Raw genomic sequence first — 144179 nt, 5'->3', positions numbered from 1 at the left:
TGACATCAGCGGCAAACTACATCACATGCTTACCCTGTTAACACAAGGCTTTTTGAATTCTTCATCTTCAAAGACAAGAGTGTGTGACAAGCCAGGTTTTTTTAAACATTGACCTTAGAAAACCAACTTGACTCTCAAACACTACTGTAAACCAGAGGGAAAACAAACCTGTCCATCATCGGAATGACTTTATTTGCAATATTTGTCATACAATTTAGTCAAAAATGTAAATGTTCTGAGATTTAGGGTGTTTTGAAAACGTTACATATAAGTATTATCTTAGACACACACTTTGGCCAAGATGTCAATTTTTATCAATTCAATCTTCAATTTGTGTCAGGAGGAGATATATTCTTGGTTCTGTCAACAGAACAATTATAGCTGTCCAAACAAAACATTAGATGAAATAGCTTTATTATATCAGATTGTCACAGGAAAAGCCAAACAAATCTATTAGAACTGCAAAATAAACACAGGATGTGGTCAAATGTTTATGGAAAAAATACATTTTAAAAAAGGGAACACAAAATGTCAAAATGTTTTTTTAGACTATAATTCCCGCAGAATTCCTCGTATCGCCCTAAAACTTTCCGTGCGAGCCAAGATCAACAAAGTGCACTCAAAAAAAAAAAAGTGCGAGAAAAAGATGATGAAAAAGAATAATTAGAGTGGACACAACAGTTGGTGCCCAGAGGCCCTAATAAAAGTAATCAAAACAATCTGGACATTTAAACTCAGGGGAAAACAACACTGGATATTAACTTTTCAGAGCAACAAACACAGAGTGTTTAAAGTAATGCAAATCAGCTGTTTTACACCAGAAAAAAATGAAAGCCCTCTGTTTTTGCAGCACACAAAATGAGTTATCCTGTTCAGTCTTGTCTGTTCAAGCACTGACATTAATAATATTATTATTATTCATCTCCTCTCCCGGACTTTCTCTCTCTCTCTCTCTCTCTCCTGCAGCTCTTACCTCTGTCAGTACGTTTGTCTGAGGCCCTGGGGTCAACAGTCCTCGGCTCATTCCCTGGTGCAGCAGATGATGCACGTGGTGGTGGTGGTGGCTTGAGCTGCATCCTGAAGGTTGACACAAAGCGCTGTTTGCTGCCATCACCGCTCATATCTCTGGTCTCCAAACACGCAGCAAATAAAAAGAAAACAACAACAAAAAAAAAAACAATTTACAAAGTCATTTCCCAGGCTGATAATCACACTTCCTCTCTCTGTGAGTGCCACTGCTGTCTGTGTGTGTGTGTGGGCCTTTGCACGCTCACTCTGCTGCGCAGCCTCTGTCTATCTGTCAGTCTGTCTGTCTGTGTGTGTGTCTGTCTCTTTGCCATAGCCTGCACTGCTCTGCCCTCTCTCCTCACACCTCTCTGCACATGTCTTGTTTTCTCACCCTACCCTCACCCACACTAACCCCACCTCCAGCAGAAATCATGTGGCGTTCATACTTAAAAAGTGAGAATCTGAGTGTCTGCCAAGTTACTTCTAAACTTGGAACCTAAAATAAATGATTATTTGGACATAAAAAAATCTAATTTAATCAACATGAAACCATATGGGGTGAACTATTACAAGCTTTGACTGCATAAAAATGACTTTTAAACCTGGTTACGCACCTTTTTCCTTTCTTTCATTTCATTTGTTTGTCTATGTTTGTGGTTGACTCATTTCATTTACGTATGACTTATGTTTATTTAGCTTTTTAACCCTTCATTTTGAAGGGGCAGAGCTTGTTTGTCTCTCTGTTTTGGTTTTGGTTGGTAGTCTCAATTGTGGGTTAGTATTTTATATATAGATTTAGAAAAATATCTTGTTTTAAAAAAGGAAATCTTACTGTTTGGCTTTGGCAACAACAGTGTGGGCAGGTCCTTCCTTATCTGTCACCTCAAAGCTACAGATGACCCACCCACGACTCAAACCCTTCTCTTTATTGCCACAGCAATAGACACACAGGAGGAGACATAGAATGCAGGAGTGTGTGAGGAATGGGAGGAGGACTGTGGGGGGGGGACTTATCTATCCACACAGCCAAAGGTCGTATTGTGCGCTGTGTGTTGAATGTGCTGCCGCTTATCGATATGCCTGTTTGCTCTCCCACTTATCAATGTTGCAACTGAACTTTGTGATGCACAGGGACAGTGGCGACGCAAAGGTTTCTTTCCTGTTTTCACGCCTACGGGCGTCTAAGCTGTGATTGATTGGGAAGAACAGCCTCGTAAAGAAAGTCTGTCACCCCTTTTCCGAGTGAACGCCTCCCCAGGTGCAGTATGTCCCAGCACACACACACACACACACTTCAGAGGACATTGCATTGACTTACATTCATTTCCTGTTGACTTAACCTTAACCATAATTAACCCTAACGCTGACCTGAGCCTAACTTTAAAACATGTCTGCACCTTAAAATGTAGTCATTTACATTGACTTTTGTCCCCATGAAGAAGACAAGTCCTCATAATGTGAGCGTGTGAACAGATTGAGGTCCCACTAACATAAGGAAAACCAGCTATACACACACACACACACACATTTGTTTTTATATCTTACTGAGGACACCTCATTGACATAATGCATTCCCTAGCCCCTTACCCTAACCTTAACCCTCACAACTAAGTGGCTAACCTTAACCCCGGTCTTAACCTTGAAAAAGCCCTTTAAAATAGTATATCACAAAGATATAAATACAAGTAGACATACATACATTTGTGCAGCTACAATTCTCAGGACACTGCTTTGGCTTAGTTTTCCTTAATCTTATCCACAACCAGTTCATGCCTAAGCCTAATCTTACTACTAAACTGAAACCAGTTCCTTTAGAAATTCAAATATTTTCAAATTCATATGGCATTCTTAGTGAAAACACTCATAGACATAATGCATTTCCTATAGTCCCTACCCTAACCATTCCAAATAAATGCCAAACCTTATCCCTTAACTTAAACCAATTTCTAACTCTCACTGTAAAACCAAGTTTTAACAATGTAAATTTCCCCACTGTGGGACAAATAAAGGACTATCTTATCTTATCTTAACTCTGAAAAAGCCCTTTAAAGTTATGAGGATGAGTCAAAAATGTCCACACAAAGATAGGTTTGAATCAAAAGCCCACTTCAGACACACACACACGCACAGGGAGCCTTTTTCTGCGGGTACCAGCAGTGTCACTTATACCAGACCCACCTGCTGCTATGGCAACATGAAGGGGCCCACACTTGTTTTCGAGGTGAACATATGTTGTTGATACGATCAGCACAACACAGCAGGACCGTGAACAGTATCACACGATCTGCATCTGTTATTATGGTATGCACTGTACTCACCATGGCAACGAGTCTTTGTGGACAGACACTACCATCATAAATGATCATTTTTACTTTGACTTTATTTTATCATCATTTACCTCTTTGACACGCGTATATGTAAAGTGATATACATTTATTTGGTTGTTAACACTTGATTATTATTATTATTATGAACTAATAAATAGAAATGTATGCTATTTGAAGTGATATACATTTATTTGGTTGTTAACACTTGATTATTATTATTATTATGAACTAATAAATAGAAATGTATGCTATTTGTACACAAACGGGAGAGTCATGATAAAATGTAAAACAGATGTGGCGAGTGCTTGACAAGGGAGGTGGAAATTTAAATGCATTTCCTCCTTCAGTGTGAAAAATCACCCTCAGTAAAAGAGTCACTGTGTGAAGAATTTGCAAGGTAAATATCAAATCTAATTAAAAATAAAAATAGACTGTGCTGATGAATACTGTATCTGTCTCAAAGTCATTTTTAGAAGATTGCACATACATGAATATATGTGACACAAGTGAAAAAAAAATACAATATTTAAGTGGTGATATGTACATTTAAACATAAAATGCTTTGGCAACAGCATATTTTTTTGCAAATGTCAATAAATTCATCATAAATTTAGGATTTATACATTGATGCTTCACAGTCCATGTGGGCTTACTACACTATATCCCGTTGTTCTAATGTGTTATAAAGTGACAACAATGTAACTATGAACCCAGCCATAAACCCTACGAATACCAATACTTTTATAACTACAATTATTAAGTCAAGAGCTGAATGTCATTTGCAAGGTAAATATCAAACCCAAATTTTAAAAAAAGACTACTGATGAATACTGTCTATGTATGTCATTTTTAGAAGATTGCACATACCCAAAGAAGGATAATATGTAAGTGATGATATGTAAATTTAACCATTTAACCATTTTCAAATGTGCCGTCGCTTTGGCAACGGCAAACCATTGCTAATGTCAATAAAGTGAACTGATGCTTCACAGTCAATGTGGGCTCACTATTTGGCAAGCAACAAATCACTATTGCCCATTGTTCTAATGTGTTATAAAGTGACAATAATCTAATTTTGAATACCAGTACCTTTATAACCATAATTGGTAGTGGAACACAGTAGATTAAAGTGCATTAAAAGTTCTGAACCCAACAGAAACACACTATGGTGAATGATATAACTTCACTTTTGTGTGCTGCTTGTGTAAACTTTTCAACTCAACTTGAACATTACATTACAGAGGAGTTTCGACTTTAAGCGCTTTTTTTTCATATTCTAAATATTTCAGTTGTTTTACTTGGCCCAAATTTGAGAAATGCATCACAGACACACTTTAATGTGCCAAATTGTGAAAGTCCAGTCCCGTCTCTGCTAACAAATTCATTCTGTACTAACGTGGGGGGGGGGGGGGGGAATATAAAGCCAGGCTTCAGATTAAATAATTAATCACACAGATAGCACATCCTGTATACCTTTTTTTGCATTTGACGGACATGAACACCCACCATGTGCCGTGTTCGGAGCTTTGACTGCAGCCACGGGCTCAAACATGCACGGGCAGGATCTGACTGATGAATTTACAAGATAATCCTTTCGAGGGAAACTTGAAACTTTACACTGCATCTGCTCAGGAAACTGCGACAGAACATATTGGATCACACTGATACCTTTAAAGTCTCCACTTGAATTTTGCCAGTGTTAATGGGCCCCTCAGGCGCACTTGAGTTGTGATGGACAGTGTGTGATAAGGTATGACTTTAAATAACACGTTGCAAATAAAACTCACAAAGAGAGGAAGTTAACTGGAACCCTGACGCTGCAGAACAACGCTGTTTTTCTCTCTCATAGCCTTGGTGTGTAGAAGCATAATTAATGTAATTGCAGCACGGGCCCACTTACTGCACACAATAGAGTGGAGAGCAGGAGGGAGACATGCTGACTGGCCCATTATTATACCTCTCCTCTCTTTACATGCTACAGATTGTACCATCTGATTGTGCAGTTAGTTTGGTTTTGCCGTCTGTCCTTGAATGTCTGAAGTGAAAAACTGTGACTCCTGAATCTGAGCTGGAGGGAAATGATGCAGACTGAAGATAGTCACAGCAGATTTAAAACATATCGCTGCTTGAATATTAATCTCTGTGGAACTGTTGCATGACATGCGGACATAAAGTCAATAATGATTTGTTTTCCTGACAATGACAGTACTAACAGGAAACTGTCTAAAAACTGATGGGGGGGGGGGGTTAAGTCGTCACCACATGAGGAAGTTGTTGCTTAAAACAAAACTAAAACATTCTAAACTAAAAAAATAATATTTTTTTGTGCATGAGGATGTCTCTTTCTTGTCATATGTGAAGCTATTTTTACAATTTAATTTTTTCTAGTGCAGTGGTGAAGGCGCACAGTAAAATAATAGCATATTAATGTATAAACAACAAGGACTGAAAATGTTTTCCCTTTGTTTTTACAAAACATATTATGAACAACCTAGACTTTCTTGAGAAAAACGAGTGCCAGATCAACAATATTATGCCTAAATAAATGTCAAAATTTTGACTTTTTATCTCATAATTATGACTTTTTATCTCATAATTATGACTTTTTATCTCATAATTTTGACTTTTATCTCATAATTTCGACTTTGTATCTCATAATTTTGACTTAGTATCTCATAATTATGACTTTTTATCTAATAATTTTGACTTTTTATCTCATAATTTCGACTTTGTATCTCATAATTTTGACTTAGTATCTCATAATTATGATTTAGCTATCTCATAATTATGACTTAGTATCTCATAATTGAGTTAGTATCTCATAATTTTGACTTAGTATCTCATAATTATGACTTTTGATCTCATAATTTTGACTTTTTATCTGCTAATTTTGACTTAGTATCTCATAATTTTGACTTAGCTATCATATTTTTGACTTAGTATCTCATAATTCTTTTTCATCAAGTGGCGGAAATGGGCATAATTTACAGATCACAGTGGATCCACTGAAAAATGTGGTTATAAGGCCCAGTGGTGATATGTAGTTACTGCATATCACCACTGGGCCTTAGGACACGCCAAAGCACCATTCTCATGCCTGATACCATTATTTTTAAAAGATTAACTTAAATGAAAATAAAAATACACAACGCACACAAGTCTGTTCGTGTTTTTTTGCTCTTTCAGAGAAATGTTTTAAGTCTGTAATACCTGTCTGAATCCAGGCTTGTGTCCGGCATCTGAAAGAGGAGGCAGGGAAAACAAAACCTGGCACTGGTCTGAGGGCAACCAGTTAGCCAGTCCTTCTCATACCAGCTCCTGGAGAAAGAACGAGTGTAATTCCTCCCTCCCTCAGTCTTTCGTTTGCTGCTTTATGGCGAAGTTCGGCTGGTCGGGTCCGGGTTCTAAAAGCCGAAGCTTTTCTTATTTTGCAGCGAGAGAAAGTGTTTAGTGATTATTTTTTCATGATGTCAATTACGCGCTGGTAAAGTTAGCACAACTTACATAGAAGCGAGCGCAGGCATTTCCGTTTCCGCCAGCATCAGGCCATTTCCGCTCGGCCGTGCGTATGACGAAATCATGTTGGGGCGAGCCCTCCCGGATAGGGTCCAAAATTCGAACAGCATTTTTAATCTTCTTTTAATGTTGTGTCTTGTGTGCTTACACCAGAGGTGTTAAACTAGCAGCCCGTGGGCCACATGTGGCCCTCTAGTCGGTTTAATGTGGCCCAACACTTAATAACAAGTTTTTAGATTCATTTTGCATCTCAAATATTTGTTTTTATTTTGACCAATATATCACACCAACAAAAAATCTCTAAAATATTATTACAAATGTTCTTATTGCAATAAATACCCATATTTTTGGTCACTTGACTGGCCCCCTACTGACTACATGAGATACTCAGTCATTAGAGTTTGACCCATGGCTTACACTATACAAGTATTCTTATAGTGTGCATAAAGGCATACAGACCTGTAGACACACAGAAAACAGACAATGAACAACCAATGTTTGTATCATATTATATTGTATCATACAACATTTACAAATGAAGAACTGTGTCAGAGACATTACCGTATGACATTATTTGAAATTAAATTAAACAGTAGTGCCCTCTAGTGTTGTCTCTTGTTTTACTACAGGACACCAGTGGCAGTAAAGTACTGTACATGCTGGATGAGTCACACAGAGACTGAGAATGAAGTCAGACGTTAACTTGGAAAAGCAGTTAAAGAGTTAAACTATAGGAACTCTGGGGTCCACTTGAAAATAATAACCCAAAACTGCATGTTTGACTAATTGCACCTCTTCAGTGTAGCCATGGGCTGTTTTTAATAATATACCGGCTCCATCTAGAGGCCAAATATGAACATGCTGCAAGATAAAATCTCCCCAATGTACTACATATATACTGTACTGTTTGGTGTAAATATTACAAAACATTATATTCCCCTTACCTGCATTAATAAATGTATAGTTACAAACAACGCCCTGCCTCAAACCAGGTTTCCAGGGATGATAATCCATGAGTTTTGGGTCCATTAATCTAAAGATTTAGATGGGCTGTAATTTTGTTTTATTCTCAGGCATAAACAAGAAACGCTTATTATTAGTATTAAGGTTCATTGATTGTGGGCTCATCATTGCAATCACAATGAAGGGGAACCTAAAATGTCTCTATGTCCTCCTCTGTGGCTAAATGTTCTTATTTGCCATTAGAATTCATGATTCATGATTCATACATTGAAAATGAAGTGTTGTAAAATGTTTCTCATAGATTTACTGACTGAGATCCAGGTCACTGAGTGAACACGAGATCAATGATAGCTGTTGGACTATAGAGCTATTTAACACATATTTTGACCAAAAGTATGTTTTAAGCTGTTTTCATACATCTATAATTCAGTATTTTATGATTCAAGTCTTTTCCATTTTCTGTGCATTCACTCTTCTATCTCGGCTCCTCATGGGCTGATAACTTCTCTTCCCCTGCGGCTGTGTAAATAGATGAGCTCAGTTAAAGGTGACATTGACCCTGTCGTGCCAAAGGTCCTGTTGTTTTTCGCTCAGCTGGTTTCACACATTGGCCGTGACTGTCTGGTCCAGTGGTCCTCGGGGCATTGTGAGAGACACCCAAAAAAAAATGGATGAATGCAAAGGAAAACCACAACAATTTGGACTGTTGAGAGCTCGTATTAGCGTTATTTTCTGCTTTTCTGCGTTTCAAATGTTCAAAAAAAGGTGCTTTTGAAACTTTGACGCTCACTCTCAAAGTCAGATGATTCACTTTGAATTTCAGTGCTTGAAAAAACTGTGCAATGAAGTAGTCGGTTGTGAAAAAGCTTAGCAGACCCTTTTTTCCATGAAAGAGAGAGCGAGAGAGCAAGCATTTCTGTGTGCGTTTAACTTCCACCTTTGCAATGAGGCCCCTCCACCACTCTGTTGTCGGTGAGGGCCCACATGGAAGTGATTATGCTGTGCAGAGAGTGAAATTACAGAGAGAACGTACGGAACTGGAGCCCTCCTATTTCCACTCACTCATTCACTGAGATTTACACACATAAAAAAAAAAAAAAAAACACAAGCTCAGAGCCACATACAGCCGTGTGACTACGTACATACACAGATACAGAGAGAGAGGGAGAGAGAGCGAGAGAGACAGATGGGCAGACACACACTCAAGCTTCACTGCCACCTTGCCTGAAGCTGTACATTTCCACTGCTGGCTCTGTTGGGACAAGGCTGCAGTGTGTGCTTCACTCCACGCCCTCCCTCCCTCTCTTGGACTGAAAGGGGGGGACGAAAGCGAGGCTGTAAATTCCTCAAAAAAGAGCTGTTAAAAGGGACTCCGTTTAAAGAGGGGGAGCGGGCTCGTCTCCTCGCCAGAGAGGAGCCCGCTCAATAAGTCATCATCAAAGCCTGAGGCTATACTGGGGCCCACAGGAGAATAACATACTAGATTACATACCGGAGCAGCACAAGCTCATTCTGTTTAATACACCTGGTTTATGTGGAAGATCCAGGTGCTACAATAACTGTAATGTCACATCATTTAAAAACTCAGTGATTCCCGGTGAGTTGTGTGACCTACTGTTGCATGGAAACAAATCTTTGGGTCCACTGTCATGTGAAGATGTTATTATCTTTGGCTTCAATCTACTGCCCGTGCACTGCAGACTGGAAATGATTTCACACAACACAGTGCAACTTTTGTTTAAAGATGCACTGTGTATTATTTAGTAAGGGTCATTGACAGAAAGCTATACCTATCTAAGTATCAGTGCACAATCACTTTAATCACTTTAAAATAAGCCTTTTATATGTACTTCAGGTCAAGGGCCTCACTTTACGGATGGCCAAATGGACAAACCAGCCTGAGCCTGAGTACCATTTGCATTTTAAAGCAGAAGATTTCTACACAAACGTAAAAGACTAACATCCTTTCTGGTATGCAAAGGCCACTACAGGCTCTCTGTGAGCTTCTAGGAAAGCGGGAGGTTGTTAGCGTTGTCCTTTTCGTTTGTTACAGTCTGCAGTCTCGCCAGTAGACCTCACCATGTCTTACACACTTGACCTTTAACCTTAAAATAACAGCTGTCTTGTCATGGAGAGAATAGTGCCTCTTTAAGTACCACTCTACACCTGAGCCTCTGTCTTGACATCCAGTGCGTTTACGTGCACGTTAAAAGTCCGATTATAGTCGAAAATCAAGCTCGTCTTAGTCGGACTAACATACCTGGATAATGCAATTTATAGTCTGATTACTCCTGCACGTATATACTTATAGTCGGACTGGAGTTGAACCACAAGGGTAACGCAGAAGTGAGATCAGTTAAGATGTCTTAGACGTTGTCAAAAACCTCCTTTCATAGTCGAGTGTTTGCTCCAGCGCCAGCGCATGCAGCAAAAACGTTATAATGTGGCTTTAAAGTTTTGCGAGTTGACATATTTTTGTTGTTGGACCAATAATTCTATGATTTCCTTGCAGTGTAATGAGGTCCATATGCTTCCACCTCTCCTAAGCTCTGTTTCCAGCTATGGAAAAAAAAAATTCTGGATTTGACCAATCACAGGGGGAAGCACTGATGGGGCTGTTTTTACTGAGCGGCTACATGTACGGATCCCTTCAGTTGAAAGGTCACTAGTTCCTGCCGATGCTGGAAAGGAAACTAGTAAAGGAACCAGGAGTCTAAAAAGAAAGCCTGTGTCGATGTGGGTGGAGCATTGCACAGATGGAGAGATCACCTCGGGTCATCAAAGTGTGTGGCGACCTGATGGAAGCAGCTCAGAATCCATCCCAAAACAATAATATTTAACACCAGCGTCAAACTAGCATTTAACATCTTATTTACAGCATTGTTTAGGAAGGAAGATTGAGAGAATTTACACACACACACACATAGAGTGGAGAGAAATGTGTCATATTTTGCTACTTGCACCATCAACCAGAAAGTTTATGAGAGTGGCATGGTTGTTTATACACTGTGGTGTCTGGATGCACATTAACTATTCCCTCCCATTCACACACACTCCTCCCAGTCAAGCCCATTATTATCCCAGGCGTTCTGCACACTCCCAAAATATCTGTCACGCAGCTGCTGCTGCCGGCACCTCTCTGCTCAGCTGGAGAGACTCGGAGCGACTCCTTCAACTTTCTGCCCCGATAACGCACACAGTACATCCTCACTCGGAAGAACACGAGGGGGGGCAAAAACAACAAAAACCCTCCCCGTAACATCCCTGGGTTAGTAGATTCCAGTGTGTTGTGTGTGTGTGTGTGTGCCCTTGTCATCAGAGCTGCCCTGCAGTAGTCTGAGGCACTCATGAGCAATAAAAGCCCAGACAAATGGTGTGCATGAGGCATGAAAATGAGCCACCAGGAATTTTATGTCAGGATGCTTGGTGGGCTAAAACCCACTCGCCACAATTTGTGCAATGATTCATGGTTTAGTCGGTCTTTTTTTGTCTTTTTTGTTTAAAACAGACCACGAGGACAAATAATCGCACTAATATTAAAGCGAGTGAAATCCCTGCCATCATCTTTTTCACTTTTTATGTCAGTAACTCTGCTTTTGCCTTGCAATATAAGCAAAAATAAAGTTCCTTTTTGGGCTAGGACTTGGATATATCATAGTTTCGGGAAACAATATGACAAGCGTGGAGTCTCTCACAAGATAGATGTGTAACAACAGAACACTGTCAGGCCCAGTATTTATGGCTGGAGGCCCCCGAGTCAGAAAGTAAAACATGAACATTTAGATTTTCAGTCTCCTGCTAACTTGATACGCTCCATCCCCTTCACAGCAGCCGCTGCTGAAAGCTATGACGGAGGGAGGGAGGACATATTGCACTTCCTGCAGCGTTTTCAAGTGAGAGCAAGACAGATATGTACAGTGTGTGTGTGTGTGTGTGCGCTCTGGAAAATCTCATCTGCTCTCCTATGGTTAGGATAATGTATGACTGCAGCTAATCCAGTGTTAGCCCTCAGAGCATGAGCTCTTCCTGAGTCTGTGCCAAGATTTGATTAGAAACAGACTTACTACATGTCTGGGTAGGTTTTTTTTTTTTTTCCCCACTCCCGTTTCTTTTCCTCGAGTGTTTGTCCATTTAAAGCCGTTTCATATAGGCCTGATACTAAAAAAAAAAAGTTTATGGTACATTTGAGCAAATGTAGAGTTAGATACAAACGATGAGAACACTTCTCCGACGCACCAAACCCCTTCTTCCAATAAGACCGACACCATAATATCAACTCAAAGAGCATTCTTGCAGTCTTACCCCCAATCCCTGGCTTGTCCCTTCTTGCCCTCGAGCAAGCAGGAAAAGGCTGCATGCTAGATTTAAGATCTGAGATCAACAACACGGGAGACGTTCTACCCCCGGGAAAAGACTGGGCACTGACAAAGAGAAAAGTAATCCATACCAGAGAGCCACCAGCTCTGGTTTGGTTAATATAAGCAAAATCATTTAATTATCGTACACGTCTAAAAAGTTTCCTGCCTGGCAGGTATAATATCGTGTAAAGCACATATCAAGATTTACTCAGAGAAAATTACTTCGTGAAAAGCCTCTTGTTTTTTTGTTTTTTTTCCTGGCGCAACTTAAATGCACAGCATCTGACTCTCATTTAATTCTGATGGTTTGAGAGCCAACGTTTTTGTTGAAATATTCACAAAATCACAGCCATGTCTCTCCTCATTTGCGTTCTCCCTTTTCTCTCCATTCTTTGTTGTTATCCCCCGGAGAAAGGCGAAACCGACCCAATAATGCAGAATTTTTCCATCGCGCTCTCCAAAAAAACCCCTCCACCCTAAAACAAATCTCACTCGGCACCACCAGCACCCCACCCACATGCCGCTTCTCCTCATTCTCTCACTCGTCATTCGCCTCTCTGCTTCAGTGCAAAGCCAAACAAGCCGGCTATTAAGTTGAGTTAAGCGCAGGAAGTGGGCCTTCGGGCCAGACGGCACTGTTTACAAGGAGCTAGTCAGGTTTCAGCAGCGCTTTGAAGTGAGCAGCACACAGGAGACTGTCTGTCACTAAGCAAAGGCCCAGCACCACTCCACTGACTCACTCGCATTCCCCCCATTCATCTGAGCGCAGAGAGGGAGGGATGATGACGGCCGAGGGGGTATAAGATGGCAAAATGAAAAGACACACAGGTAGATTTATGGTTTGGTTTTTTTTTTCCCCCTCCTCACACTCTCTGCTCCCACCTTTAATCAGTCTCACTTGTCTGTTATTACAACCCAACTTTATATAACCCTAGATAAGGAAACGAGAAAGACAAATATCAACTTGTTCAGTGGGTCACAACATTGCTGTGATATTCGCACACATCACTAAATTCAACCGCAACCCTGTGTTTCCCAAACACTTTTAAGACGGCAGACCAATCATCACCTATAACAAATAGTGTCGCTTTTAAAAAAATATAAATGCAATTGTCTTATCAGCAATCACATGGTAGCAACTCAGTGTTTTAAGGCGTGCAGACATGGTCAAGACGACGTGCTGAAGTGAAATCAGTGCGTCGGAGAAAATGTGACTGAAGTGACTTTGACTGGTGCCAGACTGGTCAGGTCAGAGTATTTCATGCATAGCCCAATCTACAGATTACAAAGAATGGTCCCAGAAAAGGGGTAAAAAAAATACCCAGTGACCAGAAGTTAGAACCTATTGTAACAATCAAAGTATCCAGACGTCCCTATCACGAGTCAAAACTTAAAGCGAATGGGCTATAACAGCAGAAGACCACACTAAGGGCCACTCTCAGTGTCCTGTGTACCTAATAAAGTGGCTGTTGAGCGTATGTTTGACAGAACATGTTTTATTTAAACTAAATGCACATAAATCTCCTCCTTGGTGAACCCCCTTACGAGTCCTGGCCTCAGTCTCTGGGTTTGGAATGACTCGCAAAACCTGTAGAAACACAATTTAACACAGGAATAATGTGTGGCATCATGTTCCCTCTAAGCCTTAACAATAACAACATGAATACACACAGTACAATACAGTACAGTACAGTACAGTGCTGTGTGTGTACGTGTAACACACAAAATGCCCAGAGTCTCTGTTCTAAGGCAGGAGGATCAACTTTCTCCAACACACCCATGCACTTCATGACATCACCATGGACCAGGTTCAGTTTCAGTCGTGCATGGCTTGGGGGATTCCAACTTGGCACAGAGTACAGTGACTCCAGAGGAACAACACTGCAGCATAGCCGAACACCTCCCCTCACCAAACAGACACCGTCACACCTGTGCAACAACACAGATCCCCTTCTCACTTCTTGTGTACGTGTGAGGAAGTCTGGCACCTGTGCCTTTAGACACAAAACACGTACATGTGAAATATCTGAGAACACACACACACACCAGGAGAGTGAGCGGAGGTGATACGTTATTAACAGTATTCAGCTGATAGTGAGGTACTCAGCTCAATGTTTTCCCAGAATTAAAGTCATCTCCTTTTACTGTAGCTTTCTAGTGTGAGGCAACAGATGTTCAGGTGTGACTCAACACTCCGACTCCCTCCCCTCTTCTGAAAAACAACATACAGCCCCTTAACCAGAGAAATCATCACATTATCAAGAGGGAGTTTGAACATTATGGAGCACTGAAAATATGCGAAAAACAATTGAGAAAAATCCGTTTTTGCCCCGTTTACCTTGGAATTCAGAGTCAGGCCTTTGATACTTGCTGATATTTGAGACTCTGCGCACATGTTTTTGGTTAAAGGAGTGAAAATGCAGTGGGCCGGACCCACAGAGTTTCTTGGACATCATCCAACAGACTGAAATGTAGACATTCTTTTAATCCGTACAAAAAAGAAGATGATTTATGACCAGTGATTATAATAACAACATTAAAAAAACAACAAGGTCTTTGGTATGTGGCATTTTTACAGTGCAAACGTAAAGCAGGTACACTGGCAGATAAGGAAAAAGTATTTACTTTCTTTAAATACAAATATATAACTTTTTTTTAGTTTTTACAAATACTATTTACAGTTATGGTTTTAATTACACGTGAAAATGTTTGAGGGAAAGGGTCATTCCTCCACAGCTCATTTCCCTTCTTTGTGTGTTTTCGGCTGGTGGATCATAACTCCCCTTTTGACTTTATAGAGGCTTTAAGAAAAGAGCCAAGGGAGGGGGAGGTGAGCATTTCAGCACATGGCATCCTTGGCCATGCTTGTTATTTGTTCAGACAGTTAGGTTCAGTACTTGTTTATCCAGCTTGTCCTTTTGTCAAACCCCCCCTAATCCTTGGTTTGACATGAATGAGTGGCTAATAAGCTTGAGGAAAATTCAAATGCTGTAAGAAACATAGGCTACCGTGTGTGCTACTTACCATCACACACGAGAAACAGGTAATAATACACATATTAGTCCCAGTTTTTGATTTTGTCTACACAGTGGTCTCTCCCTGTTTGCCGTTTGTCAGCCTCGTGTAGAACTTATGCCAGGAATGCAGCGTCTTTCCAGACCAAATCCAGAAACCAGACGTGATGCCCACAATGAGTGTCATCAGGTACTTGATCATGTAGACGGTGAAGTCCGGGGTCATGCGGGGCCCGCTCTGCGAGGGGCACGTGATGGCGAGGCCCCTGCAGTTCTGGCTGACCCAACTGCGTTCCCAGTGAGCGCGGAAGGCCTGCTCATAGAAGAAGCAGGCGATGACAATGGTGGCAGGGACCGTGTAGAGCACGCTGAAGACCCCAATCCGCACCATCAGCCTCTCCAGCTTCTCCGTCTTGGTGCCGTCATGTTTCATGATGGTGCGGATTCTGAACAGCGACACAAAGCCGGCCAGCAAGAAGGAGGTCCCGATGAAGAGGTAAATGAAGAGAGGGGCCAGAACGAAGCCCCGCATAGGGTCCAGGTTGCTGAGGCTGACAAAGCAGACGCCACTGAGCATGTCACCTTCGATCTGCCCGATGGCCAGGATGCTGATGGTTTTGATGGCGGGCACTGCCCAGGCTGCGAGGTGGAAGTACTGAGAGTGGGCCTCGATGGCCTCGTGGCCCCACTTCATACCTGCGGCCAGGAACCAGGTGAGGGACAGGATCACCCACCAGATGGAGCTGGCCATGCTGAAGAAGTAGAGCATCATGAAGAGGATGGTGCACCCTTCCTTTTTGGTGCCCTGGACCACTGTTTTAAAGCTATCAGGGAAAAAGCTCTCATTGCACACCACCTTGTCCCCAAGGAAGTAGCCAGCGATGTAGGCTATGGAAACCATGGTGTAGCAGCCTGACAGAAAGATGATAGGACGCTCAGGGTATCTGAAGCGTTGCATGTCGACCAAATAGGTGGTTACTGTGAATAAGGTGGATGCACAACAAAGAACAGACCAAATCAAAATCCATATGCGAGAGAACTGAATCTCTTTGTCAGTGAAAAACATGTGCCCACTGTTCCTGGATGGCTCACATGGAGCTCCACAGTCCTTCACATCTAGAAACTTATAATTCAAATATGGTGGCACCCTCAGAACGTTGGGGCACCGGGATGGCCTGTCATGTGTGGAAACCTCTGAGTTGTCGTGCGAGTTCGGCACGGACAACACGGGTGGGACAGTGGGAGCAGCGGAGGAGTCGTTCTGACCCACGCAGATCTGCCCGTCTCCCAGCACGGGGAAGTTCTCACAGCGCAGCCGGTCCGGCCACTGGAAGCCGAACTTGTTCATGAGAGCCTCGCAGCCCTGTTTGGCTCTCTCGCAGATCGACCTGCACGGAGGAATGGCTTTCTCCAAAACGGTGCACACAGGCGCGTACATGGAGCACAGGAAGAACTTCAGCTCCGGGGAGCACTGTACCTTCACCAGCGGGTAAAACTGGTGCACCTCCAGTCCCGCATCCTCCTGGTTGTAGTGGCCCACTAGATTTGGCATGATGGTTTGGTTGTAGGCGATGTCCGTGCACAGAGGGATTGTAATCTGTTGACAGAATCCATGCTCCGGCACGACTATTCCGCTGTCCCCGTGATACTGCGCTGAGATCAGCAGGGGCAGCAGGAGCGCACCGAACCAGGTCTTGCAAAAAGTCATCTTTCCAAGTTTAAGACACGAACTTTATCCTGGTTGACTCACTGTAAATCAGTTTGTTGTTTATCATCAGTTCTGTAAATGGTCGATCAGCGACAGTAAGTTTCCGAAGAGAAAAGTCTCAGATTAAGTCCCGAGCGCGGCTGTCTTTGTGCCGAGTCTCTGCTTTGAACTCTGCTGCTTCACTCACTGACTTTTCCCCCCCTGGTTCCACCACCATGGTCAAGGCAGCCACAGTAATAAATACAACTTCCGGTCATGACCTTCAAAATAAAACAAAAACCGCTAGAGTTTGGGGTACTTTGCCAGGAGACCAGTGAGCAGCCACTGGGCTGAGGTCAGGAGGGCCAAATTAATAAAGTGTATGCTTTTATTTTGAAGGTTATGTAGCTTGTGTACTAGTGGTAGTTTTGCAATATTTTTTATTGTGTGGACCAGATTTTCAAGTTCTCTGTAACTCTCTGTAAATATATGCAGTTAATTCCAAAGTGGGGAAAGAATAATACATAATTTATAAACAGCAGATATATCATTTATTTTATGTGATTTTCCTTTGTGTGTGTATATAAACACACAAACACTTTTACTACTACACACAATAATTACAGTAATAACTGCTAACTAATAATAATAATACTAAAAACATCTTAATAACAATATGTATGTATATATAATTAGATTATTATGACACAGATTTATACAAAACCTTCTGGGGATATGAAAAGTAGCATTTTCCCCACCAAAAAACGTGACACATTTTACATATACTATATTGACAGTTATATTTCATTTTATTAGTCCTTACGTTAGTTAATTAGTTAGCCAAAGTCGTATTTTATGTATACATATATACAGTATGTGTAATTGTGTATGGCTTCTTTCTACATTGGCCAAGTCTCTCTGACTTTGTGACTTTCAGGTAAAATAATGGTAAACGAATTCTAATAAAAAATAGCACAGTAAAGTGAATAATTAATTTATTAACTAAAATAATCACCAAACCAGTTATTGCTCCAAATATGAAGGGGTTGGGGACACTTTACGTTGCTATGCATTCTGATCTTCTGCTTGATTTTGATTGGACGCAAAATCCGTAACTCAGCCAATGAGAGTGCAGGAGGTCGCGAGGCATTTATTCAGGGAGTTCACGAGAACACCTGGCCTGAGGACGCGATGCAAAGACCCAACAGTAATCTTTCCAACCCGTTAACGCCCCGTAACTTCATATGACTTTGGTAAGTTACTCATGTATTTAATGTGTAAATATCAACCTACAAATATTAACATAATCTGTTTTTTTCGGTGAAATTTCGGTGAGTTTTAACGCGAGTCAAAAAAGTTAATAAACTAGCTTAACCCATCAACGGCTAAAATGGCTTCTCCATTTACTTTCTCTGAAGAAAAAACAGTGTTCACTTATTGCGTCACATTTACCACAACATTTACCACACGACGGTTATTACAAACTTTTAACCCCGAGTGTCTTGTCACAGTTTTGCCAGGTCAGGAATGAAGTAAAGGATCAGTTCAGGTTCAAGGGAGACTGAGATTCATGATGGCATTCGACGGACTTCAGACAAGGAAATTTGCAAACTCACTCATCCCCTCATACCAGCACCAGGTAAGACAAAATCTCTGCCCTCTTATATTTTTACATGACATACCATATTTGCAGTGTTAAGGGTTGATGGCCGAGGAATTTCAGGATATTTTCATGTCCTGAAAACTCAGAAATGGTGTTGTTGATTTCTCCAAAAGGTATTTAGAAGTGCTGAATTTTATTCACAAAGTTCTAGAGTCATAACACTATCATTACAGCTTAGGTACAGTCGATTATTAGACCACCACCCAGTGTAAGGTGTATGCCACAGCTGCCCTAAATGAACAGTTATGGTTATTATCAAATGTATATTTAGAAGCTCTTTAACTTAAATGATATGTTTAATGCTAACATATAATTATTATTGTTATCCATGACTTTTCAAGTTTACTTGTTTACTAAAACCTCCAGAAAAAATAGTAAAGCGCATTATTATTAATTGATTAAGATGTCAAATTATCACTTTTTGCAATTTACATTATTCACTGTACTATAACTATGTGTTATTTTAGTTTTTTTTCCATTATTTTACCTGAAAGTCACACAGATAAAAAAAAATCACAAGGGAGACTTCACATATATATTTCACACAGTATCACTTGGTTCTCACTCTGTTTCAGGCTGGTGCAGATGTTGGTGGAGGGAACAATGGAAACAAGACATGGTCCTTCCTCTCCATCCCTGGTGTCTCACTGCAGAACCAAGAGACAGCATCTTATGTGCCCTGGTCTCACAATGCTCATGAGGATCCATATGACATTATCAACTGTCTCCAGAACAGCAGTATGAACAGGTATTTTTAAGTTTAATGTTCAGAATTAGTGTGTGATTTTTCAGCGCTGCACAATTCTAAATCACACTATTGTTTCATCCAGTCAAAGTGGGTTTGGGATTTAAGTCTATTAATCAGAGGCAGTTGAATACAGTATATTGAGTGAAAGTTTAATTGCAGTGCAATTCTGATGATGTGATGTCTCCTTGAAGGAAACCTACTGATAATTCTGATTATGATGGGGAGAACGAGGGTCGGATATCAAACATTTTGAATGGAGCCCATTCACAGGACAACAACACTGATAGGTATGTCAAGTTTAACATTAATAGGATTGTGTATATAATTTACAGTATGTGTTTAATTATTTGTGACTAAAAAGTGTGGTTTTAAATGTATCTCATGTATAGTCTTTAGTTTTTAATTGAAGTAAATCCTCATTTTTCTTTAAGGAGCCCTCCTACATTTAATCCATTCTGGTCTTCAAAGAAATCGAGCGAAGAATTGATGGAATATTCTCAATCAGAGGCGAAAATGCAACATAACCCAAACTTTTCCTCAAACTATGTGTCCCGTGAGGCATTCAGCAAAGCACATGGACAGTCAATGGACAAAGATGTTGGAGAGTTTTGTCCACAGTCCAATGGCCTTGCTATCAATCACCAACTGCTTTTTAATTGGGCTAATGTAGACAGGGACAACCATGTCCAGCGTGTTCAGAAGGTGCCCCCAGGTTTACCAGCGCCTAAAGTAGGAAACAATTATATGTCACTTATACAGCAAAGCAAATGTGACACATCACCAGCTGACAGAGAGAGAAGGAAGAGTCACCCTGTGAATAATTTCCCTGACTTCAGTGATGTCTTAAGATATCAGAGCCCCTGCTTTGACCCTTCCTATGAAGACAGCTACATTCAGAGCAGTACTAAGTCCAGTAGTAATGATCAGTATGTGCCACAGGTCAGTAGTTTTGAATCCTTCACAGCTGGCAAACATGGTAGCTTTCCAAACATACACAAGCAGATGTTTGGCATGTCTAATGATGACGGCTTGGTTGAACAATGTAAATTCAATGGGCCTTCAGTGTCAACAAAAAGTTCTCCAACAATGCAGAGCCAGAAACTGTTGATGGCAGATGTTGGGGTGATGCAGAGGGAGAGAAATGGAGTGAGGAAACAAATATTAAAATGTGAGGCCTTTCAAGATCATCTGCTGGAGGACCGTCAGCAGCCACAGCCATTTTCTCCATCTGTAAACCTCCCAAACCAATACCAAAGCAAGATGAGCATTCCCAGAGAGAGCATTACCCTGAACATGAACCAGGATATAAGGCACCACATCCTGCAGGGCCAGATACAGAACAAAGTCAACCCACAGATGAAGAAAGAAAATGCAATGGTCCACATGCCTGCATTTTTGGGAGAAAACCTCTTGACACGGTCACTCAACAACAGTCACATGAAAGGTGGAGCTAAGAAACAGGTTTTCACTCGCAGCCCACCCTTTGACCTTCAGGGAGGGTCACAGTCTCTGACATTCAATGGAGAAAATGGCATGGTCAGCACAGGGACTACGCAGCAGTGCGTGCCTCCCATATATCCTCGACGCTCCAGCCTTCCTCACAACTTCAGCTCCAGATCCCCACTGCTCTATGGAGATCTGCGTGACAGGTCAACAATGGATGAGTCTGCAGTTTTCAACTCCTGTGTTAGCGAAATGGTGACTGACAGAGTGGAGAACACTAATCATGGGAGAGCCTCAGTGGTGATGAATAAAGGAGGACCTGTGGTGCACCTGTACTTCCGCGTGGACGAGTGTTTCGAGCAGTGGAGGTGTTTGGAGAGGGAGAGGAAGAGGGTATGTTCTGTTTTGATTCATTTTATGTCCAGTTAGAAAATGTATAGTGATACGATTACTTGATTGTTGATCTATAAAATGTCAAGTTGTGTTTCCAAAAATGATGATCCTCTTAAATGTCTTGTTTTGTATGCCAAAACATATTATTATTAATAAACTAAATTATTCAGTTTTAATGATTTATTTGTCATGTAGAGCAACACAAACAGAAAAGATTAATATATATTTAAGAAATACTTAAGAAAACTTGTTTTAATTATTTAAAAAATACTCAAACTTGCTAAAATTAATTTAGTAATCAATACTAGATCAATCGTTGCAGTTGTTTTGTTAATATGAAGCAGATAAGCCATACATTAATATGAATATCAGGACGATAACTTGACAAAATACAGATAATTGTATCCATAGATATATATATCTATAGATAATATAATATGTTCATATCATATTCAAGAGGCTGAAACCACATAATAGATAAATCTATATAAAAGAGGACAAGAGATAGAACCGTACATATATTTTAATTTACTGCATATTTGTATTACAGCCTGAATTTAAGTACTGTCTTTTTCTTGTCAAAGTGTAAGTTTGTCATTGTGTCCTCACTTGTTTTCTGTTGTAGGCAGAGGTTGTCCTCGTCAGGACATTCGCTGGGAAACGGATTGCAGCAGTGACCAACACCTCCCTGCTAAAGAGTCCACCAAATCCCACGAGAGTAGACCACCTCCTTGTGAAACAGATAAGGGAGCAATCAAAGGTGAGAGCCCTGAATAAACTGCAACCACACTGACATCTACAGGGCAAGTGCTGGCACAGCAGCCTTGGTATGCGACTGTATTTTGCACATATGATTTCTCACTAACTCACCTTGTATTGCTTAGACCTTATTTTCCCTGCATTATTTTAACCATGATTATAGACTTCCATTTCTAAAAAAGACTGAGATGTACATGTAATGGTTAAATGTGCTGATGTGCTGCAGGTGGCAAGTCTCATGAATTGGATGGAATGCCTGCACGACAGTCCCCTCCCCAACGTCGGCACCGTGCTGAACCAGCACCACATGGTTATTTGCTTCACCCAGGCAAGACGCGAGGAGGAGTTGTCCAGCATGTCCAGACACCAGCAGCAGCAGAGAGCTTATATCACAGAAAGCAGAGGTAGCTTAGCTGCATTGGTAGGGCATGTTGCATTTTCTTCTCTCTAATAAGCCACCACTCCAATTTGCTTGTTTCATAGAGAACCTGATGATCATTGCCCTCAAGGAACTAGCCGCTACCACAAGGATGCTCCGCAAAGCCGTGTGGTGCGCTCTCCAGGTGACACTGCCCAAATCTGACAAAAGGCAGGAAAACCATGGTAACAAGGAGGCAACTTGCAGAGAGGGCCTCACCTCTTCATTCTCACAATACTCTTTTAAGTGATTCTTTAGAAGCAGACAAGCATGAGTTCAAAGTTTTGAATAAATTATTATATCCACAGTTGTAAAATTCCCCATAGGTAACAGGGTTCAACAAATGTTTTTATGGTCTTATTTACCCAGTCAATGATATTTTAGCTGCAACAAGGAGATCGTTGCGAAATAAGGAATGAATGAATGAGATTTGAAGTTTGATGATGGCTGTCGTGAACCTTCAGGTGGTTGTTTAGGATTCCCAATGAAATGTAGCTCGTCCTGCTGCATCACAACTTCATTTGTCATTGAATTAGTGTCTAATTAACGTGAATCTTGAGCAAACACCTTGTATTTTAAGGCCCTATTTATGTGGAAGATTTCAGTGAGTTCTTCCTTGTTTTACTATTTATTGGAATATTGGTTCCTGGTATTCGGAAACAATAATTGAATCATAAAGCAAAAACACGCAAAATTATTAAAATGGTCTGAATTTCTGCAGCTCTGTTTTTTCTCATGTAACATTAATGTGTTGTAAATAACCAAAAAGAAGAGAAAAAAGGCAAAGAGCAGCAATGTTCTATTTATCTGCTCTTTGGTGACAGTACTATAAATTCTTAAGTTAAGTGCTTGAATGTAAACATCACAATTTAAAAAATACACATTAGGTATAACACACATTCCTACTATTGCTGTGCAGCAAGTAAAAAAGTTCTGTGTACAGTAAAGTCTCTGAAGACACGAGTTTTACAAGCTAAATTATTCACTACAGTTTGAATTGTTCTATTAATTAAGCGTTTTGGGAAAAGTGTTTATTTCTCTTCTATTGAGTCAATTGTTTGAAAAGGAACAAACGTGTTTTAAGTTAAATGTGTTAATCCCTTTTCCATCTAGATTATTCTTCAGTGGTATCAAATATTCTTCTGTCTATTACAAAGTCATTTGTCGATACACATATACTGTTCATGTTAGGGTTTGTCAACTGCTTGTTGTTCTGTAGCTTTAAACATTTAGAAATAAAAGGAAGTTGGAAAATGTTTTTTATTGTTTTTTATTACTTGAAAAATCTTGAACCTCATTATAAACATTCAGATTATGGAACATGAAGTACGTGAAGCATAATTTAGTAACTGGTCTTGTTGTTTTTCACAGGAAACAAACAAAGGTTAGCTCTTGGATCATTTCAGGGGTAACTGTTCAAATATTTGACCCGACATGTTTTACACTTCCCCTCAGCTACATAAGAATGATTACCACATCCTTCTGCATGTGCATCCAGGAAAGAAAAGGATTAAGGACATGCACAACATCCTGAACATTGTTCTTCACACAGTAAGAAAGTATTTAACGGTCTCATGACGTCATGTTCATATTCTGAAGGTGCCAGTGAGGTCGAGCGTAAATGAGGCAAATAACATGCTTTTTTTCCACCTCATTATCTTTTGCGTTCTCCTTTCTGTGTGCGCTTCTTCTCCTTCTCCTTTCTATCTTGTTTGGCCAGTTTGTCCTTCTCCCGCTGCATCTTGTCCGTTTCCTTTTTCTTCTGAGAGTCCTCACGAGCCTGGTCCCGCTTTTGCTTTTGTCTGTGCAGCACCTCCTCCACGTTGGTGTTCTTAAACAGGGCTGATGCTTACAGTAAAGGACGGATGGATGGAAGCAAAAGTGCTATGCTAATGTATTTTTTTTTTTTTTTTAACCACCTATTGAGGTGAAACTGATTTGTATAGTCAGTGTTGTACACAAGTACAAAACAAGAGAGCCATGATTTTTACACAGCCCCTGAATATGAACAGTTTTGGAAAGGATACATTTTTCGTTTGATGGAGGGTTATATCCACTTGCTGGCTCCTCTTCTTCAGCTTCAGTGCTTTTGTCAAGGAAACAGCTCGGTGTTTATGAACCAAATCAAATGAAATCATTCAATCCTTCCCCTTATTATTCCCTGAAATGTTATGGCTACACAGTAACATCAATACTTTAAATGCACAATTCTATTCTACTACTTACTTAGGTACATATTATGGCAATGTATTCCTGTGTGCATAGGGCTGTATATACTATATAGATACTATATTCATATTATGACATAGATATATCAAGGCAAGATATTGTGTTAGATTTTGTCATATCATGATAAGGAATCTTTGTTTTGCTTCTTTAATTGTTTTGCTTAATTATCTGTGTTATAGCAATTTCATTGTTTCTAACACTTACTTTACTTTCTATTAAAAACCAAATAAATAAACCAGGTATTATCTAAAATGAAAGGTAACAACTGTATTTTAAGCATGTAACACAGATCATAAACCGTAGATATTTTATTTTAGTGTATTGTCACTCTCTATTGGCACCTAAACACCTGAAAAGAAAACTTTTCACGACCCCAGAGTGTGCAGATATATCTTGTATATCGTGATATAACCTAAAAATATTGAAATATTATGTATAAGCCATATCACACAGCCTCACCTTTTAACTCGACAGAAATATTGATTTGATTTATATCGTGATATATATATATCGATATCGAATGATATAAAAAAGTATATTGTGATTTTTTTTTCGCATAGGCACAAACAGAACCTATAGCATGTTCAGTGTCTAGTTATCTCTCAGATCACCTGGTTGACATCATGCTAAAAAGGTTATTTTGGAGTTTTGAACAATAACTATTAAAATGCCCTCCTCACGCCACCTGTAAGTGAAAACTCTAAGTGAACAATTCTAGCAACTGTCCTTTCTGTCATTTCAATATTTGCAATTCAAGGATATTCCTCGTCATCAGTGACGTTAGCGTATTGAGCAAGGAGGGCTTCTTTCCTTTTCAGAGAATCCTCAGACACATCCTTCTGTTTCACCACGATCTGTGCCTGTTTTTCGATCAGGCTGGCGATGGCCTGGACATCCGCTATGGAAGAAAAGGCAAGTTCCAATTAGTACCAACTTTTGCCTGAACAAACAGCTGCTTTTAGCAGTCAGTATGAACCTGACCTTTCAGCACTCTCAGTATTTAAAATCCATCTCTTGTAGTGTTATTGCACACTCTTACAGACTCAAAGCAAATAACTTATTATTCATGTTAGACTGGCACTTAAGACAGAATCAGTAGCAAACTGTCTTTGCTCTGTTTGGTAAAGATTTAAATGAGCTGAAGCGCCTGCTGGTATCATTTTGGACTTCTTCCTTATTCACATAATTGATTTGGTTGCGTTATGATTTTTAGCTGGACATTTATTTTCACCCACGATGCCGACAACCATGACAACTTTTTCTTCAATAGAAGCTACACTTTTATCCTTCGAGACAAGGTCTTTTGAAGATAAAACACCTTACAGTGCAATTCAGTGAGTTAGTGAATGTGGATGAATCAAAGCTACGGGACATACCATCATCTCCTCTGGCTGCCACTCCAGAGCAACACTCCGTCCACTGCTGGATGATCTGTTTGCAGACATCTATCACCGTGTCCTCATCCTGCACACAAATAGTTAACGCAAAAATTATACAAATAGTCAAGATCCATTTTAAACTGACCTCAGTTCAGCATCACACTTGATGTCACGTGTCTCTACCTGTTCTCCAAACTGACATTAGTGTGACAGTGGTTCACGTGCAGAGTGGGAATCAATGTGGTTAAATTTTTTATTTTTCGGATATTTTACAACAAAGCAGTAGTATGGTGTTTCCTTATATAAAAGCAATACCACATGCCTGGTTTACAGAGGCAACTTGAACAGTAAATTATATACAAACATGTCTCGACACCACCGGCTGTGGATTTTAAAAAGCAGGATTAGTGGACTACTACTTGAAAGTGGCGTTGTACATTCCTAAGTGTGTACCAATGCAAGGCAAGACCACAATTAGTTTAAAAAAGAAGCAAAATATCTAAATGGGGTTTGGTGTTGACAACACATGGAAGCTCTTTAGAGATATTGTGGCTCTAAAAATCACTCTCCCCTGTCTCATGCAGTCTCCCCTCAAGAATACATTTCTCAGGAATTAGCAGCCCAAAGGAGGACTTTATGTCCTTAACATGGGTCACTGCAGATCATGTATTACCATGTATGTGGGTCAAACTGACACGAAGATCAAATGAAGGACAGATATATACACATATATCTATATATAGCTTGTAAATAAGCTAAGGATATTGAGTTTCAGGGGGAAAAAAACATACTTGTACCATGTTTTCCCCTAGTAACAGTTTTAAACCCGCGAACACCATACAAGGGTTAACAATACTCCTTAAGTGTGTCTTAATTTGGACATTGTGGTCCCTACAGGACAGACGACACCGGCGCTGTCACGAGACGGACAGCAACAAACGAGTCCACAGTGACACACGCCGCTTTTGGATATTCACCAGAAATGCGGATAAAATCCCTTGAAGCGCGTCCTCTATCTCTTCGACACTGTCCTCTTCTTGTAGGACGCCTAGAATGTAGGCGCCGTACACCTCCCGGTCCACGTCTAACGAGTCCAGACGGTCATTTAACCAGCTTTCAAACTCCCCGGCGTCTCGCCCGGGCGCAGCCATCTTGGCCCTTTGGGGTCCTTCGGTGACGCACGCATTGTCCTTTGCCACTGCCTGATTCAAAAAGGCACGTTTATTTATGTATTTGTTTATTTTATTTTTTTAATATGACATATACAAGAATGTTATAGGCATACATAAAGATCGGACAAGTTCTTAGACCGAACATTTTCGGGAATTAATTTCCTGATGAGATTTAAAAGTACTTTTTGAGTTCCCTAGCTCTGCGACATTGATGGCAAACGCAGTGTTGCCAGATTGGACAGTTGGGCTTCGTTTGAACACGTTGTGCTGGAAAAAGAACATTTGTTCAGGTTTCACTACATTTTGCTTTTTTTTTTTAGAAAATATTCCACAGAAACTAAACAAAAAAGTTGCCATTATGTGACCAACACGTAAAAACCTACACATTTCGATAAACTGCTGTGTCCTCTCTAGTTAATGGAGTTTCACCATGAAATCACTGTCATATTTTTGTAACAATAATAGTGCGTTAAAGGCCTTTTCCTCTCAATCCTGGTAAATACAAACAACTAATTGCAGTTAACCACTCTTAACCATACCCCAACGTTATATAAACCCAACCCTAAAGAACTTTGACCTCCGTTTCTCCCGCCAAACAATCAGATCAGCACAGACATTCCGCACCTGTGAGTTAAATTGCTTTTTCATGTTTATATTTATTCATTTGTTTGATTTACAGTTCTTTATCCTTGATAGATTCCTGTGTTTAAAGACTGGAGCAAGGCCATAGAGATCGCATGGATTTGGAACGCGTCACAGATGTAAGTTGAAACCTTTTGATTTAATGTGACTACTTTGCTTAATTAGTCAAATGATTGAACCATGATTAGGAAGGCAATCTGTCTTGGCAATTTGGTTGTCTGATTGCACTCGTCTGTTTGTGTTATCCTTTTTGTCTTTGGTTATTTAGTGGCGTTTTTGTGTGCTTATGACGTGTTTCTCGAGAGGTTGTGATTTGGGCTGGTTTTTTATCGAGGTGGGTTTTTTTCGCTGTGTTTGGGCTGGAAACTGTCAGTCAGATCTGGCAACCCTGGGCAAAAGCCATGATCACCACTTTTTGCAATTGTTGGTTTAAGGGTTATGCTTTGAGCCGTGAGGAATAAGCAGCTCTGTAAGAACACAGGTGGCCAGATCACACCGAGAATCTTAAAATCAAGTGATGATGTCTATTCCATTTCATCAAATCACCACACAAATGCTATTATAATTGCTCCTCCCTGATGTCCACCTGTTTTACTTGAAGGAAACTATTTTGCCACCTACTGACTAAATCTGAGAAGCTGATGATTATCACCTATAAGCTAAATTACAGCTTGTAGTCTATGAGCCTGTCAGAAGTCTGGCTGAATGAGCATGTCTTTGTCCTACTGCCAGCCTGATTTGTTAAATTAATTTCAACAGCCAGATTTTTAATCAGTGTTAAATGCCAAGTGTTGGCAGGCATGTAAGTGCCCTGGGATACTGCCATGAATCCACCAAATTCTTGATTGAAAATTAATGTTCGACTGTCCCACAGTTTACAAAAGTACTTGCAGTCACACGGAGGCTCAGGGCACGAGGCATGCCAGTACTAGATTAATTGAAATGCTGATTCCAAAAATAATCAGCTATTCTTCTGTAATTTATTGGGCTGCTGGCAAACATATAGCAATTGGCAGAATATAGTCGTCATCACCACATACCGATAAACTGAGAAACTGTGTTTCCACTAAGTGGGAGACTTTGATAAAGTTTGATTGTAAACCTTTGAGCAGGTGGATTCAGTGTCTCTAAAGGTTGAGAATCACTGCGTCATAAGTTCAGGTTGTATAAGGTCACATTTATTTTTAGCATGTTCCAATAACTTTTTCATTACCCGAGTCTTCGCTTGAGCAATGATATATCCCGTATATGTAAAGAATAGAACAAACAAGTGTGATGTTCTACTTTTGCCCACTAGGTGGAACTAGAGGATGGAAATTTGTTCGGTCCCCCTTTAAACAGCTGAGTCTTGGATTTAGTTGCATGAGTGGCACTGATTTGGAGATGACTTACAAATTGCTACCACACTTTGTTAAAGCACAGTTGTAAGCAGAGCCATGGAGTAGGAACGTGTCCTGCCAGCTGTTTGTTTGTCCTCTTTCATTTGACACTGGGACAAGACAACACCTTGCAGCTGTTTGAATACATGAAATAATGTCTGGAATGACTTGATGCTGCTTACAGAATGCGGTGTGTGTGTGCAAAAAGGCGGGGTTATTAGTTACTACACACACACTCACCTTCCAACTGCTCCTACAAAATGGCTTCACACATCACTGGCCTTGCAGTAATGAAGTGTGAAGCCTGTGACGCCACAGGGAGCCTACCGTGTGGAACTGTACTTTCAATGTTAGTGCACCAACCTGAAAATAAACCCCACCTACAGCTCAGATATATTTGTTCACGCTCACTTTTAACTTTGTGAAGGCACAGCTCGCCCTCAAACTCTCAAAAATGTAATTCAAAACAGAGAGTACATACAGTATATATACACATGTGTGTGTATATATATATATATATGTATGGAATGGTGCTCCCATGTTTGCAGCCTAATTTGTCTGTTTGTGCTCAGTGTTATTCTAGATTCTAATTAGTGCACTCTTAAGAGAGTGTGTAAGTGAAAAGGAAGCTGTCAGTACAATTGGCTGGCTTAGTCATAACTTCGGCTCAGGGGCCCAGGGTCGATGCATAATGATGTTGCTTCTCTTAATATTGTGTAGCTTTAGGACGCCTGTCCTATTTATATTGAGGGACTGTGGATTGATGCGAAATGACGAGGGCCGCGAGGTGCATGAGTGGGTGGGCATCCACATGGTCTGCTCCACAGGCAACCCTCTTACTTCTGTACACACACACACACACACACACACGCATGCACACACAGATACACACTTGTCTTCATGTCCCAGTGCCACCAGCCTTAGAAAAGCCCTACAGTCTCACTGTGCAATGTCCTCTCTCTGTCAACATATCCTCCATCGCAGCATTAATGTGACAGAATATAACCAGAGCCCAGAACAACCAGGCAGTGCAGAGCCATGAAAAAAGCAGCATGTGTAACAGCGGTGTTTCCACATCTTCTCCAGCTGTTTGCTTCCTCATCACACAGTAGCTCGACTTACAGCAACGCTGGAAATTTAAACTGCCTCTAATTCTGTTGAATAAACTTGTCAGAGCAGCCTCTCAGTTAATTTGCGTCCAAGATTATTGTAAAACACATGGAATTAGCCACAGTTTCAGCAATGTACTAATTAAATTAATAGAATTAATGGTACGTTTAAAGTACAGACTAATTTCCATTATTGTAAAGTGTACAGTGGTTGACTGCAGTGAGAAATGATGAGTGAGCAGATATCAACAGCTACAAATCACTTACATTGCAATAATAATAACTTAAATGATTTAGTTACATTTGTTGTTGCTAGGCATAAATAATAATAATCATACATTTTATTTATGAATTGCTTTGAAAAATTCTCTCTGACACATAACATGATTTATACATCAAAGGCAGTTTGACAAAGACAAAGATTTTTATTAGCAGGATGATTTCATTTCCGCCCCTACAACACACAAATGCTGGTTTTGGATTCTTTGTGTGGACACTCGTAGACATACTGCATTACCCTAACCTTAACTAATCACTCCAATCCAACTTTATTTATAAAGCACATTTAAACCAACAGAGTATGCATACAATAGACATAAAAACATACTATAAAACAAACATGAGAGCACCATCAAAATTAGTAAAACAACATGAATACAAGTTCAACTCACATTGTGGGAAAAGCTAATGAGAACAAATTCTAACCCTAACCCTAGTGTTTTAGTCAAGACCACCTACACCGAGACCAAGTCGAGACCAAGACCACAGTGTATCGAGACCAAGACAAGACCAAGACTTTGAGGGGTCGAGACCGAGACAAGACCAAGACTTTGAGGGTTCAAAACCGAGACAAGACCAAGACCGAGGCAGTAAAAGTTGGACGTGGTCCCAGCCGTCTCCGTTAGCGTCGCTTTGCAGAATTTACACGTTGCGCTGTGTTTTCTTTTGGAGGTATTTATGCACAAAAAGTCTTTGTGGTTCAGGTAACCACATTTTATTATAGATGAGTTGGCTGACATCTTCTCACGGCCTCTTCTCCTGTCACTCACATGCACTTTTGTGGGGGGGCGTGTGAAAGGGGGCGGGGGGGTGACAGCCATTAACAGTGACAAAAATTTCAAATGATAAATGAGTCAAGTTAAGGGTTGTACCCGAAGCAATACGATTTATGCAAAATCACAGTAACGATATTAACAAGTTCATCCAAAAATGTCTTGAGATAAAATCCAGAGTCTGCTTTGTCCGAGACCGCGACAAGACCGAGTAAAAATGCAGTCGATTCCGAGACGAGACCGAGACCTTCAAAAAGTGGACCGATCTCGAGTACTACAACACTAGCTAACCCTAAAACCAGGTCTTAAGCTCAAAAGCCCAATTAAAGTTGTGTGGACAAGCCAAAATGTCTTCACAAACATAGATTTGTTTGACAATTTGTCCACACAGCCTATGTAAGACATGTACACACACTTCACAAAATGTACCGCCATTTGATCCTTCTGATGCACACCCCTGTTCACACAACAACTGAAATATGTTAGACTGCATCTTGAATGTTGTGTGTCATAATAGAAATTTAAAAAAGAAGAAGTCAACATTAGCACATTAACCTTGGTGTAATGTTCTTCTTCTTAGAGCTGGAACTGACAAACTATGCAGTCAACACTAGCAGCAAAACAACAGCAAGGATTCACTACTGATCACTAATGACACATAATGCAACTTGTAAACAAAAAATAAAGTTGCAAGGACATTTGTTTTTCTTTATAAACTTGTGCACAATTAGCAAGAGCTGGAACTTAAAAGTGTGTTTTTTGACTGCCATTATTGTCTCCTTTCAAAACATTTGTTTCCTACAGTGAATCCTGTATAGGTTTGGTCAGAAAGGCACAACCTGTTAGGTCCTATGTTGGTCGGCCCCTAAATTGAGACACAACTGATAAATTACAGTTGTGTCAAAAAGTTTAAGCTCAGGTAAATAGTGTTTAAGTCAAAGTTGGATTTCGTCTGGGTCCTTGTTGAGCGCAACACCTCCAGCAGACAATGGTCAGTCATTAAATGAAAGATGTTTTGTTTGACTCGTTTAATGATCTTTATGTGGCTGCTTGGAGTTCTCCTTCAGTGGCCACACAGCAGCGGTGCACGCTGGTCCATCAGTTTGTTCAAGCCCAGAAACTGTATGTCTCTATGCAGGGGGACAAATTAGCGTGAGCTGATGGCCAAAGGGAATAATCTGGTTATGTGTAATGACGGCTGTTATTATGCGTCGATCAGGTTGAGTGTGCTGGTGGTGGACTTCCCACATCTCCCTCTCAGGAGGCACGCCGCCTTTACTCGGCTCCTCTATAGCTTTTTAGTCTGAATCGCAGGCAATTAAAACCTCTCCATGTGAGTGTGGAGAAAAGGTAATGAATATGGAACACTAACTCAGAGAAGTCCAGAGAGACCGCTTGTCGAGTTCTGAAGGTTCCATTCTGCAAATCATTGAGAAGTACAAAGACCATTTGACAGTGTTTTTTTCCTCCCTGTCCCTTGCTTGGTTTGCATATGACTCCTCAAATGGGGGCCCAGAGGTTTTAAAAATGCGACGTCCATAGTTTCCAGGTTGGTGAACCTCCGTGACCTATGACAGCGTGGAGAAACTTTTTGTCGCGGGTTTGGCGCCCTGCCTGGATGACCGTGCCAGCTCTTGCAGCTTCTGTGCGGAACAGACGAGTGATGAGACGGGGACGGGGGGGGTGGCTGAGTGGATGCGTCTAGACAGCCAAGTGGAGGAGGGCAAATATTTAGTAATGCCACTTGGGGAGGGGATTCAGGCCTCCTCTTAGCCACAGAATCAGGCCATGTCTCTATTCTGCTCCCAGAGCTGCTTCACACTCTGTATTCAGGGTCACGGATCTCATTTCTTGGATAATATTTCAAGCTGGCCACAGATGGGGAATTAAATTGAAGACCTGGCTTGGTATTGAGCATAAAGGATGGATTTCCGGGGTTTCTAAGAGAGATGGTATGAAAAAGGAAACGCATACTGTAAATGTAGCTGTACTTTTAAGGCTTTCTGAATAATTACACAGAATGCTGACTGATGTGTGTGTGTGCTCATCTAAAGTGTAACGACCCCCGCAGTCATCGCTTCTTTTCCACTCTGACACTTGATCTTAAAACAATGATTGTGTGGCTCAGTGTGGCGTTTGCCATAGATCTCGGTCCGTTCTGTGCCACACTTAGATAAATCTGCAATCAGCTGAATTGCTGTCAGGCGACTTCCTAACAAGGCGACTCAAACCAGGGTAAACATTGACTCGAGTGAGTCAGCACTGACAACAATAGGAACCCGTCTGATAGTGTTCTGGCAGCATGGCGACACTGAGGGGAGAGTAAAAAGTTGGAGGGAGAGAGACAGTGGTCCGATGAGGCTTGTGCTTAGACTCAGACTGGCGCTGGTGTCACATCTGCTGATGGGCCAAGTCAACCCTGCTCTACTGGTAGCCGTCACTCACCCACACACATCAGACAGCGCACTGCAGTCTCACACCACCTGTGTCCTCGCAAAAGTCTTCATGATGATCTGTCTCTCTGGACACTCCTCAGAGCACACACACGCACACACGCACACACACACACACACACACACACACACACACACACACACATGGAAGTAAATCTGTCAGGTGATTTCCAACCATTTGTGGCCTGTGACAGTTTAAATAATAATTTTTGTCATTTTTATCAATGTGTGTTTCTTAGATTTTAGACATGTCAATTTGCCTCAGTGAAGACATTTGTCATTACATTGGTATTTTCACTGCAGAACACAAATTCAGCTTATTGTAAATTCTACAGTGAAACTAGAACCGTGGACTGTAAATAAAAGTAGAAGTAGTAGGTCTGGAAAAATCAATGCACAATGCCTGAAACCTGCCTTTTTTTTAAATGACTACAGGGGGCAACTGATGCAAATTACCAGTGACCTCATTGGTAAGGAGGAAACAATAGAGGTGTCAAAAAAATTATAATCATGATATAGAAAGAAAGCCTCAAAATAAACATATACATTTATAGTCCATTGATGTTATGTATACATTTGTATTTGATTCAAGATTTTATTAACATGTAGCTGCATTGTCTTGCTTGTGTATCAGGACATGGACACAGGTGTAGGTGGACGTGCAGTGGACAAACTATAACTATAGTCAGACCCACTATATGCTTTTCCAAATGTGGTCATAAACCAAAATGGTGTTGGGAACAGCAGTTCATCAACCATTGGGTGACATCGCGATGCCTTAATACTCAATTTAAATAGTTTCCAAGTATTTCAACCCTTCAACCTTTGATGCACTGAAACAATTGACTTTCAAACCACAGTTACAAGCTGAGGTCACAGAAAATGAACCTGCAGCCACAGAAAAGTTGCAGTCACAGTGAAACTCCTGCATAATTTGTCTTCCTCTCTCTCCCTCGCTCTCTCTCTCCCCTTTAGAGCAGCACCGCTGCACACTTAGTGAATTTTCAGCAGGCGCACAGGCCTAATGTCATCAGCACAGGATAGGATACATATCTGTGGACCCCACCCCTCTGAGATAATGAAAGCATTTGTGTCACTTTAATGTAAAGCCTTGCAGGATGCACCCATCTGTCTACAGCTGTGCGGTTACAGCTGTGCGGTTACAGTGCGTCTCACCAGCATGTACAAGAGCAAATTACAGCTTATTAGTACTGATACCAGCAGTGACACCATTTATCAAGGAAAACATCTTACGCTCTCCCTAATTGTCCCCCTCTAGGCTCACTGTTATGTGGACCAGTATCGACGGCCAGGCAGTCATTAGGGCGTCACATTCGAGCTGATGAGCGTGGAATTCAGGGGACATGTCTGTGCTGATGTGCTTAATATGATGCGAGTAGAATGACACTTCGTCTGGAGCCGCTGAGGTGCTTATTTTTAATCTAGGTGAGGATATCCAGACAGCCGCCTTTTGCTTTTTGTGCTTCTATTTGTGAACTCCTGATAGAGCACTGCAGCTAACACAGGGCTGGAGGTGGAAGGAAGGCGCGCTGGGATATGAATAGATGGCAGGGAACAGGGCACCGGGAGGTGGAAAGGGCAGTGGATTTGAATGCGTCAAAGAACAAGAGAAAGTAGCTGATATTCAAGTATATCTGCCAGCCTTCGCTGACCTGAGAGTGAGTGACAAAGGGTGCAGGTCACCCAGTCTGTCTGAGCCTCTCTGTGTCTGCTCAACAATGGGCTCTTGTCTGATCCAGATATGCTACCTGTCTGTCACGTCTGCCGCCTGATATTTTGTCACTTTTGTCTGCGTGGTCATTTTCTGCACATGAATGTCTGTGTGCGTTTCTGTGGTTAGATTGTGATCTGCGTCGGGGTGGAATTGTCCCCGCTGCTGCCCTTTTTGTTCACAGCGATACCTCCCTCCTGCCACCTTTCACTTCACACTGCCAACATCCCCAGGGAGTGACGGATAGAAATCTCGAGCAGAAGCCAGGCTCTCAGCAGCTCAGCACCTGCTCCCAAATGCTATGATCTTTTAAAGAGGCTTTACCTGTAAAACTCTGAGACGCCTCCCAGCCCACGTCTCCTGTTGTCAGGTTTCCATTGCTATCTACTCGCACACTGAAGCAATTTTGCCTCAAGTGTCCACAGACTTGTATCTTTCACCCGTGCACTGTGAGCTTACATACAGTAGATCCCATCATGTGCATGATCCTTCTCCCCCCGCGCCCCCCCATATGTTCCAGTGATCAAGTCTAGCTTTTCTTTCATTCCAATTAAAAAGCTTTGATGTCTATCTGTGGAATGGGTGAAGCATGGGAAGCATCTCTTTTCTGCTGCCTCTTGGCTACCAGAGGCCAGACGTGTGCTGGCAGAAGATAATCTGCAGATCTCACACAAACAAGATAACACACAAAAAAAGAGGAAGTGAGAGAGAGAGAGGGGGAAAGAGAGAGACGGATTTATTCCCATCCTCTTGCCTGTCAGGCAACTCGCTGAACAGACAGGGGAATTTTTTTGGCAGCAGTACTAATGTGGTGACGGTTGTTGTTTCCTAAACTGATTTCCTTAATCCTCCGCTTGTTCCACGCTTTGTAAACACGGGGGCTTGATTTTGTAATCTGGGAGGTCCCACTGATGTACACACACACACACACACACACACAAACACACCAACAACTTATCTCTCTTACCCCGTCCTCGTCAGCCTCTGCCCTAATTAGTCAGAATTAAGACGAATGCCTAGGCCTCCGACGATCAATTGGTATTGAGCGGACCTTCGCTCGCCCCTGCCTGAAGGCCTCTCTTGGCCGGCAGATCATTTATATAAATCGCTTTGGTTTTTCTTTCCTTCCCTCCTTCTCACTCTTCTGTCCACCTCGTGCAAGGTTCGGTCTATTGTTAGCATGAGCAATAGACATCACGGCAGGCAAAATTGTAAAGCCCTGGCACGATAAGTGTTTCAGTTGTGTCATTGTCCCAGGGACGCAGACTTCAAATAGACACTTGGGGACACACGTGAATGTGTGTCTTACTAATATCTATTTGTGTCAGTTTCATGGTTGAATATTTGAGCATGTGTGCAGCTCTACTGTTGAGAAACTTAGAAGCAGCTGTCCCTCTTCTTGATCTTCGTCTCCTCTGGTTGCTCTTCTTCTCTCCCTCATGGCCTTCATTACTTGTTTTTCTGGTGAAGCTGAGGCTTAAAGCACTCCATACTTGCTTGGACTAAGTTAATAATCAATACAAAAGGATTATTTTTATGTATGTTGGTCCTTTTTTCCGACATGTGCTCATTTTCATTGTGCCATTCCTTGCATTTTCGTATGTGCTATTGATATTATCTGATTTATTACCCAGCACGGACACAAGGGACTCCAAATAAAAAAAAGACTTGAAAGCAATGCTACATGTGACACACTTAAAGCTGTATCACTCCCTTTTGTTGTGCTGTGTTGTGTTGCAGCAATGCAACTGGCCTCAGATGCTGCAGTTTTCTAAAATGCTGAAATATATATAAAAAAAAACCGATGTAAAATAAAGCTTTCATCTCCTTGGTTTTGGTCACACCTGTTGTCTTTATAGACTTTAATTTGCTGTGTTTCCAAACCATTGTTTTAGTTTCAGAGCACCCAACCCCCACCCCATTATTTCTTCTTTTTCTACTCTACTGCCTGAAATCTACTTCTGCAAATGTTACACACACACACACACATCCAACACCAGTGAAATGATTCTTAGGACGACTCCAACACAGCACCTTAGGGGAAATTCATTTATAGAACAAATTAAATAGGAACAGGAAAGGGTACCAAAGTACACTGTTATTAGTTCCTTTCTCCAAGGTTAATGGTACAGTATTTAACTGCCACTTACCACACACATGGATCCAGTTTGTCCTCTGTGCACGTCTCTATGGGTTATTCAGTTTGTTCTGTGGAGCACTGTATGCCAGTGATACATAAGAGTCTTAGCCGCTGACTGCTTTTACCCCCGAGGCGAGCTCTAACCTCTCAGTTCGACTGCCCCTTCATGTGGCATGCTTTTGTGTTCATGGCTGCTGCATTTGTGATGTTGTGGAGACCAGCGACTGGAGTCCTGTACGCATGCATTGCCAAGCTTGGATGATGCACCACACCACTTTAACCATCTACGAGCTGGCAGCCGGCTGCTTGGTTGGTTTAGAAGTCTGTACTTCACATAGCAGTGTGGAGCCTTTGGTGTGATCCACTTGGAGCTCATCAGTCCAGAGGAGTAAACCTTGGCTAACTGACGTAAGTTAGTGGCTAAGCAAAAATAACCCTCAGGCTTCACGTGTACCATTGATGAGCCCTCTGTATCTGCTCAAGTGTCCCTCTTTGTGTGTACATACATGTGGCCATTGAAATGTCTGAAGGAATATTTTCATTTGTCCGCATTTCCCCCGATTCATCCCTGAGGCCTCGGCTGTTTTGGCTCAACAACTCTTGTGTCTCTTTCCCGCATACTCTTGTTGTTCTCTCTGTTCCTTTGCCACCTGCTATTTAGAGACGAGGGCTGACAGACTTCAAGTGAGTCTTCTCATTTCCTTCAGAAACTGCTGGAGAGAGCCCTCGTCTGTACAAACACAAGCCCTGCTCTGTGTTTCTGCTTTGAACTCGAGGTCATACTGCTGGGGATATGAAACAAAGAGGGAAGAAACACAGAAAAGGGAAAGGGGGAGTTGCTCTATAGCATCTTTATGGATTAATGGGTGGAAAATTGGGACTATTAATCCTCCTCTCTCATTCTGCACTGTGGTGCATAGAATGTGATGGAGACAAAGTGCAAAGTAAATAGTAACCAGTGTATCTTTCTAGAATTTTGCCCATTCACCTACATTTTCTGCTTATTATCAGTTCTATAATGAGTCACAGAGGAGAAACACTCTCCCGTTCTCCCCATGTGTGTGTGTGTGTTTGTGTGTGTATATGTTTGATTGGGTGGAGTGTTTGGCAACCTCTTCTGTATTTCTGCCTAATTTGCCATTGTGAATACGATTGAGTTAAATGGCCTAAGTTTGTTGTGCTCCCAAGCTCCCTGCTGCGCTAGCATTACAGAAGCACTATAAGCAATCAGAGCGAGATAGAGCAGGGATTTAAAGGCAGAGGGACCGCAGTATCATGTTTTAAGTGAGGAGCATGCCGAGTGATGCTGATGAAGAAGGATGTGGTGAAGGGAGACGAATGCTCGGGCCCAGAAGTGTTGTACCGGAGTGAGAGATGATTCCCACGAGGGCCTCTGCGGTGGAGAGTCAACTGGCAAGCTTGAACTCCTGCCAGGCTCACTGGCTGTTTGAGCTGATGCAGATGGCACAAACAATAGCACTGATGTGGCTGGGTGTACACTTTAAGAGGGGAGAGAAACTGATATGCAATCATATCTATCCTTCATGTGTCCTCTAAATGTCATTTGACGAGAATGTGCTTCTGATCAGCTGACCCTTCAAGAGTTCGAGTGCCTAAATCAGGGGTGCTCAGTACGTCGATCGCGATCTACCAGTCGATCGCAAAGGTAGCGTGGGTAGATCGCATAACGTTAAAAAAAAATAGACTTCAGCCTATCATCCATCCTGTCACTTGATTGATATACAGGGCAGCCAGTCAGCTGACATCTGACTTTTTCTGACACTTAGGTCACTGCGCATGTGCAAACAACGGCGCTAAGTGCAGCAGCAAAACTAACAAGATAGCTAGCGAGTTACCTCCAATTTTTCTCTTAAACTTAAGAAAGGGTATAAAAATGAGTGGGGGAGCTGGACCAAGTTAAAAGACAAAAACGTATCACTTTCATACAGAATGGGAGGATGGCTTTTGTTCACGATGACATTTTCGAAGTGCGTTTGATGATCATTTGTTAGTGTGCTTGAGGCTGGCTGTCAGCAGCTACTGTGCTGATTCCATTCAGTGCAAGTCATCAGAGTAAAGTCAGGTAATGACAAAAAATGTACATAGTTAATTGTGTTGTGTTGTGCAATATGGGCTCATGTGGTTATGCAAGGTACATCAACATACATTGTACATATAAAGAATTCTCAATATATTTATAAATAAATATATGTTTTGCATTTTTGTAGTAGGTAGATCATTTAGACTTGGTCATTTTATAAGTAGCTCGCATGCTGAAAAAGTGTGAGCACCCCTGGCCTAAATCATCCACGTGTGCTCGATACATCATGCGAGCACTTGAGCATGCATGGTGTTATCTGATCATATGGCCACAGACATTAAAAAGAAAAGTTTCCAAACTTTTGGTTACAGCTTTGATATTCTGCTCAGTCTGGAAAGTTGTTCTATAACTTCATATTTCATAATAATCATACCACACATAAAGTAATATGATCTGCTTTCAGAGTGATTGTTATATGAGATGATTCAGATCTAAGAACAGCCAAATGAATGCTGCTGCCCACAAACACAAACTTGATTACACCCACTACTGATTTAATGATATTCTATTTCTTTTTCAACTTTGCTGACCTTTTAACAGTAACTTTATATTTTCTCAAATGTAGTGGTGTTCCTTGTTTGCATCACACAGCAGCAGTCAGTCATCTTAATCCTGTGCTGGAGCTCTAAAATGCAGAGTTGCATGGGCAGTTTTGTTTTGGGCAGTTTTGTTTTGGCCACTACATTTCAGCAATGACAGGTAACCCACACAATGTTATGTTAATGAGTAGAACAATTGTTTTTCTATGAATTTTCATGACAGTATTTTGTACATCAACGCCAACATGAATAAATGGCACAAAACTGCATATAACTCAGTTACACATTAAGTGTGTCCTCACTATTCACATTACGTGTGATGCAAGTAAGAAAATAAACTCGGCTGATGCTTCCATGTTAAACGACTTGTCGTTAGATTACTAGATAGCCATCGCTCGTAGAAAACCACAACAACCCCTTTTGTTGACGTAAATTTCATCGCTTTGCAGAGGTCATCAGGATCATTGGTCTGATTAGTTCTAGGTCTATCCAACTGCGTATGGAGTCATTTTCATCTATGTCCAGTGGTCATGCCTCTTGAAAGTGGGAGGTGACGACACCCATTCCAGACAGTCTGGCATTAGTCAGGCTAAGGTTTAATTGCTTTTTGGTTAATGTCCTGTTTTGGGTCAGCTCTGTAAGTTTGTTGTTTTTTGACCTCCATTTCTTTATTTTACTTCACTACTTTTGAAGACTTGACTTTGAAAAATCCGACCTTAGTCTGAAGCCCCAATGCTGTTTAGCAAATTTCCATTGCTGATGTGAAAGCTGCATTGACTGGATACAGGTTTGAAAAAAGAAAAAGAAAAAAGTCGCTCACGTGAGAATATGTCATGAATAAAATGCATATGGTGTGCAAAGGCCTCGAGAAAACATTAAAAGTTAATCAGCCTAGGACACCACAGGGCACAATTAAAATTAAAGCTATTAGATATGAATGTGTATGTAGCGTGTTTAATCACGGGGGTAATGGGTCGAGTCCTGTACAGAGCTTTGCGAGTGCTGGCTCATGCAAAAATGGACCCATGAAGGACTCTGGCACCGCCCATCAACTGGATATATATAGTTCCTTAATATTGTGCCATGAGATCTCTGCGTCCGTAATCTTCAGCGTATGTCTGAGGATGGCAGAGTAGCTGTGTTTCTTTACATATGCTACTTCCACACTATGTGCTTCTCTTTACAATATAAGCTCATGCTATGTGGACACAGATGCTGCGTCAAGCTTTTGGTTCCAATTCTCCTACCTGAAACTGCTCCTCATGAATCAACTTGGCGTTTGAGAGTGCAGCACATCCAGACAGAGAACGGCATGAGACAGCCTGTTCCCTTTCGCATTCATGATGTATTCACAACCAGAGCATGTTGTTTTGAGATCCACATGGCAGATCCTTGTTAGCCTAGATCCTGATCCTAATCAGTTGTTGCCGGGCCTCACAGTGGCAGCCTGTGGGGCCACAGAGACTTGCCCAGGGAACCTTGTAAGCCCTGGCTGGGGGGGATGAGGGTGCTGTTTGACTGCTGCGTCTGTCTATCAGGAGATTTGTGTGGATGCTCAGGGCACAGAGTGGAGACAGTGTCAGGGCGATACCCTTGACGGTGATGTGATTGAGTAGACAGCCGCGACCCGCTCCTTTCTTTACCCGCCACCCATCTCTTTCCTCCCACTGCTCCTTACACAACAGCTCCCCAAGAGTGAGCGATCACTTAAAACAGCACTGGTTATTATACCTAAGCACGTCCTTGTAATTTATGCATGATTGCCTGGCAATCTGAGGCAATTCATCATCCTCTTTCCTATCTTTCTTTTTTTAATCTGTTGGTGTCTTGTTCCTCTGGACTTTAATCTATAGGGCCATTAAGAATGCCTGTGTTATAATGGCTCAGCTCAGGTGACAGCATGACATTGGTGCCATCATTGCCAGGCAGGTTTGGGATCCAGAATAATTGTAGACAGTGAAAGAGGCCTCATCTGGCTCTTTTAAGAAGCTGTTAGACCATCCACTACTTTGTCAGTGCAAGACCACCATTCCCGATTGGCACATAGGAGATATTTTTGTACTACATCATGCTGTTGTTCCACTGTGTTTCTTTTTCTCATTCCTTTGAAAGGTTTGACTTCTTAAAGTAGTGAATATGGAGTGATTGTAATGTTTTGTCGACTTCACAATGCAGCTCCTTCACAGCTCTGTTGACGGGTCAGATATCGGATGTGTATTTAATAGCAATAATCAATTAAAATGACTAAAAATTAGCTATGTATCAGGATCCAGTGGTTGGATCCTTCTTCCAGGAGGCTGTCTGTCAGTTACTGTGAAAGATGAACCGTTAAAGAAACCAGTCAATTGTGATTTACCAAGTGTATAGTGTATATATACTATATGCACATTTATGGTGCTTTTCCATTCAGTTTGGGTACCAGACATGTAGTTTTCCATGTCGAGTCGTGCCATGTCATGCTAGAACTTTATAGTGGAAAAGTGCTGAATCTTATTTCACTCCTTGCCTGTATAACACTTAGCCTGAACCCTCTGTTTGTGTTCACGTGTCAAGTGAAGAGTGTCATGATTCTTGTTGAGGTAGAGTGGTAGGGTATATGGTAATTGCACAACTGGTACTTCAAACGGAGGTTTTTCAGGAGCACACTTCCCAGAACAACAAAACCGTCATAAAGCTGACATTGGTGAACAAGTTGTGTAGCTACACTGAGCAAAACAAAACATGTTTGCAGTCTCTATAAACTGGTTCAAGGTTGTATACTGATGTGTGGATAATAGTCAATGATAGCGATATAACAACAGTTGACAGTGACTATTGTTTTCTTTGAGCATGGTATGTCGAATATCCAGCAAAAACATGTCACTTCTGCTAATGTATCACATTCTTGAAGGGGTGTCCCTTTTAATAGTATTTGTATATTTGAACCAAGTACACTTGCAAGGGGTAAGGGCAAAAATGAGAAATGGGACTAGGCCATAGAGGCAGCTGTGGGTCAGTGATGGAGAGGCTCATCTTCTATATAGCCTCCATGCCGGTGTGTCCCTAGGCAAAAATTGGTCCTAGTGGCTGTGACAAGCATCCCCATGCTTGACAGTGGGGATGATGTTCCTGGGGTCATAGTCTGAATTCCTCTTCCTCCAAACACAGTGAGTCGAAGTGATTCCAAAGAGCTCGATTTTGATCTCACTTGACCACATCACCTTCTCCCAATCATTTTCTGAATCATTCAGGAGTTCATTGGCAAACTTCAGACGGTGTGTGTTACCAATGGTTTTCTTGGTGACTGGTCCCAGCTGCCTTGAGATCATTAACAAGCTCCTCCGGTGCAGTTCTGGGCTGATCCCTCACCTTTCTCATGATCATTGATGCCCCACGATGTGAAATCTTGCGTGGAGCCCCAGACCGATGGAGACCGCAGTCATTTTATGTTTCTTCCATTTTCTATCTATCGCACCAACAGTTGTCTCCTTCTCATCCAGCTTCTTGCCAATGGGGGGACAATTCATGCTGGTGTGTCGGGCTGCATCGGGTACAGGCTTAAAGACCCGCAGGCCGGGTTGGGTTGGGTTGCAATTTTCAGGCCCTTTGAGAACTCCAGTTCTGTTACACAGCTTCACAGGTATTATTTACGGTATGACAAGTCTACAGTAATGTAGGCCAGTTTACATGTTTACATTCTTTTGTGCATGTGTGCATTATGTTAGCTGTCAGGTATGGTGAAACACCCACCGTATGGCAAAGATGTTAAGAGCAGCAGCACAGACTGACCCCTCTGTTGTGGTGTTATCCATCTGTGACTTGAAGCCATGCTTAATGGATGCCGACCTTGCTCTATGTTCTCTATTGGTTCCATTCAGGATCTATCAGCCCAGTGATGTGTCTTGATTTATCCCCCTTGTCCATTTCCACTTCCTGCTTGCAGAGTCGAGCAGCAGAGTATACACAGCATCCTGTTGCAGGCCATTGTATTTTGTCTGGGCTCAGTGGGTGCTAAATTACAGACTGAACTGAACAGCAGGAACAAGAGCGAGGCAACAGAAGGCAGCAGCTTGACACACACAAACTGGAGAGGTGCCACATATTGTGACCCTGGCTTATCTTTCTTAAAATATTGACTTATCTAATTAGTCTGCTTTCTGGCCATGTCCACCAATGAGGTAATGCTTGTTTGGCCTTTTTTTTTTTTAACAACTTTCTGTCCACAGTTTTTGATGGAACAATCTGATATACATTTTCAAGAAATCACTATCTCTTAATAATGGGTCAAAAAACCCAAAACATATCTCTGTCAAAACTCATCAGATTTAAACTAAATTCGGTATGTGTATGCAGGATCACGCACTCCACCACCATCTAATCCAGATTATGGATTTAGCGGCTAGTGACATTTGACATGGTAAATCCCGTTTAAGTTAAGATTCATATATCTCTGTGATATCTTTACAGATCAGGATGAATTTAGTCATGTTTATGTAAGATGGTAATAGCTATAAGGTACCGTTCTGTACAGATCTAGAAAGTCTTCCGGATCCTGTGGACCAAAATGTACAAATCTCAGGTGCTGGTTTGTAAAAAGCAGGTGATAAAGTGTTTATGGCGAAGGCCTGTGCTGTCTTGAGTGCGTTTGTTTGCTCGCCACCATGTATTAAAGACTTTATATATGTTAGAGAAAGACTTATAATTCTGCCCTCTTTAAAGTAGCAATTTACATTCTTAAGCACAAACCTAACAACTCAGTAAAGACTGAAAACTGTCAAAATCACTAAGGCCCCTGTGTAACTCTGGCACCCATCATTTGTCTACAGAGTGTGCCTCATTATATCTTTGTTGTACATAACCCAACTGGGACAAAGGACCGATATCTCAACTACGCAGTCCTCCCCAAGGTCGACTCTAGGTATCAGCAGAGGAAGGCGCCAGACATCTTGATTTAACGTCTCTCCCTCTTTTCTCCAAATCCTTAGATATACCATAACTCTGGGATTCACAGGCAGAATGACAGAGTCATTTCCCAACTGTTAACAAACCTCTTGTTCATGTTTGGCGTTGTCTCAGTTCTCGTCAGATCTGAGCTGTCTTCATCAAAGCCTTTCAACTTAACACATCACTGACTCCAGAAACTCCATCCTTGGTCGTTTCACCTGATAATCAAATCTCCGCAACAATTTAAATAATGAATCTAGTCTCCAGGTTTGGACCTAAAACCTGTTTTCTCTTGAAAAGCCTACATCACTTGACTCCACCTTGCACAGTAGGTTCCTCCACATCCATATTATGCTTCTCATTTTTGCCAAGCTAAGACTTTTGTGTGAAGGTTATCGAGAGATTTTACATGGACATATATATTTCTTCTCATCTCATTGTCAAACCATTACTTCAGTAATAACTATCAGTGTGTTACTACCGTTCCATGTGTGTGAAATTACTCAGTGTCTTACAGTATGACACTTCCTCCTCTTCTGTTTTATTCATCCCTTGTTCTGCCGCTCACCTCGGGGTCTTTTCGTCAAGCGTAAATTTGTTTTGAAGCTAAATTTTTCCCTGTGGAATTTAGATTTCTTGTGCGCTGACACAGATGGTTGAGGTTATGTTAAAACACCCAGATGGTATTCAGACATATGAGTCACATTTCAGTTAATGTGTTACAGTGCAGAGCCGCAGCTTCCATATATGAGGGTGTGAATGTAAGGAAAGCTTGACAAAGTCGAGCAAAACTGTTTTTCCCCTAAAACTTTTCATCCCTTGACTCCTTTCAGTGTATTTTATCTTAACATGGAAACATTTAAAGAGGGTTTATCTCACGGGTTTGAGAAAAATCAGTGGCAATGGAGCAATCTACCTAAAAACACCCTGTTGATTTGCTCTGATTTAATTGTTTTCATGTGTGTTTGCGTGTGTGTGTGTGTGTGTGTGTGTGTGTGTGTGTGCACACAAGCCGGTGCGTGTCCTCATTTGCCTCTGTTTGTCTGAGCCTGAGTGTGAAGCCATGTGGGTGCATTTTTTGGATTGCACCACCAAACATTTCATTGACACTCACAGCAGCAGTCAGTGCATTGATTTCCCATTGGTCGATGCTTGTTGAGTTTACAGAAGGAGGGTGCAATGGAAAATGTCTGCTTTCCTCCTTCCCCCCCCCCAAGAAGCAAGAAAGTTACTTTGTGAATCATGACAAAGGTGACTTCTACCTATACAGTGCAAAGACATTTAGACTAAAACAATAAAATCAACAACAATAATAATCATTGCAGGATCAGAGGTCCTGATCTAAGTTTTCTTTGGTTTGCCAAGCTCAATGTTGTAGATTAGAATAGAATAGAATGATATTGTCATTGAGAAAACAGATTGGCAGCTTTGTGGTATCAGCAGCAGATAGAACACAAGCATAAAAACAAAACATAATCTGTGAAAAAAAAATAAAAAATACACAACACATCGGGGCGTCATACATAATACATAATAATAAAATAGCTTTACCTTCTCTTACCAATCCTGTTGTCACTGACAGGATTTGACATGTGTCATTATGTAACTCCTAGACCACTTGTGATATCGAGAAAATTCAAAAACTATGGACTGGCGATATGTCTAGGGCAGGGGTGTCAAACTCAAATAACCTGGGGGCCAAAGAGCATCTAGTCTGGTCAAGCGGGGGGCCGACATAGGGGTAAAAAAGTGGAAAAAATAACTATTTATAGCCAGTGGGCAATATAAGATATTCATTATGATATTAGACAGAATTGCAAAGTAAAAGGGCTTGTTTTGATATAAAATGATTCACAATAAAAACATATTTATGATGCACAAAAACGGAGAATTAAATTGAAAATTTAGCAAATAATTGTGATTAAAACAGCTTAAATATATGTAATTTCATGTTGCGTGTAATACATTTAATAAAGCAATGATTACAACCGAATGTCTTATCACTATTATAAAAAATATTGCCGGCAAATACATTTAGTCTTATATTCTGTCTCTATTCCATCACCTCACACAGTGGTGGGCGGGCCGCATGTAATCGATTGGAGGGCCACATGTGGCCCCCGGGCCACCAGTTTGACACATGTGGTCTAGGGTGTGACCCTGCCTTTCGCCCTATGTCTGCTGATGATTGGCACAGCACCCCACACAACCCTCATGTGGAGGATAAAGCGGTAGAAGACGGATAGATGGATACAGGAAAGCAGAGAAAGAGAAAGAGCTTCATCGTCATTACAGTAGCCCTCAAGACTTCACAAACCATCACAGACAAGATTCACCAGTGTGTCACACGTTTGTGATGTCAGCTTTTCAGTAGTGTAATTCCTAAACGGTTAAATAACTGCCAGATATTGAAAGTGAAAGTTATCTTTTAAAAAGGGGCAGAAGCACTCACTCATTGAACATTTTTTGACAATTCTACAGCCATGAAATCAATATAAATCCAGGCAGCCTGATTATCTTGATGGTCATAAGAGGCTTAAGCTATAGCTTACAAATGGCTTACACTGTTCAACTGTTGCGGCCCAATTTGAACCGATTTGTCACTCGTACGACTATTTTGGGATCGGGCTGACTTCACGACCAGCTCCCGATTGGCAATCGTGTGGTCCGCTTTGGTCACCCCTGGTGAGGGTATCTCATCCGAGCATCAGACCGTATAGTGTGCACACATAAATCGTGAGCTTTGGCTTTTCATTGCATTGCATTTAGCCGTACAGTTTGAGCTGGAGGTCCACAAAGAGATTGATAAAGATCGCACAGGGTGTATGCCTGTTGAATATTTATTTATAACAAAAAATGACAGACTGTGTAGGCCCAAAGGAACCGTCAAACCACAAGCTGTCAACCTCTAATCACAACCGTTTATTTGCCTTAATTTAAATCTTTTCTTATCATTTATGATACCATCATTGCAGCATGGAACTGAATAAGTGAACAACAAAACAGATTTTCTTTCTTTCCCATGACATACAAACTCTAAACTAACAGTTTGTATTAGTGTCTAATGTCCTCCTGTGAGTTGTTTGGACTGTTTGGAGAAAACTGGAAACTCAGGCCACAGTGTGAGCTACAAGCAGAGAGCAGCTGTTGCAAAAATGCATTCGCCAACCACCAAGGCTGAGAGTTGAAGTTCAGAAATGTGTCAGTCAAGGCGAATGCACCGACAAACATACCTCTGATTTATTTATGATCCCATATCATATGTCTATATTTTTTATAGAATAATAACTTACAGAAAATGCCAAAGAAAAACACCAGATGGAGTCAATAATGCAATTTCAGACTGGTCTTAGGGGTGTTCACGATGGTTTCAGTACAGTTTATTCAGGGCAAGCATGAAGCAGAATAATGCACCTCCAGGTATTGTTTTACACGTCCCCATGCGTGTATAAGAAAACTACTAGAAGACTCAGATGTAATCCAGTCAAAAGTTTTATGTGGCCAGTCATATGCCGTGAAATGCATCATATCAGAGGACAGTAGTGTTGCTCGGTCCTGTTGGGATTTGGCTCCAGTGCTGGTGCTCTTGCCCCCAGAGCCTGGCTGCTCCCCAGAGGCCGTCACTGTGGACTCCATCATCTTGAAGCTGGTGGGCATCCATGCCTGTTAGATTGTCCCATGACGATCCAGTGTGACAGTGTTTCCCTTTCATCCATGTCTCTCTGTTGTCTTCTTGTCCAGGGTCTTACATCACACCCTCTCTATCCTCCAGAGCTCTCAGTCATGACTTCAGGTTTAGAAAAAAGAGGATAATAAAGGAGGAGTTGGGTGTTGCTGAGAAATGATTAGAATTTTTTTGCATCTACTTTTTTTTTTTTTTTTATCTGTGAGGTCGCATGAGCAGTTTGAGTTGTAGGCGTGAGAGCTTGTGACAAACTGACAAATTCAGAGGATCTGTGCCACAGCTCGTCTGATCACAGATTTCCCTGTCTGTCTAACAATCTCTTGATGCCTGCTTTCCTCTGCAGACAGATTCAGCAGAGAGACAGCTGTTTTTTGTGGCTTAGATAGAAGACACATGGTACAGAGGTGGGGAAAGAGACAAGATGTAATCACAGGGATGGAAGGATGATGTCAATCATGGCGTCCAGTGGCCTGGTAGAGGTAATGCAGCCAGAATTGAAGGATCTTCTGTGTCAGAGCAGGAGCCACCCTGTTTCTCCTTAGTCCCTCAGAAGAATCAATCTTCGTGCTTTAAATGCTCTCACTCTTCTCATGTCGTTCATCATCCAACTTTATCCTCCTACCGATCCTCTCTGACCCCGTCTCATCTTAATCACTGACAGAAGTTGGACTAGAAAATGGCAGAGGGTTAAGCATGACTCAGGCGTTTGCTTCACTTTTGCAGTTTGATATTTACAACTTCTTTTGCACAGTTTAAAAGGCTTCAATAGGAGATTTACAATCCACATTTAGATGAGCCTTTCAGCTCTGTATCAGAAATACTGGGCAGTTGTTTGCTTAGTTTCAGGAAGTAATGCTTTTTTTTTTATTAGACCAACGATGAGGTCAAACTGAAACTTAAATTTAAGCCATTTTCCGACATGAACTCTAGATAATGTTCAGACAATTGGGTACCACACATTATGTATTATTATCTGGAGAATTATCTAGAGATTATATGGGTGAGATACTTTCAGACCAGGAGAAGAATCAACATATGTGCGGAGCAACGCTGTGTTTAGAGTGGCAGATGGAAATTATTGCACCTCTGGTATGGTATGTGTTCATTAACCCTGAATGATAAATAAATCAAAATGTATTTGAAACCTCAGAAGACTAGGATTAGACCCTCTGAAAATAGAGTAGTTGTGGTGAAGTGATGCATTTCACATTACCAGAAACGGTTATTGTTATTGTTTGTTTCAACTCTCACTGTCAGTGGGAGCCGGTCCAAAGAAGGCTAAATGCAATGCTGCGTTAAAATGAGAGCGATGAATCAGAGAAGTAGAAGTGTTGTTGACGTGATCTCGAGGAGAAGCTTTGTCCAAATACCTCAGCAATGATGACACACCAACAAAGATGTGACAAATTAAAAATCTGGCTGATTTTGAGACGTCAGACTTATCTAACAAAAATGTCTGCCGCATTCATCCGATGTGCAATAGTGCTGCGAGTTTGGCAGGAAAGTAGAGAGGGAATTTTCAGACAGGTTTTTACTAAACTCTGAGGAGCTTCTTCTGACAGTCCCTACTTCAGGAAAAATGAGGTAGAGATGTCATGAACATGTCTCTACTGCTTTGTCAAAGAAAGCTTCACAAGGCTGGAGCTATGCACGTCTTCATTCTTTAATTCATTCATTGTTTATGGCTTTATGCTCCACCTGAGGATAAAACCTGGATCTTTTTGCTTTCAGGTTTGCGACCTGGTCCGTCTGAGGGCCTTGTCTTGAGTGCTTGCCACTACTCCACCCCTTGAAAATTAGAAAATGGATCTTTTGTCATCAAAAAGTGTAGTGGTTCTTCTTGTGTACAGTCTTGCCCTTCATTTTTGTAAATCCCAGTAAAAACGTCCCAAGTTCGATCTCCACCATTGCTGTCAGACGTTTTTTTTTTATGATAATTTGCGCCTCTGAGAATTTATTGAAGCATAATTATTCAGCTACCGCAGCACAAATTTCCTTCCGAAAATTAAGCCTTTTTCTGGCTTTTTATGAGTACACTTTGATTTGTTGACTCGATAGATGCCTTTCACCCAATGTCAACTGGGATTGGTTCCAGCTTCCCCCGTACAGCCCTCAACGGGATCAGCGGTATAGCTTATGGATGGATGGATGACTTAATAGACGGGCCTCTTGGTGCCAGCCAGCCTTATTTTCGCTTGCTCTGACTGTGTGTTGTAATGAATCACCAACCGTGCACTTATGAGATTATTAATACCTTGATAATAGACAGTTAATTCTCATACTGGAGACAGGATATCATGATTTCCTCTGTATTTCCAGTGACTCATTTCTTTGGCTGCAAGATATTGACTGCCCTGATCGTATTTCATCAGTGTTTCAATCTGTTTTCTCCTCTCTACACCTGGGACTTTCAGTATTCCCAACACAGATTGATACTCATTATTCTAATCATATATCAGTTATTTGAAATTCTTCTAACAGCCGTACACAAATTTAACTTCAGTCAACTGATTAGTCCCCCCCCCCCCTTCTCGTTTTCCTCGCTTCACTCATCTCCCTCTCACGCTGCTGTCCTTTACGTTTTTCACACATCAATAGAACTTTATGGTTTGACAGGAGGGGCCCTAGAAAGTTGCTGCCTGCCTCCCTCCCTCCAGACCCTTAAAAGTCTCCTCTCCCTCATTGAACTGTTATCTGCCCCATTTCTGGGCTTTTCCATGGCAACTAGGAGCCAGGAAGCATGTGAGTGAAAAGAGTGAGGTCTCCAGTGGAAGCAGCATCTTGTCTCAGACAAGCTGTCTGCGAGAAAGACAAAGGGAAGAGAGAGGGGAAAAAAAACAAAGTTTTTGCGAAAGTTGGTCTTGCTCTTTAAGCATGAAGAACCTTAAATGGATGAGATTGTTTCTGTTGCAGTGATCTACGTCTCTGTTCTCTTCTCTTACTTAAAAACGTCATAGTGCTGAATTATACTTTTATTTAATGACGGCGCTCTGATGAATACGTAACAGCAGTGTCGACGGCTTCTCAATCAACCTGTTTGCTTGACTGAGTGACAGTGCTCGGTTTTATCTGCGGGCCCCCCTCAGTGGAAGTAACCCACATTTCACTTCTTTTATTTTTTTTTAAACATAATGTCAGATCTAAGGCATTTGCAGAACATATGGGTCTCTTCACTCCACGTGAACCAAATAGAACCCGTTCCCTGGAAATCTAGCAGGTTCACTCAAGTCTTTCTTAAAGAAAATCCTCTTCTCACAATTCTTAGCCTCCCACTCTTCAGGTTGCCATGTGGAGTGAGACAGCAACTTTAAATTTGGGCTGTGCCTGCATCTTGTGCAGGATTACATGAGAATCCCAGTGGTTTTAAAACAGTCACACTCTGTCACTCAAAGCCAGACATTTTTGTTTGGAGCGTTTATTAAAGGAGGTTGGGAGCCTGTGGTGACAAGCGAAGCATTTTGTCGAAACGGAATCAGGAACGGAGGAAAAGAACTCGGCAATGAGGGATCTTTTTAAAAAAAAGTTTCGGTCCTTGAGACTTTCGTAGCCCTCGTCCTTGTGTTTAGAGATACAGTCACAAACATAAGCCTGGGACACAGGGTTGGACGAGACCGGCTGTTTTTTTTTCTTTTCTTTAAGAGCAAAAAGAGGAAGCACCATTTATTGTAGTTCATAAAACAGGGTGGTTTGAGGGAAATCATTGTGTTATCAATGGAAAAGGCTGCTGTGGTGAATGTAGGACAGCTTTGACAGCTAAAGAAAGGTTTGACAGGTAGACAATAAAGGTGAGCTAATATTTATTGTGTTCCACATTCGCAGAGTGCTACTTCAATTCATGCATACTCAATCTCAAATTCCATTCCAGTCGAGGCAATTTCTGTAGTATGTTGTTGTATTCGGTGAGTGTGGCGATGTAGAGTGCATGTGTTTTAGAGTACAAGTTTACATGTCTTTTGGAAACACTGAAAAGTGGAGAATGCCCAGTTGGTGCGTATGGTCCATGTGGACCACCACAGAAATGGGCAGGTGATGACATTGTGGAAGTGAGAGGTACTATGGCATGGTTAAGTTGCGTTTCCACTAGCATAATTCCTGGTACCAAGTCATTTATTTTAGTACCTAATGTCGTATTTCCCCCAGCTCTACTCGCCTCACCACGGCACGGTTTAAGTGGCGTTTCCACTAGCATAGTACCTGGTACCAGGTACTAATTTTAGTACCTGCTCCAGCGAGGTTCCAAAAGTGCCGTCACAGGAAGAGATGTCCAACACAGAAATCAAGCCGAACAGTGCCGAACTGTGGATCAGATAAAACTACTTAACAATCCAAAAAAAATGGGGGATAATCTCCAACAATTACCAGGGAAAATGTCTAAAATCTCAATATTTAACAGAGGAGCCTGGTGTATCCAGCACATCACAAACACTGCCACTGTATTTCACTTCGCAACTCTGTTCACGCAGTCAAATTTGGGTCAGTAATTCAAAAAATTTGGGTGTTGTGTTGCACATAATAGAAATAGTGGTTCCTGTGCAGAAGTAGAAGTACACACTGGCTTGCATGGCAACTTGGATTGTACGTTTGTTTTGGAACTACCTTTGCCGGTTTTTCAGTCCACTGAGAGCAAACAATACTGATTCTTTTCTCTCTTCACTCTACTCTTTACCACTGCATCTATTCAACTTTTTAAACAACAGGCAAGAAAAGAAAGAAAAAAAAGAGTATCCTCTGTGAATGTCTGTATTTATGACCTTGCAAGATTAAGGCAACAAATCTGGAGATGAACACAGGAAGATCTTTTCCCTCTGCTCATGGTTTCCCCAGACTAACCGGTGTTGTCCGGTGAAAACAGCCGAGTGCTTGTCTGTGATCCGCCTCCTCTGTCAGCTTTACAGTTTTTATCTGTTCCCTCTGTCACTCCCAACTCATCTGCGAGATGGTTGGCGAGTGTATGGATCCGGTTCATGACAATTCATCATTTGTGACAAGAACACACAGCAAACTATTTTAGACACCACAATATGATGGTGATGATGCATGGCAGACGACAGTTCACTATGTGCCGGCGTGTGGGCGTGCATATTGATAATCAATGTTCTTCATTTTAACCACAGCAGGGGAGAAGAAAAAAAAAATCAGTTTCTGCAGAAGACACTCGCCATCATTGAGCCTCATATAATATGAGAAGTCAAGCACACGCTAAATTGAAACATGATTGCGGAGACGCTGTTAACAAAGTTCATTTAGCCAACATCCGTCTTATTAGTGGGAGCAAAAATGGACTTCACATCAAACTGAAATAAGTAATGACACAAACACGCCCAACGTCTTGCATATTGCATATTGATCCATCATAGGTGGACAAAGACAGAAAGTGCTGCTGAAGAAGCATAATTATTGTCGCTGTGTGAGTTTAAAATTCTGTGGGCAGAGCCAAACAATGACCATTTGCCGCAGCAAGAAAACACACAATGGGGGACATTTGGACCCCGTGCTACATACAGTATGTCTCGCTATGTCCTGCGTGTATGTTGAGACAGTAAATGTGAAGAAAACACGTGGTGTGATAACAGAATTTGGCACCTGTGCTGGCTGCTGCTGCTTCACTCAGGGATCTGCCATACAAGTGATAATATTTTTCCTCTGCAGCAGTCGTGGATATTGCATGATATGTAAAAAAATTCTAGGTGTGCACCCTGCAGCACTGTATTGGGTGACAATGTGTTATTTCTGTGAGGTGACAACTTAGAAAAGGAAATCTGTGTTTCTGTTTGTCCAATTAATAAAGTCGTTTCCAACAGAATGCCTAGGATTCCTCTAGTTGTTTCCTACGCATGTCATCTTTCCTCTTTTTTCCTGCCTGCCTCTCCTAGCATCCCATCATAGCCCCCCCTCTCGTCCTTGCGTTCTCAGTGGCAGTACGCCCGTGATTTCCCGACCATTCTTTTGAGATATCCTTGGACTTTCTTCTTGATCCCAGCCCCTGTGCCACAGTTTCAATCTGCCTGCTGGTTTGAAGGGGCTGCCAGGTGCTCTTGGCTCAGACACATGTCCTCTGACACTGTGTCATGGGGATGGAGGGGGAGCAGGGCTGAGGGGGGTGGGGGTGAAAGATGAGACTTTCTGGATCTACCTCTGAGAACGACTCCCCCTGAAACTTCAGTTGGCTGAGATGATACAAAAAAGCGCAACCCACCAAAAGTAGACCCCATCCCTAATTCCTCTTTGCCGTAGCCCTGAGCGAGGTTCTGACAGAGGAATGGCAGTGAGCTTTCAGCGAGTCCCTTTGGGGTTGGAAAAACAGATCCTGTTTCAGTGAGCCAATTGGCTTGGTGTGGTGCAGCGACTGCATCGCCATCTTCGGCTCAGAAACTGTCAGTCAGTCACAGTCTGCTGGACTTCAGCTCCAGCGGACATGCAGGAGTTCATTCCTCTCTGGTTGTTTCCTCTCACTGCCAGACACTTCTTTCAACTCTGAAACCTCGGCCTGAACCATTTTCTCTGTTTCCGATTCAGGGCTGTGATTCTGCGCTGAACTGGTCACGTCGCTCGTCCGGCTGCCCCTCCTGCCTCCACGGCACGGACCTGTGAGCCTGCTGATAGTTCTGCTTGCACAAAGGCACAGTCAAACACACACTCTTGTACAACCATACAACCATACGCACACACAAACGAATCAGGCTAAGAAGCCACTTGACAGAAGTGAACCTGCATAAACAACAGCTAAATGTCCCCTTTGATCTGTATCCATAGACTGTCATGATGGATGTAGTCTTCCGGTTCTGAAATAAACTCTTGTTGAGAAACTTTGAAATTTGGTTCACTTACATACAAACATTGACAAATTGACATTATGTGCAATTAAAGAAGACCTGAAACAATTAAGACCATTAAATCAAGTGACAATAGGCTCATTTTCCCATAGACCTCCATTCAAACAGTTGTTTTCCCTGGACTACATTCATTTTTATGTACAGTTTGTATCCTAAAACTCCATGGTGGATCCCAAAGGTAGTTATAAACAACAACCACAGCATTTGGTTGTTACACTGACACTGATGTGCAGAACTCAGTATGTTCTACTAAGTATCTGCTTTGCTGTGTGAATTTGCAGCAATGAATGGACATACCCCCCCCCCCCAGGTTAATGGAACCCAGTGGAGTCCTGAAGTTACCAGCAGAGGAGGATGCATTGTGACAGACTTTAAATGTGAAGGAAGAGTCGCCCTCGTCACCCATCACGTCTGAGATGAAACGCCCTGAAAGCAGCCAGTCACCCCGTTGGACACAGCTCAGCTGTTAGAAGAAGTGTTTGACAGTAGTGGCAGGTAATTGACCTTCTCTCTGGCTACCTCTCTTTTGCTCTCTCCCTTTTCCTTCCTTCTTTCTCTCACTCCCTTGCTTCGTGTCACTGCTCTTGCCACACGCTGACCTCACCCACTCGCTCGCCCCCGCCGGCCTCTTGGGTGTTGTCGAGGAGCTAAAAGTCCCACTCCAGTGGGCTTTGTCTGCTTTTGTAGCTTGTTTGTTCGCTCTGTTTTCATGAAAAAACAACTGCTGGTGTGCACTTTCGAATGCTGCGCCACATTGCTGCAAAGGTTAACATCCAAGGTCTCCGTAGAATATTTGGGTGAAGTCAAAGGTCAGGGGAGCAAGAGGGAGTGGACGGAGAAAATCGCTGCTCAGTGGATAAGTAAAAGCAGAGATGCAGGGAGGGAAAAGGGGGCCGCTGCAATTCCATACATTGGTCTTGTTTTTTTATGTACAGTCACATGAAGATTATGAAATTAGAACAGCCACTGGCCAGAGGCTCAGGGGAGACTTGCGCTAGAAGGTTTTCGACTGTATTCCGAGCCTGGATCTGCATGTCTGGGTGGGGAAGGCAGCTGAATTTTTAACAACTTTGATGCACATTTCCATTTCTTCAGCAGACAGTGTCCCATGTACTCATCTCTCCTAACAATGGCGAAATGTCAGCATACTTTCAGGCTGCCCTAAATTAAACATTCACCCTCTGAGTATACAGAGCTTTTCTTGCCATCCACTCCCACACGAGTTTTCTATTTTTCACATTGAAGGCTTTGGCCAAATGAGGAAGAAGACACTTTCTCTCACTTTGGACCAGATGGTTGCTGGTATACATATACATATATATATATATATATATATATATGTATGTATCTATATATCTTTTTTTCCCCAGTATACTAATATTCCAAATGACAGTTGTCTGGCTCACTCTTTTGATATACCCAAGTGTCCAAGCCCTTGATATGTGCAATAGCCAAGACAGTTAGAAACAAGACAGGGCGGGGGGATATTTTATTAATGGGAACTATTAATATTCCATCGCAGTGGGACAATGATGTGTTTCTTTTTGCAGAGGCATAATGAATAACTGAGCGCCTCCATGGTGCCCAATTCCTCAGCATGAATATTCAGGCACTGGTGATGTGTCATGGGAGTGCTGAGAGCCGACCTCTCTCGCCGCGTAGTGGATCACGCCCGAGCATATTGTCTCACCTCACTATCGCTCTCTCGTTCCATCGATGCATATACTCGGGGCATGTGGCTGAAGCCAGTGGCATCGGGGGAACTGAGGCTATAGATCTGATACTTGGCTCTCAATAACGGACCTCTGTAGAAGCCGGATTGATTGATTACACTACTGTGGCTTTGTGTGGGTTTTTAATTGATTGATTAATTGTGGGCTTTGGCTGAGGTGTGATTGATTATGAGTAATCAGCAGTGGGTTGGAGTTGGGCTGTCAAAGCCCACAGAGTGAGAGTTGTGGCTCCTGTACCAAAACTCATTCTTTTATCCAAGAAGTCCACTTTCTCTGATGCTTGGAGCAGCCGCACTCCGTCCTCGCCCCGGTCGCCCCTTTGCTGCCCGGTTTCTGTGCATATGTGTCCGTGTTCATATGTGGCGTTGCCTGGAGCTCCGTAATGTCCTGTTTCTTGCCAGGAAGAGTGTTCAATAACGTCAGGTCTGTTGGCATTCAGCTGATACAACAAAGAGTTTCTCCCAAACCCTCAAAGAGTTATCTCTCAAAGAGCCACGCGGGGAAATAGACACTGCTAAAACATAAAGAGAGCAGGAACAAAGACGGTGCAGAGTGAAAAAGGAAAGAGAGTGACCCTACTGCAGAAACCCTATTCAGATATGACCGAGAAAGAAAGGACAAAAAGAAAGAAAAAGGAAAGAAAGAATCTATTTGGTAACACATGAGAATGTGAAGACGGTCAAAGTCTGAGACAAACAAACATTTCAACAGTAGATGTGTCTTGCTCTACGCTGTTGCACAGAATCGATAAACAACAATAACCTGTGGTCATTTTTTAGCAATAGTTCTCGTGGGCTGAGACTGCAGCTGCTTGGTGCACGGAGGCCATAACACAACACAGTTTTATTAAAACGCGATCAGTGTTATTTCAGGACGTGGACATGCGACAGGTAAACGGATGAATGGATTAACAATCAAGCAAACAGGGAGCCAGCAAATGAACACACTAAAGTACAAATGAGCAAACGAAAACAAAGGACTGCACAAACAATGGAATGAACAAATAAGTGAATGAATCATCGGACGTGGGGAGTGGGAGTGTGTGGGAATCAGTGTGGTTGTATGCAGTTTCCTCACAACACAGTCTCCATTCAAAGTATAGAAATAAAGGCTCTCTCCTTTCATTCTGTAAAGGACAGGTTGAGCATCAGGAGTCTAATCACTCATCAAACTGGGGTAAAACAACAGCAACATATGCTTGTTGTGCTCTGTCAGCTGAACACAACTCATGAGGGAGAAGCAGTCAAGAAAGCCATGTTATGTTTTTATTTTTGACTCCAGGATTAAAGAATAAACCCACGTAAACACACTTTTTTATTTTTTTTCCACAGGATCTCCAGAATGTGAAAATCTCACTTTTATCTAAGATAATTAAAAGTGTGCTTCGTAAACCTGCTGCTGCCAATATGCCGCAGACACCTCTCAATTACAATCTAAACGAATGGGGGACTATAAGACATGCACTATCAGATATTCGTTGTCTGCAGATTGATGTGAGCCAACAAGATGTCATTCGATCCGTTTCCTCCTTCCTGAGTGCACATTTTAGTCACTGCACGGCCCCTGTATGGATTTAGCCCAGAGTAATTTCTGAATCACTTGTCATTTGTTGGGCAGTTTACAGTGGCGCCCTACAAGGCGTCTGATTAAGCACTTGAACAATCAATCTATCTGACTTTTTGATTAATAGTAGTAGCAGCAGTGATATTTTACATGTTAAAATTTAGCTGAATTGACCATGTATACATCGTGTGCATGATAGGGGTGGAAGTTTTTCTCTATCCCAGAGAAATTGATATTATTTTGTACCTAAAATCACCGTAGCAACATGCCATGGTCAGAACTGCTGATATACCTATTGCAACTTGGACGTTTAGGTCTCGCTTGATGAGTGTCTGAGCCGGACATTCATGTTCTTGCTGAGACTGTGACGGTGCAGTGATGTGAGGATGAACTGTGCACTCGCGAAATGCGATAAATGGCAACACGCACCCTTGGCAGCTGTAATCGGGTCAGAGTACAGCCCAGAAAATGTAGAGGACAATATACTGCAGTGGAACAGAATGTGAGATCAGGCACATTGGACCAACATGGACCCTCTTTTATAGAATGAATGTGCGCATGAACCATGTGAGGCTTTAATTTCAAAATGTGACATGTTTTCTTTTTTAAGTCACATCACTTTTAATTCCATCCTTTCAAAGGTCAAAAAAAGAAATTTCAAAAGTCATTAAGGAATAAAAGAGTTTAGCACCTTTTCACACTGAAGATTAAATAGTTAAAATGTGATACTGGGTTGGTCCTTTGTTGTGTTTGCAAGGCGTGTGATTGTAACCTTACTGTTAAAGTTCCACTGTATAAGAATCACTTAAAACCAAACAAATATTTATTTGAAAGCGATTGTAAAAGTTTCCAAACATTCTTAATGGTGGTATATTCAATTCTTGCCAATAAACCCTCCCAAATGTTCCGCACTGGTTCTCTTAAAGTGGTGTGAACACTCTCACAGGGAAAGTAATTGCATCAGCTGCCAGTTGCGCGTACGCTGTTAACAAGAGTGGCCTCGAGGAGAGAAGGACTGATTCATCAGGTGCTGACTGAAGTGAAGAATCACTCAGGTTGTACTTTAGAGTGGAATCTGCCAGCGACGGATCAAAAGGTTCACAGCTGCCCCTCTGCATGTCTGTTCCCCTCCTCCAGGACAGTCCAGAGAGAGATGAGCGAATGGCCCCACAAATCACGGCCATCCGTCAGCCACACATTCCCAGATGTGGTGGATGGTATTAGGAAGGTGGCACCGCAATATATCAAATTCTCGTATTCTGTAGAAGAAAGGTCACAAATCACAGATAGTCAAAGATCACGTTAGACCGAAAGCCTGTTTTTAAAACACTCTGAATCATTGCCTTTTTTTTTTTTGAATATAAAGGAAGGCACGTTCGTTTTCAACTTGTGTTTCCGAAGTATGGCTTCCTGCTGGCCAGGCAGATGTCGTGTTTTGGTGGTGGCAGAACAGCAAGGCATCATGGGACCCGAGAAGCAGAAAATGTGAAGATAGAGGTCGAATTGGTTTATTTTCCACTCACTGAATCCTGGAGCTTTATTTTTTCTAATAATATTTTAAAGGCTATAGTCAATATTTTGCTGAATTACATTTAAAAAAAAGGAGGGATTTTACCAAAATCTCCTGTAGCCCATAGCTTTACAGGTTTATAATTCATAATTTAGTCAGAAGATACTGGAAACCTTTATGTGTAGAACATATGTCGCTTTTCCACTACGTAGTACCACCTCGCCTCGGTACGGCTCGACTCTACACGGTTTGGTTGGTTTCCATGACAATAAAATAACTCCTCAACGTGGGTGGAGTCATCACTGCCGTGACTAGTGACTAGTGAAGGAATCATTAGAATCAGTTAATTAAAAAGATTTGTTCACATAATTGTTGACGTTGGCTTTCAGCAGTGCTGTTGCTAAATACACTAGAATATTGAGATTTACTGTACGTGATAAATGTTGGAGATTAGCGCATGTTTTGAGGATTTTTAAGTTGTTTTAATTGATCTACAATTAGCTATTGTTCGGTTTGACTCTTCCAGTGACGACACTCTCTGACCAATCAGTGGCCGGCAGTGTGATGACGTCACTCAGTGTCGCCTCAGCTCGCGTGGAACCTCGCCAGAGCAGGTAGAGCTGCAACTAATGACTATTTTAATTATCTATTATTTTCACGGTTAATCGAGTAATCGCTTGGTCCATAAAATGTCAGAAAACGTTGAAAAATGTTGATCAGTGTTTGTCAAACATGGAAATGAGAATGTTCTCAAATGTCTTGTTTTTGTCCACAAACCAAAATGTTTCACTTTGAATGATTTCTTTGTTACATGGAGCAATATATTCACATTTAAGAAGCGGAAACAATCAGAAATCTTGTTTTAATAATGAAAAAAGCTTCAAACCGATTAATCGATTATCAAAGTAGTTGACCATGTATTTAGTCATCGATTAATAATCGATTACTTGAGTAATTGTTTCAGCTGTAAGAGCAGGTACCAAAAAAAGTACCAGGTACTATCACTCGTGGAAAAGCAAAATAACTGTGCCATGCCGTGCCAAGGCTGTTGAGTCGCGCTGGGACCTTGTAGTGGAAAAGCAGCTATAGTGTGTTTGTACATGATTTTATTACTTACAGAACAGTAAGAGGGTGATGTGCTTATGGCCTTTAAAGTGACCAGGCTCTCACCAGCTGGCAGGTTTACATAAATCATAAGTGTTGGAAATAATGGCCCTATCATTTTGGCTGATGACGGCCCTGACCCCGTGGTGGACCCCTGTCCTGCGTGCAGTTTACACTCTTGTCACTGACAGACTGCCGTTGGACTGGCACGGACACTGCAGACAAGAGAGGTCCTGTCATGTGTTATTTAAATCAACACCATCAGTAGATAGCCTTAGGTCTGGACTCTGAAAGGATGCACCGCTTAAATTGAATCATTTCCCAAGTCTCAGTCCGTGCTCTCTCTCTCACCTCTGCGGTTAATAAACAACAAGTACAGCTTGTTTGGAATTCTCCATGTCATTAACGACATTCTGACTGGAGGTCATGTTTTTTTTTTTTTAATGTCATCAAATTTGTGCCTCTAAAGTTACAGCGCGGGCAGCGTCAGCACTTTCTTGCGTCAGTAATTTTTCTCAGTCGTTGTCATTTTTACTAACACCTAACTGCTTACTCTGTAAAAAATATATATATTTGCGTGTGGATGTCATTTGTCATCCAGTCGTGCTCTATGCTCTATTATAAGGGAAGGTCCTGCACTAAAAAAACAACAAAAAAAAGTAAATAAAGGGATAGTTCAGGGTTTTTTTGAACTGACCTATAAAAAAGGCAGCTTAAGTAAAAGTTCATTTTGTATATTATAGGGAAATGTACTATATGTACTACATTTGAGTATTGAAAGTACTTGTTCTGCAGGAAAACGACCCTGTGACTGATATGACTTTATTATATTGTTTGGTTTTTAATATTGATGCTACAGTCTTTTAACTGCGATCAAGCTATTTGACACTGAAATTTAACACCGTCATTACAAAGGTTTTACAGTAGAAAAAACACCCTGTGAACTCATGAATCAAGTGGAGTAAGGATATCGTAATCCGGTTTTCAAAATAATATGCAAAGAACGCTACATATGTCAAGAGTGCAATGTAATAAATGTTTTCCATAGGTTCTGGACAAGATAGATAGATAGATAGATAGATAGATAGATAGATAGATAGATAGATAGATAGATAGATAGATAGATAGATAGATAGATAGATAGATAGATAGCTTTATTTATCCCAGAGGGGAAATTGGGTCATCGTAGCAGCGGTACAAATAAGTCAAAAATAAGACAAAAAAGTCAAAAATACAAATAAAATACAATACAATACAAAAAGACTGATGAAGCTGTGATCAGGACATCTATGACTACTAGCATTCTGGAAATTTGACATTTTTACTGTACAGTTTTAGAGGAAATTTCAAATTCAAATCTTCTTCTTGACTGTTCTTTGCTAACAAAGATTAATGGGGTTTGTCCACTCTGGACAAACTTTGAGATTCAATAAATACTATATTTTCCATAGGTTCTGGAAAAGACTGATAATATATGTTCAGGACATCTATGACTACTAGCCCATGGGAAATTAGGCATTTGTACTTTTTTTGAGAAATTAAAAGTCTCACCTTTGCACTTTTAAATTAAAAAAAACAATCTCAACTTTGAGATTTGGGACTTTTAATTCACAATTAAAAAATCTGCTTAAATTCCTGATTACTGTCAACTGTCATACAGTAATCTAGAATTGTTTTATTGATTCATTTACCATTCAAATTACTTAGAGGTTTAGCTTGAAGGCAGGTCATGCACGGATCCTGTCGTATCAGTAACCGCAGTATTAGAATATTACTTTAACTTAAAGGTAAAACTATCGCTATCTTTCCACCGCTGTCCATCAGTGTCCTTGCTCAGAACTTGTCTCGCCAACAACTTCAGAGGAGCACGGGTGGTGTTTGTAGGTGTCGTTATTGTGGAGCAGGAGGTGCATCAGGCTTTGCCTCTGAACAGAGGCCTCTGAACTGCTGGGCCCCTCTGGGGCCCAGCAGCAGAGGCAGTAACGTAGTGAATGCTATCAACCCTTCCTGCTTCCATTAGAGACAGAAACTGGAGGATTACTGCCAGGGACAAGGCTAATGACTGTCATGGCCACAGAAAGCCGATTTACTGAAACTGTGGTAGGGAGGCGTGAAGCCAAAATCTCCTGCTAAGACTCGGCATCAGGGGGGCCTTAATAATAAAGGAGACACTTTGCTCTGTTGTCTTCTTTCGCCGGTGAAAAAAGTTCTGAAAAACACAAAGCAGAGTATGTTTATTATACATCTCTCTTTTTCTTAGAAGTATAAGGCAATCATAAAAAACATAGTCATCCACATAGAGCTTTATTTATAAGGAGAAATCCACAAGAAATGTCATTGTACTTGGCAATAAACATGATTCTGACTCAGAATGTGAGGAAATTAAATGGCTAAATTTAGGATTTAATCTTGAACCTTAGCGTTTCCTTTAATATTGAATTTGGATGTATGCTTCAACAGGTGATGGGATTTTCAACTCTTTGAAGAGAGCTGGGTGTTTTGGTTTCCTCCGGAGCCGTTCAGAAGGATGTGCCCTTCACACAAAGTCATTCCTGCAGGATTGTGCAGAGGTATGACTGTTTATTTCATGCAGCGCAACTCACATGCTCTGGAAAATAGCATTTTCTCTTTATGTTTTCTAATTTATGTTGTTCACACTAAAGCCACTAACTCCTTTAATTTACACTTGAGACACCTCTTATAAAAAGAACGACTGTTCCCAAAGTTCTGACCAATGACCAGAAGAACCACATGCTTGGCAAACATCACATCACCATACATTCACTGGCCACTTTATTAGGTACACATGACTAGTAAAGTGGCAGGAGTGGCACCCTGTTTGTAATTAATCTGCTTCAAGGTTCGACGTGTTGTGTGTGCAGAGATAGTCTTCTTCATATCTTGGCTGTAATTATTTGAGATACTGTGGCCTTTCTGTCGTTTTGAACCAGTTTGACCGTTCTCCTCTGACCTTTAGTAGCACAATTTCATACAAGGCATGTTTTCACGTAGAGAACTTATCAGATATTTTATCTTTTTTTCCGGACCATTCTCTGTAAACTTGGTACCATGTTCAAAGTCATTTAAATTCCTTTTTGGTAACACTTTACACTTGCAGTAGAATAAGGTAATATTATGGTAATACCATCTTATTTGTAATGAAATTGTGTAAGAGAAAAATCTTACTTTCAGTAATATCTACACAACAATTTGTCAATGGGAACGATTACAGGCTTCAATCAGTGCAATATCTTCAAATCATAATGTATAACTGACATATTATAAAATTGAAATTCAGCTCTCCTTATGTCTGACACACATTTTTCTTTTGTTATTACAAAGCCATCACTTAGCGATGAACATAGAAATAAGATGATTTTACTATCATATTACTTCCCTAGAAATTATTAGAATTTCTTATTCCATAATATTACCATATTGTTACTGTACTGTAAAGATTTAACTAATAATAATAACAATACAATCTTATATATTATATATAATTATATAAAGATAAATCAAGCAAAAAGGACAAATTCAACAAAGTAGATTGGGTTTCAAAAAAGAATATCAGAGTTTAAAATGCAAAATACAGAAAAAGAATGCTGTTGCTTGGTTGGAACATTAGTTAATTTTTTGAAAATGCCAAAATTCACTGAGTTGCTGCCTTATGATTGGCTGATTAGATATTTCCATGAACACACAGTTAGAGCAGGTGTGCCTGATAAAGTGGCTTGTGAATGAAGTGAAAAGACAGAGACAATGACTTCTCCTCCTCTATGCCAACACATGTGATGAATGTGTTTAAATGTTAATGCTGGGACTTTGCAGCGTCTGGAGTTGTCTTCCACGCGACGCCGTCAGGAGACACTTTAGCTCGGTGACATTTAAGAATATCTGATCTGAGGAATTTCTTATCGTTCACCGCTGCCTCTCCTATTCTCTCCATTTTCTCTCCGTCCGGCTGTCTCCTCCTCCTCCACAGTCAGAGTTGTCCTCCCCTGCTCCCTCTCCAATAACACACACACACACACACACGCCTCAGCATTGATTTCACCAGTTCAGTGTCCGGGGGCAGGGGAGAGCACTTGTGGAGAAGTTTGTACAAGTGATCCCAGGAGGGTTTGAGATGCAGGACCCACTCTCCTCTCTTTCTCAGCCTCCCGCTCTCTCTTGCGACCTTTCACACTCTTCATCATCTTTCTTCTCTCGCCCCTTTTGTTACCACTGGCTGAATATGCATTTTCTGGATAAGAGTGAAGGCAGGAAGGGGAAAAAAAAGGGAAAAAGGTGGACTTTGCTGTTCTGCTGGTCTGAAAAAAAACTCTTTTATCCCAGGAGGAAATATCTTGGTTGACTTAGCAGTAGGACGTGTGGATGGTAGACAGTGTGTGTGTCACAGATTGGTGCCATTTCCATTGTCCCCTCAATACAGATAGATGTAATTTAAGGCATGTTCAAAATAATACTTAAATAAGTAATGTCTACGTCTTTCATCAACATAAGTATTTTTCTTAAATTAATTGTTGATCATATGATTTGTACTTAAGCTTTTAACAGAGCGTATCGCCGACGACACTTTGCATTATCGTAGTTACGCGACGGTTTGTGCTACCAGAAAAAATCCAACAGTTTCTGGAAGCGGAGAAGCCAACATGTGGTTATTACGGTAATTTCACTTGCGCTGTTTCAGGAAGCCGGAGAAATAGCGTCTATGCCATAGAGGAGAAAGTGGAAAGAACACCTGTAAAAATGTCCAAAATTTACAACGACAATGTTTTTCTAAATGAACCTGCAGTAAATTGTAAATAACTGCCAGATATTGCAAGTTATTCTGGATAAATGGGCAAAGGCACAAAACATTTCGCCACAGGAAATATAATATTTCATAACGTGAAATTATCATAAATTCATCCTACGGGCCTGATTGGACACTCTGGTGGGCCAATTCTGGCCCACGGGACGTACGTTTGACACCCCTGGTGTATATTTATAGTGTTTTTATTCTCTTATTCAGCTGATTGTTTGTTTTTTTTGGTCCATAGATTTAACATTTTGCTCAGTTCTCCCAGCCCTCTTAACACTGTTCCCTTGGACTGCAGCAGGCAGCTGCTGAAGACTTAAGTGTTTCCCTCAGGAGTTGTTGGAGACCAAATAAACTCTTAACAACAAAGTGAATGTTGGAGTTTGGGTTGTCAGAAAAACATTAGACTCAATCAGTGGTAATTTGTCAGCATTTAGTTCACAACAGTCGTTTCCACTGTTTGTACATGTTTAATTCAGAACAATCACATGTACATACATCCCATCACTTTTATTCCATGCTTTCTTCTTTCTCTTCTTCTTTAAAAACAATAACTAGGCCAAGGTCATTTGAATCATTTGAATTGTATTGATTTAGGATCATAACTATTTCAAAATAATGTAGAATTAGCATTCATAATGTCAGTGACATTTACTATTTGCTGGTATTTTTCTTTAATGGATGCAACGGATAAAGTGTGATGCACACAAATGTCCACTGAAAATAACAGATAAAGATCGATTTAGAGCAGACACACAAACACAAACACACCCACACAACAGACAACACCATTTCTGTGTGAAGCAGAGAGGTAGAGAGAAAGAAAGAGAAAGAGAACGATTGCATAAAATATAGAACTGAGTGGCTTTTGGTTGAGGGGAGTATTAATTCCAGTCTGCTTGTGTGTGTGTGTGTGTGTGTGTGTGTGCTTTAGTGTAATTTGTGGTGATACCAATATTAGAGTAGAGCACTTGGACAAAGATGGAAGGGTGGACAGCTGCACAGATGGATTCATTTTCAGGAGCACGATACACTTAACTAAGATAGATGTTTCAAAAGAGTCTTCATCCTGAAGCAGAGAATAAATACAAACACAATCCCCCTGCATTTTGTCCTCCATTCTTCTTCTTCTTCCTTTGTCTCATCATCTATTCCCTTCCCCCCTTGTCTTATTTCTCACAGTGTTTCAGACTGTTAAAATAAAATATAAAAAAACTCCTGTTGAGGCACAAATAAGCAGAATAGGGGTGGTGATAATACGACCAAAAAGGTTGTCACAATAGAAATCAGTCAGTATAGACAATTGTGATAAATGTCTCCAAGACAGAGTGAAAGAAATCAGTTAATTGTTGTTGTTTTTACTTATAGCAGAAAATACCTAACTATAACAATGACTGAAAAACATTTCACAGTTTCACATGACTCATGGACATGTATTTGGATTCAAATAAAGATTTTGAACTACTTTCACTAATAATTAATAATAAAATGCTGCCCCACTGCATTTAAAATGTAAACTAAAATGTCATTGGTAGATACTGGTGGTAGAAGTTCACCAAGGGTTTTGTAAGGTACATATTGACTTTTTATTTTTACTTTATTATTATTGTTATTATTATTACTTGAATGTTATGATCTAGTGACGAGAATCACACAACCACCTGACCGGAGCTTGTGCCAAAAAGGTTTGCATTCGGCACTGTTGTTGCTAAATACACATGACTCCTCTGTTAAATGATGAGATTTTAGACATTTCCTTTGCTAAATGTTGGAGATTAACCCACGTTTTCAGGATTGCTAAAGCAGTACTTCACCAATTTGCATTTAGCTTTGTATTACTAGAAAATTGGATTCCCAACCTCAAAGAGTTGAGAAATATCTTCCTTCTTGTTAGCAAAGATGGTGGACACTGTTTACATTCTGGGAATGACGTCCCGTCCCCCTACGAGTGGGTATAAAAAGTGCGGAATTAGCGTTGGACCAAGTGTCACTGGTGGACATGTAACAAAACAAAGAATGAAGATATTTTTCAAAAATACTACCCCTATTCTAGTAATACAAAGCTAAATGCAAATCGGTGAAGTATTCCTTTAAGCATTTTTAACCGATCTACACTTCGACATTGTTCGGTTTGATACTTGTGCCTCTTCCTGTGACGACACTCAACAATAATAATAATAACAACAATAATCACAATAAGCTCATTATGCAGGGCCCTAAAGAAATCACACTGTTTGGCACTTTACTTTGATGCCTAACTGAAGGTTTCTAACCTTTTGTACATGAGCGCAATAAACATTTCAATTTATGAAAAAAGTCGTGCCAGAGAATCGTGATTTCAATTCTAAGCTGATTCACATTTTTTCCAGAACCGGCAGCCCTAATACAATTTATATACCAATATAATTTAATACTTGTAATAACTGTATTACCATATCTCCATTACTGGAACCCTGTTCAGGTTAGGGCCTATTACTACCCTTGGTAGTAGTCGTAGTAAAATCTACAATGATTTACATTTATTACTTTATATATTATTAATTAATAAATAAAGGAATATTTTAAGACTAAATTCATAATTCATTCAGGAACACCACAGATTTTAAATATTACAGTAGAGTGGCCAAAATTATAATAATCCACTAGTTCCACTAGCATTTTCCGTAAACCCATGAGGAAATCTCTTTGTATTTTTGTTTACATGTCAACATAGCAACTGTAAATGATGTCGATATTTCTGTTTGTAATTTAAAAAAAACAAAAAACTGTACTTCACAAGCTGTAATGTCTTCATGGCCATCTGATGCATTTTTTCTTTCTGAAATCCTTGTATATTTGTGAAGGAGGGAAAGTCTGGCGGAGGATTAGGGGAGAACAGCAAACTGCCAAAATCTGCACAGCCTGTCAGAGTTTGGAAAAGAAAGAGACAGGAGAGGGAAAAAATGTCAAGAAGGAGACTGCAAATGAGGCTTGTTTAAGTAGGGGGATCGATAGGGATGCAGGAAAAGATGTTGTGTGCATCGATGATAAGTGTCCCTGGACAAACACGGGAGGATAGGTTATGGAGGAGGTGTGTGTGTGTGTGTGTGCGTGTGTGCGTTGGATGGATGTTAAGCGGTGAAGATAGTGTGGGAGAAATGAAGATAGAGAGTGTGGCCCACAGGAAGCTGCAGGGACACAATACATTTTTTTTTCCTCGGGCAGTTTTTCAAAAGCAGTTGTTGCTTTGTTGTTACTCGAAAGCAGGGGCTTCAAATTAAGATGAAGCCGCTCTGTGACTGAGGGGGGAGAAAGAATCTTGGAAGATGTAGACCTAAAGATATGGGTCTAAAGGACATTAAAAACAAATCCATATGCTTTATTTCGACAACATCCCTTTCACATCATGTTTTATGTGAAATGTGTATACACAATGACTCTGACAGTGAACAACAGGCGGTGAAATCCTCCAGTGAATATGAGGAAACAACTGTGTTTTAACAAGCTAACCTTGTAAGACCTTGTAAAATCAATAAAAAGTGCATACTTAACACATATTATTGGACATTAGGAAATAAAGGACATTAAAAATAAGAAATATTTCACCCACAAAAAGGAAACTACTTCATTTTAAGGTCCTGTATAAGCTGTAATTAACCAATAATAAGCCACTTATAGGACCTAATGCTATGCTAATCAATATAGGTGTCACTAAATAATTAACACAAATGTTTTAAGCTGTTAATATTAATGAGCCTTGTATAAGATTTTATGACATGATTATTGGTTATGATATCAACATCAATAAGTCTAAATAGGTGTTAATAAAAGCACAATTAACTTATTTATGTTGCATTAGAGCCAATAATGCACTTATTAACCATCAATTAGCCACTTATAAGACCTTGTAAAATGCTTATTATCACATTTTAAGGATGAACTTTAGTTTAATCATGACTCATAATGGCTGCTTGTTTTAATGTGAACTCTCTAAAGGCTTGATAATTATTTTAAGCTGCTGCCCTTTGTGTTATTTTGCTCCCTGTCCCATTGTCTTTTGCCAGAAGACATGATTGTTGGGGACAGCCCTTCAGCAGTCGTCCATGTCACACAGACCTTATGAGGGACGCAGTATTCACTGCAGGACCCATCACAGCAGACCAGCTCCAAAAAAAGCCCTGATGCCACCACCGTCACCGTATTCATGACGACCTTCGTTTTGGAAGTGTATTATTTATTTGCGCCGCTCGTTTCCAGCTGGTTGCACTCGTACACGGATCCACCTATTTTACATGTACATATATTGGAGTGAAGCCTTGAGACGGAGAAGAAGACAAGTACACTGCGTCTCCCCAGACTCCATGTCAGTTGTGTTATTCAGCTGCTTTTCTCTGAGCAACCGGCTCGTGTGGTGTTGACCCTGGGCTTATGGATGAGCAACTGAGAGAAGTTCTCTCCCACTGTGTAGTCATGATGCCATCAATCACTGATAGCAGATAAAGCTGGATGTGACAGGGAATGTGTACGTGTAAGATTCTCATCCACTTCTGAAACTTTTTCTGTGGGCACTACTCTGTGTTTTCAGTCAGACTCGAATCTGTTTGCAGTTGTCTCACTTTACTAGCGCAATATGGCTGTTGCCTCCTCCAATCACTTCCTTATGGGCGACGCAAGATCTAAAAAGCACTTTATTGTAATACACAGAGAAAGTCTGGATTTATTTTGATTTTATGGCTGTAGAATTGTCAAAAAATGTTCAATGATTGAGTGTTTCTGCCCCTTTCTGCTCCGTTTTCCAAGATAACTTTCACTTTCGATGTCTGGCAGTTGTTCAACCATTTAGGAATTACGGTACTGAGAAGCTCATGTCACAAATGTGTGACGCACTGGTGAATCTTGTCTGTGATTAGACGGTCGCTCTGCGGCAGTCCTGACGGCTACTGTAAAGACAATTTTATGGACAAAAAGCTCTATTTCTCTGCTTTCTGATATCCATCCATCCATCCATCCATCTTCTACCGCTTTATCCACCACATGAGGGTGGTGCCAATCTCAGCTGACATAAGGCAGAGGCTGGGTACAACTGGGACAGATTGCTAGTTGAATTTTCTAGATATCACAAACGGTCTAGGAGTTACGGTAATGAGAAGGGTAATAGAAGGGTTAATGTAAGAGATATCTTTTTATTTTCATTTAAAAGTTACACAATACCATTTTACACAGAAATTTGGTATTACTGTATAACAATTGCTCTAAGACAGCAAGGGAAGCTCAGCTTCCTCTAAAACGTCGTCAAACATGTACTGTGTTACTCACCGTGCACTAGAACGCGATTAGAACGTGCCAGATTATCATGATTTTCGTATTCTCGTAGCAGCCTCGACGGTGATTGGACAAATGCGCCAAAAACGTCACTTTCACGGAAGCTCAGCTTATCTGGGAGTCTACGGAGCGGTGGGCGGACGCTGGGCTCCTGCTTGATGAGTGGAGCAACGGTGTGAAAGGCGGGACCAGTTTTTTGATTGACAGCATTGCAGAAACATACACGACAGCAGAGCCTTCTCTGCCTCAGTCCTGTGTGGATTTTGCGAGAGAAGTCTGTCGACAAACAGCTGGTCGTTGTGTGTTATTACTCGCAATATACACTCTAAATAAAAACACTATTATAGCATTTCAGTTTTACACAGTTACATAAACCCGGTTTTAAAGACCTGCAATTGCCACTACTGTATAATAAAAGAAGTCGGGTGAGTCCATGTTGTGGACTTGTACACAGTTTATATAAGGTTGTGTCAGGCTGTCCAACAATGGGATATTGATTTTCACAGGACAACATGTACATACAGATATTTCTTGATCGCTGTCACTGCATGTTTATCAGCAGCTTGTCTCTGATGTGTTCACACTGACAATAAGACAGATTAGTTGCCACAGTGGGATTTATTTATTTATTTGGAGGCTGATGGCAGGAGAAGGAGAGGATTCTTCAGTGTTTGTCTTCACTGCTTTCCATCCAGCTTTAAAAATAGTCACACGAAGAGTGACAGTGAGCCATCATGGCATGTCTGCCGCTGAGATCAGCTCTGTGCTGGAAGCGGCTGGAAACCCCTCCTGTCTTGCCATCGATGGAGAGGGGGGGGAGAAACGCTGTTTGTCATTATTGTCCACCTGGCTAATGTGTTTGTCGTGGGCTAATCTTGTTGTGAAGGAAAACAGATGTAGGGCCTTAATCATGTTGGTACACAGCATATTTAAGATGAATCACCGTTTGGCTTGCCGTCAGCGTTTCTGCTTTACTCCACTGACTAGGGTGTGGTTAAATGTCTCATGCCGTCTCTAAAGCAGAGGTCCCCCACCTTTCCGTCTACTCTGACGTGTGGCTCCATCTTCTTTTTTATCCCAAAATGACTCGCCGTCTTTAAATTCTCACTCCTCCTGCAAATGAAGTGGGCAGGATGGCGGTTGGTTGGCTGATGGAGCTTATTAGAGGTGTTGATAATCAGAGACAAACACGATATGGGGGTTTGAGAGCGTCGGAGAAGCAGCGGGCGGGCCGGATAACAATACAGATGTCTCTCTTCACAGTGGCAAGATGCCCTTGAGAGGACAGAGGCAGAAAAAAGTAGAGGACGACTCGGAGAGAGGATGGGGGGGCAAATGAGACGGAGGAGAATGTTGAGCTGTCATAGATGCAGCAGTGATGTCACTTTGGTTCCTCTCCATCAGTGCGTTTGACTGAGCAGAGAGGCAGATCCACATGTGTGAGCTGAGTGAAACTCTATGTTTATGATGGGATAATTGTTTGTGGCCCTCCTCCTCCTTCTCTCTTGTCCTCTCATCTCCTTCCTTTTTCCCCACTGTCCCTTGGGTGTCCATTTAGGACATGAGGAAGTACACATCTTTATTTATAAATCATGGAACTCCCATATCTTCCGCTTGGCCTACTTGCTTACAATAACCGTGCAATTCATTGGTATTTTCCTTTGAGTTTTTAGTGTCACAGAAGAAGGAATATTTATTTTTTTTCTCCTGCATGGTTTTCATTGAAGGGGTTTCAAACTGTAGTGCGCATGAAGAAAGTGTACATATTCACCTGTGAGCGCTCTTTCAGATCTACTCGTCCCTGTGGTATCCCCAACACCACACTGTGGGTTATGTCTCATTACATACAATGAGCCAAACGCTGCTTTAATAGGAGACTGGTTGCTTGAAGGAGACAGCCTGTCTTTCATCCCTCAACAGGATCATGTCCACATTTGGCCTGGAGGAAGAGGAGAGGGAACATAGTGAACCTATCCGTCCAGTAGAAACGGACGGCGCCACCATGGCATCACTTTGCAGTAGCTTTCTGGGCTTTCAGTTGTTGCTGTCGTTCCAACTGCAGCACCGATGTTCCCTCTGGTCTTGGATCGCTCTGCATCGGCCTTTTTCCTGACAGTAGTTTTCCCATAAAACGTCTTTTGTTTGCAACCAAAACCTGTTGTTGCTGCAACTATTTAGCAAGCTAGTATAAGCTGTGACGTTGTGTTCTGAGCATGTGTGATTAATGCACGGAGAGGGGCACGCGCATATGGCAGTTTGATTGATGCATCACGATCCAATTAATGTGTTTGGGTTTTTTACAGGCCTGTCTGTTCCACAGGTGACTGACATTTTTCATTTTTGTGACAATGCATTAATTAATTGGTTACAATCGGGGTGTGAAGAGGATTTTAATACAATACATTAAAAAATGCCCCAGAAAATGATCTCCCCCCCTGCCTTTAATACGGGTGCGTTCCTACATTTCATCCCTTATTTTCTGTTTAGATGTGATCCTTCTCATACACTATATTTTATTCTAAAATGTAATTTCTATTGTTATATATTGCTTTTATTTATTTATTTTCAGACAGCATATGAAGCTGATTTGATGTGTTCATGGGGACAGCTGTGTTTGGTCACACCTGTAGCTGACTGCCAGCTCCGGTACTGTTGTTATAGAAACCTCATCAGCTCATAAAAGGTAAGGAAAGGATCTTTTATTGTCATTACACAAATAAAATTAGGCTCTCATTTGGAGGGTCATAGGACATTTGTCAGGTTTGGTATATAACATGCTGATATTGCATGGAGAAAAATAATATAAAATCCCAAAAAATCTGCTATTCTGCTCAATAAATAATGATACTCTACAGGTTATATTTCCTACTGGTTTTCCTATATTTCTTTATTATAATAAATTATAGAGCCGCGCCATTTTAATGTATGTTGTGTCAACAAGGTCCCGAGGAGGCAAAGTTTTCAAAGATTGTAAGTTGAGACGTGGCAATGTGGGAACAGGGCTGGGGATTTGTAGACGGTATTATACACACTCTGATACACTGCATGCTAGAGGAAACACCTTGAGCCTTTGAGCTTGGCTTTATTAGATTAAGGTTTAAAGTGGTGTTGTTACAGCTGGTGTAAGACTTTATGTAATCGTACAGCTGGGGACAGTCAAGCAGCTGCAAACCCACACAGAAAACTACAGAAAGTTGCATACATCTGTAACTGGTATAAAAACAAACGTGTGCAAACAAAGGTTGCTCTTAGTTAGTTAGTTAGTTAGTTAGTTAGTTACCTGAGAGCAACAACAGTCACAAACTGACGGTGAAGACCTCCTCCACTTAGAAATTAACTTTACCCTTATGATATTTTTCTGTGTTCTGTCACAGAAATGCACCAAAATGGAGAAGGAGATGTTGAGCATTGTTGAAAATAAAGTTTTATTCAAATAAGTATACATTATAATGTATACAATGACAAAAAGCACAAGGCCTAATAAACTATGCCAGGGAGACCAAGGAAAGAAAATACAAGTCACTAGTTTGTGTGATGGCGCCGCGTGTAAAACAAAGTCACGGCAGTTTCATGCAGCCGTGCAGTGATGACTCCGCCCACTTTGAGGAGGAACTCTATTGTAATGGAAAACGGTACTATGTAGTGGAAAAGCGCCGCTAGTGTGTTACATCTGCCAACTGTAACGCCCGCTGGGTCGTTACAAAGGGACTATTATGGTATATATATGGTTATTTAGGTTGGAGGGGAAAAAAATCGGGGATTAGGATTAATTTACTGGACATTATAAATACTCAGTGCTGCACTTACACAGACATGTCAGCATTGCTATTCACAAAACGATGCTGTTCGTGAGTCCATGTCTCTTCAACACTGCAGGTCAGTGCTTATTAAAGAGTCGCTGTGCTAAACCACGCCAGATGGTGTAAGTGTTCAATAGCAGAGGAGGCCAAGCCAAGTCAAGTCCATTTTATTTATATAGCACCGTATTATAACAGAAGACCTCCCAGGGCTCTGGACTGTACAGAATAATATTATTTACCCAGAACCAACATTCCCCCGTGAGTATGAGCACTCACAGGGAGAGAAAAAGAGACTGCGGGTTATGACAGTAAATGTGGTCAGGATTGAATTAACGTAAAGAGAAGTAGATTTTAGCGTCATAGATTTAAGACTGATTTTATTAGGTGAGCTGTTTGTTAAGATTATGTCTGCAGTGACAGCCTTGTTTTCAGTTAGGACAAGTGTCTTTGTCTCATAGTAAGTGTCCACTGGGGTGACGGGTGGGATCGCCACATTTACCAGCATTGCACACTTGATGCTCGTTTCCATTTCGCGACAAATCGGTACACTGTACTGTGTTTCTGCACAGAGTTTTAATGAGAAATAATGTTCTATTTTGAAAAAAAAACACCCAGTTGTTTAGATCATAAAAAATCTGTAGTTACCAGAGGCTGCAAGTTGTGCCAGATGCCTCTGATTTGCATAAAGTAGCCTGGGCTTCAACGTCATGCAAATGACCCCAAATCTTAAAGCACAATCTTCACTTCTAGAATGCACAGCACAGCTGTTCACGTAGACAAAGGATGGGGAAGCGTGGAAATCACTGAAGCGGCGGACACACACTGAATTGAGACTGAATCGGTCATCGCTGAGTGTGCGTCAGTGCATGTTTTATACAAACACACTCCTAAGAAACCTAAGAGACTAGTAGAATTAAATGTAACAGTCAATTAATAATAATAATAATAATAATAATAATAATAATAATAATAGTGTAAGTGGCCGTCGGATTTTGTCCATTAAAATATGAAGACACTACAAAAATACGTCTTTTTCGGCAATTTTAGTAAATTACACATGAAAAAAGGTGGAGTCGTCATCTCACGTTTGTGAATAACACACGACTGTCACTGCATACATATCCACCGTGTGTCTCCGTCTCTCCCACAGTCCTTCCTTCTTTCCTTCAGTTTCCCTCAGCTGTATATATTAATTTTTCCCTCCGGTGAGTGTAGATTTGAATAACTGTCGTCATGGGAGACTTGTTACCTGGATTTAACTCTCCCAGCTGCTGCATTGATTTTCTATGATTGTTACTTAAAACGCTATAATCCACTGGTTGAAGCCGATTCTCTTAAGGTGTGGAATCAGAAACGGCAGTCACACTTATGTCAGGTTCACTGTATTTTCATTTTTTTTTTTTCCTGGCGTGAGAAAGTCAGCAGAAATCAACTCGTCTTATAGTGTTACCATAATATTTACAGTACACTCTTTTGTTGTGTCGGATCATCATTTGGTGATATGTTTTTGCAGGTTTTATATTTAAAAACAAACCTTTTCATCACTTAATCCTTTTGTCAGACACCCCCAGCTGTTTAGTTTTTCACTGTTTCAGTCTGTGAACAATGCTGTGTTGTGTATGTAAAGAAGGAACGCTGTGTTTTTTGTTTTTTTTTTGTCCTGGTTGCACATCAGTGCTTTCCAGAGACATCGTGCCTTTTAAATAACGCTGCACGCGTGTTATCTCGCATGTTTCAAGTCTTTCATGGCTCGGACTGGTCTGTTTGATTAGACGAACCGAGGCACTGATTATAAGCATTTGGCATTTTCTCTCCCTCGCTCATCTCGAACACAGGAATTGTAATTATAGAGCGATACAGTAGATAAGTCAGCGGCACTTACAGTAAATATCTATTTAAGTCGATTAATGAGCCGTGTGACATTTGCGCGGAGCTGGATGTCTTAAAACGCTGGTGGGTGAAAATGTGTAGGCCGATTGATCACGCCTATTGATTTTTATCTCAGTCACCCCTGGGTGTCTCCACAAGTTGCCCATTATGGCAGAGATGTGTGAGCATACGTATCTGACTCTGCCGAGTGTGACTGTGAGATTTTTTTATTTATTTTTTTTAAACTTTTGGAGGAAGGAAAAGGCGCCTCCTGAGTCAGTGGAGCATGATGCATGCGTGGCAGCGCAGCGAGTCTGTGCTCCGGCACTGCCACAAACGCTGCGACACCCTGCTCTGCAAATGTCAGTACCATCCAATTAAATGGTTGAGTGATGCCATTGCCCACAAGGGATCCCCCAACCCTCCCCAATAAAGTTCTCTGTTTGCTATCAGTTTTGTTTTCCTTCTTCTCCTGAGACACTTCACAGACAGGAGAAGTGTCGTCCGGAAACGCCCTCGGAGCGAAATTTTGGCGACAGACACGACCTGGACCTCGACGCTGTTGCCGCACCGCGTTTACCCGGCTGTTGCTGCTGCTCGATGCTGCAGTTTCATCGTCCTGGTCTCTTGGGTCATGTCTGTGCTTGTTATTCATTTGCAAGCAGTTTTGACCACCTACACACAAGCTATATTTACAGCAAATGTCAGTCTGTAGTCTGCAGTGTTGACTTCACTTTGATTATTGGTTGCTCCACTCGCTGTCAGGCACCCACATTATCCTGCTCGGTTTGCAGTGATGAAATTCATCCATGTTGTTCAGGGGCAACATAGAGAACAGCAGTGGAATTTTGATGACAGATTAGTGAACAGTGCACACACACACACACACACACACACACACACACACACACACACACACACACACACAGCTCAGTAATTTTCAGTTATTACTGTTTTGTCTGTTGCAGTCAACAATGAAAAAAGAAAAAAAAAGAATGAAAAACAGCTGTTGCTGCTGTGTTTTGTTGCCTTGGAGATTGAGCAAAAACTTTGCTTAGCATAGGCTACACTGTAAAAACAAGTCATTGTAACTCCCTCATTTAATTTACTCAGACATAATTAAACGAGTTATGGAATCAGTTTTTCATCTCTGGTTTGTGAGCCAATTTCTCAGTGTATCCTTTTAACGTAACCCTTTAAAAATGAGCGTATCGGAGACAAAACTTTGTGTTACTGTGATTCCGCGGTGGTTCGTGCTAACGGTTTCTGAAAGCTGAGAAGTTGCAAGTCAAGACCAATATGTGGTTGTTACGGTAATTTCACTTTTGCTGTTGCAGGAAGAGGAAACAGTATTTTTTAACATGCAGGAAAATGTAAATAACTGCCAGATATTGGAAATTATTCTGGAAAAAATGGGAAAAAGCACTTAGTTACAGGTGATTTTCTGGTCCTTTTAAGGTTAAAATAAGCACAGGGTGGTTAGTTATTATTTTGACAAGTTTGAACAATAATGAATCCTTAACTAAACAATTTATAGAACAAATGTCTTTGTTGAAACACAGCTTATCTTGAAATTGTGTTAATTCTTTTTTTTAAGGCAACAAGTAAACTTAAGTTTAAATTCAACCATTGATATATTTTTTACAGTGTATTCGCCTCTCTCCAGAGTCTTATGGTAGAACATTTACCGTAGGAGTATCGTAGTTGTTTTACCCTGAAGGAACCTTTATCACTCTGAAGAAATCTTTCATATTATAAAACTTTACATATATAGAAATCACTGCAATGGATACTTGGCAGCATCAATCAGGTTTTTATAAAATGTGATACTTACAAGGAATAAAAAAAACCCCATAGAGTCTTTCTTCTTGGCGAGTTGTCAGAGCAGAGAGCTGTTATTGGATGAGGAGCCGTGTGTGTGTGTGTATGTGCCGTGTAAATCCCTCCTTACCTGCCACAACCATTTTTCACATTATCATGTAATTACGGCAAATTACAGACATGCTGTGATTCGCAGTCTGCCTCTCTGAAACAAGAAGTAGAAGAAGAGGAAGAAGATAAGGCAGTGGAGACGTTCCTTATTTCTAGAACCTACATAAATAATCACATAAGGTGCTGGTTGGATCTTTAGGATCTTTAGTCGTGCCCTTGTCTGTCTGTCTGTCTGTCGTCGGTCGTCGGTCGTCAGAGGAGGAGGAGGAGGAGGATGCACATTTCACACCCTCACATAAACTCATTAGCCAAAGCCCCTCACACTTTGGCATGAAGACACTCTGCGAGAAAACGATTCCAGCTCCATGTTGAACTAGTTTCCGCATCCTTGGCTCAGAACTCACACCTAGAAATAGGTGCAGATTGTCATTAAAAAAATACAGGTCTTAATGGAATCATGGGAATCATTTATTTCCCCCCCTAAAAGGAATTTGATGTTCTTTTCAGCACGTGAACCCTCTTAAATCTCTAAAGACATCTTCTGTGAAAGGCTGATTACAAGGGAACGCTGGGTAGAGGACCTTCTCCACGGGTCAGTGGCTGATGCCGAGAGAATATTCAGACGTTTTACTTTGTTTCCATCACCTCTCACTTCTCTCTCTCTGCTGGGGGAGTCGTGTCACTCACCCACAGCATATTCAGAATCAGTTCATGACAAAGCAAGTGTCGGACTGCTCCTTTAAGACATGATGAACGCACACAGAGGCTTATTTTTGAGTGGATATTTCAGTGCTTGATAATTGGCAGTGCAAAAAGGCCAAACTGTTCTTGGCTCGGAGATGCCCAAACACCGTGGGACAACTTAGCTCTCGGGCTAATTACATGTTGTAGCCGAAATAAGGATTTCAGCACGGTGTTTGTTCTCCGCGGCGTCGCCGCAGCTCATTTACAACTAAATGCGAGCGGGAAGTGACTATTGATTAATGTCAAAGTGAAAATCCATATTTGAACTGTTGTGGAGAATGCATGAACCGTTACTAAAAACGTACTTGGAACATGCCGGAATATGATAATTAGTAGGTGTCCAGCAATTAATTGCTTCGTAATTTGATCACCAACTATTTCTTTTTTTATTTATTTCTTTTTTTAATGGTCCTTTATCACAGTAAACTGAATATCTTTGCTTTTAAGGACAATTATTAGGTTTAGGAAACACTGATCAATATTCTTTCTGACAAAAGTTCCATTGGAATCAATAATCAACAGATGAATTGATTATGAGAAGATCTCTCACTTTCCCCTTCCACCTTCTCCCTGCTCAGCTGAGAATGAGTAGGATGATAAAGAACATTATTTTACGTTTGTGTCATTGTTTTGTTTCTCTGTTTCTCGCTTTTTCTTTTTTCCTAATGTATGTTGCCTGTTGTTAAGGTTTTAATTTTGTGAAATAATGTCCATCTTTTTACACGGCCGTCTTTTCAATTTCAAAAACCTTCTCCCTGCACCAATAATTTATACGGCTATTTCATTATGTGTATAATATTGGTAATTTGGTAATCATTTCCATGATATTTTCATTGTTGTTAACTACTACTACTACAACTATTACAACTACAACTATTACTACAACTATAACTACAACTACTATCACTACTACTATAAATATTACAACTATTACAACTACAACTACTATTACTACTACTACTGCTACTACAACACCTCATGAATATTATTATTCCTCCTTGTCTCTGTGCTGTGTGAAAATGTGAAATGTCTTTAAACAGTGATTTAAATGTGAGAATAGTATTATTAATATTACATGTTATAATACAGTATATAACTATATAAAGACAAGGGCATTTTAAATGCGTTAGTGCAAAAACATTTTGACAGACTGGTGAAAAATGACGCATTAGCCTTTAATAGGAAAGCGTATTTGTAACTTTCTTGCCAGACTGTATCGACAGTATAAGCTGTGAAAGTTACGAGCTCTACATTCAGCAGTTAAACGCGACATGAAAACGAGTCAGTGGAGGCGAGGAGTAAAACGGGGTGCGTGTGGTCCAAAACCATAAACCAAACTAAACAAAATCCACTTCCTGGCCCCGGTGAATTCCCACTGACTCACTACAGAGACTGAAAGATATGAAAATAACAAACTGCCTTATACTGCACTACTCTTACCTGTCAAGATAAAACACTCCGGGGCCGCCACCTGTAAATTGTTCAGCAGATAATTAAAGTTTTTAATGTACACGGTGCCGAGAGGGATGTGTGAAAGGAACAGAACGACTGAACCGATGCTTCAGACGCGTTAAGATTCTCACAGTGAAGCCGCCGCTGCCGCCGCTCACGTTACCGTCATTAGCATTCTGCGTCACCTGAGACTTGAGCTCACAACTCAGACAGAAAGCGAAGGTCGCAATCCCGCAGAGCAACCTGCCGGGTGAACACCTGCGGATGGCTTCACACTATGACTCCACCGGCCCCCAGGAGGCGGCATTTCAGCTGCCCGTGCAAGGAGAGGCAGATGGAAGGAGAATCGGATAAAACACAAAGGCCTTTGCAGACACTCAGGAGCTTGGGACCAGGAAAAGGATCCAAAATAGTCATATAAAATATAAGATAAGATATAAGATAAGATGCGTGTCCTGTTTATTGGATAGTACCACATTTTAGAACCTAAAATACAAAATAATTGTAAGTATCTAACGTTTATAATCTGACAAACGTTAGATATTTGTTGACGGGGAAAACCTGGGGGAACGAGTTCCAGACGGACAGCGACTCCAAGCCTGTGACTACTTCCGGTTTGTTGAGCCGTCACTCCAAAATTCAGTAGCCAATCAACAGGCAGCTGGCTAAGGCCCCGCCCATGGTCAGAATCGCAAACAAAAAAGGAGAGTGAGGGAGCACAAACGCAAAAGAGTTGGAGAGAGTTTTTTTGTGGTTCATTTCAACTCAAGTGTTTCTTGCTTCCTAAAAAGTGTTGTTTGAAAATATTGACACAAATCTAATTCCATAATTTTGGCAGTAGCTCAGAGTCAGTTGATCGCATGCTTTGGAAACATATGAATACATACACCACCACCCAAGGCCACTGCTGCCCTAAATTAACAGTATTGGTAATAAAACACCAGTATGTAGAAGCTCTTTAACCCCGAAATGATGTTTTTAATGCTAAAATATAATTATTAATGTACTTAAAAAAGTTGTAAAGCACATTATTATTCCTTGATTAAAATGTCAAATTATAGTTATTTACTTGCATTCCTGAACTGAAAAATTAGTTTTAGAGGTTGAATGTTATGCCTGATTAATTTGTGACTTCTCAGAGAACAAGGTGAATTTAGTTTGATATTTGCCAAATAAATAACAAATACATTTTAAGTTTTGAAACAACTTTTTTGAAAGATTTCTAAAATATTTATGTTTTTCCTCATTTTTATGACAGGTGGTCTAATAAATTAAGTTAAGCACTGTGTATATTATATATTGATAAATATGTAAAATAAACATAAATATCCAATTCAAATCACAGGCAAATGAAGTATAATTTGTCACTATAGATCAAAGCTATTGAAATAGTAGTGTTCATTTATTTAAATTTGCTTAAAAGAAGCATTAGAAATCAAAATATTTATATAATATAATAGAACCACTACATTTCAATATAAGGAGGTGTGTGTAGTCATTTGATTGATTATTGAGAATTATAACGGTGATATAAAATATTCAAATATTAACAAAAACTTTTGCTTGTTAAAGTTAAGACTAAAAAGCAATGACAACAAGTGGAAGTAGCTGAAACCGTGAGTCCCCCAGGGGTTAAGAAGTGTCCGTCAACTGTCGGCGACGTGTCTCGGCTTCGAGCCTTTCCCCCATCCTCTATCAACTTGGCTCCCTTCAAAGTGTCAAGTCAGTAAAAAGTTGTTTCAGACAGTGCAGAGTTTACCGAGTGAGTGCAACTGTAGCTGAGGGAGGATTTACTGATTTATTTTTGATGCAGGAAAGGCCTACACCAGGGGTCTGCGACCTTTGTCCCCTCTCCACCCAAATCAAATTAATCTGGAGCCGCAAAACCCATTTGAGCCATAAAATTAAGATAAGATGAAATTTAAGAACTGCAAAAAAGAAAGGTGTTCACATTTCATTGCTGTTTATAGCCGACCAAAAAACTGCTTTGAAATAAAACACAGAATTGTGTACAGTAGACCTCGTTCCTCTATTGTTTGTGGAAATGAATGAAATTAAAAGGAGCCTACTTTGAAATAAATAAAGCAATATTTGGATTGTATATAGTTCATGCTTGAGAAAACTTGCCCGACGTGCAGGAAATATGTGGCTCCCGTATTTCAAACACAAGGTTTTGTCGGGTTAGGGTTGGATTTCAACATCACGTTTGACGTAGACATTGGATGTAATGAACAAAATATTAAAACGCTTTTATTTATCATCCTTGATCTCTAAATAAGAGGTGTTATAATAAAATATCAATACACTTTTTTTTGTTTTATTCAAAGCTACATGGAGCCACTGCAGAAGGGCTGAAGAGCCACGTGCGGCTCTAGAGCCACAGGTTGCAGACCCCTGGGCTACACCATCTGGAAACCACTTTGTACTGTGTTCCTAACAAAGTGGCAAAGTGACTAAGTTTATGTATGTTACATAAAATACACCAACAATTAGTAATAGTGTCAGTTTTACTGCATTTTACTGCTTCTACTTCCTGGTTGCATAATGCTGCTATTGTGTCAACCAATTGCCCTTACTCAGACAAATACTTTTATTTTTAAGTGAATATTTAGTGAATATAAAGCTTATCAGGCACATTCAACAAGTCCTTGGCCCTATTGGAAACTTCAATAATGGTAGGCACTTACCAAAACTCTCCACTGCATTATTCCCATCTATTTTTACACATCCATGGCCTTCTGTGTACAGTTATTTTTTCCAAATCTGTTAAAACAGCAGTTATCAAACAGCTCGAGTAGCACAGGGTTTTCATCAGTAACCTATTTTCCACAGGACTGAGACAATTGAAAGCTCCCAGGCTTCGTTTGTGTGAACCACAATGATCAGTTAATATAGGGCAGAAATATTGGGGTAAGTGAATAAAATGTAGTTGGCAACAGCTGGCAGGATCAGTAATCTGTGCTTTTGCCTCACATTCGTCTTGATCAGCAGAGATTTCATGCAGCTGTTCCAGCAATTTGTCAGTGTTTATGTTATGTGCTGTTACATAATTGCCTATCGGATTTCGGAGACTGCAGAGTGTTGCTTTATCAGACCATTTGAAGTCTACAAATGTTTATCTGTGGTGGGAGATCAATTCTGACGGTTGGGGTGAGATGTGGCTTTTGATAGGACGACTGGTAATAAACCGACGGCTGCCACAGCGAGAGACTTGAACTCAGACCAGATTTTAATACTACTCCATTATGGTGCTTTTACTTTGAAATACCCTGACCCATGTTATTTGTAGATGTGTCGTATCTTGGCCTTGACTTCCTTTCACTGCGGAACACTTAGGAAAAAATACCTTTTAAACATTTTCTTAGAAATTTTGGGAGACGGATAATTGAACAATACAGCTTCACATTGTAATGTCTGAGGAAACACTGGACCCAAGAGCACGATTCAGAGTGTCCAAACAAAGGTTTTTATTTAAAGCAAAAACCTAAGCAGCAAACAAAAGTGAAAACTAACTGAGGGATGGAGGTCCAGAAAAACCTCTGGCATAAGTAGCAGGCAAAAAGTCTTAGGCAGAGCAAAACTGGCAGGACGAGAGCAGGACGAGAGCAGGACATGTGGCATGACGATCTGACAGAGGGTGAATGAGAACGGGTTGTATTTGTAAGGGAGGCTGATGAGGGCCAGGTGTGGAAGTGGGCTGGGACACTCAGGTGAGTGGAATGAGGTGATTGCAGGGCCGACGTGAGTGACAAGATCTGCAATGACAAGAGAGTTAGTGAGGGCAGATCAACACAGGAAAAATAAACAAAAAACAGTCCCTAAGCAGGTGACCCCGTGACACACATGACTTTGCATGACACCTTTGGTCCAGTGTGTAAGAATTAGTGACATCTGAAGGCCCTGGACCCCTAACGCGCACCGTGTACATGATGCGAATTGCATCTGGTAGAAGGTCTTCAGGTTGTCCCGCACTAATATTGCTGCCTGAGAAGGCCGCGGGCCACCGACTCACTGTGCATCCAGGAGGCTGTCGTCTCCAAACACAACCTGTCGCTTCTCTCCCGCCTGTGCGTCGCCATCTGCTCTCGTGTTGTCAGCGCAGTCTGGTGGAATGTTTCGGTTGGTCCGCTCGACACCTCTTCCACTACTAGCATCCTTCTCATTGCCGTGGTTGCACAATGAAACGATCCGCTCATGTGGACCCGTGTGTTTATCCTCTTCTTCGGTAGGAAAGCGTCCTATACCCTGCGTCCAGACTTGTACCGCCACCCGATGGTGAAGTGGGATACTACAGGAGCCTAGGTATACCAGGGTTCGTGCAATGAGGCTGCAGAGTGCAACAAATGGAGGACGATGGAAACACTCTTTTTATTCTAATGCAAGATGGCAGCCATGACAAAAGCCAGCCACCTTTGGTAAGGCTCTCTATTTGCAGCAATTACACACTTACTGGTAGCATAATTTAATTTATTCTAACAAAGGTGCTGAGAACAAAGGCTATATTAAGCTAAAGTAGGTTAAACACACGCTGAAAAACAAAGGAGAAGGCAGTGACAATTCCACACAGGTGAAGCTAATTAGGGTAGAGCAGGTAATCTCAAAGGCGGGAGAGCGGACAAAGACCAGGGAGAGGTGAAGTGACATGAAACAAGACAAGAGGTAATTATCGAAACACTTATTGTGACAGAAAATCCACAAATACTCCACCATAAGACAAAAATAAAACTCTGTTTGGAATAACCAAATGGTCAGGGGAGAAAAAATGAAGCACGGAGAAGAAGAGTGAGAAAAGTGGTGTAAAAGATGAGCAGGAAAAGCCTTCAAGTGAGACAGTAATCTGGGTAATATGTCAGGCCGCTTTCAGCCGAAGAAGCTTGACGGTTTCCCAATCAAGCGTGGGTAGTAAGGCAGATTTTATCCCCCCCGCCCCCTAATTGCCTACATCTAGTCGAACAGCATGACCTGCACACATGTATTCGGCAGATCACAGCGTGGTGATTGACACAGTCACCCCCCCGGGCTGTCGACGCCATGAACTTCATCAGCCTCCTGTTCAGCACGAGCACTTGTAAAGAAGGACCTGTGGCTGTGTTTCGAAAATGAGGAGCTGTGGAAGCGAAGGAGGAGAAAGACGAGGAGGAGGAGGAGGAGGAGGAGGGATAATGAAGCTGTTATCAATACTGGCGGTTATCAGACATGAGTAGTTTTGAAGGATTCCATTTATCTTCATTATGGCTCTAAACATGCCATTTGTAGATCAGTTGCATCCCCGTTATTGAGCATATGGGCCAATTCAAATAGACAGTGAGGAATCTGCCTGATCTGAGCTGTTCATGCAGGGTAATAAAACATTTCTGTTGTCCACTGCGCAGTCTGTCCCTTCAAACCTCGGCGGCGTGTTCAGCCATTGTCACAGACGCTGGGAAGGCTCACGGACAAAAAAAAGGGAGAAACCTCCCGTTTTAAGCAGCTTCACCAGTGGCTGATCACTGCTGAGTATGAGTGTGTTTGGCCAGCTTAATGAAACCTTGATTTCCCAGACTCCCTCTTTGTATGTTTCTTCTCTCATCTCTCTGCCCAAAGTGTGTGTGTGTGTGTGTGTGTGTGTGTGTGCCTCAGCCAGTGCCAGGAGCTGCCATTTGGTTTTGTTTGTTGACTGCTCAAAGCCAACTGAACCAACAAGCTGACTGATTAAATTGAAAATGGGCACCCCCGCTCCCGTCTCTCTCTCTCAGTCCTCTATTTCTGTCTTCTTCTTTTCTCTCTCACTGCTCTGATGACAGTGGCCGTGCTACATACATTCTTCTCTACATACATTTCTTCCTCTCATGAATAATGGTAATAAACCTCAATATCTACAGCTCTGGCACTCGGAATGAAAACTTAATAAAAAATGAGGGCTGTGTGGAAGCCTCTGCATTTAAGGGACTTCAGTTCCAGCTCTTGAGCCAGGACTTAAATGCAGAAATAAGGGGCGGACGTCGCCCCACCGAAGTGTATGCACAAGTCCCGTCGTCATCACCTGCGCCCCATTATGCAAAAAAGATTTGAGGTTTTTCCTTTAAATTAATTATATCATATGAGTGATTAAAGGACACGAAATTCATTTAGTGGTAACTCCGCATGCCTTAACAAAGTCAGGGAAGAATAATATATGAATAAGAATAATTCATGGAGGGAATAATTTATGGATTAAACCATCCCCAGTTTGTCTTTCATTGTCATTATTTGTATTTATGTAGTCGTAGTTGCATTCAAATGAAAGACAAACACACCCGTTATTTGTTTTAGACATGAATAATTAAATCGAGTTTATTATTTTTCCCACATTATTTTAAACTCTGTGGATTAAAATGGGTTAAATTTATGCAACTTATTGAAGCCCGGATAAAGTGGCAGGACGGCACAGAGGCGGTGATGGCAGCTTCTGCAGACATATAAATCAGAGGCACTTTTCTATGCCATATTTCAACATTAGATTCATAAAATGTGGGCTGCGCTGTGGCACAGTGGCTCTTTCTTCAGTCACGTTAGAAAAGTGTCTTAAGGCAGATTCTGACTCACTACGTTGGTGACTCATGTAGACCACGTTTCCATGAAAGTGGCATTTGTAATTTAACTTGTTTGTTGACGCAAATAATTCAACCAGTAACCCTTTGACCTTATTCAGATTGGGATGTTTACATGTACTCCTGTTTTTAACTCAGACACCAAGAATCAAATGTTTGACCCTGAAAATATTTGAATTATAATATTCCAACTATATTCCCATTTGCATGTTACAGAGTGGAATCTAAAAATAGAAATAAGAATTGTTTTGAAAATACTATAACTCTGTAATAGTAAAATGGTCCATAAACATAGACAGGAGCCTTCATAAAGTAAATCCCTTGCCTAACGTACAGCCTTATTCTTAGGCTACAAAAAACTATTTCTATTTTAAAGCCTTTTGGTTGCAGAAAACTTCCCTGGAGGTTCCTCCCTAGGTTCTCCCGTAGTTGATGTTCTCCTAACGTTAGTTTTTGGTTGCACATTTGGTTCCCAGAAAGTTACTTTGGCACATCCTTTATACAACCTTTAGAGAACATTCTAATTTGGTTCTCAGAACGTTCCCATAGCTACTTTTGTCACAAGAACTTTCTAGTCACGTGACTTTTCTACGACCTTCATACAACCTTTATAGAACATTCTCTAAAGCTTCCCAGAACGTTCCCCTAATGTTACTTTTCTACAACCTTCATACAACCTTTATAGAACATTCTCTAAAGCTTCCTAGAACGTTCCCCTAATGTTACTTTTCTACAACCTTCATACAACCTTTATAGAACGTTCTCTTTTGGTTCCCAGAGTGTTCCCCTAATGCTACTTTTCTACAACCTTCATACAACCTTTATAGAAAGTTCTCTTTTGGTTCCCAGAATGTTCCCCTAATGTTAATTAATGTTAATACTTCATGTAAATGTTTCACACTGGGCTTTTACCCCCGTTAATATCAGAATGCTGGTGTCCATAATCAGTGATTTATTAAAGTTGAAAGCAGAGACAAATGAAAAACCGTCCAATTTGAACTTGTAGCCACTCAGGTACGCGCTCAGACAAATACGATGAGCCTCTTCAGTCCTGGGGGTTGCTGCCCTCATAACCAGAGGAGCAGCCTCCCGCTTCTCCACTGTGACAGCGAGACAATGGCACCAACAGCTTCATCAGACCACACTGCAGCCGTCTGAGCTTCCCCTTCCCGCCACAGTCGACTGCACTGGCTTGTGGCCGCTGTATGTGCATTGGAGCTGAGTGCACCCCTGCTGGTGTCATGCTACTTTCTCACTCACTAGCTTCTGCACAAAGTTTTATCTCCCAAAAAAAATAAAAAATATGTCAAGGTTTCACAAAGCTTTAAATGAAAGGATGTTTCCCTCGCCTCCCGCTGCCACTGTGACATCTGTTGTGATTTACAGCATATGCACTTACTTGAAGTAACTGTAGTGTCATAATATATTGTTAGGTGCAAATACAAAGGCAGTCAGAGAAGCAGGATTTCAGTTGCACCACAGATAAATGATTTACACTTTACAATCTGTCAGCATTAATGCTTTAAAAGATCTCAATAGAAAGTCTGACTATGAAAGAGAAAATAACTGACACCATGAATTGGCACATTTACTAAAGTGCAAAAAGAAGTAAACACATGATGCATTTTGTCCATGTTTCCCTTTAAATAATTAGTACGTTAGTTGGTTGACAGTCTTTTCCTGTATTTTTATTTTTGCTTTGTTTGCTTCGAGCTGCAATCCACAGGAGCATTCACAGATTAACTATTTTAATTAGATTATAAAACCCTAACCCGTGAACCCTGGTGTGCATTTCTTTTTGTTCTGTTTGAAATCTGAACGCCATTAATAGCCGGTCGTTTGAGTGTAGTGTAGACTCCAGCTGTAAAAACACTGCAAGGTGTCACAGGGAGCAGTAAAAAGACATGATGAAAGAAATCATCCTCCTTTTTTCTTTTCTTTTTTTAAGAAAACAGACCAGTTGTTGTGTTGTTAGATTAACCCTCTCATTTTGTTATTGCGCTTTAACACACAGGCATTTATGGCAGTAAAAACTTGTCATAATCAGCAGATTTGACCGGTGTTCGACTTCAGTGTTTAAAGTTGTGCTGTTGGCTGATCATGTACCATAGGAGCTGCAGGCTGAGAGACTGGGGCATTCATGATGGAGTGTGCTATAATTTCAACCGTTGCACCATCCATTTTTTTTTACTGTATATCCATTTTCTGTGGCAGGAGAAACAATGCACAAACAAAACAAAACAAAACCAAGGCTTGTCGCAGCAAAAACCGGCAAGTCATCGCCGCACCACCTACTTTGGAAGGATGCACAAACAACCGTCGCAGCTGTGCCACTTTTCCACATGTGTGTGTGTGTGCGCCCTGTCACGTCCCCTTTGTTTTGAATGTGCCACGAGTTTAAAGAAAGTTTTCCCTGCGTCATACAGCATATCACATACAGCTCAGGCAGACATAACGGCAGACAATTATCTCGCAGTATGAGACGGAGGATAAGGCTGCAATTTAGCCATCGACGCGGCAGAACTTTTCCCTTTACACCCAGTTGAACCGATCGCACACTGTGAGTCTCTGTGCTCATCATGATCACAGACCCTAGTGTGATACCACAGGGCACAATGGGTGACATCCTTAGTAATCAGCCCCTGCTGCCTGTGACAACAGAGGAATATATATCAGCAGATGACATGTCATGTGGTAACACACTGTGTCATGATGTGTGGGAGAGAGAATGGAGGTGTGAGTCGAGGCGACGTGCGAGAGGAGGAGATGTCAGCGGGGGGGACGGAGAGGCAGTGGCTCACATGCAGAGATAGTGGTTTGTGTGAATAGCTAATGACGAACAAAGTCGTCCATAATTCCCATATGGGATAGGAAGTCATGGGCGTTAACTAGCACTCTTCCAGATGCACCGAAGCGCGAGTGTCTCTTGTTGGCAAACTGTTACAACACCTCCCACTGTGAGCACAGATTAGGCTTTCTGTGTGTGTGTGTGTGTGTGTGTGCGCGTGTGCGTGTGTTGAACCTGCCTTATTTAGGTGAGCCTTGCCCACTCAGAAGGGTTTGTCATCCTTAGTAGACGATGAAACCACACATAGTCAAATTAATTCCCCCCCCAAAAACATTCTCTGAACTTTGATTTTAGCTGCCAACTCTAAATGACGACGTTTCCCCCACACTCTTATCTACTTTCTCCGCCGTGTGCAGGGGTTCAATTAAATCCCTCATTATCATTCTCTGCTTACCTTTGCCTTGTCAGATGCAAATTGATCTTCTCTTTTCAACACTTTTTTGTTTTTTAAATCAACATCAGCCCGGAGTTAAACAATGCCTCCAACAAGGTAACACTGTGTTTCTGTCTTCGATATGTGGCAATCAATCTGTCCTGCTTTGCAGCAAAGTCCATTTGTGGTACAGAAGCTGCAATATCTTGACCCTTTGTTACTGTAAATCTGCGGGTGGGAAAGAAGTAGCTCTGCTGATGTCTTGAAGGAACTGACACACACACACACACACAAAGACACAGTCCTTGAGCAATTTCAGAAAAATATATTTCTTTTCTGTGTTTGTCAATTTTACAGAGAAAGATTGTTTTTTTTTTCCCTCTTGCACTTAAGTAAAACATTTTTATTGCTTTAAATGTGTTTTGACAAAAGGTGAAATCAGCTGAAAGCAAAAGAGCTGAACCCCTGAATGGTTTGTAATGTAATAGACGCTGGCTGCAGTGAGCACCTCATCAAGTCTGATGAATTGTTCTCGAAGGACTTAATGATGTAAGGAGAAATGAGCTCAAAGAATAATTTGTATACTTTAAATACTCAACAAGGAGTTCAACTCATATAAATCTCTTTTATGATGCAGGTCTTGCTTCATGTGTTTCTCATTTACTCTTGTCATGTTGCCATTTTCATTTAGCTTCATTTGATAATAGATATCTTAAGTTAAATATTCTAAATACACGTATGTGTTTTTCTGTCTTGGTGCCCAGTCCTGATTCAGTAAATGGAGCGGCGTTTACGAGACGCCTGTGTGCATCAGATCGCTTTGATTTTGTTTTTCTCAGCTCAGTAAGTTCTCTGCAATTATCCAGTTCCCTCTGTATAAAGTGTGCACACAACAAACAGCACATAAACATCTCCTCTCATGTTGTCATTGCCAAAAGGAGCTGCTTTCAAACAATCAGACTGGCTGGTTATGGAATCATTACATCATGGCTTGGCTAAGGTAATAAATGATACCAGGTATTGAGTAATTAACCATGTGGCCTTATTTTTAGGACCAGTTGTTGATTCATTAATATTTTATGGCTTCATAAGGACTGGTGAAGCTGAATTCTTACTTGTTACATAATTGTTAGTCACATGTGAGAGCCACTCAGAAGGCTAAGGTCAAGCCTGGGAGACCCCCAGCACCCTCTACACACAGACTTTAGGCTTCTGCCATCGGGGAGGTTTGCTTATGTCAGTTAATTGAATAGATATCTGAACTAATTTCAGCTGTGGGTTTTTTTAACCCTTCCGTTAAATGACAGGATTTGGCATGCATACGTCTCATTACCATAACTCCTAGACCGTTTCAAAAACTATGGACTGGGGGGTGACCTGTCCAGGGTGCACCCCACCTTTTGCTTGACCTTTGTCAGCTGAGCTTGGCACAGCAACCCTTGCAACCCTGCTGTGGAGGATAAAGAGGTAGAAGATGGATGGATGGATACCGGAAAGCAGAGAAATAGAGCTTTGCTCCCATATACTTGTCATTACGGTAGTCCTCAGGACCTCCGCGGGAACAACCGTCAAATCACAGACAAGTTTGTGACGTCAGCTGAACGGTTGAATAACTGCCAGATATTGAAAGTGAAAGTTATCTTGGAAAAAGGGGCAGAAGCGCTCACTTGTTGAACATTTTTTGACAATTCTACGGCCATGAAATCCAAATAAAACCAGGCGGCCCTATTATCATGATGGTCATAGTACAGTGTGTCAGGGCTGCTGCTCTGTCGTCCTCTCCCTCCTCCCTGGGGCTGGGCGTGGCTGATTACTCACCTGTACACCTGCCACCAATCTGGTTCATCTACTCCACCTGCTGCAGTGCATAAAGAACCGGCTGTTTCTCCTACGCCTCGTTGCTTCTGCAGTTCACCTTCGTGCTAACTCTGCTCAAATCGAAGCCACTACTTTTGCATTCTTGAACTTTGTACTCCACTCGATTTTTGGCCGTGGATTTACCTCATGTCTTTTGCCTTCGACCTGTTGCCCTGACACATCCAGCAGCCCCAGACCGGTTTTGCATTCCTACTTGTACCAGTTTTTTGTTTTTGCCTTGAGTATCTAGCTGCTTTGGATTTTGTGTATTTGTTTTTTTTGCCTAGAGCTTCTGGCCGTTTTTTGGGTTCTACCAGTTTTTTTAGAATGAAAACCGTCATAAATGTATTTTGTATTTTTTGGGTCCCTTTGTCTGCACTATAACACATTGTCATGATGACACCCAAAAATCTGATTAGTTATAGGATCAAGGAAACATCTGTTTTTTACAGCCTAATAGCAGGATTTTATGGATTAATCTGCTTAAAAAGGAGGTGAATTTGTGAGTCTAGTTCAATGTCATGAACATGTCTTAAACCATCCTGGCAGAAAACAACATGGTGTGATTTGAGATCACATCACTTGAATCATGTGCATCCTAACATTGCACTGAAAAAATGCACAGTCAGTCAGTGATTAGACGGCATTGTGGACACTCACATCAGCTAACATGAAAAGCGAGACCACATGAAAAGCGAGACCACACGCATCCAGTGCGAACCCTTTAGCTACGTGAAAGGCTTCCAGTTCAAAGTTCCTTACCCTCCTCCTAATTTCCAAAATCAGAGCGTCACGTTCCACACACCTGTTTTTAAAACTTTTAACCGTATAATACCTATATAACATTCGCACTGCAGTGGCACGAGGCTGGAACATTCATACGATTAAACAGCGGCACTGCTAATTCAAGGGAATAACTCTGCCGGGTTGGGCAATGAAAATGTACCTCGCATCAGATGCAGTCATTCCTGAAATGAGATGTGGCCTCAGTCGTTCGACCATTATCCTGATGCGCTGACAAAGTGATACAGCTGTCAAGAGGCCAAATGGAGACGCCGAGTTCAGCACTGGGTCGCCCTGGAAACAATTCATAGTAAAGTGACAGTGTTGTCGTCAATGAGTGCGTTTCGACAACACATTAGGGAGAATCATTAGGGAGTCGCGGCGAATGTCATATTAGGCATCGTTCGTGCTCAAAACTCGATGCTGCACGGTTGTTTTTACATTTTGCTCTTGTACATCCACAGTGTCACCTTGTGTATCTATTTTTGGAAGACAATAAAGTGCCTTTATGAGGCTTGGCTGTTAAATCGTGTAAAATGATATGAAAAGACTTTGGTCAAGCAGAATGTTCTCCTCTCGAGTGAATGACAAAGGTCTCTTGCTTATTGCTGCTGGAACACAGAGGCATTCGCATATTGTGGAACATTAACGGACACCCTACTGTCTTCAGTGTTTGTGCGTGTCTTGTAAGGAAACGGGGGCCAACTCAAAGTCGAAATGGACTTTTATGGTGACTCTTAAAACTGTTAAATAGAGCGTTGAGGTAATGAATGTCTCGTCCACCACAGTGTCCTTGATTGCATACCTCATTTAGACACATTCTACGTTGAAGGAGCCAAGTTTTAGTTGGCTAGTGTTTGTGTTTATGCCCTTGTTGTGATTGTGTTGTGAGAGTCAAGTGCACCACTAGTAGTAAGCACCAAACTTCACTTACAATAGACTTATTCATTATTATGTTGGCCAACCGTGTCGCTCACAGAAATGTTTTTATTCCACTTTTCTGCAAACCATTGTTAATGCTACATTTGTACATTGTATACAGAATTCTGTTTTTGATAGTTATAGAGAGAAATGTTTTGCCCCTTAAATATTTGAGGTGAACGAGTTGGTGGTTCTTTGCATTCCATTCCATTTTCTAGTCCTTCCTAGATCATTTCCTAGTGCTTCCTTGTCCTTCTGTGCTTTATCCCACACTAGAGGATTTTCAAATCAGACTTGATTTGAAAAACGTGGGAGACCACAGACACCATGAACTTTGTAACCGTTGTAAATGTTCAATGTTTTAAACGATTTCAGGGATTGTGCGATTTAAAGTGACTTCATAATATAAACAGAATGTGGAGGTGGACTGTTGACGTTTTCAGCAAGTAGCTGACGTGTGTGCAATGTTTTGTGCTGAGAAACGCCAAAAAACTCTATGCAACATTCGCTTCCCTGTCATTGGTTATTGCAAGGTTATGCTCAAATTGGGGGGACTCTAACAGACACGATGATGTTAAAATCGTGTCTGTTAACCTCTCACACTACGGGATCCTTTGGCCAGATAATCTGTTCAAATTAGCCTAAAATTGGAAGGCAGCCACAATTGCCGAAGTTCCATATCGGGACTGAAATCTAGAATCTGAATCCAATTATCCTCTAGTGTGGGACAGGCTTTACTCTTACCACTTACCATATTCATAACCAGGAAATGGTTATAGACATGTTAATAAGTATTGTAATTATTTTTGCATGAGAGACATGAACTCACATGGCAACATGATCCTAGTGACGTCTGAGTTTTGTTTTATTCCTATGTGTTACCGAGCCTGTGAACACGCAAACATGCTGACTTTCCATCACACGTCTCTTTTGCACCTAACATATGCTGCCGCTAACAGAGACAATAAAACGCAGCGTCTGAAGATAACCAGAAAGCAATCAGCAATGGGAAGCTCCTGTCAGCCAGCAAATGATTTATGTCCGATCACAGCTCTTATTTGCTCCTCCACCTGCCAGTCAGTGGCTGGTGTGTTGTTGTGAAGCAGAGGTGCTGCTCACAGTTTGATTGGAGTGGCGTGGAGCTGCATCACATGAGGAAAAAAAAAAAAGAGCCAGTGTCACCTTGTCACTCTCAGGCATGCCGCCAAACTGCTGGTGGGGGGCTGGAGTGGGCATGTTGCCGAGGAGGGCTGTGTGTGTGTGGAGGACTGTGGTGATGAATCATTGTGCGGCTTGACTCTCCCCACTGTCCCTTTGCTGCTGCCCAGTCTGTACCACACCCCTACCTCCACCTCACCCCCATCACTAACACTGTAATTATCCTCCTGTGGAGAGTGGGACATCTGCAATAACACAAGACTTTTATCATTTGATCAGAAAAATGTAATGCTCTGAGAAAAGGAGATCAGAGTTGGAGAGGGTAATTTGTGGTTAAATGTGCAATCATGTTGTTCTGTGTAAACTAACAATTATCTCGTTTATGAGCGAGTAATTATATCAAGACGAATACAACAGTGACCTTTCACACTGAAAACCTTTACTCCGGTCTCAAAAACATTATAGACCGACCGCCATCATATTATGTTCACGAAACCAACACATACGTAACTGTGAAAGGCTGAAGTTTCCTGTGTTGTCTTTGTGTGCTGTATTCAGCTTCCTCCCACATTTCAGTTGTTTAAACACATATCCATTGCAGACCTTCATTTTTCCCCTCCTCTCCTCTGGTCAAGACATTTTTGAGAAGGGTACCAAGCAGTGGTGGTTGCTGGTCTTGAAACAGGGGAAGCTCATTTCAGGCCCAGTTATTTTTACATCAATTCTGCAAATAAGCAGAACAACTAGTACAAGAAAATATGATAATCATATAAAACTGAAATGCTATAATAGTGTTTTATTTACAGAGTATATGTACTAACAAAAATGGTCTATATCGCCACACAGCGACCAGCTGTTTGTCGACTCGCAAACTCCACACAGGACTGAGGCAGAAAAGGCTCTGCCTGTCGTGTATATTTCTGCAAAGCTGTCAATCAAAAACAGGTTCCGCCTTTCAGACAGTTCCACCAATCATCAAGCAGGAGCCCAGCGTCTGCACCCGCCCACTGTTCCACTGACTCCCAGAGAAGCTGAGCTTCCATGGAAGTGATGTTTTTGCCACGTTTGTCAAATTACCGTCAAACTCACCGTAGGGAAAGAACCTTTACTGAGCCGTCCCATAGAGAACAGTTGAAGCTGAGCTTCAAGTGGTTTTAATGTGGAGGCTGCTACGGGAATCCTGAAATCACGCAAGATGATCCGTCATCCGTAATAAACAGTGACGCGTTCTAATCGCACTCTAGCACACAGTACATATTTAACAACATTTTAGAGGAAGCTTTTTTAGGTTGGATGTCATTCAGTATTTTCTACTACGGTATTTTCTTTTCTGTTATGAGCTGCGTAATTGGGTGGTTGGCAGTGGGTATCGTGACAGAAGAAATTCAAAATCTTGATACTGCCCACACTATTGTCACCAGTGAAGCCAGTTTCCTTTATCTCTAATGACATATGGTCATTTTATGACTTAATATAACACATAGCCCCATTAAGGATTCTCAATTCCTCCCTGGTAGCAGGTGGACTGTTCTCACATCTTATCAAGATGGTTGCTCAGAGGTCCTTTGTGGAGCATCTCAAGCTCTTCGTGAAACCAGAGCGCTGCCTATTAGAGGTCCACTCCCACTGCTCCCCTGGGTCGGCACTTGCTCAAGATTGTGCGGCTGATTGGGTCGGGTTTATGTGTGGCACATCTGATCAGACACTTGAGGTTGAATGTGAAGTCGCCCAGGATCAAGGTCTGCGCTGAAATAGATGCTCCCTTAGCCGCAGCGCTGTCACAACAGCCAATGCTGTGTGGTCAGAGAGGAGACGTGGGTGGAGGTGACCCTGAGGGAGTCGGAGGGTTGCTTGCCTCGCACGTGCTAAGTCGCAGCGATGGCTCCTGACAGTTGGGAATAATAGAAATGGTTTCCTTTGTGGACTTGAGCTCTACTGGTTCACTGAAATGAGTCTGTTTTGTGTGACACAGTCTGGTAGCACCTAAATCACACATACAAATCTTTACTGATGTAATGGCATCATTTTTTGACAACAAAATCATGTCAAATTCACCAGCCAAATCAAAATCACCAACACTTTGAAGACTGGATTCAAAGTCACACAGACAATCAAAGACTCTTATGAGAATACACTGATGTGTGCTTTCTAAAATATTTATCCATATTCTATACTCATTCCATACATCGTTACAGATTGTATGTTTTTTTTCTGTATTTCCAAATAATCATGCATATAATCATTGTACAGTTAAAATGATAAAATCAATATGAAAGTCTGAGGGCATCTTCCACCACATTTAAAACTAAACATTTGCATTGAAAAATATTTAATACATAAATATAAAAGTTCTACATCTAATAATGTCATTTTAATTTCAAGCTTAAACAAAACACACAATCACTGTCTAAGGCTGGATGATCGGGCCAAAAAGTTTATCATGAGTTTATCAAATTTAGTTCATAAAGATAAATATTGCAATAAGTATCAGATAATTGATGATTGATTGACAGAGAGTTGTATTGTAAGTTAATTGTGGTTTTAACTTCTACTATTACAATAGCACAGAGAAAGGACTTAAGAGCACGACTTCACACAGGTTGGATTAATACTTTAAGAACAAAAACTGGGTCATACACTAGAAACGACCACAAGGGGAAAGAGAAACCAGCAAATCATACACTCTGCCTCCAACTATGACAAGGGAGGGAGGGAGGGTTAACGAGACACTGGTGTGGCTAATTAGGGAGGGGCAGACAATCAGCACAGGTGTGGAAGACACAGGAGGGAAGTGGCCTGAAGTGAGCACAAAATAAAATGCACAAAAGCAGAAATCACAACTCCAGCTGTTACAGACTACAAAAAAACATTTTCACAACATTTTACAAATGAGGAAAAAAAACACTGGGCGCAATCATGTGTTATATCTCAAAGTGTATTTTTGCAACGCACACCCAAAGCAATTATCTATGTCGTTGCTAAATTAGAGCCTATCATTGACAAATCTAACATCAAGTGTGAGGAAAAGGCCTTGCAGCGTCTGTGCGGAGTCAGACTTTTCATTCACTTGCACTGAAGCTTGCGCTGTTATGTCTTTGTTGTTGACTGTAATCACAACACACCATAAACTGCCAGCCTGTTCTCTCGCTCCATCGTTCCCCTATTTCCAAGGCTCTTTCACAGCAAGGTCATGGAACTGCAACGCTAATTATCACCTGAGGCCACTGGTTCCTCCACAGGGACTAGTGAACCCCTCACCCAGCAGCTCGGCCTGTGCTATTAAGACCCTAAAGCGAGTGACTTTGTGCCGCCATGCGTACTCGACTCGTCGCACGTATGGGTCTGCATACGTGACAATTGTTCATAGGTTTCTAGCTTGTGTTCGTGTGTGTGTGTGTGTGTGTGTGTGTGTGTGTGTGTGTGTGTGTGTGTGTGGACGATCCCTCTCAGATCGTCATGGCGCGGAGCGTGTCTTTAAATCCTGGTGGATTCCTCCCGCTTGAGTTCTGTGAAATGAGACAATAAGAGAGGCCAGTCGACATCCAATTTGAAGACTAATTAGGTTATCCAGAGGGTATGCACTGCATTAATGGATTAATACATGCTCTATATGAGATGATGAACAATGAGTCTCATTTAGCGTGTGACCTATGAGTGAGTGACAATACAGTGTTATGCGTGTCGGGAAAAATGTTCCGTTGAAAGTGCACAACTCAGCTCAAAAAGTCTAAACTGGTGTGATTGACAGTTCTTCACACTGCCGCGTGTTTGCTGACACAGAGTTGATTTCCGAGATGAAAAAAAAAAACTGAGAAATGCACACGGGATGAAATAATCCCAAAAAAAACACCTGTCTGCCTGATTTGTCTTTTCTGACCTGCGCTCGTGCAGACGTTTCAAGGTTAAGAGAAGGTGAGAAGTTCAGGGAAGCTGTAATGTGATGGCTGATTTGAATTAGCGACACGCTGGGTGAAGTTTTTTTCCAGTGAATGTGTGAAGTGTTAATTGAGGAGCCACATGGTGGTGGCGGGAGGGTGGGGAGGATGACACCATAAATGTTATCCTCGTGCAGCTTACCCCTTAACCACCATCTCATCTCTGGAGGAGCAGCACAAGAGGGGGGATTGACTCCTGTGTCAACATACAGAGAGGGGTAGAGAGAACTGAGAGGGAGACGGGGGGGGGAGGGAAAAGGAAAAACCTTGAAGGTGCAGAATCGTTGTGGAAGAGGCGGTGAATCCTTTTCATGACCTTGTACACCCACTGGTCCTACCTAGAGCACAAACACTGACATGGCATCCAGAGGATATGGAAATCTGCCCGTGTCAGCCATTATCATTTATGGCAGCTCATGGATTTGATCATTCTAGTCAGCTGAAGCCCTGTGGAGATGCCGAAAAGCTTCAAATAGGGAGAAAGAGAAGGAATTAGTTGGGGAATAAAAAAGGAGAAGTGGGAGTGGGACGCCGATGACCTCATCCTATAACCTCCTCTGTTAAGCCATCAGTCTTTCTGACCCTTGTAATTAGCACACAAAGCACACGGATGGAAGGAGCTAGCTTCAATTGGTCCCTGTGAGACTCCGGTCTCAGCCTACAAATAAGATATTGCCGCATAGACAGTATTTTACTGAAAGCAGAGAATAGATTTGTCTCCTGGCAGACACAGCAAATATTTCATCCAGGGTTTGCCTGTGGCTTAGAGCCTTGTTTGTATTAGTGCGCCTAAAAGTTGTTGGGAGCTTACAGTACATGTGGGAATACTTTCACGATATCAATTACTTCACACACACACAGATACTTGCAGAAATTCACACACACTCACTCACACACTTACTGCAAGCAATGAGACAAGAAAAAGAAGAAACAGGTTGGCAGCATTTAGGCAAATGACATAGCAACTGACTCTTGCTTTCTCTAATTGGCTGAATCTGTACTAATTCTGCTCTATTATGGTGGGAAATGAGCGTGGTGCTGCAGTGAGGTCCCCTCCCCTCCCATGGGGAGCAGGCAGCTCCACACAGTATGGCACACCCATCTTTCCTGGTACCCCCCACCAGCAGACCCCAGGGAGTGAAGGCCAGTCGGGTGAAATAATTGAATAACTAACAGCAGATCACAATTTGGCTGACACCAGCTCATTGAATACACAGGAATGCTTAGACAGCGCCGGCTGGCAAATGGTGAACTGCACGGGCGCAGGCGGAGTACGGTGGTGGATTGTGAGGAGAGTGGAAGTATTACTTAGCCACCAGGGGGCGACTCCACTGGTTGCAAGAAGAGGTCTGTTTGAATTTAGGTCTATGATAAAAGAAGCCTGCAACTCTCTTGATTTACAACATCAGCAAACTCCACTTTCCTGTGGAGTTAATGGTGCCGATCTTTAATTTCAGCTCTTCTCCAATAGCAGAAATGTCAGCTTTGTAATTTAGAATATAATAGACGATCGACACCAGTGTCAATGACTAATACTTTCAATAGGTGCCTGGTTTGCAGGTGGATTTCAGGTTGCAGTCACGGTGTTGGTCATTTCACTCATTTTCAAATGGATCCATTTTTATATACAGTGTACGGTTGTACTTTCAATCTTAACTCCAGTAAAGAAGTAAGAACAGAGGATAAAGCAGTGCAAACTCACAAGGGATTGATTTACCACTATGCTGATTTATCCTTATCATGTGTCTTAATGACTTTAATGACTCATGGAAAATAATGAAAGCAACTTAAAAGCTTTGAGAATCAAAGACACACTTTTTGAGGTCAGGGAGTTGTTGTTTTTTTTTCTCTCTCTTTGGAGTAAAGTAAAAGCCTGTGGAGTCCACTTAGGCTGAGCCTGCAGCACTGCATCCCTGCTCTTTGTCTTTGTTCCTGTGAAAAGGACAGGAAGTGAGTGGAAGTGTGGAGGAACTAGTTTACTTATTCATCAGGTTTTCAAGTTCCAGCCGACGCAAAGTTTCACAGGGATGATAAATGGCATCTGAAGGCCTAGGTGGACGGGGAAGGGGAGGAGGTAAATAATGGAGCAGCCTGACAAACAAAGGAGGCTCCATGATGCATTGTCTGAATGTGAAACAAAGCCACAGGTGTGTGTGTGTGTGTGTGTGAGAGAGTGAGCATGTGCGCGCGCATGTGTGTGTGTGCGTGCATCTGAGGAGGCACTGAAAACTTTCCTTGTCTCTCAATCGCTGCCAGAACCCAGCGCCCATGGATGGAGGAATGTTTACGGCAGCTTTTTGAAGTGAACCTTGCAGATCCTGCACCTCTATGAAGTGATGGTGTGGACCAAGTCAGGCAGGGACAGAAAACGGAATAAATAAATATATAAATGTGGGAGCGTCCCTCCAGAGTGGAAATGTAACTCTAATGCAGCAGGAGGAGGTGGACAGAAAAGCTATTAAGGCTAAGCGAGGGCCTGGGGTCCACTCAAGTTTTACACTCCTACTCAGGGCTGCACTGTGTATCCCTGATACACACACACACACACAACCTCCTCTTCCAGCTTCGTTCCATCTGAACTCTTTCTCAGCGCTGAGCTGAGCAGACTCAAGGAAACGGTTCATTTAAATGTACATAATTTGCTCTCGAAGGCTCACTCTTGGTCTCACTGTTCCCCCGTGGTGCCGCTAGAGAAACAGCTCAGAGGAGTCAGACAGAGGGAAGAGATTTTATCATGTAAGAATTCACTGGACTGGGCAGAAACACTGGCTGCTTAAAAGCTGGTGAGAGCTTCAGGTACACTGGACATTTATTCCCTGGAGGCTTCCATGCCAACATGTGTTTTTATCTTCTTTGGCCACTAGATTCCTCCGTACAAGGCAGGCCTAAACACACTGGCCGGCTTTTACTTGTGTAAGGTGTGGACACTTCATTTAGTCAAGAACAGATACTGTGAAGCCAGGGTGAGTCATTTGTTTCAGTGAACACTGAAATCAAATTCACATGCAGAACAAAAAAGATGTCTGTTGCTCTTGCTGTGTTGTAATACATGCAGTGATTTAATTCAGACTTCAATTCAATTGTATTTGTATAGCGTCAAATCACAACATTCATTATCCCAAGGCTCCGTACATAGTGAGGCAAACACCTTCACAATATTATAGAAAGAAGAGAAACCCGGCAGTTCACACAAGGAGCAAACATGAGGCATCAGTGGAGAGAAAACAGGAAGGAGTCTCTGACAGCACCAGACTCAAAGATGTGCAGCCATCTGCCTAGACAGGTGGGGGTGAAATGGGGGACAGAGGTAGGTAAAGACAGAAGAAAGAGTGCTATAATGTCATTACATACAGGCAGCAGCAGAGATTGCTGATTAAAAAAAGTATACAGATATCATCGCTTTCATTGGCTAAATGGACTCAACACTAGAGAAGCATACACAGCTGAGGCAGAGGAATGACACCCGTTAAAAATGGAAAGGTTATCTTAATTATCTGACACACTGAGCAAACAGATGGCACACTGTAGGTGTGTGTAAGGCCCTGTTCAGACCTGGGATTATAGCACCCGTCCTCGGTGATTTGAACGCATGCAGACAGCCTTAAGTAGGACTCTTCACACCTGGCATTAGATGCGTCTCTTGTGACCGTACGAGAGTGGATGTGACGTCCCTGACCTTTATTTAAATCCACACTGAAGTCATGACTGTGTGCAAGAACAAAATTATAGTGTTTTTTTTTTTTTTTCTTTTAACAAGATTAACTGTAGAGATGTGTCTGCTGTTAATGTGTGTGTCCAGACATCAGTGTGGGTATATAACAGAGAGAGAGATAATGAGTTTTGATTAGTGTAAAAAAAAAACAGACCCTGAAACTGCTGCGGGTCAGATGATGACAGGCGAGGAGGCGCTCTCTAATACATCCTGAATGCAGACTGCATTCAAGCAGTTCAGTAACGTGGTCATAACCTTCAAATGCAGGATCCGAGGACACACTCGGGACTGTTCAGACCTCTACTTGATTGGATCACTCAGAACAGACGCTGAAACCTGGTCTAAGTCAGCTAATCAGCATTTTTCACGATCTATTTGAATGGTTTTCATTAGAAAGAAACACAAATAGCTGATTGCTTTTGTAGATTTAATGTCATTTTGATTGAATTTGGGTTGTGGGATTGCAGCCAACTGATACCCACCCATACAAATACAAAGAAATCAGTAGTTGGATATATTGTACACTACAGGGTGAGAGGCATGCAGCTCAGGATGAGAAGAGGAAGACAGGACAGACGGGGATTGGAAGATACTGGGAAGCATTTTGGCCTTTGTCAAAGTCAACACTTGACCTTCTGCGGATCGGGATATGATTGTGTTGACTATGTAGCACAGACGCTCGCCGGCGTTAGTGAAGGACGTCAGAATGTCAGTCATGTGTTTGCTCGCTTCAGTGTGTGAGGGTTTTCACAACCTCTGGATTTATACGGGCTCCGTCTGTACACTGAGCCTGACCTGCATTAGGCAGAGGGAGCAAGCGGAGCTTTGCACGTTTGTCTGGTCCCCGCGAACAAAGTAAACAAAGCATGCGAATCCTCATAATTGATTCCGTTTGAGCTCAGTCAACTCGCATTAAATAATGAGTAAACAACTCGGAGGATAAAAGACACGTCGTCAAATCCGGCAAAAGTGTGTCTGTGCTAAAAAGCAGAGATCAAATGAACAGACCCGGCACCAAATCACTGGTGTATTTGTTTGACTTAAAGCCCGAGAGGGTAAAAAAATAAATGTGCTGATACGTGAAAAGGTTCAAAAGTTAATGGTGCTGGTGTACACTGCTCACAACTTTGCAATAAAATACAAGTCAGGAAAATGCCCTCCTGTGTGCTGTCAAAATTCAGACTACTCTCCCCTGAGCAAAAAGATATATATATATATACATACAGTATATATATATATATATATATATATATCTATTTATGCTCTCTCACTCACTACAAATCGGTTTCCCATCGCTTGTTTGTGTGCCGTCATCGACAGGAGCTTTGTGACACGCTATGGCTGTGATAACTTGTGAATGTTGGTAATGTCTGTGCAGAGCTCTAAAAAGCCGTTTGATCTGTTTTCAGCATTTTTGAAGAAAGAGAAGAGGTCTGATGGGTGTCATGTTTATTTGAAACCTTTATGATTCCATATTCCAAATGCAAGGTTTTTAACTTTGAATTTTTTACAACCTCCTACCATAATTTTGTATTTGCAAAGGCGTGTAGGAGCCGCAGCACAAAGCTCGCCTTTAAAGTCAAAACTCCCGGGACTCACACGAGTCTAAACAGTTAGAAGAGAAAAGTTTTCAGCAGGATTATGAATGTTTATTTGTAAAAACAAAGAGGACAAATCACCAGACCGTATACAGTTGTACAACAGCCATGCTCCAATTAGCCACAGCATTAAAACTGTCAAGGTTGTGGCTTATTGGTATGTATAGAATATGCATTAAATACAAATGAGTATCTCATCAGTAGTAATAGTGATCAGTGTTAAGGGTCAAACAGTGTACAAGAGTAAAAGATTTCCAGCTAATTATTATGGATTACTTACCTCTGTTTGAAAACTTTAAGGTCCCTCCTCTGAGAGACAGGTCTGTTCTCTCTCTAAATGAGATGAATTATATTAATAATGTGCACATAATTGAACCAAAGTGTATCCACTGTTGCACCAGTGGAGGGAAAAGCCTCCCAGTAATGTAATGAACACATTCAACTCTTTTTGTAATGTGCATGTTCTTTTGTTTTTTTTAGCATGACAGGGAAACACAAGCAGATGCAAGACTCTTTAAATTGGATTTCTTCAAATCAAACAAAATCTTCATCATTTATTTCACTCACTCATCTTCTACCACTTTATCCTCCTGAGGGTTTTTTCAACAAGATTTCTGATCGTTTTAGCTTCTTAAATGTGAATATTTTCTGGTTTCTTTGCTCGATATAACAAATACGTCATTAAAATGGAATCATTTTCGTTTGTGGACAAAGCAAGACATTTGAGAACCTCATTATTTCCACTTTTGACAAACATTGATCAATATTTTTCTAAATTTTCTGACATTTTATGGACCAAACGATTACACGATTCATCAAGAAAATACTCGACAGATTAATCGATTATGAACATAACTGTTAGCTGCAGCTGTAGGTGACATAGGATGAAAGGCGGAGTACAGGGACACACAACCCTTTACTCTCACACTCACACTCACCGTCAATTGAGAGTGTTCAATTTGTCTAATCCTTAAATCTGCATGTTTTTTGGACTGTGGTAGGAAACCGGAGAACATGCAAACTCATTTAATTCACATAGATCATAAATACAGATACAGTCCCTTCAGACACCCAGATGACAAATATACACTAGCTTACATAACACTCTGTATTCACTATAATAATCCACTCTATCTACATTTGTTAGTGTAATATGGATCAAATGACTGAAATCTGGCTGAAACCCTAAAACTACGACACAATACCATGATGTGATTCAACTGCTGTGTAATATGCCATTCACATGCGAAAATGAAAGTGTCTGAGACGCATTCATGACACAAACAGATGGTCAAAATGTGTAAATGAGTCCAGTTGTTGTGGGCTCAGTTTTAATTAAAGCTGCAATAAGCAAATTAATATCGTTAGTGCTGCTCTCTCTCGCTCTCTCTCTTAGGTCCCGGTTTTACGACACCTGACGAGAGACGCTGACATCTGTCTTTAGCCTGAGATAACTTGTAAGAGCGAGCAGCACAGATGGCTTCCTCTGGCCATCTGCAGTTCCAAAGACAACGCTGATGTTTCACCCAGCTATTAATACAAACTGTTTGCTTGTCCTCTGCCATTAGTGCTGCTGCAATAGCATCCCTGCAATTTAGCTTTTGCACATTGTTTTGATAATGCAAAAAAAAAATGACTAAATGGACCAAAATAACCCAAATAGTTGAAAATTGTAGCTCATGTGGATGGAATATAATTGTGTTTATTCATCAGTGGGGTGAATGCATTGTTTGACTCATTCTTCGAGAAATTCACAAAAAAGGCCCCATTTTGTATTTTCACTTTCCCTGGACCTCTCAGAAGTGAGGCTTTCAAAACATGTCTTCATTTCATATCATACACAAGCGTAACATGAGTAACTTTGGGCAATCACATGGTTTTAGTTGACAATAGTAATTTTTCACATTTCCGTATAGTAATTAGTCAAGGCTTGTCCCCGCCTCCATGCAGGAACACAGTCAGCAGCTGCTGCTGCAAAGCCAAACAACACAAGTATACAGTATAGACGGTTACTTTGGCTGCAACGGAGTCCAATTCATCACTTAAAGAAAAAAGAACACTGAAAATATCATTTGCATTTTTATTTGCACTTCATTCTTTTTAGTTAATGCTGAATATAGAGGAAAAAAAAATGGTGTTCTTTGCTGCAGAATCTGCATTTATATCTTTGCATGATCACTTCAAGTTAACATGTTCATACACTGTGTAAATGTGTATGAGTTTAGATTAGACTGTTGAACTGCTGAACCTGGAAGTGTATTTTTACTTGGCACTGTGATGCCACAACGTGTTCTCGATGAATCTATTACTCGTTCGGTCCATAAAATGTCTGAAAACGTTGATCGGTGTTTTGTCCACAAACCAAAATGATGAAGGTTTAATGATTTCTTTGTTGTATGGAGCAAAGAAATCTCACAATATTTACATTTAAGAAGATAAAAAAGATGCATTTATTACCATAATAGTTTAGCGATTGATTTGGAAATCGATTAGTTGTTGAGTTCATGCGACTGTCAACTTTACATAAGTCTCAGGAACAAGTGTTTTTATAAATTGTTATTGTTTTGTGTCTTTTAACATTTATTATGGATCCTGAAGGGAAACTCTCATTCATTTCTCTGTGCTTCTGTTGTGTGTACAACAAAATGACAATAACTCCTATTTAATTTGATCAAAAAATTAGGATTGTACTAAACCTATAGCGGCGTAGAGTAGAACTGAGTGGAGTACAATTCTAATGTCCCACAGGGGCAATTTGTTTTCTACAGCTGTGCAAATACATACAGAACAACACAGCGCGGTGCTGTCAGACTCCAATGGCAACTGTGAATTGTCCTTTGCAAAGTAACTTCTTAACCAGGTGAAAACAAGAGGAAATGTCATTGGCAGAAATGTTATTGGTCTAATTATTCTGATCTAGTTATTGGACTAGAGGGTCGCTGGTTCAAGTCCCCACCAGGGCAAAAGGGCTGGGGTACCCCTGAGCAAGGTATCCAACCCCCACTCAGTGTGTCTGCCCACTGCTCCTAATTCTAGGATGGGTCAAATGCAGATAAATAATTTCCCTAAGGGGATTAATAAAGTATAAGATTTAGATTTAGATTTAATGAGAGACGCAGAATTTTTGGGAACTCGGCTCCACCAACTCGCGCCGTTTTCAGTGTCGCTTTGACTCACCTTGGTTGGATTACAGCAAGTTTTTCTTAAAAGGTTTTGCATGTCACTGCGGCCACTGGGTGGACATACTGGTGACCGACCATCAGGAACCACCACAGAGACCCCGCGTGTTCTCCGAGTGCTCTCTCTTTTCACCTCCTTCCATCTGCCCACTTCCCTCAGGTCGCTCTCTGAACGACTCATTGTCTTCCAGACAGTTATTGTAACAACTTAGTTTGGTGCCTCTGAGTCATTTCATTTCTAAATGATTACTGTCACCGACAGTCTAATTAAGATGTGTTATTGTCTGTGGAGTTGTTTTTTCTTTTTTCTTCTATTAATACAGAGAAGGGCAGATTTTCCAGCATCTTTTTATAGTCCATGTCTACATTCAGTCCGTCTAGAAAGCACATGCTCAATTAGCTGTTACAAATAATCTGGCCTTTTGGCTGAAACACTCTCATCGTTGCCAAACTTTGCCAGCTGTCATGGCAACGCGCGATTCCGCTGACATTTTGAGTCGGGTGTGTTTATCACCTCACGCCCTCCGTGCTATGTACACCTCTGACATTTTCGGAATGGGCGGAGCTGGCACTGTGTACACAAGCGGCTCTGCTTCAGGCTCAGTGTGTGTGTGTGTGTGTGTTGGCTAATGAACAATGTACTGTATGCTCATGTGTATGCATGTGTATGTAGATCGATGTGCCCGTTCCCCCTTTCCGGAGTCGCTCTCACACTTAAGCTGTCGCATCACATCTTAAAGCCAAGTGAGCAGTCGTACCGTGTTAGTTTTTTTTTCCTTCTTTCTATCTGTTTTAGAACCGCTATGAATAACTTAACCGCGTCTGAGTGATTCATCTTATCTAATAACGTGAGGGGAAAAAAAGAGCCATTGTATGAGTGTCTTTTCGCATGCATGTGTGCAGACCTTGTGCTTAAACTTCTCACTCAGTAATTGAAAACTGAATAGAACCGGGAAGTTGTGGGCTCATGGCTCATGGCCTAATTTGGCAGATGGCTCACTGAATCTCTCCGTGGAACCATTCCCTCAAGTGTGTGTGTGGAGTTCTGCTTGTATAACTCCTCCGAGACAAAGACTCCTCAAAGTGTCCTCTTAACGATTCAATTTTACATCAGGATCAGCACTGGAAGGTGGAAGTCGGATAACAGTTTGGGGTCTTGGTGTTGGTTTATTCTATTTTTCTTTTTCTTTACCTCTCCCCCCCCCCCCATGTGGTCTCCTTCACCTTGCAGGGGCTCATTAACTCCTCTGTTTACGTTTATTCCCAGGCAATCTACCAGGTTAATGTCTTCTCTTTAGGAGATGTCATCCCGAGCGTTTGCTGTTGTCTCTGGAGTTGGACATGTGTTCAGTGTCTGTGAATCCACCCAGTGGAACAGCAAAACTCGTCTATTAGCACTATTTGGAGTTTGCAGTTCGCTCACTCATGCAAGAATTAGTTTCTTTTGCACTATTTCAAAATGTTGTTTTGAGGGTTTGAGGGTTTCCTCTGTGTCTCTGTGGCCAGGAGTCCCCGTGGTCTCTCGACTGTCCTCCAATGAAAATAACAGCAATCTGGCACCTTGGGTGTAGTAGTAGCTTCAATGAGGATTCCTCCGGCAGTTTGCTCAGAGGTTAAAGCATCGTTCTTGGGTGTGACTGACGTTAGTCTTTGGCTGCCCTGGCCTTTTGTGCCTCGTTGAGTTGAAAAATACCGGTGCGCTAAAACGTAACTATGGGTCGTATTCAGGGGTCGTTCAAAACGACCTGTAGTTATGTTTCAGTTGGTTGGTTCCGTGGTTGTGCGTGATAACTTTACTGGAAAGCATCCAGAAAATACAGGAAAGTCGTTTTCTGGGGGGAAAAAAAAACAGCTACTACAGGCGATACAATATGGACAGGTTAGTGTGACCTATCCTGACTCTTGAAGAGTAGAACACTGAAAATATCTGCTGTTGAAACCGCTCTATTGCGCCAGGTTTATTCAAGACATGTTTGAACACTGCATACACCGGTCGCTAAAAAATAAAACAGTCTTTCAGTCACATCGTTCCAATCCAAATGTCAGTAATCACAGAATTTCACAGACACGGAAAACATCAAAAGCTGGCGGTGCCTGTGAGACTTGCGCGCAGTATATCCAGGTCGCAAAGATAAAGCAGGGCTTTTTCTTTGTACCTCTCTGGCAATAATGTAACTAACAAAACAGAAAATGATGGCTGGTTGCCAGCGGCAGCCAGGAAATGCATTGTATCAGTGACCTCACAACATCCTCACAAGTTTGCTGTTGAAGTACGAGAGAGAGAGAAAGAGACAGCGAGCGAGAGCACTGTGGAGTCTGAACATATGGCATTTGAAAAGAATGAATCATCGCTATAAACCTTTAAGTGGCACATTTTCATGTTCTACACACAATTCATTGTTATAGCACATGACAGAGAGAGATGAGACGAGACGAGACGAGACAAACTGTAGGTGAATGCTTAGTCATGGGCTTAAGCACGCCGCCGTGTCCAAATGTACTTGTCTGGCTTTTTTAACGTCATACTCTGTTTCTAAATGAATATTGGCTTGGAGTATAAAGTGTTAATAAACCAACCGGCCGATATACAATCATCAATAATGATGATGATAATAAGAAGGGGTCTTTGATGTGTCTCGTGTTTTTTATGTTGGTACAATAAACGTGCTCATACGAGTGCGTTCGTTTGTACGCCAAATTCTAAATGACAGACTTCCTGTTGAGTCGAGGCCCTGGTCCCATTGGACTCTTTTGTTCGTCTTGGCCTATAACATGTTCCCAACAAGTTTTGTCAAATTTAAAAAACATCCTCGTTTCACCGAGGACTATGACGACATCGCGTTTTCTCCAGAACTGACCTCCACACAAAATTTCCAGAGTTTTTATTTGTGCAATGACATGGATTAATAATAATCTGCAGGACAACACTTCTGTGCCCTAATGATAATAATAATAATAGTTGGAATAGAAATATAGCAACATTTCTTGAAATAAACAACATTCTAACTATTCAGTGTTGGGAAAGGTAAGGAACCTACTCCTTTTTTTTCTTTCCTTTTAAGATCCCAGGAAGGGACTATGTCACTGGGTGTCCTCACAACTATAGAAAAACAAAAGTGCGTGTGTTTGTGCGTATACACCTGTGCAGCTGCACACCTTTCACTTCAGTATGAAACCCCCATTTTCTTTAGTCAATCTGTTAATGACTGTAATTTCCCCTCGTGTTGTCCTCACATTCCGGGGACGGCGGTGTCGGCGGAGTCATTGTTGGGCCCCACAGACTCTCTCCTCCTTTCTCTCCTCCTTTCCCTCCTCCTTTCTCTCCTCCTCTCATCTGTGTCGTCTTTATTTAGTAGGAGTTCTGCGTTCATGAGCAGGTTGTGTGTGAGCGTCTCCCAGCGTGCCTCGCAGCAGCCAATGCCCCGCACTGACACGTGTCTGTACGTGTTAATCACGGATGTCTATTTCCCTCCCACTCCGGACTCCTCCAGACCTCCCATGGCTCTTGTTCTCCCTCTCTCTCTCTCTCTCTCTCTCTCCCTCCCTCCCTCTCTCCCTGAGTCTCCCTGCCCAGAACCAGGGCAGCACAGGTGACGGCATGACTCGCATGTAACACGACCGTCAGACTGAAGACGGCAAACCGAGCTAAAATAGTGGAGTTATTACTCAGAAGGAGCAGATTGCTCAAAGTCTTCAAAGAATCTGGTGACTTTTTTTCTTCTTCTTCTTTTTTTATTAGAAGTTTTGCACGATTACGTTATCTCCCTCAGACACTTTGTGGAGGTTTTTTTTCTGTGTTATTCACAATATCTCAATTTGCCAGCAGAAGATGACTACCTACTCTTGCTGCTCTGTATCTTATCTGCATCCTAATGTTTGAAATCTATCCTGTTTGGGTGGGAGTAAATGTGGAGGGTAATATCTCCTCTTTGACATCTGGCATCGGCAATTCTGAGCTTCTCCACCTCACTGCGGTTATTGCTGTAGGGCCTCGCCGCTCCGTCTGATGTCCGCTCACGCAAAAACACCGCCGAACACACCAGCATGTACTCGCACACAAAATACAAGGCTCGCCGCAATTGGAGTCATGTGGTGTGAGCGTACCACCTCCCACGATTTGAACCAATGGAGGGTCATGCTGTAGATGAAGAAAACATACTTGCATTGCTGCAACTTTCAAATGTACTTCACCATCCTGCACAGTATTTGACTGTACATTTACAGTCAATTACTGTGTGCATTTACGGTCAATTATAGTAAATTGTCACAGTAGTTAAAGTAAATGGCTGTAAATTGACAGCTGTTTTATTACATGTCAGTATTAAGCCATAAACCGTGCTGTAACTACACAGTTGTGCCATATATTACTTTGATGTAGCGGTTTCTATCAGCAGAAATACAGTTTAACTGTGTCTTCGCAGTATTTTCTTGTATAAATACGTAAAAAAAAAAAAAAAAAATTAAAAAAAAAGAATCACTGCCCTGTTTCCTGTTATAGTCATGCATAAAGTCATTTCACAACAAAACACAACAACGCATTATTATAATCTGAATAATCCCTCTTAAAGCCTGTGAAATTATAATGATGTCATTTAAAAACTGACAGTAATCGCGTGTAAAAATCCTGGGAATAAACAATGAATCATTTATAGCGCGTTGTAATCCGTGCGCTCGTTTTGTTATAGTTTGAACGTGAAGCTTTTACATTTCTTATTTGCATGAAATATTAAGTTGTGGATGTTGTTGTTTAATCCACTAAATAAAAAGAAAACACTTCTCAATTGCATGTCCTCATTCTGCACAAACATTAGCACATTTGGCAGCTGTTTGCCGACAAATTTGTTTGTTTTTTTTTGTCTTGGCTACATAATTGAATACCATTAATGCAGTGAGTGCTGCCTTGTAGCTAAGAAATGGTTTGATCTTTGTTTAAAGTGTGTCAGCTTTTTAGCCCTATTAGGAGTTTGTTCTTCTTTTGGGGTTGTGCGCAAAACACTCGGAAGACAGCACTTTAAAAGGTCACTAATGCACTCTGCTTGCTGAAGGGGGGTGAGAAAAAAAAAAAAAGGCATGTTGGATGTTTGTTTGTTCCGTTTTATCTCTCTTTATAGTGAGTTCTCTGGAGATGTGGCTATACAACATGTGAGGATACTGTGTTATTTCCTCTGTGGAGGAGGAGGAGGAGGAGGAGGAGGAGGAGTAGTGATAAACATTTAGCGCCCAGCATCCTGTCTGCAGTGTAAAAGTGTCGGCACAGGCTGTGGTTAGAAGAAAAATAAGAGGACAGAGGATGTTGTGAGTCAAAGTCAGAAACATGAAGGAGGGTCTTAAATGTCGTGTCGTTGTAGCCCGGAATATGTCGATTGTGTTTAGTGGAGCAGCAGAGTGGGATCACGGGCGTCGCACTGACCGAGGGTGGGCCTGCAGATAACAGCCTGGACAGCTCAGCTCGGTGCTACCGCCGCGTGACTGCAGAGCGCACCTGGACTGGCAGCTCCAGACCACGCAGGGGAAAAACTGGGAAAGGCTTCCTCCTCAGCCGCGACCCAAACTGACAAAAGGAATCATGTGCAGTGGTCAGCGCATGCACAGCCGGGGCTGACAGCGGGAATGTGTGACTGCACTATCACACAGAGGTTCCCGCGTGTGTGTGTGTGTGTGTGTGTGCAGGAGAACCTCAGCTGTCCTGCTTTCCTAACCTTTGTGTTTGTCATACCGGGTTAAAGGCAAGACACAGGGAGGAGAAAATAAGTAAAAAATGAAGAAAGAAAGAAAAACACTTGAAGAAGTTGAAGTTAGCAGGGCAAGATCTGGCCAAATTTTCACCAAAAGTGATGGTAATGTTTTATCCACCATGTCCGCTGTTGTTGGGTGCACCGACGACTTCATAGATGCCGTTTTATTTGTGCTACAGAGTCTGACCAGTGACTGCACACTCTAGGCTCTAGATCTGGAAGTACATTACCCATTATCTCCACTGATGTTTCAGGAAGTCCAGCAACAATATTAAGTGTCACATCATAATATATGATTTGGAGCAAAGGAGTGTTAGAAATAAGAAAAAGATTTAAGTATATAAGTGTTAATGAGCTACACAGCCCATAAACCAATCTGATTCCTTTTCAACAGCAACTTCCAGCTTCTTCTTAAATGTACTCCTGTTATAGTGTTGCAGTGCATTATAGTTTGTAGTTTGTGAATGATCGAAATAACCCATAGCCAACATTATTTTCAAAGTTATAGGATTGTGACCTGATTGTTACACAATCTCAGAGTTTGTAGTGAGTTGACCTTGGATTTTTGCAAGAATATGGCTTATTTTCAGAAAGGAAAATACATTTTTTCATCTATTGCTGGTAGATTTTAGGAACATACTGTACATCATGCATTCAATACATTATCCCATTAGTAGCCTGTCGTGTACTTTTTTTTTCTGTTTGGAGATAACAGCGGTGACATGGCATTTTTTTACCCCGTGTGTCAGATGAGCAAACACTCGTCATCCGCCAGACGCACGCTGAGGTAAAGACCTGGAGACGCTGCTGCACAGGACCTGCAGTGCAGTGAGCTGTGTAAACAGACGTCAGGTCAGCTAGAATACTGCAAATAAACAAGTGACGAGTGACACACTCGTGTAGTCATTTTCTGAATGAAACTGTACATCAGATCATTCTAAACCGCTTTGAAATCCATCATAAATGCTTTATAGTCATTTCCCCCCAATGTGTTCTGTTGGGAAAGTTTTATTACATGTGTAATAATGACTGTGCTGCACAGGCGTGTCATATTCTGTAAAAAACTAAATCTGTCAAATTTTACATGACTAGGACAGTGACAGTCTGATATGCATCTCCTCTCATGAGTTGTGTTTATTTTGGTCCGTGGTGGTGTTGTTGTTTTAGTTTCAGAAAACCACTGCACACTTTAACTGATCCTCTCCATATATCCGCAGGTATGACTCATCTGAGTTTCTGAATTTCCATTTTTACAGCTTTTTGCGACTAACTTTGTTGCTTCCTTTTGCAAAGCCAAATGAAACACGATATTCCCTTCTTTCACCACCTTTTTAAACACTTTTAAGTCAAACTAAATCAGGCCTTGTGTCAAACGCTAAAACACGCGGCTGGCGGACGCTTCAGTCCCAATCTTTCTTGATAACGTCTTCAAAATCACCCCAGAAATCATGTTCCAGCCATAAAACAGGACGTGTTCATTCCCATTCCCCCTATAGTGTGCATGTGGTTAGGTTTTTATAGCTTGGAGGGCGATGAACAGAATGATGCACATAGGGAAGTGTGCCTCCCTTAACGGCAAAGTAGTGCGGCCCAGCAAAGCAAACCATTGTCACATCCCATTCCTGCAAGGCCTGAAGAATGTCCAATCCTTGACACTTGTCCAATCCAAGCTATCTCAAGTTCTCTCCTCCAGCTTCACAATGGCTAATCTCTCCTGACACCTCACACAGCCACGACAGAGAACCACTCTACCCTGAAAACAATCCAGCCCTGCTCTCTACCCACCCCAAATCAGCAGCAGCAGCAGCAGCAGCAGCAGCAGCAGCAGCAGCAGCAGCAGCAGCAGCCCCCCTCTTCTTCTGTCTGCCCGTCTTCCTTCTATTTCTCTTTACCCTCCCCTCCCAAGCTATTCCTTCGCCATTACTTTTCTCTGTGGCCTACTCTTTCTCTCATGTCTCCATCTGTCTTTGTCAAACCATATTCCGCTCCTCTTCTATTTCGCTCAATCTCTCTACCCCTCCCCCCCCCCCCCCCCCCCCTCGTCTTTTCTCCTCCACCCGTCCTCGCTGGGTATATCACGCCTCTGTTGATGAGAATCTGTAAAAGAGACACTATGATTGCAGGGTGAGGAATAGCCTGCATTTCCTTAAGGACTCATCGGCATTCTGAAAGTGCATTTTACTCGACTGGGAGGATGTTGCCTAAGTCGGAGCGTCTTATCTCTGAGCGCACCTTTACAGACGGAGAGATGCTCCACAGGATCACTTTAGGTGCGAGTAGAAACACAGGCATCTTCCCGTAGAGACTCATTCACCCTAAAAATATTTAACTTTTTTAGAGCAAAGTAGAAATGAGGGACTGGCCATGGGGGATCTTGTTTTAATGTTTGTGCTGACAGCCCATTGTTAAAATTTATAGTTTAAACAGAGCAAGGAACACACACACACACACACACACACACATTTACAGCCATATTTACACTGTGGTTAGTAAAGGGCGCTTTCACACCAGGATCGTCCGCGGGACTTGGTTCGATTTGGGCAGGGAAAGTAGACCAAACGTCCTGGACAACCTCACACAGTTAAAACAGGTGGTTGTTTGGGGTGGGATTGCCCAAATACGAGCACTGGCCATGAAGAAAAGAAAGCATGAGGAAGAGGAGACCCTGGCTCGTGGATTGGCCAGGACGGAAAAACGGAAATCCATCCCCTTCAGTCTGGTTGTTCACCACAAAAACAAACAATGGAGCAACACCAAACTTATGCAGTTTTTTTTGTTTCTACTTTGGTTTGGTGTCCAAACTTAATTGGTGCATAGTCCGTTTCCATTTCCCACTAAAAATGAACTGCACCCATGTTTTTGCACACTATCCGAGGAAAGCGAACTCTCCAGTGTGAAAGCGCTCCTAAATCTCACAGAGACTTAATGAGACTTTCCTTATTATCCCTGACTGGGATTCAAGAATTGAGACAAGCCATTCAAAAAAATCCCATTTATTATTTAAATGTATTCAACAATTCCAAAAGATAAGATAGACAAACATGTCATAGATTTTTCATTTACAAGCTGTTTGTTTCTTCTCATCATATCTATATATATGTTCTCCTCCCCGCCCCACAGAGCACAATCTCATTGGCTGCTGAGTAAAATATCTGTCATTGGCTGTAGCACAGAAGAACTCGGAAAAAAAAGAACAATGTAGCTATGGCACGGCACATGCTAGAATGCAAACGCTCACTGGTATGCACGGACACACACACACACACACACACTCCCACGCGCAAACAGGCACGCACCACACACTCACAGAGACACACACACACACACAAACGTGCAGTCATAATAGGCCGAGTCAATCACCCAATCAGTTTCATTCTCAAGCAAGCTGTCAGGCCGCCACGTTGAGTAAATATTACCATAATTCCAGTGTGTCAGTGAATATGCAGCTAATGAATGGACGACATCCAGTGACGCTCGGAGACACTGAAACAGAGAAATTGCCCACTCACTGTTTCTGTGCCCGAACAAACCCCCCCCCCCCCCCCACCTCTCTACCTCCCCGCTGTCTCGCTTACGTGCGGCTCTTGATCTCTCTGTCTTTGTGACTTCCTTCAGAAGCCACATCCCTTTTTTTTTTTTTTTGCCGCACCACAAAAGAAGAAGAAGAAGAAGAAGGCTTGAAGGTCGGCACAGCGAGGAGGAAGAAAGAAGGGGCGACGCATGACCACGGAATCTGAACTCACGTGTTGCTTCATCTCATGGCGGCTTGTGCCGAGTCGAGCCTCTTACACGAGTAAACCTCAAAGAGTCGACTTGAATTCTACTTTTGATCCAAACGGCAGCAGAACACTGGTGTGTTTGTGAGAGTTTATTCTCTGTAATGAAAGGCTTCGGTTTTCAGATACATTAGAAGGTACAGTGCATGATATATTGTTATTCCCCACATGAACAATGTATATATAATTACCTTGCTATAACCAGTGATGAGGACAAACACCCGCCGCCATGAAAGGCCGACTTGAATTGTGATTCTGAAGATTTCCGAGCTGCATCACAAGTAACGTCTCACAAATCCATTCTCTCACTCACACAGGATATCTTCACACTGGACAAATATATTCTTTTTTCTTTTCTTTTTTTTTGTGTCGAGTATTATGCAGGTCTACCAAATAAAAACACAATCTAAGGAGAGTTACACAGAACAACACTACAAGTTTCAGTCAGTGGAGTCCGCTGACCGTACAGCTGACCGTCGCCACTGTGGAAAGAAGAGGTAAGACCATCCACATTCGCTGGGTTTTTCGTTTTTCGTCGTTGGTGTTTCTGTGCGATGGAGCAGGGGCTGAAGAGGAGAGACACTGAGAGGAAGGAGGTTTCCGACGCGTCGGCGTTACGTCTAGGAGTGCAGAAAATCCAGCCCGCTTCCTCCCCACGCCGCCCACCTGGCCCTTCCCAGTGTGCCCTCGGGGGAGCTTTGCATCCAGACTTGGCTACAGAGTCTGGGTGTCTTGGCTGATGGATACGAAGCAGAGGTGTTCGTGATGATGGAGAGAATTAGGAAAACTAGAAAGGATTCCGGCTGTTAACACACATACACACCCCTCCCCCCCCCACCCTCATCGTACAACTCCTTCTCTCAATCCCTTCCTGTCTGACCGTCTCTGCGTCTGTCTGTGTCTCAGTCTGCGTAGAGGATGAAGCCAGAGAAGGTGCTATACTTGTTGTTGTTGCCTCCATGGGCTTTGCCTCCGTCCAGTTTGATGTAAACCTCGTCGCCCGCGTCCAGATGGAGGATGACGCTGTTGGAGGCGTAGTCGTAGTTCTGGTCAGCGTCTTGGGCGATGGCGCTGGCACGGACCTGGGAGACAAACATGGAGGAGAAAAGGGTGGGCTCGTTAGATATGATGCATGTCAGGACTTTAGATCCACTCCTTTAGGAGGAGGAACTGGTTGCCATTGCCACAGAGTACTTACACATTCACAGCAGATGCTGCAGCGGCTGTTTCAAGCCTCTGTCTTAGTGAAAAGTATTTAGATCTTGGAAGCATTAACATAATCTCCCTAACTACGGCTGCAAAATCCTGTACACTTAAATACAGCATGATAATATTTAATTAAGGAACGATACCTGCATAAAATGCACATAATAATAACTCCAGTTTATTGTAACATGTCGGGTCTTGAAGCACAAACTGTCTCAATCTTATTTATTCATGAATGAATTAACTACAAGTTCCATTCATATAGTATCATTAAATATAAAAGTCCACGTCTTCATGCTCCTGTTACTGGCAGCATGTTATTATTATCTAATAATAATAAAGTGCAGGACTTTGAGTTCAAAAACACTCACAAAACTAATACATTGAATAATAATTGAAGCGTAATTATCAGATTTCCAGTGTTACACCAAAAGTCACTTCTTCCATCAAACCAGTAAAAGAAATTGAATCTTTATTTTTTTTAAATTCCTTTGAGATGTTCTGTAAATTGATTGTCGAGCAAAACACAACATTTTATTAGATCTTGGGAGAAGTAATAAAAATATAAAGTCACAGGAGCATCATGCCAGTGAGGTAACGCCCCACATAAAAACATCTCTTCTTAAAACAACAACATTTACACCAGTGGTCCATACACTACCTCACACATTATATTGATATTAAATCAGCGATCAGGAGGCTCAGTCAAACTGCAGGCCTGTTTCTGTCAAGCAGATTTATGGTTTCAATCTCGCCAAAGGTCTTTTCATAGAAGACCTAACATTTAGCCTCGGAGCGTTAGGTCCACGGAAAGAAGAAAGTTTCAGAAAGTTGACTGCAGACGCTCCAGGGGCTCTTTACTGAGAAACACACTGAGGAAAAACATCAAGGTCAACTGCTGAATAGGAGCAGAAATATTTGAGTGAGGTTTTGCAAAGCATGACGACAATCACTGGAATGAGTTTTTATGATTAAAAGAGGCGAAAAACACCTTTGCCTGGCCGTGTGTGTGTGTGTGTGTGTGTGTGTGTGTGATGTTTGCCATTCTGGCTGCAGGTTATTTGGAGCAGTTTCTAAATAACCTGTCTTGACTAATTAAGACCTCCTCTCTCCCTCTCCCTCTCACTCTCCCTCTCACTCTCCCTCTCTCTCTCTCCCCCGCTCTCTCTCTTCCTCTCTGTCTCTCTCTGGGGAGGAAAGAGTAGCTGCAGTGCCAAATGCCAAATGAAACAATAGATGTGTTTTTTAATGCATGTGTGTGTGGCAGAGACCGGTACAGTGAGAATGACCTTGCAACGTTACATACAAAGTTTCTACAGCTGTAAACTTAACTTTGGGCGGCGAACAATAAAAAGTGACACTCTGGATGTGGACAGATTCAGTTTGTGTCTCGTCTTGTGTCCCAAAAGGCACAATTGACCCTCTGTTAAGTCACGCCCCCCCTTAGTTACTGTTTTTATTAAATATTGTCAAATTGTGAGCGGTGTAAACTTTGTTGACGAAAAACAAGACGGAAAACGTAAACAAAAAAAACTATGACCAAATCTACTGACACTTCTGCCAATGAATAAAAACTAGAAACTGACCGAGGTATGAAGGTCATTCCTCGGTCAGCAAGGAGGACACACGCGAGGAAAGTGGCATAAATGACGGCGTTCGGAAGAAAGAGAGTTATTGATGTGCTGAAGATAATAAGTCCAAATGTAACGTTTCTCTGTCAAAACAGTTGTAAATTCAAACCTTAATAATAACATAGAAATAGATGATAGAGATATATCTGAATAATACAAACAAACCCATCGGATGTCAGTCGACTAAACCAACTAAATCTACTGTACCCTGTGTTACACTGTTACAAATGCCCCAGGCACAACATTTAACCAAAACAACTTAATAGTCAACGACCCAATCACTCGGTAACGTCAAAAATGCCACTTTTGCGTTGGAATGAAAGGATCTTATCTGTCACTACCCGACCCATATCAGAAACACAATCTGTTCTACACATGCTATAAAGTCCTGTTTTACCACAGCTGTGGTTTCCACCTGCCATAAAACAAAAGATGAAACCCTTATTCTAACCCTAACCCCTAATATTTACTTCATTTATGAGAACTAAACTAGAACTAGAACCATGGTGCGAACTACGGGGGAGCCTGGGGGGGTCTCAGCCCCCCTCAATGACACATGAGCTCCCCTGGAAACATGATTTGTGAGATTTTGATGGGGGTCTCTAAAATATTAGCAAAATATTAATTTGATTCAGATTTGATGCCTGGAGGTTGAATATATGATGATAAGTAGATGTACAGGCTTGTAATAATGGATGTGTTGAGTTGAGTAGGTACTTTTTTTGTAGTGGAGATGTAACCTAATCTCTGTCATGCCGTGCCGAGGCGAGTAGAGCCGGTGGAAATACGCCACAAGTCGCAAACTACCACCAAAACTGAATATAACATGATTTCATTTGTTCCGACAGGAAGTAACCACACTTTGCACATGTATAGAACAAATGTCAGGTGTCAGATATACATCAGGTATAAGATAAGAGAACTTTATTAATCCCGAAGGAAATCCTTTTTTCCAGGTTGCTCCAAAATTGCATACAAAAAAATTGATAACAATATAAGATCGCATGCATCAAAAGTGAAGTGTCAAAAGAGTGGTGCAAATGGAATGGCATGATGTAATAATAAATATATAATAAATAATACAAAGATTGCACATAATAAAGCCAATAATATTGAAATACAAAAAATAAATATTGCACATGAAATTGTGAGTTATTGCACATGGTAATGAACTGATATTGATCTCAGTCTAAAAATAAACATGTTAGCTTTCCTTCCTGCAGACGGACAGGTAAGAAAGACTTCTGTGGCGTTCAGTGTTGCTCTTTGATAGTCTCAGTCTATGGATGAAGGTATGCAGTTTAATGTATAAAGAAAAGAAATATATACAGTCATTTATGTTGTGTCTGGCTCTGAAATGTACTCCTGTAAAAACCTTTTGTATACAGTGTATATATGTATGCACGCACACATTATATATACACTGTATACTATATGAGTAAATCTGTCCCAGTTTGGCCTGAATGATTTGTGATTGCTTCAGAGCAACACAAATAAAGTCATAATCCAGAGTAAGAAACAATCAAAGTAAGACATTATAATCAGACTACGCTCTCTTACTTATCTCAAACATGATGATCAAAATAATAAGATTAATGATCACGTAATAATTTGTGTCACTGTAAAGTAAAGGCGCTGATTATGAGGTTAAATCATCATTCATACGATGATCAGTGGATAATAACGCTGCCATTTTTGATGCCACAGGTTTCAAATTATACGTCAGGACAAAACTAATATTGAAAGCAATCAAATACCAAGATAATAATTTTGCCTTGAGATGGAAGATAAAGTACTGTGCAGCCTTTAATGCAGCTACTGGTTAAATCAGCCACAAACAAGAGGCACAATTTACAGCCAAAATTGACATAAATAATGAGTTGTTTTTTTAGCATTAGGAATATTCTTATGTTCTTTCAGTAAAGTCTTTACTCTCAGTTCATCCTCTGCTGATGTTCAACAACTTGCTGCTGGCAACATGCAGTTGTGTGGAGGATGTGCAGAGGATGTGCAGCGTTTTATTTATTAATTTATCTATTTTAAAGCAACACAAATGTACAGCTTTTCACCAGCTACTAATCTCACAGATTGAGTTGCTGTTGAGAAATGAGTGACTGGTCGGGGGTTGTTTTCATTTCGTCTATAAGAGGATCGCATGTTTCCGAGCATTAAAAGCCTCGAGAGAATCTCTCATAGAAAGAGGTGAAAACACAGTTTTCTTTTCGTTAAAAAAAAAAGCATTTAAGTGGTAATGTGGACAAATATGTGACACCTTTGATGATCCTGTGTGAACCATGGCCATGAACCTTTGTGCTGCTGTGTGTTTGTCACGGGTGAATTATACAACATGTGTACTGTAGGCAGGACTGCATTTCTGCTACTATTCACTACAAAGTAAAAATTGTCAGTGATGCCACTGTGTTTATCTTGGACTCATTATATTACATTAGAGTATAGTAATGGCACAGCAATGGGGAAGTAATGTGCTCATACTTGTAGTCTTATTTTCAGCTGCTACTGATTGATAATTGGTAGTTTGTACCGAAACTTTCCGATCCTTTAACTCAAAATACATTTATTTGCGTTGTTACTGTGAATTAGTTTATTATACAAAGTCTTTAAACCATCGAAATCCAACACGTGTGTTCCGAGCTCAGTCAAAAGCTGTTTGCTTTCCCCAAAAATGAGCAACGCCTGTCGTCACTGACACAAACTGAAATACAAATATAATAAAATAACCACGTGTGTGAAGGAATCACAACCACAGTACCCTATAGTAATTCTCAGTATAAAGCTGTTACCTGCATTTTATGTTATGGAAATAACACAGTATTACTGTGATTACTGTGTTATTTCCACACTATCACCATTGATAATACCAAGCTGGAAACTTTATTCGTTGGTTTTACATAATATTACAAAATGCTGACCATACAAATACAATGACGCAAAGTGTAATTGTTGATTTTTGACACTCCATGTGCTTCATATGAGACAATGAGACAATCTCTCATCTTTGGCACATTAATCATCCAACTACCTCATATTATTCTATTCTATTATTTCTTTATCTTTGTGGGTTTATTCGCAGTATATATAGTTGTTGACAGCGTGGCCCACATCTCCCTAAGGCTGGAAACAAAATCTAGAGCAGGTGACGAAATGATCTTCTCCCGCACGTTTATATCAAGCTGAAATTGATCAGTAATGACAAAAATATCTTTGCCTTCCGTGATTTTAACACGCCTGAAAGATGTCAATCTACAATAAATCCAGAATTTCACCCTAAAGACTCATTTTTATTACTTGCTGCTCACTTCTACTTCAAAAACTGCACAAAAATAATTTTTAGAGGCCAACGTTTTCCTTGCAAACTGCCAGACTCTTAATTCTCCGAACAGTCTTTCAAACAGTGAAGCTCTGTTGTTTTTTTCGGTTCAGCCTCAGCATACGGCATTGAATTATAGAGCACACAGGAGCAAGGCTTAAGATATTTTTAACAACTTCATTGTCTCTGAATATAAAAAAAACACACTAAATTTATTGATTGACACAAACTAAATGAAACAGTGAGTTCATCCAAAGAGGATTTAAATGAAGAGCGGGCAGAACGGGACAGTTTTTCACCGTCTATGGCAACACCTGGTCTGGTGTGGTTTCAAAAAGAGAGAATTTAAAACACAACATGGACAGTAGCAGTCGCACTGGATATGATGAAATAAAAATAATGAAATTCAGAGGAGAGGCTTTAATGTGCACGGATAATATATGCAGTATTGTACTTTCTTTTTTTTGGGGGGGGGAGGGTTGTTTATCCTCCTGATTAAATCTAGCACAGCTCATATCGATGTGCAAACAAAACCTCCTGTTCTGATTCCGCGGTGCTCGTGTCCAGTGCATATTAATATGATATGATGTGCCACGAGTGTGCAAAGTCAACAACGTCTTATTAGACGCTTACTGCTTTTGGAGCGGCGGCGGCGGGGGTGGTGTGGGTGGTGGGGGTGGTGGGGGTGTTGGGGGTGGTGTCAAGAGGATTTGTCAGTCGGGATTTTAATGAAACTTTAACTAAATATTTGCTTGGCAGGTGTTCACACATAGCCTGGGAACCACTGGAGGATGTGTAATATATCTTAAATTATAACCTTCATTATTCATTAAGGAGATCATTTTAAGACTTCTGCAAGAGCATTTTATTTTATGTTTGGTTTTTTGCAGTGTAGAGGGGCAGATACAATTATAAATAACATTTTTACTTGAGTGGAGAAAGTACACTTCCACTGAAATCTGTCTACTTCTTCTTTTGTTTTGCTTCTTTATTCAAATGGAGGTTTTTTTGTGTGTAGGCCTCTATCTTTTGTTTTCAGTCAACACATGAATAAAATCCCTCACTCTTTTCGAAAATAATGAAGAAGGAGCAACTCTTGGACTCGTTGTTATTGTATATTTCTTTCTTTGTTTGTTTCGCGCACACACAGGCAACTTGTTAGGGATATGAGGGAAAGGTTCAAACGCGGGATACGGCAGATTCATCGTGAAGGGACGAGCAGGACAAACAGCCAACTGGCAGTGCGTGACCTTGATGTGGAATATCGAGAGCAACTTTGACAAGACAAACAAAGCATGAGGCGGCAAGCGCCGGCGCCAGCGATGGTAAATGAGGTGTCGGGCGATGTTGTCTTCCTTGTGGCTGCTCGTGCGTGTGTGCCTCCGTCATTTCGTCAACGTGATGACTTTGATTGAATAAAATTTCCGCGTGGAGACACGGGGAAAACTCACAGGCCGGCGCTTTGGACCTAATAGATAGATGTTGTGTGCCTGGAAACGTGAAGTGTGGATTATCTTAACGCGTGCACTGTTTAAGTGTGAACTACGCATGTGACAGTTATCAATTATGATGGTGTTTATTGGAGGAGGCTGCTCCAAAGTGGGCACATGTATAAAAAAAGAACAGGCTGTGATTGCTGCTTGGTCTTATGGGATTTCTGTTACGATCAACAATTTCCATTATAAGATGTTTGCATCTCATTTGGCATCTGTAGTGTGCGGCATTACTGTACGCTTGGCTGCACTCCTTTCATTATGAACCATTAAAGTGAACTGTTTATGGAAATGGTGACAATGGGAGGCCTTATGTTTGTGTGTGTGTGTGTGTGGAGCAGGAGGAGCTTGTGAAGTCTCTCTGGGACGGGGCTTTGTCACACACAGTGACAAGGACATGTCTCGTGGGCGTCTCTGACAGGGATTTGTCGACTTGATTGTTGAGCCTCCATTTTGGATCGACGAGTCCATCGGTCCTGTTTAAATCAAAGTGTACCGCTGTCTAATTGTGTTTGAACATTCCGGCCGTGAACTGCATGCGTAATCGCAGCTTAGATGGCTTTGCCACTGCTACTGAGTCCAACACACATACAATCTCACAATCTCAGGCACCTGACAGGGCGCCATACACACATACATCCATATGCAGTTTTTTTTTAGTTTTCTGTTCCACACACGCATACATATGGGAGCACGTTTTGTTGAAATAATGAGGACAAGAAACTATGATGGGCTGCGGGGAGAGTTGTGGAATCAGAAAGCGGCGGGTCTCCTGCGTGTGTTACAGGTTTATTTGTTGAAGGAATCTAAGTGAAACCATAAGTGGAATGAAATGGTAACAGGAGATTTGCCATCTGTTGGATGAGAGCAGAGAAGAGGCTTCCTGGATGAAATCCGCCAGCTGTTCTCTTTGTACCTGCTTTGCTCGGCCTGCTTTTCAAGCGGAATGACTTTTCCTGCACAAGCCTTTTAAATGGTAATGAAAGTGCTTATGTTCACGCAAGAGGTGAGTCCGGTGTGGGACTGCCCTTCATTAGTACCAATAAGGTTACAATTAAAATGATAGACCCAATATGAGGGTCCTATTTCCTGCAATATGATTATTGATAGCCTGATATCAAGTATTGATATTTTCCTTGAAATAACATGGTAGTTTTCCACCAACTTAGACAGATATTGCGATGAATATGATATATAATACTATATAATTTTTCTTACTACTGCATTTTGAGAACTATATCTCTTTTTAAAGCACACTGTGTTGCCACGTTGTACTTTAAGGCTTGACGATGATATCATCGTTATTGTGCGCTCCATCCTGTTGGTCCTTGAATGCGTACTGTGCGTGTGCGACTGATACCTCATCTAAATATTACTAAACTGAAGTAAGTATATATATATATATATATATATGTATATATATATATATATATATATATATATGTATATATATATATATATATATATATATATATATATGTGTGCATAAATGTGTATATATATACATATTTGTATATGTAAATAAAAAAATAAAATAGGCCTCAACTTTGACCTGCAATTCAGTGGCATGTGACTCATCAGAGTCCGTTAATGAGTGCGGCACATGGCACCGTCTGCCTCTACAGTGTCGAGAACAATCACAAACGCTACAATCACCACTCACAGCGTTGTCTTACAGAGAGACTTGCACTGCAAAAAATGTCCAACTATTTTGTACCTCCGTGCTGTGCTTCCTAGTTACCCTCAGGCACTTAGATTTCCCATTTTCTTGAATAAAAAAAAAGAAAGAAAAAAGAGGTGATTCCTCTAAAATGAGGCAAAGTGAGTTTCTGTATTAAGCGTTTGGATGCGAGGCAAACTGACAGCATCGCTATGACATGCATTATTCATACAGGATCCGATTCATCCCCTCTTTTTTGGTGTGAATATGGATATCTTACCCATATTCATTTTTTTTGTTAAACACTCAGACTGTGAGTCATTTGAAGCCACAGTCTTTGCTGCTTTTCCTGCATGGGAGGGAGAGGATAATCGTGGGTGTCACTGAGGAATGAATTTTCGGGGACGGCTAAATGTCAGGGGCGTGGGGGAGACACGGAGAGAGAGCTGTTTGCATAAGAGGGCCAGGGGCACTTCTCTGACTCCCCCGTGGCCCTCATTATAGTGAAGAAGCCTTGTGAGTCAACACCACTGCATCCTTGAGTCAGCGAGCCACGGGAGACATTCCACAACCTATTTTAACCTGTTTTTTTTTCCCTGATCCCTCAGTACACGAGATATCGTAGCCGTATTTTATGAGCTACTTAATCTAATATGCCAGCACAGTGTGCACACACTGCTGGGCTCTTATGGCTCTCTGTGTAGCTCAGTGTGAAGTGAAATGTTTTAAAAGTAAATTGAATCACGGCGGCGGCAGTTTTCAAGCTCAAGTTCAGAAACTTCACCAATAAATGATGGATTTTCTCCCGACCGTGCTTCTGCAGAGGACAGCCTGATGTCATCTTGACATTTCCAATCTGTGTGGTATTTCCTAACAACATGGGCCAATCTTCATTTAATAGCCCTCGCACCTAATTAGGCCAGCTCTAATGTTCCACTCGGCAGAGTGTCAAATCCAATGTCCAATTACACAGCAGATCAAGGCCAAAGGTCCGCCTCCACTACCTCTCGGGCTGATTATAGAAGGAGTGTCACGGTGTACATCACACCAAAAAAGAAGCGGGCCTGTCAGAGGAGAGGAGAGGAGAGGAGAGGAGAGACACGCGTACATGCACACACACACACACACACACATGCACATATACACATGTAAGGGGATCAATACTGTGGGCAAAGATGCTGAGGGACTGAGGGAGGCTCTCTCAAAAAACCCCGCCTGTCTATTTCAGACAGAGTCTCTCTGTTACAGCCGGCAGACACACAGAGGCCTCTCAGTGCTGAAGTCACACCACGATGACGAATAGCAGGGCCGAACATTACCTGAATGTTAAAATCAATCAAGTCTAAGTGTTGGAGGAGTGAACGTCAGTGCAGTGCTCGTAACAGAAGTTGAATTTGATTTTCCTCTTCTCTCTCAATGCTGGTTGATAAGCTGGTTTGAGGAGAGCTCCAATGAATCCTCTCTTTGTTGTTCACACGTTTATTTCCAGCATACGTCGATAATCAAATCAAACAGACCCTCCGTCCAGATGGCTTCTCTGTCGTGTTTAAACGTGAGGATTTATTAACACATGCTTTAACGTGACGCAAATGTGTGGGTTCACACCTGGACACGCGTGCAACAGGACAAATGGCACCGGAGCCGGAAACCTCCTCCTGGAGTTGCCTTCGCGGGCGGAGATGGACTGAAGCGAAGGGTTTTGTGTTTTTTTTTTAAAAGACACTGAAGTGAGGAGAGCTCAAAAAATCTAAATCTGAAATAAAAAAAAGAAGGGCGCCCCATATCCTGTCTGTTACAGTGCGATGCATCACTTGAAAGAAGAATGAAGAATATTGATGGCGTGGCGTGTTCGCGGCTCTCAATCCACGTTCTCTCTCTTGTTAAAAAGAAGTTTTCTCCTTAAAAACAAAACTTGCTGCTCCTTCAGGAAAGTGAGCTCCCAGAGTCGCGCCATAGAGGAGAGATGGAGGGCAGAGCACAGTTGGGGCGGGTTACAGCAGTGTGTGTGTGTGTGCGTGTGTGTGTGTGAGCATGTGTGAATGAGTGTGTATTTGAGGAGGAGGCAGCAGCGGTAATTGCTCGGGAAGAGCCATGTGCACGAAGGACGTTGAAGCTTATTAAAGAAGGAGACAGAGTGATTATTCACTATGGCCCTCTTGAGAGACTGACGCTGAAGTCATTGCTTTTAATTAACTCTGAAACGGTTTTGCAGATTAATAACAATATTAAGAAGGGAACGGAGAGGAGAAGCGCAAACACATCCTGGATCTGATTCAAGCTTTTTAATTACAATTAAACAGACTCGGTAGCACAAAAGCACAATAACAACGTCTTTTCTGTCCTCTTTTTTTCCCCCCAATCTTCATTGTCACTGTCGTGTCTCTCGGGGTGTGTTACAAGACAGGTTATAGCAAATTCACTGATGGAGTTATTGGAATATCTGGAGAGCAAGTAGAGGAACAGCCAGTCGAGTGTGTGGAGAGAAACTTGGAGGATAATGTGCTGAAAATAGATTGTTTGTTTACCAGGAAGCTGACTGACTTTTTGGTCCAGTTAATAGAAGTGTCACAGTCCCGGGGACAGTGCACTGAGTCTGGTTGTTGCCAGGTTAAAAAAGAGGCGAGGAAATAAAGTAACCCATGGAAGATGAACACCGCTTGTAAGAACCCCGCTTGTAAGTGGAAGGAGCACATGCCGGATTGGAACAGCACTGCAGGAAAAAGTGGTAACCCGCAGCTTCACTAAAGCCAAAAGATGATAAAATGCTCATATTGTCTGCAATTCCCTGGCCTCCACTGTTCCACCTCACACTGTAGCTTCTTTGCTGCCTTAATGAGCTGAGGAAAACACTGGTGTGACTGCAGGAGGCTCCCGTTTGACCCTCAGCACTTCATCAATGATGTAGCATAAGTTGGGCTCAACATTTATAACCATTCCGAGCCATTTACACAGATTGAGGCTCAGGGGCCAACGACCTAATAAACGCCACAGCGAGAGGACTCTCACTTTTATGCACGAGCCGTGCATGGGACGGACGGAGACAGAGACAGAGGAGCAGTAACCACTTTATAAACATTACGCGCCTCTCCGGGGACACACACTGTGTGCGTCTAACTTAAGTACCTCCACACCCACCTCTGGGGAGCACGATGAAGTGGGAACAGAAGGCTTTTTTTTATTGGAACATATGTTCTTCTTCCTCTATTATACTGTATATCAATGCTTTTACGCCTACTCATAAACATTCCTGTTGAGTGAGACATTATATATAGAGGGTGATTGCTGTAACTCTCTTTTTTGTTGCTGGCTATGAACTTGGCCAGGATAAAGGGATTAACCTCTAGCTGCCTTGGCAAGATAGCAGATTTATGCCACAGAGCCACTGCCAACCACTTTTTTTATCTCCACATTTTCAACACTTGTAAGAGCCCTTCTGGTTGAAAGTAACTTAAATACTGCACTCCCCCCCCCAAAAAAAATAAACAAAAACAAAAACAAAGATAAGAAGTTCAGAAAAGGTATTTATCATTTATCTTGCTGCAAGAATCCTGAGTCTTTGTGACGGCGCAGCAAGTTCATGACTATGAATAGCACTTCCTGTGACTTGCAGAAAAGTGTGATGCTGTTTTACACATACAGTAAAACAACATCTGTCACCAGCAGCATTTCTGTGTATCCATGTGTGCAAGTGACTTTTTGAGTACAAAGATTGATTGCAGTTTCAGGGACTCTGGGATTATGTCTCTCTGTCTGTGTGTGTGTGTGTGTCTCTCTATAATGTCAAGGTGTTTCTGAATTGTCCCCAGCCTATAAATTTACCCGCCTCAAACGATCTTGCCATTTTAACTTCTTCCCCCCTCTTTGTTACTGGTGACGTCTGTGCTGCAACTTTGAGCTGTCAGATTTTAGTGAGCAGCAGAGGAGTTGGCGAGAACTGGTGAATAAGTTCATAAAAAATGTTTTCACTGGACACAATTGTCATTATCGGATGATATACAAACGTGTGCTCTGATAAATGACCAACATCTCGTACTGCACATTACAGGGGGGAAAAAAATAAATAAATAAGTGAATGTAACAGCTGAGCTCTGCTAATGATGACATTGTCATCAATCATGCAGGTATCTAGTTTGAAATGATTCCCCATGACTGCATTTCATCATGACATGAACATTATTGGGTATATTTAGCTTGTCACGTTGATCTTGATCTTTTTTTTGCTGATGTCACACGTCTGCGTTTTATTCTGAAAGTCCTGTCTGCAGCAGCCAAAGTGACACAGAGTTAGACAAGTGTGCTGCAGACTCTGAGCTGAGCTCTGATTTCCTGGTATATGCCAAGGTGATCTCGCACCAACACTTAAGATAGAAGTTCTTTTCATATGTATAATTTACTGTAAAGATGGGACGATACGCGTCGCTTGAAACTCCTGAGTTGTTGAAGGACAGAAGAGAGAGAAAGGCAGATTTAGAGCTGAGATTTTTTTGAAAATGACTGGGAGGAACATCCAAGCAGAATTTATTTTCATTCAACTGAAAATAACCATAGCAAGAGTTATATGAGGTATCTAATTATTAAATACGTACATAAATAAATAAATAAATAAAACAGTTCCAGGCTCTTGTGACATGTGAATGAATCTAATCTTAAATATAAAAACATCATCTTTGCTATGTTTTTTTTAAAAAACGCACTGTCCTTCAACTTCTACTTTACAATGATTTCTCATTTTAAAACAGACGTAAACCCAGTATTCATTCAGAAAGAACTGTCTTTGTGATGAACATCAGTGAAATCTCTTTTGCTGCTTTAAACTTCGGAGCAAAACCGTTAAAAATATGACACAATTTGATTTATTTTCTTTTTCTTTTTTACATGAATACGTTTTCTTTTCCCTGTCTGTTTGTTGTGCACACTGGTGGATGCACAGTTGCAGCTTACAGCAAAACAACAACAACAACAACACACAGACTGAATTCATCTGTGCGTCTTTTAAACAGCAAAGGGGAAAATAAGCAATAGGTGAATTTTTTTTTTTCAAAGCCACTTCAAAATGTAAGCGATCTGACGGCTGATCGGAAGGCTGCAAATTGCGCTGGCGCATATTACCAACCTGAGAAGACCCTCGGGAGGCGCAAAACCAAATTAGCGCCCCATTAAAACAATGCATCAACGAAGCCGTGGACAGATCGTGCAGGTGTCATGATGCACGTTTAACATGAGTGCACAGATCCGGTGAGTTTGCGCTGACTTAATTGTATGGTGCAGATATTATATAAGTGATATTTCGATTTCCTACCCGTAGTTTTGCACTCAGTGAACTGATCAGTCATGTTTTTTAAGTTTTAAGTTAAAAGAGTCTTTCATGTAATATATTAATAATTTTGAAAATAATAATAACAACACTCGGTATAAATACATTTACAGAGAATATTTTCCCTTTTTTTCATTCTCATGCTCATTCTATATCATTTCAACTTCACATGTTTCCAAACAGTTTAAATACCAGCACTCCCGGACAAACTTGCATTTAATACAAGGAAGGAAGAGAAAAAACAAAAAACACCGATCGCCCCATCCGTTTCCAAACGGCAAAGATTACGCGCTCCCTGCAGCCCAAACTGTGACCGTCCTCTGCACGCGGCAATGTCAGGACGCATCACGCGGTGAAGGGGACGCGGGTTCCAACTAGTCAACACATCTTAATCTCCGGGCGCGCTCACTGTCACAGCTGTGCGCTCTGGGCTTTGGAGGCGCGCAGCAGATGCGCACGCTTCCCTCACAAAGTCACTTTTTGAATTCACTGACTTTCTTTTTTTTTTTTTTTTAAAGAAAAAAAAAATCAGCTTCCTGCAGTGTGTGGATTTTTTTTTGTTAGCAGAGGACTTTTGTTAGGAAGAGGAAGAAGGTGAGCATCAGAGAAGTCAGAAATGCTTTGTAGAGAGGAAAAGAAAGTCAGACAAAAACAAGTCAAAGCACTAACCTGGCCATTCTTGCAGAGGTCTGCCCACATGCTGGTGCCGTCTCCTCCTCGCATCAGCACATGGTAGATGAAGAAGTATGTGCCCGGGATGCTGCAGATGAACTTGCCCGAAATGCCATCGTAGTTGTTGCCCAGGTTGGTGACCACGTCGTCAAACTTGAGGATCTCGTAGCCTTCGTGGGGGTTTTTAAGCCCTGCATAGAAAGCCACCCGAGGCACAGTGCTGTAGGTGGCTGTGCTGATAGCTCCATTTCCCTCCAGACCCAAAACCCCAGTCCTTCCCTGATCCCCTCTGTCACCAGGAGGCCCAGCAGGTCCCGGTGGCCCTGGTTCTCCTGGTGGTCCAGGTGGTCCAGGGGGTCCGGGCTTGCCTGGCCTGCCAGGCTTCCCCTGTGGGCCCTGCAGTAAGGTGGAGGGTGGAAGCACGTTGCTGTGGTCGCTCAGTGCCTCCGCCTCAGCCTGTAGACCGGTGGAGCTGGTGCTGCTGGCTGGCGTTCCCTTGTTCAGGTAGGGGTCACACACCATGCGACAGGTGCCCAGCATCTCATAGTGGCTGGCATCTGTACCCACAGAGCTGACGAGCACGGGGATGAGGACCACCAGCACCAGGACCAGCATAACCCCCACGGCAGCCGCCACCAGGGTCTTCCTCCCGATGCTGAGTCGGGGAAGGGGCTGCGCTGCCAGCGTGGGTCTCCCGGGAGCGGAAATGGTGACTGCTTTGTGTGGGGAGCCCGTCGCGGAGGAAAGGGATCCAAGGATCCCGAGAAGAGTTGCAGGAAGAACGGAGTGTATGTGAGGGTGAGACAGAGACCCTCATACACTTGATACACCTCGCTGCTCCACTCAGTCACACTCAAGCAGACAGGCAGTCACTCACACATGCAAAAAGACTTGAGGAAGCCCAGGCATACACAGGGAGACATTCAGCCTGTACTTACAAACACAATCTGACTTGTGAGAAGAAGCAAGAAGGATGCAGAGCCCAAAGGGATGGAGAGAGAGAGAGAGAGAGAGAGAGAGAGAGAGAGCAAGAGAGGGAAGGAGGGAGGGAGGGAGGGAGAGTGTGGGAGATACAGAGCAGTGACTGGATCTGTGTGTATGTATGTGTGTATGTGTGTGTGTGTGCGTGTGTGTGTGTGGTGGGTTTGTGGTGCCGGATTCTCAGGCTTGGCTTTTTATACAGTGGCGGCAGCAGCAGCTGAGCCCCCTCCTCCCCTCTGCTCCCCTATCGAGTGTGAGGTTGGTGTGGCTATGTCCCCCTCTCTCTCTCTCTCTCTCTCTCTCTCTCAGTCTCTCCCTCTCTCTCTGGCTCACTCAGAGGAAGAGCTCTTATCCCGTTGCATTTCCTTCTACCACTCTCCTCAACTAAAGAGGCACCGACACAGCCCCCCCTCCCTGACCATGTTGCTCCCCTTCTCTTTCATCCCCGTCTTTCCCCCTCTATACTTCCTTTTCTACTTTTTCCTCCCACTTCTGATGCCATTTCTCACTCCCTTGCTTTTTCTTCTCTCATCAGCATCCAGTGTCTAAAAATAAAGATGGTGCTGTGGAGAGACAGTCTTTTTTTTTTTCCCTTCTCCTTCTTCTTCTTCTTCTCTTGGAGGTGGGCTCTAAACATTCATGCATACAGTGTATGTGCAAAGACACAAGGCAACACTTAAATCTGCTATGCCAGCTTCTCGAGCAAAGAAGAAAAAAAGAGGTGCTAATTACCTAAAGCAAATGCCAAGGAGGAACACAATGAGCCAAGGACTTGCAGTCTATATCACAAATGATAAATGTATCTTCATACAGTATGTGGAGGATGTTTTTAAAAACTTTTAAAATGATCTGCTCACTCAGAGCGACTTTTTAAGGGCAAAGGCAGCAAATCTATTTTTCTGTTAGGAGCCACTGACATCTGTTGTTATTTTATTCCTCCTCTTTGCTTCGCCTTTATGTCAATAACACTGTTTCTCCATCTGAATGTGCTGACACCATCCCTTATTGGTGTCTTTTTTTAGGTATTGATTTCATGGTTTTATCAAATTAAGCGTCCTGCTTGGGGGGAGAAAATCTATATGCAGCAATGATGTCATTTGTTTGACATTTTCATCCCTTGGAGTGATGAATGGTGAAGTAAGACGGCAAATAATAAAGTCCGCGGACGGCAAACACAGTCGTCCTGGGAAGTGTGCAGTCGTGTTTGTAAAGAACTCGGTCTTCGGTGTTTTTGGTCTAATACAGTTCACAACGCAATATGGACAAATTCAATCAAGGAACTGGGAAATACTAAAAGTTCACCTGTCGACCAATTGGGAAAAGAGTGTGCAGGTCTTTCTGTATGAATTTACAGTAATTACAGAAACCCCTGCTGATGCATCATCATCACGTCATGTATGCCAAGGTGATCTCTCACCAGTCCCACCCCTACAAACGCACTTACTCCATCACACTGCTGAGTGTCCAGTTTTTGCAGATGAGTCAACATTTAGAGACGGTGGGTGTCCCTGAGACCAACCAGGGACTAACACGTTATTGAATAACTCTGCTCCGTAGGATTTGGGGGTCTTCAGCCGTGTTTCCGTCATGGTACGGTTCGGTTCGCTTCGGTTTGCGGTAAAGCTCCCGGTCAGTCTTGCGTTTCGACTGAGATAGAGATACATGATACCGTGGAGTTGTAGTTGGAGGACGTCCAGCAGCTCGTATGTTCTGCTCGGTTTGTGGCTGCGACTGCGGGGAATTGAAGAAACTCTGGTCACTTTTTTGTCGCCCAATCAGCTCCACTCGTACGGTACCATTACTCTGGTGCCCCAAGGGAAGGGCACAGAAAAATGTTCCGGTTGGGGCTGGATATTTCCTAATGGGAAAGTACCAAACTGAACCATTCCACTGGGTGGAAGCACGTCTCTAACCTCTAGTTCTTCAGTAGAACATGCTGCCAGTTTATCTTCCCATTTGGAAGGAAAACAGACCATAAAATAAACAGCTAGTCCGATAGCAACCTCTCCATAACTGCCCAGTCTGCATCATCATCAGTCTCAACACTTTATTTCCAAGTTTAAGAGCCAAAGACTCTGTAAAGACTTTATTATCACATTTAATTTGTACAATCTGTAATAAACAATTAATTATATATTAATATATTATATATTATTATATTGCTTTATGCTGGCACTTTCTCTGTATGGCTGTATTTGCAATTGTTACACCCCATAAAAAATTATGAATAAAGCGACGGTGTTTCCTCAGTATTCCTCAAAGTGTATTTTTAGAAAAATACATAAATAATATAGCAACGTACATTTAAATATGTCCACAGGATTAGAGGCTTTCTGTAAAGGTGTGCACCTTCTTTAGCTGCCATCGTATGCGCTATTATGACAGTAGCGTCGACTGAGACGGAGTTTAACGCTCGTTAATATACAAACATACTTTCAACTTAAAAGCGAATTCACCATAGGAAAACACATGATAATATAATAAGATAATCATATTACGTCACTATAACATGGCTGGGCGAAACATCTTCAAGTGTCATGCCCCGCCTCCTGCGTCTCCTCCTCCTTTCTCTGCTGCTTCCACCTCCAGCATGCAATCAGCTCACCTGCAGTGGGAGCACACCTGCTCCCAATTCACTCATCAGCTCAGCCTACATATTTCCTGGTCGTGCAGTCAGCCATCGGCAGGTCGTAACAGACGACTCAGTGGTAATGTCACGGCTCTCCTGATAAACTGCGTTTACTCTAGTGCTGCTTGTTGTTTTTGCCCTTTCTGTTGCTGCTGCTGCTTCATGCTGCTTTTTGACGCTGATCCTCGCTGCTGTATGGAACCCATCGCCGCCTCCGCTACCGGCACTTTAAAGTGCTTTCCTCACATTTGTTAAACCTTTTTGAATCCACTGTTAAAACTGCCACGTTTCCTCGCCTGCCTGCTCTTGGGTCCTACACTGAATCGTAACAGTTGCACCCCAGAACAAAACGTTATGAATGGTGTAATCACTGGAGTAACAAAAATAATCTAACAATGTACATTCAAATACAGGATTAGAGGCTTTCTGTAACGGCGTGCACCTTCTTCGTATGCACAATTAGGACAGAGTTTACTCTTTTAAATCAGACAAAACTGAATGTACAAACATGGCTGTCAATAGCAAATTCACCATAGAAAAACACATGAAATGCTCTCTTATTAGGTCACTATAACACAGTTTTCTTAATAAGCTGCAACTTGGTCATGCACAAGTATTCGGTTTCATTAGACAAAACACCTTAAACATTTGAAAAATGATACCAAACACTCTCTTACAACTAAGATCATGTTAGCAAGTTATCACAGGTGTATAAAGTGCACAAATACACAAAAACACACCAAGAAAACGGGGAGAAATGAGTCTTTTTAATCCCATATAGAGATGGATATAATTAAGCTGTGTTTTATCCTTACAGACCGTATTATGTTCAATATGTCAGTGAGTGAAATCAGCTGCTTTGTTCATTTTGGTGGGATAAATAATTAAATCAATCCCCGAGCTCTTGGCTCTTTCAGCAGTCGCCTGTTTTCTGGCACGGGCGCCGACTGTCAGTGTCGGAGTTGGACCGAACCCTTGTGATGAATTGAGACGGATCAGTGAGCAGGATGCCGCAATATTACACTTGACATGTCACCAGCTATTTTGGTGGAATTTTTTTTTTCTCTCTCTCTCTCTCTCTCTCTCTCTCTTCATCATCGTCATCGTCATCATTACATTTGAGATGCACACTTGCAGCTTCACCCACGTGGATGTGTAATGTATCAGTGAGATGAGTCTGCGAGACATGGCACACCAGGTGTTCCTGCTGTACGGTACATATTTGCCTGTTTGTTTTATATCTGGTAACAGACATGGAGTTTGCCTATATGAAGAAACACACAAGCCCCAAATTGGTTTTGGGGTTTGTTTAGGTGTGGAGGGTGGGAGAGGGAGGGAGGTGGTGTTTGCTTGGTTGGTTTTTTTGCACCTGCCAGCTGTAACTGCCACTCAGATCAGTTTGCCCCAAATTCTCTAAATCTCTGAACCTCTGAGATCAACGCACACCAGAGAGGACAAATAGAGAGCGATGGCGATGAACGAGATGAGAAAGATGGGGGAGACGAGTGTTAGAGAGGCAGAAGGGGGGAGCGCGGTCTGCTGTGTCTGTGCTGAGCTCTATGCAAGTGGAAGTGATTTGTTTTGCTTAATTTGTTAGAGAATCCACGGCTGTCAACCACAACCAGGCTAAAACATTTGTGTAAGTGCATCGTGTAGAAACAGATTTTAACATTTCAAAAAGCTTTTTAGTCATGACCTATACAATGTAACACTTAAAAACTCATTTAACCTTTGGTTTAAACTGTTTTATTGCTGGTGGGAATGTTTTGAACCAGCATTCAGTCCTGGGTCAAATGACTCTTAAATACTCACAGGTTTTTATCAGCTTTGGCTCCAACATAAGACCACGATGAACACATTTATTTCTTTATCATCTATTTATGCCTGAGATAAACAATTTGTGGCGCAACGCTGTGATGCACATTTATATTCTGGCAGGTAGCAAAGTCACTATCATTTGTAAGACTTGAAACAGCACTCACGTTCAGTTATTTGTGCAAAAATAGTCACTGAGAGCTGTGGTTTTCTTCTCCTGACTGGTTTTGTTATGTCGCAGCACGTCCGTGATGTCACATTTCACACACGGGTGATGCTGGGATGTAAAAAAAAAAAAAAGAACACTGGCAAAAGGACTTGTGATAATCGCTATTTTTAGTGGCTTCACAAGGGTTATATCCGGCAATTTTGGTGTGAAAGAGGCTGAAGTGTTTAACGACAAAGACAATTTCCTGCATTTGTCAATGGCAAATTGTGTATTTCTGGACATTTCTGAAAAATCTTTTTTTTAATGCAAGCCAGTGAACAACATCAGCATGGAGAGAAAAAAAGGAAATCAAAACTGTGAAACTAACAAACACAACAAAGGGATTTTAATTCCTTACAAATTCAGTTATTGATACATGTTTTGCCTTATTTATACACATTTCTATCATTTATTTGCATGCAGTAAAGTTACAGTAGTACAGCAATTATTACAAGATACTTTCTGTACCTGCAAATAGACCCTTTCATTGTATACAAACATCCCAAGGCTAGGGAGAATGCGCGTGCAGTTTCTGTGACGTAGCGCTCGAAAGGGTCTATATAGCTTAGTGTTTGAAAATGACAAAAATGCTTTAAAAAATATATACAATACAAAATTGCAGAGCTGTTGACATTTTAGATATTTTACTGTACAGGCAACGGCTTTGAGATGAACTAAGTGAGCAGATGTGAAGACAAGGACAGAACAGGAAACACCTTATCTCCGTAGCATCGTGTCCAGACATCACTTCTAAACCCACCTCAAACGAGTTTAATCACTTTGTTCTCCCTGGTTACAAAAAGATGTTTCTGAAGAGTTTCAGAAGTACATCAGGGAAAACCAGAGGGGGAATCAAAAAAAAAGACTTTCAAAGATTTCTTTCCTAGAGGAAAGTTTAACAGGTCAAAGAAACAAAGCAACATCACAAACACACAAGCGCGCACACACAGTAGAAGCCTCATCTCTGGTCGAGTTTGTGTCTCTGATTGCTTCCCCTTGTGTTGCTTCTGACCGAGGCTTATCAAAGGGCCCCTTTCATAAGTGCAAGGATCAAGTCACTGCTGTGACTGCTTGGCACCCACTGAGGTGGTTTAGAGTTGGGGAGGAGAGGGCGAGGGGGGAGGGGGTGGGGGGCTCAAAACAAAGACAGCAAGGCAGAGGAAGTCAAAATTGGAGATAGAGAGTGAGGCGAGATGGTACATTTGTGCATTAAAAGGAAAGTGGGGACGGAAAAAAGGCTGCTTTTGGAAAGGAATTTGCCACATTGTTATTGGTGTGTGTGTGTGTGCGTGTGTTTTATTGGTAAGTGTGTGATAGTTTTGTTGTAGACGGACACACAGACAGAGAGACAGAGAGAGAGAGAGAAGGGAGGAAAAAGGAAACATTTGTGTCTGGGCACGAGCTGTTTTTTTTTATACAGTATGTGCTGAGAAAATGAATATGCATTTGCTTAAAGTCTTTCTCCGGCTCGGCGTTTTCTTGCTGACTTGCAGTAAAATGCACAGGATATCCAGGTGAATGCAAACGCAGTGAAGGACATGACTCCCGAGGAAAACAGCAACACACACAAACCTACAGAGAATACCCTCGGGCCATGTGTTTCCTCCTCCTCCTCCTCCTCCTCCTCCTCCTCCTCACTGCAGTTCTATCAAGCCTGACGTCTGCCCTGTTTACTAAAGCATGTGACAGCGTTGCATTTTCACAAGACATAATAACTGACTTTGCAGACCAGGACTCATCCACTAAAAGGCGAAGTCAGTCTCGCGTTCCCTCCCTCGTGTTTGCACGGCGCGTCCTCACACCAAAGTGATGATGACATGTTGCAAGCACTTTTGCATGTTATGTCACATGGAGTCAAGTCAGCCTTACCGCACGTACTTTTCAGTGCAATGAGGTGATTACTGTTGCATGTCTCCGTCTGTGCGCGGGTTATCTCAAATCTTCACACGCTGATTGCGCGGACTTGTTTATCAGCCCAGAGTAAGACACTCAACAGACAATTAAGTGAAGCTGTTAAGTTTTGTCGCCCGTGATCTTTAGTTTCAGTTTACTTGTTGTCTTCTTTTCCTTGAATAAACATCAGAGCTCCAGGGAAAGTGTTGTTTTACTCTTTGTCCTCCATCTGCAGACTGAAGACCGGTGAGAAACTGCAGAGTTGCTCTTTGGCTGACCTGCTGCTGCAGGATTGACTAATAGATCCAGGTATCATAATGCATGTGGTGACGAATTATTATGCGCGAGAGAGATTTATGTGTACGCTCCCTCCGTCTGTCTTGCCTGCAGCGAGCTGGTTACGGCTTCACTCTGTCTTGACTCCTCTCCCTCCAGGCTCCCAAATGATGGGATGACCTTTCCACCTCGGTCAGGACTGCAGCGTCTCTCACAGCACGAAGTGCAAACTCTTTGCTTAGCACTTTCACATCTCTGCCGCTCCACCTTTGTTTGCATCTGATTTGAAACATGATGATTAGCATCTAAATTACCATGTGTGAGACTTTTTAGTTGTGAAAGTTAATCGCGTGGAACCAGGTGGGAGGTGAAATGTTTTAAATACCTAAGGGCTGTCAACTCTGGAACACATCAAATGAATATAAGATAAAGGTTAAGTGCTGGCTTTAGGTGTCTTAGGTTTATGTTTGACGTGTACATTTTTTTTTTAGTGTACTATGTAGTGTAGTTTTATCATATTGTACTGATTTTGTTGTATTTATCACTTAATAATTGTCATTTATTTCATTGTAGTGTGTTGTGTAGTGTTAGCATGTAGTTCCAGTGTGTTACAGTGTAGTTTTAACGTGTTGATCATATGTTATTATACTGTTCAAGTCAACTAGAGACAGCACATTCCACAGTTCCATTCTTTGTATTGTCACTATTTAAATAAAACTCTATTCTATTTTATTCTATGAATATGTTTTGTCTGTCTTGGCTGTTTGTTGAGATTTATGATTGGTGTTTCCTCTGTTCTGTTTCATTTGTTATATTTACTTTATTGGCAGGTGTGGGTGGTGTAGTGGGCATTACATACATATATGAATTACTCCTTTAAAACTTTTAGAGTTGTCTTTGTCTGATTTTTCAGCTATTAAAAATAAGATAAGAATCACATCACTTTGAAATGTGTGTTAAAAGTCCGATTTTAGTCAGACGAAGACGATAATTGGGTTTTCTTCATGTCATGTACACGTTAGTCTGACTAAAATCAAGCTTGTCTTAGTCGGACTATGGCCTTAGCTCGATTGCACTGACTGTGAAATTTACTTAGTGACATTTCTTCGTTGTTTCTTCCCCCTCTTCTGCTGGTCTGACCCATGGGAGGTGTCAGGGCGATCTTCCTTTCATCCAGCCATTGAATCCTGTCAAAAAGCTCAGCTGGAGTCCAGTGTAAACTCTCCGTGGCCCATTCTCGCCCCCAACGTGGCCCCAATGTGGCGGAGACACCACAGAGGAATATGCTGTCCTCTGGAAAGAGAGTGAAGCGTCGGAAGAGAAGACAAGATCCCCAGAGGTGAGACATTGCAAAGAGATGAAAAGTGTCAGGAGTTTTTAATCTCATGTATTCAATGCATTTATTACATGAAATATATATATGTAGAGAATTTCATGTTTAAAAAAAGCTAGTGGGGGGAAAACGCACAAGTGCACTTTAGATAAAGTGCACCAGCCGTGGAGACTCTGATCTGAATAATGTGATCATTGGAAGCTTAAAAATGTAAGTGTTAGATGAGAGGATTTATATCTCTCTCATGGTGTCTATACACAGTTTATGTAAAGTTACAGCTAACAGCTGGCTAACCAAACTTTAGGACACAGGCTGGAAATAGAGGAAAACAGCATCCAGTAATTTATTTGTAGTAAACTACACTATTTCACCTTTAACTTTGAGTGAAGACTCACTTCATTCAATAAATTGAATTTATTGAATGTGTACTTGGGACAAGGGCAGTCGTCCACCTGAACAATGTGTGGCTCCTCTTAACCGTGAGTGGAAGGTGTACCGAGTATTTGGCCCCACGTGACAGTATGGAAGGTTGTCGGATAAAAGTGAAGATGATGTTTCATCATTTAATGAATTCCAGGGTCTGACAGTGTATTCATGGGCCCAGATATTTTGTTCAGTTCCTTGTGTGCAAAGGCCTCTTAGATAACGACATGAATCCTAGGTTACCGTAAATGATGGTGAATGATTTTTTTTTTATTGTATTGCATTGTGGTGATTAATATTAATATTAAATTCACTGAGTTAGGCAGAAGTAATCGCACACAAATCCACAAAAGGTCAATGCTCGTATAGGAGAAACTGATGCATTATGAACCCACCACATATTTCACTGTGAGCTCACTGAGCCGGTCGGATGAAAATCAGGAGGTGTGTGTCTATCTATCTATCTATCTATCTATCTATCTATCTATCTATCTATCTATCTATCTATCTATCTATCTATCTATCTATCTATCTATCTATCTATCTATCTATGGTGCAATATGTATGTGTATGGATAAGGACTAAAGTTTCTTACTACCTACCTACCGACTGACCGACGGACCGACCGACCGACCTTCCTTCCTTCCTACCTACCTACCTCTCCCACTACCTACACTGTAAAGTATTTGACATGTACATTAAAAGCAAACGTATACAGTGTGTATATTTACTGTGAATTACTACATCTTGAATACTTTACTGTACAGTGTTTTATCATGTTATATAATATAACAATAATATATACCCTAGTGTAAATTAACAACAGTTTGCTGTTATACTATATATATGTATATATATATACATATATATATATATATATATATATATATACAAATATTGATGATTACCACGAACAGAACATGATGTTATTTGTGTGCAACGTCACATGGAGTCATCCTCACGTCCTCTCAACCCCTCCCCCCCCACCCATCCATCCATCCACTGACCCCCCCTCTCCCCTCTGACCACCAGTCGCCCGCTGCCTTTCAACCTCCAGCCGCAGCCAAACACTCACCCCGCCATTATTTTTGTGTCTCTGGGCTCACGCCATTCATGCAATGTTAAGCATTATGCAATATGTATTTATGTATATGAAGTCAACTCAATGAATCATTCGAGAGCATCTCCAGTGAACCCGCGATGAAGTTCCCGTCCCTTGTGCTCCTGCGTCACACCGCAGGCACATCTCCCAGCTCACTTATGCTGTACATCACACGGCCATCAGGGAGGAGACAGTGCAGTACAAAACATCATTAATATGAAAAATCATTAATATGGATCTGGTAACACAGAGAGAGTACATCCTGAAATAATGAGAAACCCATGATTACAGATG

General features: G+C 41.6%; 5 protein-coding genes and 1 long non-coding RNA gene across 6 annotated transcripts in view; 2 read left to right on the top strand and 4 right to left on the bottom strand.

Annotated features, from left to right (window-relative positions):
- Window positions 1–1341, bottom strand: part of mylk5 (myosin, light chain kinase 5) — an 11448-nt gene extending 10107 nt beyond the window's left edge. The window contains exon 1 of the mRNA XM_058654231.1: window positions 974–1341. Coding sequence (XP_058510214.1) covers window positions 974–1121 — 148 coding nt within the window. The 5' untranslated portion in view covers window positions 1122–1341. The remainder of the gene's footprint in view (window positions 1–973) is intronic.
- A 13296-nt stretch (window positions 1342–14637) lies between these two features.
- fzd2 (frizzled class receptor 2) lies at window positions 14638–17089 on the bottom strand. The gene has a single exon (XM_058654550.1). The coding sequence runs from the start codon at window positions 16892–16894 to the stop codon at window positions 15254–15256; it is 1641 nt and encodes a 546-aa protein (XP_058510533.1). The 5' UTR covers window positions 16895–17089; the 3' UTR covers window positions 14638–15253.
- Window positions 17090–18007: 918 nt separating this feature from the next.
- Window positions 18008–23549, top strand: moto (minamoto). The gene is made up of 8 exons (XM_058652585.1): window positions 18008–18126; window positions 18385–18512; window positions 19112–19284; window positions 19476–19571; window positions 19716–21120; window positions 21746–21880; window positions 22106–22283; window positions 22363–23549. The coding sequence occupies exons 2-8, from the start codon at window positions 18444–18446 to the stop codon at window positions 22545–22547; spliced, it is 2241 nt and encodes a 746-aa protein (XP_058508568.1). The 5' UTR covers window positions 18008–18126; window positions 18385–18443; the 3' UTR covers window positions 22548–23549.
- Window positions 23550–23551: 2 nt separating this feature from the next.
- ccdc43 (coiled-coil domain containing 43) lies at window positions 23552–27072 on the bottom strand. The gene is made up of 5 exons (XM_058652586.1): window positions 26883–27072; window positions 25903–25990; window positions 25289–25424; window positions 24325–24380; window positions 23552–24139 (listed from the first exon to the last, which is right to left on the bottom strand). Exons 1-5 carry the CDS (start codon window positions 27054–27056, stop codon window positions 23952–23954), a joined length of 642 nt encoding a protein of 213 aa, XP_058508569.1. The 5' UTR covers window positions 27057–27072; the 3' UTR covers window positions 23552–23951.
- A 28908-nt stretch (window positions 27073–55980) lies between these two features.
- On the top strand, window positions 55981–141490 carry LOC131475926 (uncharacterized). Its single transcript, XR_009242554.1, has 4 exons — window positions 55981–56160; window positions 74250–74363; window positions 140987–141060; window positions 141142–141490. It is a non-coding gene; the product is annotated as an uncharacterized LOC131475926 (long non-coding RNA).
- Window positions 118529–134028, bottom strand: LOC131475925 (C1q-related factor). Its single transcript, XM_058654315.1, has 2 exons — window positions 133223–134028; window positions 118529–119003 (listed from the first exon to the last, which is right to left on the bottom strand). Exons 1-2 carry the CDS (start codon window positions 133838–133840, stop codon window positions 118824–118826), a joined length of 798 nt encoding a protein of 265 aa, XP_058510298.1. The 5' UTR covers window positions 133841–134028; the 3' UTR covers window positions 118529–118823.
- Window positions 141491–144179: the final 2689 nt, after the last annotated feature.

This window comes from Solea solea, chromosome 16 (genome assembly GCF_958295425.1).
Source record: "Solea solea chromosome 16, fSolSol10.1, whole genome shotgun sequence".
Classification (NCBI taxonomy): Eukaryota; Metazoa; Chordata; class Actinopteri; order Pleuronectiformes; family Soleidae; genus Solea; species Solea solea.
The sequence above is the reverse complement of the archived record's forward strand: the minus strand, read 5'-3'. Positions and strand labels throughout refer to the sequence as shown.

Excerpts from the sequence above, each read along its gene's own strand:
- fzd2 (XM_058654550.1), bottom strand. The coding sequence starts at position 16,894 with ATGACTTTTTGCAAGACCTGGTTCGGTGCGCTCCTGCTGCCCCTGCTG.
- moto (XM_058652585.1), top strand. The coding sequence starts at position 18,444 with ATGATGGCATTCGACGGACTTCAGACAAGGAAATTTGCAAACTCACTC. Across the intron at positions 19,572-19,715 it reads CAGGACAACAACACTGATAG|GAGCCCTCCTACATTTAATC; the intron begins GTATGTCAAGTT and ends TTTTTCTTTAAG. Across the intron at positions 21,881-22,105 it reads AGATAAGGGAGCAATCAAAG|GTGGCAAGTCTCATGAATTG; the intron begins GTGAGAGCCCTG and ends GATGTGCTGCAG.
- ccdc43 (XM_058652586.1), bottom strand. The coding sequence starts at position 27,056 with ATGGCTGCGCCCGGGCGAGACGCCGGGGAGTTTGAAAGCTGGTTAAAT. Across the intron at positions 24,381-25,288 it reads AACGTCACTGATGACGAGGA|TGAAGCTGAAGAAGAGGAGC; the intron begins ATATCCTTGAAT and ends TGACAAAAGCAC. Across the intron at positions 24,140-24,324 it reads CCCTCCATCAAACGAAAAAT|CCCTGTTTAAGAACACCAAC; the intron begins GTATCCTTTCCA and ends TGTAAGCATCAG.
- LOC131475925 (XM_058654315.1), bottom strand. The coding sequence starts at position 133,840 with ATGCTGGTCCTGGTGCTGGTGGTCCTCATCCCCGTGCTCGTCAGCTCT. Across the intron at positions 119,004-133,222 it reads ACCTCTGCAAGAATGGCCAG|GTCCGTGCCAGCGCCATCGC; the intron begins GTTAGTGCTTTG and ends TTTGTCTCCCAG.